The 141,690-nt window shown below is 41.3% G+C and overlaps 14 protein-coding genes and 2 non-coding genes across 17 annotated transcripts; 12 read left to right on the top strand and 4 right to left on the bottom strand.

The window, feature by feature from the left end:
• Positions 1–26,650: 26,650 nt before the first annotated feature.
• LOC108603889 lies at positions 26,651–27,203 on the top strand. The gene is made up of 2 exons (XR_004458885.1): positions 26,651–26,700; positions 26,920–27,203. It is a non-coding gene; the product is annotated as an uncharacterized LOC108603889 (transcript).
• A 6,811-nt stretch (positions 27,204–34,014) lies between these two features.
• LOC108603890 (mucin-5AC) lies at positions 34,015–49,670 on the top strand. The gene is made up of 6 exons (XM_017993064.1): positions 34,015–34,440; positions 38,982–39,787; positions 43,974–44,208; positions 44,504–45,195; positions 45,608–45,713; positions 48,892–49,670. Exons 1-6 carry the CDS (start codon positions 34,368–34,370, stop codon positions 49,350–49,352), a joined length of 2,373 nt encoding a protein of 790 aa, XP_017848553.1. The 5' UTR covers positions 34,015–34,367; the 3' UTR covers positions 49,353–49,670.
• Positions 49,671–50,877: 1,207 nt separating this feature from the next.
• LOC108601956 (mucin-2) lies at positions 50,878–53,146 on the top strand. Its single transcript, XM_017989941.2, has 2 exons — positions 50,878–50,928; positions 50,994–53,146. Exons 1-2 carry the CDS (start codon positions 50,919–50,921, stop codon positions 53,018–53,020), a joined length of 2,037 nt encoding a protein of 678 aa, XP_017845430.2. The 5' UTR covers positions 50,878–50,918; the 3' UTR covers positions 53,021–53,146.
• Positions 53,147–56,521: 3,375 nt separating this feature from the next.
• Positions 56,522–58,285, top strand: LOC108601647 (esterase-5B-like). The gene is made up of 2 exons (XM_017989546.1): positions 56,522–57,909; positions 57,966–58,285. Exons 1-2 carry the CDS (start codon positions 56,541–56,543, stop codon positions 58,202–58,204), a joined length of 1,608 nt encoding a protein of 535 aa, XP_017845035.1. The 5' UTR covers positions 56,522–56,540; the 3' UTR covers positions 58,205–58,285.
• A 444-nt stretch (positions 58,286–58,729) lies between these two features.
• LOC108601322 (Est-6) lies at positions 58,730–62,566 on the top strand. The gene is made up of 3 exons (XM_017989221.1): positions 58,730–60,325; positions 60,805–62,197; positions 62,258–62,566. Exons 1-3 carry the CDS (start codon positions 58,730–58,732, stop codon positions 62,506–62,508), a joined length of 3,240 nt encoding a protein of 1,079 aa, XP_017844710.1. The 3' UTR covers positions 62,509–62,566.
• Positions 62,567–62,864: 298 nt separating this feature from the next.
• On the top strand, positions 62,865–64,570 carry LOC108601321 (esterase-5B-like). The gene is made up of 2 exons (XM_017989220.1): positions 62,865–64,255; positions 64,317–64,570. The coding sequence occupies exons 1-2, from the start codon at positions 62,878–62,880 to the stop codon at positions 64,568–64,570; spliced, it is 1,632 nt and encodes a 543-aa protein (XP_017844709.1). The 5' UTR covers positions 62,865–62,877.
• Positions 64,571–69,322: 4,752 nt separating this feature from the next.
• LOC108602553 lies at positions 69,323–74,606 on the top strand. The gene is made up of 6 exons (XM_017990687.1): positions 69,323–69,387; positions 72,838–73,236; positions 73,293–73,378; positions 73,593–73,676; positions 74,067–74,317; positions 74,391–74,606. Exons 2-6 carry the CDS (start codon positions 72,840–72,842, stop codon positions 74,515–74,517), a joined length of 945 nt encoding a protein of 314 aa, XP_017846176.1. The 5' UTR covers positions 69,323–69,387; positions 72,838–72,839; the 3' UTR covers positions 74,518–74,606.
• Positions 74,607–74,896: 290 nt separating this feature from the next.
• LOC117134877 lies at positions 74,897–75,003 on the top strand. Its single transcript, XR_004458891.1, has one exon. It is a non-coding gene; the product is annotated as a U6 spliceosomal RNA (small nuclear RNA).
• An 11,806-nt stretch (positions 75,004–86,809) lies between these two features.
• Positions 86,810–99,392, bottom strand: LOC108602004 (mucin-5AC). Its single transcript, XM_017990005.1, has 6 exons — positions 98,648–99,392; positions 88,949–90,009; positions 87,911–88,148; positions 87,636–87,853; positions 87,477–87,582; positions 86,810–87,355 (listed from the first exon to the last, which is right to left on the bottom strand). Exons 1-6 carry the CDS (start codon positions 99,003–99,005, stop codon positions 87,246–87,248), a joined length of 2,091 nt encoding a protein of 696 aa, XP_017845494.1. The 5' UTR covers positions 99,006–99,392; the 3' UTR covers positions 86,810–87,245.
• Positions 99,393–108,416: 9,024 nt separating this feature from the next.
• Positions 108,417–108,906, bottom strand: LOC108602736 (multiple epidermal growth factor-like domains protein 11). Its single transcript, XM_017990888.1, has 3 exons — positions 108,804–108,906; positions 108,587–108,741; positions 108,417–108,536 (listed from the first exon to the last, which is right to left on the bottom strand). Exons 1-3 carry the CDS (start codon positions 108,849–108,851, stop codon positions 108,419–108,421), a joined length of 321 nt encoding a protein of 106 aa, XP_017846377.1. The 5' UTR covers positions 108,852–108,906; the 3' UTR covers positions 108,417–108,418.
• A 10,623-nt stretch (positions 108,907–119,529) lies between these two features.
• On the top strand, positions 119,530–120,426 carry LOC108602515 (ubiquitin-conjugating enzyme E2 H). The gene is made up of 2 exons (XM_017990646.1): positions 119,530–119,595; positions 119,664–120,426. Exon 2 carries the CDS (start codon positions 119,745–119,747, stop codon positions 120,318–120,320), a length of 576 nt encoding a protein of 191 aa, XP_017846135.1. The 5' UTR covers positions 119,530–119,595; positions 119,664–119,744; the 3' UTR covers positions 120,321–120,426.
• A 192-nt stretch (positions 120,427–120,618) lies between these two features.
• On the bottom strand, positions 120,619–122,307 carry LOC108601320. The gene has a single exon (XM_017989219.1). It carries the CDS (start codon positions 122,305–122,307, stop codon positions 120,619–120,621), a length of 1,689 nt encoding a protein of 562 aa, XP_017844708.1.
• Positions 122,308–125,367: 3,060 nt separating this feature from the next.
• On the bottom strand, positions 125,368–127,057 carry LOC108602295 (band 7 protein AGAP004871). 2 transcript variants are annotated; one of them, XM_017990376.2, is made up of 6 exons: positions 126,706–127,057; positions 126,504–126,654; positions 126,089–126,451; positions 125,864–126,029; positions 125,543–125,807; positions 125,368–125,486 (listed from the first exon to the last, which is right to left on the bottom strand). In XM_017990376.2, the coding sequence occupies exons 1-6, from the start codon at positions 126,980–126,982 to the stop codon at positions 125,437–125,439; spliced, it is 1,272 nt and encodes a 423-aa protein (XP_017845865.1). In that variant the 5' UTR covers positions 126,983–127,057; the 3' UTR covers positions 125,368–125,436. The 2 variants fall into 2 exon arrangements, with proteins under 2 accessions (XP_017845865.1, XP_017845864.1); XM_017990375.2 differs by having other exon boundaries at positions 125,368–125,489; positions 126,706–127,056.
• Positions 127,058–129,176: 2,119 nt separating this feature from the next.
• Positions 129,177–130,653, top strand: LOC108602373. The gene is made up of 4 exons (XM_017990478.1): positions 129,177–129,350; positions 129,408–130,005; positions 130,062–130,211; positions 130,272–130,653. The coding sequence occupies exons 1-4, from the start codon at positions 129,275–129,277 to the stop codon at positions 130,594–130,596; spliced, it is 1,149 nt and encodes a 382-aa protein (XP_017845967.1). The 5' UTR covers positions 129,177–129,274; the 3' UTR covers positions 130,597–130,653.
• A 132-nt stretch (positions 130,654–130,785) lies between these two features.
• LOC108602321 (coiled-coil domain-containing protein 173-like) lies at positions 130,786–132,310 on the top strand. Its single transcript, XM_017990406.1, has 4 exons — positions 130,786–130,898; positions 130,958–131,555; positions 131,608–131,757; positions 131,811–132,310. The coding sequence occupies exons 1-4, from the start codon at positions 130,844–130,846 to the stop codon at positions 132,148–132,150; spliced, it is 1,143 nt and encodes a 380-aa protein (XP_017845895.1). The 5' UTR covers positions 130,786–130,843; the 3' UTR covers positions 132,151–132,310.
• A 3,344-nt stretch (positions 132,311–135,654) lies between these two features.
• LOC108602258 lies at positions 135,655–136,555 on the top strand. Its single transcript, XM_017990313.1, has one exon. It carries the CDS (start codon positions 135,669–135,671, stop codon positions 136,233–136,235), a length of 567 nt encoding a protein of 188 aa, XP_017845802.1. The 5' UTR covers positions 135,655–135,668; the 3' UTR covers positions 136,236–136,555.
• The last annotated feature ends 5,135 nt before the right edge of the window (positions 136,556–141,690 follow it).

Raw genomic sequence — 141,690 nt, 5'->3', positions numbered from 1 at the left:
GTACGGATATGGCAGATATATTTGCTATCTGTCTGAAACAAAAGATGAGCGAGCTTGAATTTAATGTGCGCACATTCTGCGGCCACGTATCAGAGCGAGGCGTATTAAATTATTTTCGCTAATCAGCAAAAATGACAGCTACACATACTTTGCTCTCTTTGGGTTGGGGCACGCGGCACTTTGGCGGAGGCGAAGCCGCAGCAGTGGCGTCGTTCGTGACGCTTGTCAGCTGAATTAAACATGACATTTGCTTAATTTGAATTTAAATACCTGCTTGTGCACAAAAATTCAAGCCATGGCAACAACAGCAGCAGCAGCAGCAACAGCAACTACATAAAGTAGATAAATCTGACACACGAAAATGTGGCAAATGGTAATTTTGTAGCAGCAACAAAAACTGTAAAGAAAATCGAGCGAAAAAACATGCTGGACACAGAGGCGGCGGGTCGCTGGCCATAATGGTCAGATGATTGTGCGCCCAGGGAGCAGCCGGAGCCAGAGCGGGCGCAGCGTTCACCTGGCTTACTAAATAAGAAATTATTATGAGCACACTGCTGCTGCTGCTGCTGCTGGCTGGACGTTCTCGCTCTGCCACAATCAACAGCAGTGCCATGTTGAACTTCCGCTGTCGCACACACACACACACAGAGACAGAGACACATGTGTGCACACATACGCGTATGCATAGCGCTGTGTATGTTGGCCAACTTTTATAAACAACAAAATAGCAAAGCAGACAAAAAAAATTCACTTGGCGTGCCAAAACAAGCGCCTAAACACGAAAAGGGAAGTTGACCGCTCAGCCCCACACACACACACACACACACACACACACAGGTGTGTTTACATGTCTGTGTGTGTTGTTTGCTTGTTTGTATTTTGTTACTTAATGTATCCTGGATTTATTGTGCTGTTTCCTTGTCGCTGTAACTGCTGCCGCGCATTAAATGTACATAAATTTTTTTCGTATAGCCCTCCCGAGTTTCCACCTGCTCCACTTCCCTGCTCATCACGCTGAGCTGCGTCAGAGCTGCGCACGCTTCCGGTTGGTCTTGAAACCAGCAGCAGCAGCAGCAAAAACAACACATGTGTGTGTGCTTATGCATATGCGCTTTTTGTTATATTATTGTTATTGCTGCTGTTGCTTGTTGTTTGTCAGTGCCGCTGGCAACGCAATTTTCTTGCCTTTTTTATATAAATTTACAGCATGTAAAGCCAGTCGCCTGTCAGACATTATTATGCTGCAACGGCGACTTTGGCCCTATGTGACGCCGACGGCCAACGTATGCATTGCAGACCACGCCCCGCTGACCTACAGCCCATCAAGTTGGCTGCTGCATAGCATGTGCTCAACTTAAGTTAAAGCTATAACTTAGTTTGCTATTGCGCTGACGCTTATTATATGTTTTACTTAATGCATAAAGCGTAGCAGTTAGTCGCATAGCATAACTGGCTGACTGGCTATGGCTTGCTAAAGTGACAGCAAAAGTCTTAAACTTTGTTCTCTGTTTGTGTCGGCCTGCCCCCAAAGTGCAACGAGGTCTGATTGTTTTTTGCAATGTTCCAAAAAAGTTTTGCATCCAGTCAAATAATACACAAGATACACTGTTACCTAAACTGTAGTGCAAGCGAGAGAGCACGCGAGAGTATGACAATGGCAACTGTCACACGGGGCGTATGATTTGCTTTTTAAGCGTGCATTTCGCTTTTGTATTATGGAAGCCATAAGCATTCAAGCTGCATATGCAATGACATTGCCTTGAGTAAACCTCGTCAGTTCCCGTTGTGTCTTGAGCCAAACTGTCATTGGCTTGTCCACACAGCTGTCCGCGATTCATCACAAATATCCGCTTACCTTGCCAGCTTTACGTTTCAAATGTCTCACATTTATAACGCTTATGATTGCGTAAGAGTTTTGCAGACAACAAAGCTATATATTTATTTATTTTAATGTAAGCGATGTAGTAAATAAGACTCAGAATATTCACTTGACAACTCTTAGCTGCTGCTCCTTTTAGCTTGCCCATAGTCTACTCCCATTTATGCTTTAACTTGTTCAGTTCTTTGTCTACTCTCAATCTTATACTCTACTTTTAATGCTATCAATATTTCAACTAATTGACCAGCGTTTGCTTTCTATTCAGGCCTGACTGTTTTACCTATAAATTCCAACTCCGCATTTATGTTGCCGCTTTAACTTAAGCAGTTCAGTTGGCGAGTAGACTAGGCAGCGACCACATTACACGCTGCATTGAGGAAAAGCTAAATGACCGCAAGCAACACACCTAACCGGAGGCCACAAAAACCACCACATTTCTATGCCACTTACAGCCCTTCGCACCGCCCTCTATGCTGTAAATTCTGTAATACCGTAAAGCAGGCAATGCTTCAGTGGGCCATCACTTGCATGCCGGGCAACATTCTCGCACGACGACTGCACAAAAGCAAAGTTTACTTTCGCTTTAAGTAGACACATACAGCAAACTGCAAGGCGATGGCGGTGGGGAAAGCGTGGCCGCTGCTTCAGTTGCATAGGCAGCTCTCTCGCTCTGAACAGCAATCTACGTCATCCGTACAAAGGCATCCAGCGCACACACACAGGCATGCAGAGGAGCAAGTAGCAACCTCAAACTGTTGGCATTATGATGCCGCTACCCACACCAAGGTCTGCCCGCTGCCCACTTCCCACTTCCCACTGTTTGCTGCTTGCTTTGTTGCCTATGCTATGTGGCGAGTGGCTCGATCAGCAGCTGCCCATGGGCAAATACGCGTGCATTGGCGGTCAGCAGCTACTCACTCGCTCTTTGAGAGCCTGCCACTGTCAATACTGCCAATGAGTGAATAGGAATTTGTCTTGCCTGCCACTGACAGCATTGACTGACTCACTGCAATTTGCTGTATGCAACCTTAACCCTATCCCCCCCTATGCAACGTTAATAGTTGCAAATGACTTTCGAATGGCTGCTCAAAGCCCAAACCAGGCAGTTTAAATTCACACTGCATTTAAAGCTCTTCCCACTTGGAATCTCTGATTATTATTTAATTTCAATTTTGAGGTTACATTTTTGTGCGGTTAGTTTGTCTATTTTTAAGCAAACTTCATCAATTATTTAGCCAAACTAAATACACATTGATGTAGCTGCGGTTCGTGTTTTCATTTTTGACAATTAAGTCAATTATGTTAGCAAACTTTAAAGGCATTTTACTAAATTGTATCAAATGCGCTGCTTTACTGCTTGCTGTAATATAAGATTACTTATTTTATCTAATTAGCGTAGCAATTAAATCGGATATCGCAGTGAAAGCAACAAAGAGCGTAATAAAAGAAATACTTGTGGCTCAGCTCAGCTTTTCATTCAATTTTAAAATTTATAGACTTTAAAACTGTTAAAGCTATTAAGCGCTTAAGTAGCGCTTTAAATTTTTAGCAACTTTCAATAAGCTGGCAAATTGTTTACTTATTTGCTCAACAATTTTTCATTTCATCTGTTGCAGCTTATGGTAATTTGTTTGAATCAAGCATTGAATATGTAAAATGCTATGAAATATGCGAATATATCAGACTAAATATCCGTGCCGTGTGTCTGTCTGTCTATCTGTCGATCTGTTTGTCTGTCCGACTGACTGATGAAAAATATGAATTTCGCTTATGCATGCAATTTGACAAGGACACAATGTGCAACTTTTTTTTTTTTGCTCACTCTGCCTTCACACTGTGCTACGGAGTTTTGGTGGCAGTGCTTTTACACTTGACATTGATGCGCATATCAAATCGGGTAGGGAAATATGTAAACAAAGAAATGCGCGACTTTTCATCAATTCATTTGCATTTATTACAGTTTCAGTTACAGTTTCCAACGCAAGGGGGGTGGCGAGAGGAACTATGTAGCGTAGCAGATCTGAATCGTATGCTGAATTATTCATATTTCTTCTTTATTTCAATGGGCAGCAGCAGCAGCAGCAATGAGCAAAGTTTATTTTTTTTTCTTTTGCAGCGCAAAAATTGCAAATCAGCTTAGCAAATGAAATATCGAGAGAGAAGCATATAAATAAAACTGGCTGTCCATTGAGTGTGGGTCTCAGTCAAAAATGAGGTTTTGGGTGGCGAATGTTGCACTCATTTGTAACAATTTATTTGATTTTTACAAATGCTTTGCCAAGTCGCTTCCTTCCAATTCGGGCTGCACACAGATTTTCCTTTCTCATTTTTTTACGCTTGCCTTCGGTTTCGTTTTTTTTTTTTTTTGAGCTCAATGCAAAAGCGCTTTTTATTCAATTTTCAGCTCACGTAATATTGACAAATTATTAGCGGGATTTTTGATAGCATTGGGGCATGTCTCCCATACATTGGAAATGCCGGAAACCGCTGGCGGCCTGGAAATGTTCACTTTGGCAGCCTCTTGTTATTGCCGAGCTTATGTGTGGAGGTGCAGCTGGCCTAGCTGGCTGGCCTGGCATTGTTGGCCCCTTGACTTTACTTTGCATATTTTATTGGAGGGTATCATCGTCTGCAATGCCAGTGTTTTCAAATAAAAAACATATTTAAATTGATTTGTGCACAGCGCTCCACTCCATCCCCCCACCACCCCCTCTCCACCGATTGATTGACAGACCAAACAGCCCCAGCAGCCTAACGTGCAAACAAAATTGTTGCACAAATATTTGCTATTAATTTCAATAGACAACATTTTTGTGAGCCGCGCTTAGGCTGAAATTAAGAAAATGCGCAGCTAGCAAAGCTAACTTGGCCATATCTACGTAGCTGCTGCCAACCGCACCCCCGCACCTGCTCCTGACACTGCAGCAGTAGAGCAATGAAATTTTAATGTTTTAATTGACATAAATTGTCTCTATACTTAACCAGCGGCGAGCCAGTTTGACAAGTTGCCACATTTTGCTGCATTATTCAAATGTCCGTCAGCTCGTAAAGGAGTGACCCACCGACGTGGGCAACCCAATGCGAAAGGCTTCGTGCGACGAAACTGTCAACAGTCGGTTAACAGGCACTTAACAGTGGCCGAGAGAGCGCTTGAACGCATGCGCTGCACGCGCTGTAAGCGCTCTGTTAGGTTTGCTCTATTAAACCTTGGGATTCGGCAATCAAGTGGCATGCAAAACGAATTGCAACTGTTATTGGCCCGTTTGACATATATTCCCTAATTGGAATTTCCGTCGTGCTGCACATGCAAATGCCTGAGTTGACGAAAAGCACTTCTGTTTACAATTTAACTAAGGTTTCAATTATTTGTAAGCTAACCACGATAACATATAGTATTTGCTTATTTAACTGCATGGTCAATGCTAAATATTCGTACATTAATTTAGTTTGTTTATAGAATTTATTATATTTAAAACAAGTGTTGCAATTTTGATTTCTTAGATCATTCTTTGAATTAAAATAAACAAAAGATTACTTAAAATTTACAAAAATAATTTATGTGGCGCTTTAAATATTAAAAGCCATTTCCAGCAATTAAGTGCTCAATTTTTTTATAAACCAGTCAAGCTGAAAAGCTGATTTCTTTATTGGCCCAATCAAAATCCTTTGCATGCCACAAAGTTTAAGGAAATTAGCAAAATTAGTAGTCTCGTGTTCTAAATAGTTGGCTTAAATAGCTAAGAGCGCCCTTTACACACACACGCACACACACACAGAGAGACATTAATACTTAAAGCAGACAAGTTGAAGCGCAAGGAAGTATGCAAAAGTATTTCAGCAACGATTGAATGCACACAGACATTAGCAGCCTGACATAGGCGTGTATATCTAATGCACACACACATACATATGCATAGACTATTCAGGCTCTCATAAATCTTTGTGCATTACAATGAAAGGGTCGGCCCGCTGGAAAGGTTAACGTCAATATTCTAATTAACTCATGCATAAACGAATAATAACAAACAAAAGTGCTATAAATTTCCACTTGACTTGATTGATAGCCTCTTCATATTATATACATAAGCATATATATGTATGTATATTTATGGACACAGCAAACAGCAAAGCACTCAGCGTGGGCCTAGCTTAAAGCAACAGCATTTGACTTTGATTTCAACCCATTGCAAAAGATTCTGCGAGCATATGTAGAGAAAATTTAAGATTTAATTTCTAATTAACATGCGCTTTACAATTTCAAATTTTCTCTCTTTCTGTGTGTGGCCAGCGAAGCGTAAAAGCAAAATACACACAAATTATGCGACACAATTTTAATTTCAGTTCTTTGCCTCACTCAGTCTCAGACTCAGTCTGTCTGTCTGTCTGTCTGTGCTTGTGCAACAGGCCATGACCTCGTTTAATAATCAATGAGGGATTCTTCGACTCAATTAAAGCTGTGGCAACGCCATAGAAGCATCAATAACCAAACAAGGGCAATGGATTTCTGCTGCTGCTGCTGCCAGGCAAAGGACAAGCTGCTGTTCAATTGAAGTCATGGGTGTTGTCAGTTTTGTAAGCTAAAGGGGCAACAATACTTATTATGCAAGCTACGCCCAGTGCTGTCTGGCCAGCCCCCTGCTCTAGCAAAAAGGGTGTCTGCAGCTTAATTCTCTGGCTATTGCTCTATTGTGCGACAATAAATTAATAACCAATTGCTTGCCACACGATTATTTCATGCCACTCGGACTTGCAGTTCAATTGGTGATTTGAACTTTGCTTCAAGGCTCGAATGCCACACATATGTATGATTTGCTAGATATAGGCAAAGTTGTAGGCACGTCCTTTAGTTGGGTCATTTCGTTCTCTTTGTCACCTTAGCAACGTGCTGAGGCCACAGATTTTGTGCTGCTGCTCAAATCTGAGGCAATGTGCGCCTTTTTTGCTGCTAAGCGTTGTGTTTACTTTGCATTAACTTTATGGACCCAAGCACATTGCTTTATACGCTTTGTTGACTAGACACGTGTTTGTGTGCGTGCGTTGTTTTTGTTTTATGTGCGTGTACATTACCTATACCACATTTGATCAAATAAACGTTAATAGAGTGTCATGGTAATCATTTTTTTATGCTCATCTAATGAGCGCTACGTGCGAACACAACAACAATTGAGTCTCAGTCTATTTTGAGCCACAAGAAATTGCGCATATAAAAATTCAAAATGTTGCTGCGTGTGACGAGCTGCTCGCTTTTGATTTAATAAAGCCTCAATGCAAACACGCACATTTTAAATGAAATATTGCATTTGTAAATTGCGAGCAATTGTTTGTTTGTTTGAAGCATTGAAAGCGACCGCAATTTATGTCATCGCTTGCCCCCAATAGTTGTGGCCAGCTTCTGTGGTCGAAATTCTACAGCGAACATAATTTGCTGCTAGTTGAGGCTTGAGCCCAGCCAAGGCAAACACATTTTAATTAAAATACTAAGACAACAATAATTGCCATAAGAGCACACACACACACACACACACACACACAAACACAACATGTGGTAGTCAGTCAGCAGTAGAAGAGAAAGCCTCAGGTTTGCAGTAGCTGAGCATACATTCATAGTTGAAATAGTCCGAAGCAGTTGCAAAATTAGCTACTGACTATCAAAATGTAAGTTTGCTGTGCGGTGTGTGTGTGTGTGTGTGAGTGCGTGTTTAAATGAATTTGTTTTAGGGCCATGTGACATTTTGTGAGGCGACGACATACTGAACATGTCTAACAACAAAATGCTTTGGTTTTGTATTCAGCACAATGCTTGTACGTAGGTTAAGTATACGCACCATATACACACACATATACATAAGCAGTGTTATCTATGCCTGTGTATGTGTGTGTGTGTGTTGTTACAGGAAATAAGCCAGTTATGTGCAAAACGAAGAGGCTTAAAACTGAGCTCTGACCAGCGGCTGCGGCTAATGAATGATGACAGCTATTTAACCTCGCCCTCGCTCTCTTTCACACTCTCTCTCGCTCTCTCGCTCTCGCTAGCTGTTTTGTATGCGCACATATCATTAATATAGCAGCTGGCAACAGCAGCAGCAGCTATAGCAACAACACCTTCATCAATAAAATCAAATTAAAGCCAAAAATGGCACAGCAAATTGACTGCAACGTTGAGCTTGTGCTCATTGCCATGGTCCATCGACTGTGAACTGTGTGTGTGTTGGTTGTTGGCTGTTGCCTAGTGCCAGCGATTATAATTGAAGACCACACTAAATGGGCGGCCAGAAATGTTAACCAGCCATTGGCCACAGCCCATTAAAAATGAAGCTGCTGCCTTCCACCAGAGATACATATACGCGCATCGGCCTCGCACCATATGCATATTCTTCTGCCAAGCTTTGCTCTCCATATCGTATATACACATATAATTACTCTTGACTGGACGCAAGTGAAGTGTGGGGAGCTGCGGACTGCTGTCCACAGCAAATTAATGATGCTTAAAAGCGTCAGTGCTTGTGTGTGTGTGGGTGTGTTGGGTTGGTACTGCAAATGAGCTCACTGCATTACTCATACGCACTGTGTGACATTTATTTCAAAGAATGCTGCAATAATAAGCCAACTTGCTCATTAAACTGTTTGGTAGGTGTTGAAAGTTTAAAGTTATGCCAGGCCAGCCACTAATTTCGACACTTGACATGCTTATATACACATGTATATATGTATTTCTGTATGTGTATGCAGTTTTTAATTAAATCCATGTCTACAATTTGGCTGGTAAATTGTTTGCTCTCATTACAGACGTTCAGCACATTTAATTATGCATTTTCTGCTTTGCCCTGGCGCTGGCGCTGGGTTCGAGTCTGGGCGATTGGGCAATTGGGATTTTGCCGAGTTGCTAGTCGCTGTTGCCAATGTAAACAAGCTGCAATAATAACAAAGAGCAAAACAATTAAAATTTGATATATGCATGTAATTTGCGTTTTAAATGAAACTCAAATTGTTTTGAGCACAGCAAAGTGGCGCTATACAAAAAAATTGTACTACAACTAACTAACAAACTGGAAGTACTATTACCTAGCTGAAGTGTCCACTTTGGGTGGATCTGTCGCTGGCAATGGGTTCGGTTTTGCATTTGGGTTGCGGCTTTTGGCCAATTGAAGCGCACTCTAAGCCAAATGCAAACACTGTCAGTGGCCAATGGCCAAGCCAAACAAAATGTGCAGCGATTCGCAATTTTTGACCATTTGCTGGCCCGGGGCCGAATGCGTTGCAAACACCCAAATATAATTGGTAAATGTTTGCGGCAAATTGTTTAGCCTGCTCATATCAGACGCTGAGTGCTTTTATTTAGACTTAAATTGATTCTGGCAGCGACAGTTATAGACACAAGTGTGCTGGCCAATAATTCAATCTAACTAAGATAAATGGCGCATGGCGTATACGTAATCTTTATTCCAAGTGTGCAGATCAGATTGCTGCGTTCATAGGCTATAATGATTGCCTAGTTTGTATTGGTTTCGAATTTCTCAAATTGCCTGCAAATTTAAGTTTTGTTCAATGAAAAAACATTGAACACATTTTTGTTATTTTCAATTAATTCTGCAAAAGCTTTAAATATCACTTGTGTTTAATTTGAAATGTATTTCGCAGAATTCATTTTATAAATAAATGAATAAATATAAAGCAGCATGCAGTGCTTGAGTTAATAATAGTCAAACAAATAATTCACTGGAAATTAGCTGCTGACGCAAATACAAACAAACGCAACGTTGCTTAAATTTCAAGCGAGATTTATAATTATTGCATGCTCTGGGTACTTGAGAAGGAAGCGCGGCATAAAAAGTTTGTTTGAGTTTAGCCATTTCAATCAGTTTGAAGTGTTGCGCCATAAGAATGGAAAGCACATTGTTATAGTCTGGCAAAAGCTATGGCAACGCGTAAATCAATCAGATCAATATTTTTTCATTTTGATTGATAAAATCATAAAATCACGCCATGCATGAAGTGCACACACATATTACACAAACACACACACACACACACACACACACACACACAATCACAGTTAGACAGACAGACAGACAGAAAGACGAGCTGGCAGGCTTGTTGGGCAATGTTCGTTCAAACGTGTTAGAACTACGAGATTTGCCTGCGCAACGATTTTATGTTTGGAAATTCTTTTTTATTTTTGTTTTCTATTGCTTTTCGTTACACACGGAGCTAGCCAAACATGGCCGCGTTGCGTTGCATAGTGGGGAGACAACGACAACCAACCGAGTGGCCGCCGCGCCATTGGCCAAAAGTTTCACGTAACACTTTGAAATGATATATGCACCACTGCAGCGATTTCAGACATTGCCATAAAAATCATAAATAACATATTTTTTGACATTAGCCTTTTAGTTCGAGTGCTAGCCAAGTGGCTTGAAAACATTTTGTCAACTTGCTTAACATTAGAGCAATGCACGTCGGTGCGGTAAATCAAAACAAATCAGCTTAAGCCTAATCAGCTGTAGAGCTCAATGCAGTTGCTAGCAGCGATCGCTCCAAAGCCACTCGCAGTAGGTGGCGGCTATTGTTGGCCGGGGGGCGGTGCACAAGGGACGAATCAGCGGCAAAGTGCCCGGACGGCAGTATAATCAGCGCCAGGCAATGTAAAATTGCGCACAAAATGAAAACTAATCGATGGACGACGAAGCATCGCGGAGCGTGGAGCGGCGCATGGCGCAGGAAATCGCTGCGAAAATAACGCAAATGATGGGGCGAGCTTCAAGCTGGGCCCAGACCCAAGCGCAGGCGGGGCTGCCATTTAGGTGTTTTACACGCTGGACGTGCATAAAATTGTGCGCAGCGCTGCGTACAACGATGTGGTGTGGGTGGGTGGGCCTTAGGTGGTTGGCTGGTTAGCTGGGAGTGGGTGACAAACCGAGAAGCTAACGGCAAGCAAGTGTTGGGATGTGGGTAAAAGTAGCGCAGTCGACGCGACTTCTAACCAGCGTGTATGCATGTATTCGATGCTTGTGTGTGTGTTTGTGTTGTGTGTGTGTATTTGAGCATTCCCAGCACGTAGCGAAATTTAAATTAACACTTTTTTTTGCTAACGTGCCGCGGTTTAAACGGCAAAAGCATTTTGCACGACCAGTGCAGCATAGGATGCATTAGAGTGGGCGTGGCAGCTGCTAGTTATTATTTGAAACACAACATTTTGGTTTTAATTAGCAGACACTCATCAGTGGCGCTGAATGCAAAATAGTTAGACAATAAATTGAAAAATGCGCTCAATCATGAGCAGCTTAAATCGACAGCAAATATGCGAAGCAATTTGGAAAAGACAGCAACAGAATTTATTATTTATTTAATCGATTGATCAAAAGGTTTTTTCTATATTTTTATTCGCATTTGAAAGCACAAAGACTTATGCAGAAGTAAAACATTAGTATATATATTTGAGCTATAAGCTTAGCAATTGTTATAGTAATTGTGATCCCTATCAAGAGTGTATTGATCCTTGAACTATATATTTATTTAGCCTAGAATTAAATTGGTACAATTGGTATAGCCAGAGCAACAAAGGCCTTCAGGCTGTGATCCTTGAACGGACGATCGACTATGCTTAGCAAAATAATTTGCAATTTATTTTGTCAGCTCGTAGCTAACTTAAGACCAAGTTTCAGTCTAAGTTTATATTGTTTAATTTCTTTACATATATATTAAGCAGAATATTATAATTAACTCATACATTTAGCACAAATTTATATAATAATTTAACTCTTTAACTAGCTATGCCACATTTTGATTACCTTGACTGCTGACATTTTGATTTGATTTTAAAGTTTACATGCACTTTTTATTACAAATAATAATTCCAGCAAGCGCTTAAAGCATTTTAATTAATTATGCACTCAATTGACAATTTATAAAATGTGCGCATTTTGTTTGCATTTTAAATTGCAAAACATACAATATATGCCTAATATACTGAACACGCGCGCCATATGTAAATGTCAATGTTTATACTATTTTTGCTATTTTTGCTTTTGTTGTGCATTTTGCATTAAATTTTTATTTTGCATCATCAGCGCAAGCTTTTGTCATTGATTTCAATAAATGCGGTTTAACTGAAGCGATTTACTGCGGTCGCTGGCATCGCTGACATTCAATGTTGCTGCTTGTTATTGTTGCCCCGCACTAGCAACAATGCCATGTATTTTAATTTATGCGCAACTCTATTGTGTGATATACTAAATGGGTAATGTTTGCTGCTCTCAGCAAACATAATTTAGTAGCCAGCGAGAGCCTTGTTTGAATTTTGATGCATGCCAGCAACAGCAACAGCAACATGTAATTTATTTAAATAATTAGCTGCAATGACAAATGCATAAAGCTGCTGCTATATAATTCAAGCTTAAGCAATAAAAGCAAATCAATTGACAGACAGACGCTGAAAATCTAATAAATAAATTCATGTCCTTGGCAATAGCAAAGCAAGGATTTCCATACACATTGCCGCTCTTGAAGCTGTCGCCTTGCCGAGACGACGGCGACAACGAATATGATAACAGGAAATGTGTTTTTTCATTATGACGTACAAGTGCGTTTTGTAGTGCTTCGCAGAGTGTTCTTGTCTGACTGAAGCGCACTTTGCTTGGCAACGTTTCTCTTGCAACGCAGTCGCTCTGCTCTGCTCTCTCTCTTACAAACTCTGTTTGTTGTTGTTGTTGTTAGCGTTGGACACTTTTCATAACGCAATGAGCAAAAGCAAACGCGAAGGATATGACGCTGACGCTGACGCTGGCGCCTGCTTGCTCTTCACAAATGAAGCGCAATTAAAATGTCATTTTTATGCAGATTCATTCCGTGCATAAGTGAACTTTTAATTAATTCAGCGCGAAAATAAATGAGAGCCTTTGCTCCATAATTATCTGCAGCTCAAAGCCTTCAACTTGCACCTTTTACAGCATCCCGCTCTAAGGCTTAACTAAGCTTGTAAGTTGACAACTATGCGCCTGGAATTTATATCAATTTAAGGCGCAGCTCAGCTCTGCTATGGGTCTAATTAAAAGCTGCTCTATATACATAACACAGCAAGTCTGTTAACAAGTCAAAGCAGCAAAATATGCCTGACAAAAGCGGCCCAAAGTACCAGCAGCTTCAGCATTTAGACCCAAAGGTGTGCATAGTCGACTCCTGAGAATAGTGTGCGAAATCTAAGCGAAGGCGCGCGCTCGCTTTCAAAAGAAATTCTATGGCACTTTTTCCATTTCATTCAATTCGATTCAAAACCAGCTGCGAACTGTGAAATGAGCGAGCGAATGGCCCTTTGAGGGCAGCGCCTTTCAATGGGCACAAGCAAGCTTAGTGTAAGGGCTAAGTATGTGTGTGTGTGTGTGTGTGTGTGTGTGTGTGAAAGGGACGCCATAATAAGCTCTATTTCCGCACTCGCACACTAAATTGCCCACACACTTTTGCACAGCTTGCGCTCACAGACGCAGCCGCAGGTGCGAATAAAACGCTGAATTTGTGTGCACTCCCGTCCGTGTGTGTGTGTGTGTGTGTGTGTGCGTGGCGAAGAAATTGAAAAACATTTACCACAAACATACGTGCGACTCTAAATTGCCAACTGCTAAAGCAAGCGGACTACTGTGGAGAAAAAACTTGCACACATCCCAAACGCTGGAAAAACATTACAGATGCTGTCTAAGCACCTGAGTGCCAAGCATACATACATATGTCTTACTATATATATATAGTATATAGTTAAAAGCAGCTAGACAAGAACGTACTGCTTGAACTACTCACACACAGCCAGTCGCACAACAAAGAAACTTTAAACTTTTTGCGCCTGGCAATCTGTCGACGTAAGCGCTGAGCTCCCACATGCCATAGATAATGTGAGCCGCTGTCCAGGCTCAACATTTTATCAGCATTGCTTTTAAGGCAATTACTTTTTAGGCAACATAGTGTAGCATACAATGCATCGATATAAGAACAATGATAAACGAGCATGTGCCAAATATCAAATGACAACAGCAGCAGTCAGGAAGCCACAAAAATAATGAGGGAAATACGCTGCAGATCTTCGAGATTTCGCTATAATTTGTGTAAATTATATTTCCCCTTTTAAAATATGCGTGTTGCTCTTTTAAGCTGACGTTTAATTCATTTGTCCAATTATAATTACAAGCAGGCGACAAAGAAGTATCATTAATCACTCAAGCTCAAAATTGTTGCTGTTGTTGTTCCGTCTAGCGGGAATTTGAGATTATGAGAGAGAGAGAGCGATAGCGAGAGGCTGTGGTGGGGCCATTTGCTAGGAGATGCCAGGTTAACGAGCATCATGTGAAGATGTGCGGCGGCTGGGCTGAAGCGGCGGCCATTTATTACCTTGACGACTAAGTAAGTCATCATCCTTGTATTTACAGTTGTTTTTTTGCATTGCGCGATTTTTTATCACGTGCTGCAGCTGCGGAGCACGTGCCACATACAAAAAAAGGAACAAACTGAAGCAATGCCAACACCAAACAGGATGTGAGAGAAAAGAAATTGAAAATAAGCTCAGGTCCACTGGGTTGTGTGCCACGAGAAGCGCGCACAGCACCAACAGCAGCAGCAGCAGCACAGATTGCTGTCGGATTCTCTCAGCGTGCGCGCAGACAAAATAAACAGCTTGACTGACAGTGCAGGAAAGGTGCAACCAAAAAGAGTTGACCCAAATGGTCTATGGTCTTGGTCCCTGTCTCTGTCTCTGTTGCTGAGCTGTTTGCTGAAAGCTGCTTGCTACGCCCCCTAGTGCCAGCAGTAATGCCAAAGTTTTAAAGTTAATTGTTTTAAAAGCCCGTCACGTAGTTAGGGGCTCAAAAGCAAAGGCAATTGCATTTTACAGCAAATTCGCCGATTCATTGCAAGGCGACAATGTCAATGATTAAGCGTTTATATAAATAACAGCTGTGCTCTGTGCTTTGTGCTCTGTTTGTGCATTAAAGTAGCTCATATGCAGCATATTACGCATACGGCACATATGCGCCAAATCAAATTACAGCAAAGTTACTTTTATCTTTAAGGCAGACAAAGCCCTTAGGCTATGCTTCCCCTAGCAACATTATAAAGCAAATGCAATGTAATTTACTTGCCAGAACAAGGCGTCGATGTAATTAGATGCCTGAGCACTCTACACGTTTGTTTACAATGCCAAATGGAAGTGCATAGAAGTTTTATATTTTGATTCTAAAGGTTGCTGAACTTGCGCTTCACAATCAAGTTCGATATGCTGCATGTACATACATTTCGAATTACCGAACCACGCCCACATAAACAGGCATATGGAATTTATGCGAAAACAGATGTACTTAGCTTTATTTATCTGAGGCCTGGGCCCCGCCCCAGCACTCAAGCTTAATCTCAAAGGAGCTCACACATGTGTGTGAGTAAGCGAGTCGACCTGCGTGGGTGTACTGTAAGCAGAAATCATATCATACAAAAACATAAACACACACAGAAATATATGCGAATGTACACGCATCAGGCATGAAAACAAATCCCTTTGCACATTTTCGGCAAATGAGAAAATGCAAAAGTTTTGCTTCGCTTCCGCTGAAAGACAATGGAAATGCTCACATAGAAAAGCGGCAAATTAAAACAAACCTCAGGTTGCCCGTATTTGGAAATGAGCAAAAGGCAAACACACAGCCAGCACCACAAACATACCGATTTGGCTGCCACCCCACACACACACACACACACAAAAAAGCAGCAACAAAAAGTATGCAACGCTGTGGGAAAGCTCAACTTGAGAGTTTTTCGTCTCTCTGTTCAGTTTTTTTGTTGTTTTGTTATTCGTTATGCACAAGTTGATGAAATGCTGCGTATACGGCAGCAACTTCGCAAAGTTAGTTGCCACAACTTGCTTCAAACATAACGGTATTTGGCCATACAAACAAACACTCCATACACCCATCTGGGTGGCAGACATGGGGAGTGGGTGTGGATGTTGCTGCGCTGGTGCGGGTAAAAGCGTTAATGTGCGTTCATGTTTACGCACGAGAATTAACTTATTTGTCAGGTACTTGTTAAGCTAATAGGGGCGCATTTAATACGATGAAGTGAAAATTACTGTCACAGAGCATTTATTCTTTGGACTTACATACTTAAATTTAGAAGACAGAGAATTCAAGCAAGTTAGATAGCAATGCAGCTTAATGGCTTTCTTGATATATATTTAAATTTGCTGGGCTGCCTATCTCAGATTGTAGATAATTTTAAATTTTTGCATATTAAATTAAACATTCAAAGCTGCATATTTAAATTTATACAATTTAATATTCTCTTGCACTTGCAGCCGTCTGTGTTGCACTGCAATCAATTTGTATATAATAAAAGTAATAATAATAGAGTTAAGCGCTTGATTTGAGGAAAATTCATGTACCAACCAATGGCTTCAATGCAAGTATTCTTAAGTGAACAAAAATGGCATCGATGGCAGTGCACACAAATCAAATTCAATATACGATTGCTAAATACTCTTTGTGATGTTTAAATGCAAATGGCTTGAGGTATATTTTTAAATAGAATTTTATGTGTGCGCTAGTCGTCGGCATGCCTTTGAGCATTGCGGCATGCGAGAAGTATTAGTGCTGATAGTTGAACATGAAGTATAAAAGAAATGGTAAATAAATTGTGTACGCTTCGCAGAATACAATAAAATAAATTGAGACTTATAAGCGGAAAGCAACAGCAGCAGCTGCTGTTACGGTTGGACGTGAAGAGCTCACAGGCCAAATCAAATGAAACTGGACAACGACTGTAATGCAATTGCCAAGTGAAAGTCTACGAGTAGTAAATACAATCTTTAAGCGCTTCAATGGCAGCAGCAGCAGCTCCCAGTTGACTTGAGCCTTGGCCTAGGAGCTTAGCATTTGAATTGTTTTGTGTGCAAGGTGCAGCTGTCGTTGTTGAGTGTAAATTTGCTCTCAACACAAAATCAGTTTGACACTTGGAAAAGTGCCACAAATCACAGCCAACACCAACACTTGCTGCACCATACACATGCCGCAGGCAGCATTTGCTGGGAATATCAAAGTCGCATTAGCAACGCGTGTGTGATACACTGAAACAAAATTCCCACAGCAATAAAGTTACAATTTATAAAATATATGCAGCTTAAAATGGGTTTTTATTTTTTAAAATGTATTCAATTAGTTATGTTTGCTTGGAAAATGTCCAACATAGCAACGCTTTTCATAAAGTGAAAACCTCAAAAGAGAAATTTGCTGTCAGATAGTGAAAAGTTTATGAACTATATGCGTGCATGTTGGGAGCATTGCAAAACTTTGCTATAAAACGTCTAAGCGCAAGCATGAGTATAATTCTTATCCCAAAATCGACATGTGCTCACTCACACACACACACACACACACTGGGATACACACAGTAAGTAAAAAAATATGAAACGCATACTCAACAAATGTCACTTGGTGTATGGGCCGAGTGAGCGACATGTCTGTCCTTTCAGCAAAGCGACTCTGGGATTTGTGCCGAGGGGTCGACATGTAGAGTTGAAGATGCCACAGAATGAAATTTGAAATTTCAGCAACAAGAATAGCAGCAGCAACGACAGCAGCAGCAACAACAACAACAACGGCCACATCGACAAATGTAATTGACATTTCTTTAAGCATTCACATCCTCGCACACAACTCAAAGCGATAGAGGGAGAGAGAACTTTGTAACATGCTGCAACTGTTTGGTTTTATATTGACAATGGCCAAATTTAGTATATTTGAGTGTGTGTGCGTGTGTGTGTGGCAAAACATGTTTGTACGTGTCTGTTGAGCAAGTGTTAATGCCTAATGGCCAATATCACTGTTTGCTGTTCTCACAGTTCATAGAATTATTCTTGGAAAAAAACAGTTTAATTTTAAGTTTGTGTATTTATAAAAACTTATTTTTGTTTCAAGGTTGCGCAAAAACAAAACAAAAAAAAACAAATCGAAAAAGTTTTAGGCCTCGTATTATAAACTTGATAACTTGTTAAATTTCAAAGGTAAGCGGATGATTTTACGCTTGTGGCAGATAAAAATGCGATCCCAAAACTAAATTAAATCCAAACTCTACACGAAATGCAATAAAATAAATTGCAACAATATCCGTTTTGGAGCAACAAACAAGCAACTACGCGCTGGCATACGTACGTACAAAGCAGCACAACAAAAAATGAAAATAAGGAGCAAAAAAGTTAAAATAAACGATGTAGCTAACCTTTTTGGATTGTATGAACTCGCTCTGTGCGAAAGAGCGCATTAAATAAATTTCGCTCTACCGCTTGTTTTTTTTTTCACACACATACTTTTTATACAGCCTGCAAAACAAGGGTAACTCTAAATGTGCAAGTGTTTGTAACATGCAAAACGTTTGGGAGATACCTGAGGCTGGCTAACTTTGCGTATACTCAACAACAAAATTAGAGCAGCTATTCAAACTCAAAGTCAGCACAAATGAACTTTGCCACTATTAACTATATTTACTATATAGAGATCAAAGTGTATTCAAAGCTTGCTGCCTTCTACTTTAAAGCGCGTTTTGCTTTTTTGTCGTTCTTGTCGCTGGTTTGGGGCATTTGCTACCTCAACGCTTTGAAACATTTGTGGTGCGGCTCAGAGAGATGTCAAAGGTGACAGACGCAGCACTTGCCACAAATATTGCAAAAATAAAATGAAAAACATACGCTGAGCAAATGAAAACACATGGAAAGCTAACGCGAGATTGCGCAAAATGGTGAAACAATAGTGCAAGAAAACAAGTGGAAAACGAATAAAGAACTTAAGTGCCCGTTAAATTTCCCAGCGGACTAATGATAAAAGTTACGCGAATTGGCCAGCTTCAAGGGTTTTTTATTTGGCCAAAGGAGAGGAGAGCAGCGAGAGCAGTCGCAGTCTAAGTCTAGTCGCGGTAGCTCGTTCTCGCCAAGATTTGTTTGCCCGCCATCGTATTTTAACCCTTTGTTTTCTCTTGCGTTACTTCTGGCGTGTTCTTTTTAGTTTTCTTTAGCCTGGGAAGTTGCGTTAAATACATTGCGGTATTCAAGTTAATTTACCACTAAAAGCTGGGAAAAAGCAAAGAAAAGAAAATTGCGTTGCCCAAGCCCAAGCTGTAGAATGTAATTAGTTTATTAACATTAACTGCCGCCATTAGTTGCAATTACTTTGTAAATATTGCGCATTAAGTGCGAGATTAATTTACATTTCAACAGCTTTACAATATTTTTATTGCTGTTAACACAAATTGCGAAAGTTGTAAGCTTAAAAAATATGTACACAAATTCGGATCTGGTTGTTGTCAATCAATTAATAAAACAATCAAGTTGATATTGCATTAATGAAGTGTTTGCATAAGTATTACATTATTTTAATAATTTATGTATGACATATCTTTATCAAAATTAAGAATAAATAGTTCACAGTGGGTACTATAGTTAGTAAAGTAAACAGATCGTTGAATTCTTAATTAGGATTAATGTGCTAATAATTGTTAAGCAATATGCAAACCTTTTGGACAAATAAATAATGCTTTTGCTAGCTTTATCTTATTAAAATCTAACTCTTTTATTTATTTCATGCATCTGTATGTTTTGCTACATATGAATGTCGACTGAAATGTCTACATTTGTATGTTTGTTGCATAATTTATTGCTTGCTTTAAAAACAATCAAGTGTCAAAAGCTGTCCAACCCAACGAAGCTCTTTCAGAGCATCACAGGAATGCAAATGTGAACAAAAACGCGTGAAATATGCATTAAATTTAACCTTTTATCCACACATGCATACAGCTACACATACATATATATGAAATGTGGCAGCAGGTAACAGGTGTAACTTTTTAGCAGCGTGTGAATTTTTTTACCCGTTGTTGGTTGCCGCTGACCGCAAACTGTTGGCGTGCTACGCCCATTAGCAACCAGAGCAGCACTGGCTGCTGCTGCTGCTGCTGCTGTTGATGCTGACCCAACTGACAGTCGGACTGATGCGTGTTAATTTGAATAATTTATTAAAGCTCGTGATGAGCTCAACCTTTCAGCCGTGATGCGGTTACCCATCAAGGAGCGCATTTAGTGTTGGGGCTGCTCTCCCTTTTGTCCTGTGCAATTAAGCATAAAAAAAGCAAAAAAGTGTGCAAAAAAAAAGAACCAAACGAAAGCAATCAAAACGAAAATAAATTGCACTATAGTCGTAGTTACAGCTTGCAACTCTGCGTTGCACACTAAATTGCAGCAGCAGCATTGAAAAATCGGTCGGCTTGTCCTTTTTTTATTTTTTTGGATTGCTGCTGCTGCTGGGCGCAACTGTTTGCATTTCGCGTTGCTGATGCATGCGAATTGGAAAATATTTTGCAATTTAGCAAAATGCGCCCGGAAGTGTTCAATGCCCAGCTTGCATATCAGACAGAGCAGTTTATGTAAATATAGACAAATGTATCTGTACTGAATCAGTACAGCTCTGATTTGTGTGTTGCAAATGTGTTCGCAGCCCCGCGGTGCGTGCTAAATGACACCAATTAGGTTAACGTATTTTTAACGTTTCTGTACAATTCATTTACAATTACATGGGCACCTGTAATTTATTTAAAACGAAAAATTCAATACAATACATTTTTAAGTGCACAACTTGAACGATTGATTTATAGTGCAAAATAATAGGCAGCTGAGTATCTTAGCTTAAGTGTCAATAATGCGAAAAATTGAACTGCCAATTCAATATCCACAACTGCTAGACGCTTCTCCTTTGCTGTTAAGCGTTAACGTTTGATTCAATAGATAATTGTCCCTTGTTCTTTTAACGATTTACTTCTTTTTTCGCGTACGCTTTGCATGCATATTGAAAAACTATTTGCTAGAGTCTCAAGTGTGCTGCGATTTAGGCGACGGCAACGGCTGATCACATTACTTTAGTGCAGCTTGCAAGTTGTATTGACTGCTTGGCTGCGATAGTGAGGGCTTTGGCATGCAACTGAGAATTGCCACACACACACACACACACACACACATTTGGCAACATTTCTTTCTTTATATTCTTTCTAAAAATTGAAAGATTTATTTCTAAGCTCGCAACGATTACATTTTTTCGAGCTAATGTGCTACGATTGAGCGGATTCAACGTGTCTGTTTGTCAATGTGTCAAACATTGAATGGCAACACTCACGGGTTTGCTGCCTCGCAGCCCTTTGGCCCCCAAAGAATTGTGTAAATAGCAAATTATGTATGTGTGCAGTTGACAGCGGCAGCCAACCTACATATATATAAATTTGTTAAATGCAGCTGTTTTATTTATTGTTTGTGTTCTGCACAGAACAGATTTGGCCGTTAATATTAATCACGCTACACGGGTAAAACACGTTTACGCTTTATTTGTCAATGGGCACTTGTCTGGCTTCTAAGCAAAGCAAAACCAACGTTAGAAGGTGTTGACAAATTGAAATGTTTAACAAATAGGCCAGTTACACGCGCGTTTTCAATTCGAAAGGTTCTTGAGTGCCAAGAGCTGTCGCTTACATTCCATAGGTGTTAAATAATAATAAAAATACATAATTAAAAGCAATTAAATTATCAAATATTAACATAAAGCCTGTGTTTCCAAATTATAGATTGAGCTATTCTATACAGTTCCATATTAGTTTGTCTTTAGAGCCAATTTAGTATCAACTTATGCAATTGTCTTTTATTTGAAAATTGCTTTACCAGTTTCGCTGCAAGGTCCGACGACTTGGCGCCAATGAAATTAACGCTAATACATAATATTAAACGAAAGCAAAAGTAACAGAGCAATAGAGAATAGAACAGAAAAGAAAACTAAGGCTACTTTTTCATTTGCTTTCTAATTATTGTTCTTTTACATCAACATGTCTACCGACCTTTTCCACAAGGGTCAGCGACATTACCGAAGGCCACAACCAGGTTAAATTGAGTCATCATTTCTAGGTTAACGTGAAAACGTTTTGAGGTCAAATAGACTTAAATAATTAAAGCGTCATTTAAACAACATAAAAAAATGGCATCATCAGCTGAAGTGCCTGAGACAGTAGCAGAGGAAACAGCTGAATTAACAGCAGCAACATTGGCGGCTCCTACAGAACTATTATCAGCTCCAGGAGACACAGCAACAGCTCCAACAACAGAAGCTGCAGCTACTCCTGCAGAACCTATAGCAGCAGCAACACTAGCAACAGAAACTGCGGCACCAATTGCTGCCGAACCTGTAGCAGCAACACCAGCAACAGAAACAATACCAACTATTGCCGAAGCACCAACTGCTGCCAAATCTGTAGCAGCAACAAGCTACCAGCAACAGAAACAGTAGCAGCTCCTGCTGAAGCACCAATTGCTGCCGAACCTGTAGCAGCAGCAACACCAGCAACAGAAACAGTAGCAGCTCCTGCTGAGGCACCATTCGCTGCCGAGCCTGTAGCAGCAGCAACACAGCACAGAAATAGTGCAGTCTGTGAGAACATTGTGCCGAACGTAGCAGCGCAACACCAGCAACAGAAACTTGCACTTGTAGCAATTCTTGTTAAATGTAAGCAGTAAATTTATGTGCAATTTGTTGATTTACAGTCAGTTGAATAGTTAGCTGATTGGCTTGAAAATTGTGCTGAGATGACAGTCAACTGATCTGTTAATGTTATCGATAAATCAAAGTGCAGCTTATCGCTCTAAGTTGCGCACGTAAATTGTAAGACTCACCTGATTGCTTGCTCCATAACCAATTGCTGCCAAACTGTAGCAGCAGCAACACAGCAACAAATTGTAGCAGCTCCTGCTGAAGAACCAATTTGTGCCGAACTGTAGCAGCCAGCAACACAAGCACGAAAACAGTAGCGGCTCCTGAAGCACAATTGCTGCGAACCTGTAGCAGCAGCAACCAGCAAACAGAAACAGAGCAGCTCTGCTAGCCAATTGCTGCGAACGTGTAGCAGCACGCAACACGCGAACAGAACAGTAGCAGCTCCTGCGAGCACAATGGCTGCGAACTGTAGCAGCAGCAACATCAGGCAACAGAAACAGTAGCAGCTCTGCTTAAGCACCAATTGCTGCGAACTGTAGCGGCCAACACCAGCAACAGAAACTGTAGCAGCTCCTGCTGAAGAACCAATTGCTGCCGAACCTGTGCAGCAGAACACCAGCACAGAAGCGAGAGGAGTCTGCTTGAAGCACAATTCTGCACCGTAGCGAAGCTAACACCAGCAACAGAAACAGTAGCAGGCTTCCTGCTGAAGCATCCAATGCTGCGAACTGTGAGCTGCAAGCAACACCAGCAACGAAAGTAGCCAGCTCCTGGCTGAAGGCACCAATTGCTGTGAACTGTAGCAAAGCAGCCACCAGCAACAGAAACAGATGCAGCCCTGCTGAATCACCAATTGGCTGCCGACTGTTAGCAGCACAGCTAACAGAACAGTAGACAGTCCTGCGAAGCACAATTGCTTGCCCAACCCCCCCCCCCCCCCCCCCCCCCCCCCAAACCTGTAAGCAGCAACAAACACTAGCAAACAGAAACGTACAGCTCCTGCTGAAAGCACCAATTGCTGTCGAGATGTGTTCGCAGCAATACAGAACAAGAAAACAGACAGCAACTCCTGCTGAAAGGCACCAATGCTGCCGAACCAGTAGCGAGCAGCAAACTAGCACAGAAACAGTAGAGCCTGCTGATGCACAATTGCTGCGAACCTGTTAGCAGCAACACCAGCAACAGAAAACAGTGCAGCTCTGTAAAGCACAATGCTGCGAACCTCGTAGCTAGCACCCAGAAACAGAACAGCTGCAGTCTTGCTGAGCACCAATTGCTGCGAATCTGTAGCAGCAATACCAGCAGCAGAGAGCAACTCTGCTGAGCACCAATTGCGGCGACAGTAGCAGCCAGAACACTAGCAAAGAAACAGTAGCAGCTCCTGCTGAAGCACCAATTGCTCCGCCTGTAGCGCCAACACCAGCAACAGAAACAGTAGCACGCTCCTGTGATGCACCAATTGCTGCGAACTGTAGCAGCAGCAACTCCAGCAACAGAAACAGTAGTAGTCCTGCTGAAGCACCATTGCTGCGAATCTGTGGCAGCAGCAACATCACAGCAACAGAAACTTGTAGAGCTCTGCTTGAGCAACCAATGCTCGAACCTGTGCGAAATACCAGCATACAGACGAGAACTCTGCTGAAGCACCAATTGCCTGACGAAACTGTAGTCAGCAGCAACACCAGCAACAGAGACTGTAGCAACTCCTGCTGAGCACCAATTGCTGGCGAACCTGTAGCAGCAATACCAGCAACTGAAACTGAAGCAACTCCTGCTGAACCACCAATTGCTGCCGAACCTGTAGCAGCAGCAACAGAACAGTAGCAGCTCTGCTGAGCATAATGTTGGCGACTGTAGGCGCAGCAGCAAACACCAGCAACAGAAACAGTAGCAGCTCCGCTGAAGATAATTGCTGCCGAACCTGTGAGCAGAGCAACCAGCAACAAGAAACAGTAGGAGCTCCTACTGAAGAACCAATTGTCTGCCGAACCTGATAGTAGCAAACCAGCAAGCGAAATTAGCAGCTCCTCTGAAGCACAATGCCTTGGGTGCCGAAACATGTATCAGCATACGCAAGCACAGAAACAGGCAGGCTCCCTGTAAGACCAATTGCTGCCTGAAAAATGTAGCACCGCAAACACGCAAACTGAAATGTAGCGAGATTCTGCTGAGCACCATATATAGAACCTGTTAGAAAAATAATAAAATAAAGAAAAAGAAAAGAAAAAAAAAATATAAAAAAAAAAAAAAAAAAACACATAAAAAAAGATAAAAAAAAAGAAAAAAAAAAAAAAGAACCAGCAGCAACACAAGCACAGAAACAGTAGCAGCTCCTGCTGAAGCACCATTTGCTGCCGAACCTGTGCGCGCAACCCAGCACAGAAACGTAGCGCTCTGCGGGAATGCACAATTGCTGTCAACTGTTAGCCAGCAACAACATCAGCAACAGAACAAGCGTCCTGTGAGCACCAATTTGTACAGAACCTGTAGTGCAGCAATACCAGCATTGAACAGAAGGGCAGCTCCTGCTGAAGCACCAATTGCTGCCAGCCTGTAGCAGCAGCAACACCAGCAACAGAAACAGCAGCTCCGTGAGCACAATTGCTGCGAACATGTGCAGCAATACAGCAAACAGATACAGAGAGCTCCTCGCATGAAGCAACAATGCTGCCGATGTAGCAGTCAGCAACCAGAAACAGAAACAGAAGCAGTCCGCTGAACACCAATTGCTGCGAAATGTAGCACAGCAACCACAGACACTGAACAGTAGCAGCTCCTGCTGAGCACATTTGTGCGAACTGTAGCAGCAGCAAACACGCAAAAGAAACCAGTTAGCAGCTCCTGCTAAAGCACCAATGCTGCCGAAACCTGTGCGGCAGCACACAGCACCAAACAGTAGCAGTTCCTGCTGAAGCTCAAATTGCTGCCGAACCTGTAGCAGCAACACCAGCAACAGAAAAGAGCAGCTCCTGCTGACAGCACCAATTGGCTGTCGACTGTAGCAGCAACAACATCAGCAAACAGAAACAGCAGCAGATCTGCTGAAGCACATATGCTGCCGAACCTGGGGATTGACGAATCAGCAGCACACCAGCAACAAAAAACAGAAGCAGCTCCAGCTTGAAGACAATTGCAGCGAACCTGTAGCAGCAACACAGCAACAGGAAACAGTGCAGCTCCTGCTGAGGCACCAATTGCTGTCGAATCTGTAGCAGCATACATCAACAGAGACAGAACGAAGGTCGCCGCTAGTAAATGGAATTGTTTAAAGGTGAAAGCGACAACAGCATCAGCAACAATAAACAGAGGCCTGCTGAAGCACCAATTGCTGCCGAACCTGTAGCAGCACGAGCAACACCAGAAACAGAAACAAAGCGCTCCTGCTGAGCACAATGTGCCGAACTGTAACACCAGCAACACAGACAACAGAACAGAAGCAATCTACTCTTGAAGCACCAAAATTGCTGCCGAACCTGTTACAGCAGAACACCAGCAACAGAAACAGTAGCAGCTCCTGGCTGACTCCCAATTGGCTCGGCGAAACTGTAGCAGCGATAAACACAAGCAACAGAACAGTTAGCAGTCCTGTAAAGCACAATGCTGCCGAATGTCAGCGGCAGCAACACGCCAGCACCAGAAACTAGTAGCAGTCTTGAAGCACCAATTGCTGTTCGAAGACCGTGAGCGCAACAACATCAGCAACAGAAAACAAGCCAGCAGCTCTGCTGAAGCACCAATTGATTACCCGACACCTGTAGCAGCAGCAATACAGCAATTGAACAGAAAGCAGCTCCGGCTGAAGCACCAATTGCTACGAGCCTCCGCTCGCCCGCAGCAACATCCAGAAAACAGAACAGTGCAGCTCCTGTGAAGCACCAACAATTTGCAGAAGCCCGGGAACCTGTTAGCAGCAACACCAGCAACAGAACAGTTAGCAGCTCCTGCTTGAGCGACCAATTGCTGTCGAACTTGTAGCAGCTCCATGCACAGAGACAGAAGCAGCTTTCTGTGAGCACCAATTGGTGTCGAACCTGTAGCAGAGCAACAGTCCACAGCAACAGAGAAGTTAGCTGCTCCCTGCTTGAAGAACACAATTTGCTGCGGGAATCCTGTGAGCAGCTACTCAGAAACAGTAGAACCCTGCCGAAACATAAATTGCCTGCTTGAAGCTGTACAGCAGCAACACACAGCAAAGAACTGCAAGCAACTCGATTACTCCCTACACTGATAATCAAGTACATTCTCCAACAACAGAAGCAAGTCTTACAGAAAAATTGGCCCCAGGTGCAGACTCAAATTTAATATCAGAAATGGGATCAGTTCCTATTGTAGCTTTAGACGTAGTGCCTAATTTGAATACAGGGCAAAGCCCAATAGTAGCTCAGATCCCAATTAGAGCGCCCGGTACGTTGCCTTCCTTGGAGCCTGTTAGCAGTATTGGTGCTCGCTCAATTTTAGAAGAGACTTCTTCTGCAACATTTTTATTGAGCGATTCTTTTTTAGGTGCCGCCACTGGCTCAGTGAGTCCAGATGCGGAGCAATGTTCAGTTGCTGTGCCAGTGGCAAAAATATCACCAACTCGTAGAGATCTGCACACAAATGACGTGTCTCTCTTGGCTATGGCTGCGACTTTGGATGCCATTGGTGAGAGACTAAGGGATCAAAAAGCACGCAACCAAGAGATTATTGATCGACTTAACGAAATCGAAAAAATCTTGAACAAACCCAAGTAGTAGTTAATGTACAATGTTAAATAGTTAAAAGAATAAAGCGCATCGAAATATAAACATTTGCTTTGTCTTCTTATGTATTTTATCTCAAGCAATATATTATGTGGATATGATAATTTTCAGCTTTGTCAGCGTCACAAAAGAATATTTATGAAAGAACAACAAATCAACGACTTGCAGTTTCTGGACACTCCTACAAAATGTTAAATAAATTGCAGCCACAGCGTTGTAGCAGTAAACACATTCCCATTACCCTGGCTTTGTGGCTTCGTGTGCTTGCTGCGCGAAAATAAGAGTTTGACAATGAAAAGTGAATGAAATTATACGAATACACAGTTATCGCGAAGCTCCCAACTCCCATGCCATTGCATAAATATGCAAAGACGACTTTTGGCGGATGACGTGGCTGAATGTGGAAATTAATTATTGTTTTCACAACCCCAAGCCCCTTGGCCTGAGTGCCATTAGCACCAGCTCAGCGCTACCAGCAGCCTGCAAGCAAGATTCTGAATAAATTTCGAGTTTGTAGCAATTGAGAATTTGCAACTAATTTATAATTGGTAGCCACTGAATAATTTTAATTAGCTCACCTGCAAAGCCCGGCAGCTACAACGTCTGTTGCCAGCTCAGCATGTTGTCTAATTTCAGCCAGTTCTATTATTGATAACTTCACGCAGTGTGTGTGCGTGTGTGTGTGTGTGTGTAGGTTGAGGCTCTATTTAAAGTCAAAGTAATGAAATGTATGAAATTTATGTGTAATGAAAGCCAAATGTAAGATTTTCTATGCGTTCATTTGCAATGCCCAATTCGACCCTTTAGTCCAAAGCACTGGCCATAAAATTCACTTTTGAAGGGACTGCCGCCTAAAGCGCAATCCATTTGAGAACAATAAAATTTAAAAAAGAAACACTGAGCAACAGACAATCGAAGAAATAACACTAAATTGTATTTATTCGATGGGCTTAGAGTGCAGCAAGCAGAGAAAGTCAAACACCTACGGCGATTATTCTAATCATTTGTATTGTATTGGGTTCACATTTGCTTACTTACCAGTGATACTGCACTAGCAATCTCTGGGCCTGTCTAGCATTTGGTTGCGATTCCCAAATAACATGTTCGACAGCTCAATCTAAATCTATGGCTAAAATCGCAAGGCTCAAACCAAAATAAAAGGAATATGCTAAAAACAAATTCCCTTTTGACCATTTTGGCTGCAAACAATAAAATGACCCAACACTCACACACACGCATACACACGCATAACGGACACAACATAAATGTTGCAAATGGAGCAACCAACCGACCAAAGTTGTCATGCTACAGCTATGATTGTTGCTGTTGTTGTATATATGTATATATATATATGTATATCTATGGCATATTTGCCTTTGCTGTCTAGGTTTTTGGGGCTTTTTGCAGAGTTGAAGAAAAATTGAAAAAAATGTAAAAAATTTGTTGCCAGGCAGGCAGGCACGTTAGACATTTTGGCACTTTTAACATGTCTGTTATTCGACCGCTTGCCAGAGCGAGCCCTCAAGGCTAAAAAAGAGTGAGCTTAGCGACTAAGAAAAGTCCTGCTTGCTTGCCAGTGGTTTAACCACAGTTTAACCACATTAATGCCATCCAGTTTGCTTGCCCCCCAAGGCAGGCAAATCCGACAAAAGTGCAAATGTGTGTGTGAGTGGGGCCCTAGGAGGATTTACACTGTCATTTAGACATTGTTAGCATTTAAGCCAGACTACTACTAGCCTAGCAACTAAATTTCAGATTAAATCTTAAATGAAAAAAACACACTCACGTTGCTGTTGCTCTTAACAATTTTACATGATGACACAAGCTTCACTTTCAGCAAGCAACACTCTGGAGTGCCAGATCAATCAGTTTGCATGCATAAATGACAGTTGCAGAGGCCAGGCCTATGGCTATGCACACAGCTGGCGAGCCTCTGACTAACAGGCCGTATTGCTGCCACTGACTCGTTAGCGCTGTCACATAGCACTTGAAGCTAATGCGGTTGGTTCACCAGTGCAGCAGCAGCAGCAGCAGCAGCTAAAGCAATAACTACTCTTTGTTGTAGACAATAAATGTGTCCGGCTGTGTTGATATCGAATAAATTTCAAATTAATTGCGTTCATCTCTTGCTGAAATTATCCGTAGGCAAACTCTCGACTGTGTGCAAGCCGAAATTTATGTTCAACATGTTGGTCACAGTCACTCGGAACTGCTGCTGCTGTTGCTCTCAATTTATTTACAACGAATGCATTCGCACAAACTTTGTAAAGGCCATGGCTGTGGTCAGTTATTAGCTCATGACGTTCAGCTGGCCGATTAAGCAAAATGTTGCTGTTTGTATGCGTTCTATGCTGGGTTTTGGGTTTGGGTTTGGTTTGACTGCTATGTCATCAGCTCTGCGGTCGAATTTGAGCTGAGTTTGTTTTATCCAATTGAACTGGCAACAATTAGTTGATGTGAACTGCAGCTGCAGCTGCAACTGGTTTTATACGTATACGTAATCATGGCTGTGTTTTTGTCTTTTGTGCAGCAGGAGTGAAACTTAATTAAAGTGCAAAGCTGTCGAAGTCAGTTGCAACTTTAGTCAGCGCGTTTTTCTTTCTCTCTCTGTATCTCTGCGTCCAATGATTGGCACATTTTGGCGTTGCTTTTTATGCGCTGGCAAGTCTGTTTTTGAATTACATTTGATTATCTTTGTAATCACAAAAGCGTTTGTGCAATTTAATCGCATTAAGTCAGCTGACCCATTTAAGGAGACACTCTTTCATCCCGTTACGTGCCGCACCACCCCCGCAGCGCGTCGCTTTGAGCATTTTGCAGTTTTTTATTTCGCTTTCTTTTAATTTGCCTTGCTGTGATTAATGACTTGTGAAAGTGAAAGGTGTGCGAAAAGTTCTGCGGCAAAGAAATGCCAAAGAGCCCACTTGGAAAACACTTAATTGAGTGCTATTGATGAACTGTTTGCAATGGGAATGGCTGCAGTTGAACTGGACAGCAGCAGGCCTTTAAATTCATTAACAAATGGCGCTCGAGCGCAAATTTAATTACTAATATTAATATTGTTCGACATGGCGTATGCATAATATTGTTAAGCGGCCTGTCTGAGTGTGTGCTGAACAAACTACTCACTTGAAACTCATTTAGTCTGGTCCAATATGCAAACTACAACAGCCATAATAGCATAATGGTCTGCCTTCTAGCTGATTGCCCTGCCATTGCATTAGGGGGGCCGCATAATGGGCACTTTAATTGTGCGTATGGCAAACATTTAGAGGTCTCGATAATAGTCAACAGGCAGCAACTGTCCCGAGCCGAGAGAGAGAGAGAGAGAGAGAGAGAGAGAGTGAGAGACATTTAAAACAAAAGCTAAACAAAAGTTTTTAATTCACCCTGCCCAACGTTGTGTGCAATTGTTTTGAGTGTTTGAGTGCCATGAAAGCGTTTGAATGCTGTCTGTCCAACTGTCTGTGTGTCTGTCCATCTGTCTGCGTTTGAGTGTGAGTGTGAGTGTGAGTGTGACTGCAAGTGTGCGTGGATATGTTTGTTAATAACAGCATGTATGTATCTTCCAGCTATTGTTTTACATGGCAGCGTAGTGGCCTCAGCAGTGACAGTAGCAGTAGCAGTAGCAGAGCATAGAGCAGCATCCAGGCCACTGTCACTGACAGGTCGTCCTCGCTCTCGTAAGTAATTTCGCGCATATGTTACGCCAGATACTACTATGCAACGCCTCTACAATGAAAACAGCAACCCATGAATTGTATTGCAGCAGGCGAAGAAGCTGTGTCAGTGGCAGTGGCAGTGGCAGGACTGAGCAGATTGAGGGACAGCGAAATGTGAACTTCAACGTCAGCTTCTGATTTCGTTTTCGCTTTAGCTTCGGGAGTTTGCCATATTCATGGCTGCTGCACACGACAAATTGAATTTTATGCAAAAGGCTTCACACTTTGGCCCGCTTCTAATGCATTGTCTTCGAAATCCCTTTGCCGTTCCAGTTGCCATTGCCTTTGCCTTTTACTTGGCGCGACATGGGCTGTAAGCTTGCATAATAATTTGGTCTTTTGTTTTCTTTTCGGTTGCACCCAGCCGGGTGCCGGCGTGCCAAACACAAGGCTGACATATTATATTTATCCTTGTGCTTTGCACTTGCCAGTCCTTCCTGTTACGCATAATTTTAATGCTGCTGCTGCTGTTGGTGCTGCTGCCTCTGTTTGGGCTCTGATTGTCGTTTGCCTGCGTGTCCTACTTTTGAGCCAGCATTTGCTTATTGTTGTTGCTGCTCTCGCATTGTTTTTTGTCTCACAAAGATTATTGTCGTTGTTTTTGTTGTGGCAGCTCCATTAAGTCTTTGTCAGCCTCGCGCGCGCGTCTTTTGTGCGTCCCAATTTGCCGGTTTGACATTAATGAGAAATTATGTTATCGCGCTGTTAAGCAGCTGTAAGTGTTTTGTGCGCTTTGTTTTCTTGGTGTGTGTGTGTGCGCGAGTATTTGTGTGCGTGTGCTTACTGTGCAAATTGCCAAGCATTCAGCTGGGATTAATAGTCATTATGAATATGATGGCATAGTTGGCATTACATTGCGCAAATTAAATTGTCATCTTGCTCCAGCGCTCCAGCCCGACGCCTTCACTTTACCTTAACCACTGATACGGCCTGGTCTCGGCTCTAAATGACCACTTTGACTTAATTGTTGCTTGTAAATATTTTATAAGCAGCGGCAGCTCAACAAAATGATTGCATTTATTCGCATAAGCTGCCAGCCAGCCAGCCAGACAGAGGCAGGCCACTTGGCTCTGTTGCTTAACATGAGGCGCTCTCTACACTCGCTCTCATCTCACTCTAACAGCTGTTAATGTAATGTTAACGGCGACAGCTTGCGTATACGCCGTGTTGCAGCATCATCTCTTTGGTATTCAATGTAAGCGCGACGTTCGGTTCAGTTCAGTTTTCCTTTAGCCGGTGTCACGCGTGGGTCGCTCCACGCTTGCCGCACTTGCCACAACTGTGTGGCAGCTTCGGTGTATAAACTTAATTCGATCAACAGAGACAACATTAAGTGTCAATCAATTGTAATAATATTTTCAATATATGCAAATTAAATAACATTGGTGACAATTTAAGCAGTGACAACATAGAAACCGAATGTGATTGGATTTACGATTAGCATGCAAACTGAATATGAATTTAATCAAATGTATTTTAAATATCAAAAAGTGCGTTTGTGAATTTTAATCATTTAAAATAATATTGCTGCATATTATTTACAAACTCTAGCGCGTGTTAGCTATGCTATGAAACATATAAGTTTGCACTTTGCTCAATATTTGTGCGCAAACAATAAGAAGACAAAATATTAATAAATAAATATCAGCAATAATAAACTGAATTACAAGTCTCTGAAATTTCTCTTTCCGGTCCGTCGGAGGACAAAATCCGACTTCGCATTCTGACATTTGTTCAGCCACAGAGCATAATACAAACAAAACCAAGAACAACAACAATAAGAACAGCACCAGCATTGAGTACAAAGCACAAAAGTCAAGTCCAAGGCATATAAAGCACACACACACACAGAGAAACGGGAATTGTGTTAAATCATTTACACTTCCGCTGCTGTTTTGTTTGTGCAATCAATTTAGTATTATTTACGTTATCATCTATAGCAGCAAGAACAACAGCAGCAGCAGCAGCAGCAACATCAACAACGCCAGCAGCAACTCCTTAATGCATGCAATACAATTCATTCGTCCAGAACATTACATTTGTTTAACATTTGCGTTAACGCTTCATTGACTCACCTACTCGATGGCGCATTACTTATGTACGGCTGGCATTTCTCAGAGCCCTTTCCCCAATTGCCATCTCGCATTTGTCTTGCCGAAGAAAAAAAAAACAAAGCCGAACGGAAAAGCATTTAAATCATTATTCTCAACTCAAGTCAAAACCAAAACAAACCCAAAGGCAGACCAGACCAAACCAAACCACGCAAGCAGACAGAGAGACTCTCTGCTTGAAACAAAAGCTACACCTTTTCCAGCTAAAGCAAACCAAACCATATCCTTTCAATTCGTATGCGCGTGCTGTGCATTTCCAAGTTGCCGTTGTCTGTCTCTACATCAGAGCTCACATGTGTGTGTTGGAGTGTATGTGTGTGTCTGTATGGGCGTGCTTGTTGGCCATATGTACTTCTTTTACGCCCGACTAAACACCCGCATAAATAAATTTCGTTAATGCCAAATAGTCTCGAGCGAAAAAGAAATATGCGGCAACAGCATCAGCCGCAGCACCGGCAACTAGCCAAATGGAATATTCAGCACACCAACACACACACACACACACACACACACACATACACAGACAGCTACATAATGTATATGCATGCTTACACTTAGAACATACATATGTATCCTTCGAGTTGGTTCTGCCAAACGATTTGCTTACTTTCACCTTAGAGTTAAAGCTGCTATTAGTTTAAATAAATTTTAGTTCTGAGCAACAATTTAATTTTAGCTTACATAAACATATCAAAATAGGATTTTGCGCAAAATATTGCCATAAACTATGTGCTGGGCACCTTGAGAGAGACCCGCAGGCAGCTTTTTTGCTATGAAATTTTGTAAGGTGACCACATGTTGTGCTTGTGTCCCTTGCATGCTCTAATACTTTAGCTTTGGTTTGATGTTCATGTTGTTGCTGTTATTCTTGTATTCACTGTAGTTGTAGCAGCTGGCAAATGCAACTGTAAAATATGCCAACCTTGCAATTGTGTGCAACAAAAACTGTACGAAATACAAATAAAAACAAAAGCATAAGCGCCAGTGCCAGCGCCAGCACCAGCCCAAAGGCGAAAGGGAATATAAAAATAGCAGCATATTAGAGTTACACACACACACACACACACACATGTGTGTGTGTAGCACATGCACTGGCATTAGCATAACCTCTGAACACAATATTAAGCAGCTGGAGTAACAAAAATATCAACAATATTAGTCAAAAGAGCAGACGTAAAAATATTGCGCATTGCCTGCAGCTGCATGTGGCGGCGAGCGGCTTAAATTCATGCCACATCCACACAACAGATGTGACCCAGTTAAAACGGATTTGCTGGCCAGACAAACAGACGACCCAACAGTCCAGAATCACAACACAAGCGCGACCAGCAAGGATTATTAATTTCACCACAGCGAGCGCGCCCCGTCCAACCAAAATGCGCCAACAACCAGCAACGATCGCCCTCAGCTGCGCTCTGCTCGCCGCTGCGCTCTGCTGTTGCACTTCGGGTAAGATTACATTATGTTTAAGCATTATACTCATATTGGATTATATACTCGCTCTCACTCCCACTCTCATCAACAAATGGTGCTCACACTTTTCAATAATTTCATATGCGGCTACTTTTCCAAGGCTTTCTTGTTGAGGTCAGACTCCAAAGTAATTTCTGCGGTGCGCCGCCTTTGTGCATATTAAATCACACACAGTTGGCAGGCAATTTCATATTTCTTGGTATTCCGCATATAAAAACTAAACACAAGTTGTTTAAGTCTAGCCCAAAAGGCATGCCCAAATTGAATCATCATACTTTTGTATATCTTGATGCCTTTTTGCTAGTTATGCCTAAGCTTGAGTTCAGCGCTTTGAGGCTTTCGAGTTGTTGCAGCAATCGAAACATTTCGAAGCCAATTAAAAATACAACCAACACACATAATTGAAATATTTACTTTATAATTGTATAGAAAAATTTCCACTTTAGTCTTTATGCAAACAAACTCTCAGCTCCATTGAAAGTTTGTCACAAGCAACGAAAGTTTTGCGCAAAGGGACAATGTTGAGTGCAACCCTCGATGCATACTTAGTATATCACACAAACAAAATGTAAAATAAAATTGTTAATTAAAATGAAAAGGCAATATGAAAAATCAATTTCTAAGCTAAAACTAAAAGTATTGCCAAATTCGATCAAACGTTTGTGCACTTCAAATGAATAAAAGTTGCAGCTCATTGTAAGGAACAGCAACGGTAATAAAGAGAGAGCGAGCCAATATATGTGGGCATGAGTTGGCTTAAATTGTGTTAAAAGCATGAAATTTTTAACTTTTGGCCACAGCCAACAAACTAGGGTGAACCTGTTTATGCGACTATTGGCCATGAAAGTGCCGAGCTGAGTGCTCGACTAGTTACAATTGAACAAGTAGCCCGCAACAGCAACAATAGCCACACGTAAAATACCAAGAAGGGCACACACACAATCAAAACAACAGCAAAATAGCAACCAAACGAAATGAAAAAAAAATATATAGAAACTGCGGCATAAAGTGCCCACTGCGCTCAAGTTGAAAACTTTTACTTTTCTTTAATCAAATTCTGCAGCCAGTCGAGAGCGCCATTGAATTCTTGTAACAAACTGACTTGCCAAGCGCCGCGCCAAACCGCCAACTGCTAAACTACCAAATAGCAGCTCAGTCCCATGACTCAGCCCGGGCCAATTCAAACGCAGCATTGAGTAAGTAACTCATTCGTTCTAGCCACGGCCACAGGCATTTTGGCCGGCATTCTTCAGTTAGCCTGCATTGTTGTCTGTTTGCCAGGCTGGCAGGCAGGCTGACTGGCTGGCTGGCTGGCTGGATGGCTGACTGGCTGGCTCGTTCGCTTGCGGTGGCGATAAGTTTGCCACATTCTCTCCACGTACAGTTGCTGCCAGCAAACTGACCCCATGGCGAGCTGACAACGGCTTGTCAGACAGCTACAGTTCCCACGAGATGCCGCTGGTTAGCCGCCAAACTGGCACGCTTGACTTAAACGCTTAGGCACAATTATAGCACAAATTACGGGCAGGGCAGGGCGGGAGCTGGCAGAGGCGTAGTCATGCTCATTATTAGCACCATCTCGACAGCTATTTGACGAGACGCAAGAGTGTCCGCCCGACGCTCAGTGGTGCTCAGTGTGGAGATTACGTGGGGCGCGTGAGGCAATTTTCATCATCAACTCAACAACATGCCCATCATAATTAGGAAAAGTGCCGAATTGTTGTCAGCAGCAGCAGCACGAACATAATGTCTAACGACTCCACATCAGTTATGATCCAGCCCCAAAGCCGAGTCAGAGTCAGAGTGAGTGTGTGCTTGAAGTAGTCAAGTGGAATGGAAGTCGAGTTGAAAGACACTTGGCTAACAATGTGACGATAAAATCAATTCAAGAAGTTTGCAATTTTTTAAGATTTATTAGCAATTGTTACACAACTTACCACTGCCAGCACCAATCTCAGTGTAGTGAGTCCGACTTTCCGTCTCTTTCTCTCTGTGTTTCGGACTAATGTTAATAAAACGCTCGTCGCATTAAGGCCAATGAAATGCCGCACACGGGATTGAGACTCATTTTATGACACGTCTTCAGTCTCTCAATCTCAGAGGCAGTCAAGCAGTCATCGAGTCGCCTCAGTCGCTTGGGCGAGCCTCATTACGCAAGCTTGTGCTCCCAATGAGCAGCATGGGGGGCACGAGCGCTTTGCCCTGCTGTTGATCCTGTGCTACTGTTGCCAGCAACTGTGGCTGCCATTTTATCTTTTTTTTATTTTTTTTTATTTTACTTTGTGCACAATTTGCGTGTATTGTGCAGCAAGCTGTGCAGTATCTGTGTGTGTGTGTGTGAGTTTTTATAACTTTTTAGTTTGGTACTTTGCTCTGTTTGGAGCGCAGAGATTAAGCAAATTTTCGTTGCCGACTTTAAGGCTTCGCTTGCCACTGCTGCTGCCACAAAAGTTGCAAAGTCGCTGCTGCTGCTGCTGTTGTTGTTCTTGCTGCTGTTGTCATTTTAAGTGATATTTTTCTGAATATTGCACTTTATAATTTTATTTACATTTTACAAGCTGAACGCCTGTGTCATGTAATTCGCTTGTTTCATTTTTACGCTGCTTCGATATTTTGCTTCCAATTATTCGCCCTCTGTATACGTTTCGTTTTAATACGCTAAAGTCCAAGTGCAATTTGCCTGTGTGAAAGAAGCTATTATGCAGCTATCTTACAGTGGGTGCCAAACGCTCGTTGTATGGCACATATGCACACAATGAACATTTATTAACAATTCTTAAATGAAGCAACAATTACGGAAAAAATTATGTTAATAAACTCACAGTACAAAAAATTAAGAAGGGATGCCACACAAATTTCTAGAGATTTTAGTCTGAAATACTCAGCTTAGTTTAGTAGATTCAAAAGAAATATATTATCATCAAATTAAGTATGAGAAGATACGAAATTCCCAAAAGTTCTTTGCCCCATTGCTTAATAGTCCCCTTAAATTAGTTTTGTTAGTTGCTCAACTTGGACTTAAATCATTGTAAGCTTAAAATTTATTAAATTTGAGTTTGGCTACAAATATTTGTGCATATCGCTGTCTTAAATTTCTCAAAAATATTCACAACTGTCCACTGTATTTGTGTAGGCTTATAATAATTATGATCAAGTTGCTTTAGTGCATCATTAGTGCAGGCAATTAAAAAAGTTTTTTATACCAAATCGCTTTATCTTTATTGCACGTACACGAAGTATAAACATAAAACATGATAACATGACGTTGTCGCTCTCACACACACACACATACAGCTCTGCCATGCTGCTCATAAAATGCCTTACAGCGAGTTTTGCATTTACTTGAAGTACTCGTGCTTGTATTTTTAGCCTGTGTCTGGCGGCGCGGCGCGAACTTGTTTCGACTCGTTGATTAGGCGAGTTCTGAGCTGAGCTGAGTTGGGCTGGGCTGAGTTAAGAGTTCAGGCTCAATAAGGCCTGTGAATGCGTTTGTAACAAATTGTGCTCATTACTTCATTAGCATAAAACATTTTATTTGCTGCAAGTGCTAAATATATAACTCATACGCCACGTATACTGTGCAGAGTTTATTGCCGAGCTGCTTCAGTTTTTATTTCCTACTAAATTAAAGAGTTTTGCCACTCGAAAAATCAAGTGCACAGCAACACACTCGATATAAATTTAATCGAAGCAAATATATTGGCAATGCAGCACACCCAAGTCCTGACTTCGTATCTGTGCCTTGGCACACTTTTACACACTGAGTGTCTCCTCTCTTGCAAAAGTTTCATTTCCAAATTTATGGCTTCAATTTACAAAATTTACGCACACAGAGCAACAGCTACGCCAGCGTAGAAGAAGCTTGTCATAGGTGCATAAATTATAGCCAATTTCTTATATATTATACCAATACTTTAAACTTATAGCCAGCCAGCCAGAATGTGAGCAGAAATTTATGAAAATCTAAGCATTTAGTTGGCTTTATCTGCTCTGGCCAGCAAAATTGTTTGTAGATTTATAATTAACTAATTGAAAGCACCGCATTCATTTCGAGTATCTACAAACTTTTAAACAAGCTCAAGCCTCTGCTGAAAAATATATTTGTATTTGCTTTTGGCTTCAAATTATGCAAATCAATACCAAGTCCACTTACTGGTCGTACTCGAGCGTAATTAGCTAATTAATTTGAAAATTGTTATAATACAAACAGCAATGAATAGTACTTTACACACTTAGAAACTGGCCAAGGGGTTGAGTTGGCTGCTCGTCAAAAACGAATGCAGATTAATTCATTGAACTGTGTGCTGAAGACGATTAAAATGGCTGGCCGTAAATCGTTTTAATTGTTGCTGGCGTATTAGATAAATGGGATCAGAGCATTTGAAATATGTAAGCCGCTTAGGGGACAACAACGAAGCCGAAGCCAAAAACGAAAACAAAAACAAAAACACAACCTACAACAACAACAACAACACAAAGTCATTAATTTTGCAACTCTCATCTAACTGTTTTTTCAGGCATCCAGGCGGAGGCAAAGCGAGTGGATCTGGAGACAGCAACCAAAGCGTCAATATTAAAAGACAGCACAATAAATGACAGCACATTTCAAAGAAGTCAATCAAAGGGAGCGGCCAACATGGCGGCGGCAGCAGCAGCAGCAGCGGCGACATGGCCAAAATCGCTTTCATTAATTTCGGCGACAATACAAGCTACAAACCCAAAAGATAAGACTGCGACAACAGCAACAACAACAACAACAGCAAGCAGAACTACAATGACAAGTGAAAAACCCGCAATAACAAGTGCATTGAATGCAAATGCAACTGGGCCAGCGCACAGCATCATTAATAACATTAGCAACCACGTTGATCAGCTGGCTACAACAACAGCAGCAGCAGCAGCAGCAACCAGCAGCAACACAATGGCAACATCCGTGCCTGCGGTGACTTTGGAGGCAAATCTTATTATGAGCAATAGAAACGTGGAGCAACAGAAATTGGATGAGCACAAGTACAAAATAACACAGCACAGCGCATTGTCATTGTCCATGCAATTGCCAGTGGGCAACGGTAATTCAACACCCACATTGCTGCTGCAGCCGCCGCCGCCGCCGCCAACCGTTGCTGCCTTTGCGATAAATGAAATGGCAACCGCAACAGCACAGCCTGCAACAACAACAGCAACAACAACAACAGCAGCAGCAACAACAACAACTACAACACGTCGACCGGCGCCAACAACAACGCTAAAGCCACCGCCAACTATAGACGATTACCAAACAATAATTAGCCAAGCTGGAACCCATGCCTATCTGCCTTGCAACGTAAGTGAGACAACGCTCAAGTTCTACTAATTAACAGTACATATTGTGTGCCTAATGATCTAACACTAGCGCATTCATTAGCGCATTCAAAAGTGAGCATTGAAGCGCATGCAATCTGCGCTTCAATAGGCCGTAAGCCCTTTGAACTTCAATTAAAGGCGGCTGCTTACAAAAGTCGCTGATTAAGTCGCATTAAGTTAAGCTGCCTGGCATAACAGTTTTATAATAATCCCAATTACTAATTAACAAAGTTAACTGAATCGAAGCTGCGGTAGCTGCTAGGCAAATTCATATTGAATATGTTGAATGACAACAGCAACTTAAAGCCTTGGCCCAAGCTAATGCTGCTATTGTCAACAACCTTTTTGCCTAATAGCCATGACTTGCATGTGCCTGCTACAGCTTATTAAATTTTCCGAACTGTAAAGTTCTGCATAAAAAAGGAATTATGATTGATTTTGCAGGCATCCAATCAAATTTTGCTGTTTACATTTTGCTTCTTTTTTTTTTTTTGGCAAAATAATAACAACGCCTTGTGGAAATATTGACAAAGCATTTGCGTTAGGTTTTTGCTTCTCTTTTTTTTAATAATCATTGATAATTTATAATAAGCAACTGATTATGCAGACTGCTGGGCTCAATCAGTCGGCATCAGTGCCGAAGGGCAGCAGCAGCAGCGGTCGAGACAGAGATAGAGAGAGAGAGAGAGAGAAAAAGGAAGCGGCGTCTATTGGCGTGGCTTCCGTTTTCGAGGGATTCAGCATTTCAGCGCTTTGAACTAATTTACGCTTGGCGCTGTCGGAACTAAAAGAAAACAAACCGGAAATTGCCAATGCCTTGTCCCCAGCACGAACTCCTCGCCTGCTTTTCGCAGCGCTGACCTAAATAAATGCACTGCTCCCTACGACTTGCACCACCCATGAAGCAAAGCTTTATATATGCGTGTGTGTGTGCGTGCCAGTCCATGCTCTATCCGCTAATAACTTAGTTACTGCTGCTTGGCTGCCTTGGCGCATTGCCTTAACTGCAACGCATTGCATTGCAACTTCATCATGATGATAATCATTATAATTACACACATAAACATAATTGGCGCAGTTGCTGCTGCTGCACTCTGTTTGGACATTAAATTACTCCAAAGTGTGTTTGCCTTGCCCAACAGCTAAAGAAACACATATATATATATATACATATATATTTGTATTTTTTGATTTAATTTTGAAAACTACTGCAGCTGCTTATGAAGCACAACAAATTCTTTGCTGTTTATTCAAATGAACTTGACTGTAACATCAACAAGCAGACAGAATAACAAAATGGTTGCCTTAATTAAATGCAGAAGGTGCTGCTCAAAAGGATTCAGTAACTGCAAAAAGTTTAAGCTTCGCAGCATCTTGTGCTATACACTATATTATTATCAACTTGCTTATCTGATGCTTCATATGCCGCAGCATATATATTTAAACTGTTCAAAAGGTATAAAATTCCATGGCAAACATGACTCTGGGCGTTGCCATAACTTTGTGGCAATCTGCAAATCTGCTTAAAGCTAATCAATTAATAATAAATTTCGCTCCGCAGGCGTTACATAGAACGAATAATAATATAATGGAACAAGCCAGCAAAAAGCTGAAAAGAATAATGTACGCTGCTGTCTGCAAGCTCTTGATATTTTCTCAGAAGCGATTATGCCCCTTGCTTGTCGCCTTACATAAGTATATATATGTATGTATATATATGTTATATACATATTTTGGTTATTTTGCAAAGTCTGCGAAAAGTTTTTTTTGCGTGCAGATATGAAAAAAAGCGAGGGAAAGCAAAACAGCAAGAGAAGAAATGTTACCCGCATTGGGTGTGAGTAGTTCTTTGAGGTGTATTGTTGTGTGAAAAAATCGGCAAAATAAAAGAAATTATTTACAAACAAGTTTAGACAAAATTCACAATGTTATGGGCAAACTTTGTTGTCAGTCGTTCGCCACCGCCGCCCCCACCGCCCAAGTCTGAGCCACGCACTGCAAATGGAAATCGTTGCTGACGACAGCAGCGGCACATAAAAGGCAAACGAAAACTTGACTGCCGCTGCCTACCCTGATATGGGTTCAGGCCACTCGACAGTCGGCAGTCGACAGTCGACAGTCGAGAGGGTGGCCCAGGCACACTGCCTACTCTTTTAGTTTGAAAACTAGCGCCACACGCTGTTGAACTATTTCTTTCTTTTTTTATTTTTTTTGGGTAGCTGGCACTTGAGCTTTAATGCAATCATAATATTTGCCAGCACTGCTTAAACTAATTAAAAATATTTAAATTGCAAATAGGCGACGGTGGCATCTTGATAAATTCGATGTCATTACGCTTTTGCCAAATTAATCGCAATCTACACACAAAAGCAGCAGCAGCAGCAGCCATAGGCAGCAAATTTAAATTAGCTAATGCCCTGCCGAGCAGGCTGCCAACTTGGCCATGCCCACACACGTATCTAAGCCTGGCCGCAACCTCAAGCAGCGACACTTACCAACACTTGCCACGTACTCCATAAACCTGGCTGGCTGGCTGCCCATCTTTAGGCTCTGTCTGTCTGTCAGTTAGACGAGCTGGATAAGCATCTGTGCTTAATACTGAGTATAATGTCGATGCTCATGCTGATAATAATGTTCTTTATGCTGTTATGATTCTAAATACATGGACTAAGCAGCGGCGGTAAGCAGAATAAATAAAAAGTAACTTGAAGTTGAAGCGTGGCTCAAGTAAATTTAGACTTGCGTGAAATTCTTAGAATTTTTCTTAGACTCAATTGTAATTTCGTAGATTTTGCGCTTTTAATCTTTTGCCTTGTTTGGCTTAAAGCCGCCGCAATCAAAAATGCTTTAAAACATGACAAATAATGAGCAGTAAATCTCATGGCACACACCCTAACGCTGTCGGCATAGCTTGAGTGGGAGAGCCAGGCCAATTTGTAGGCTGGCATATTCATATAGTTTAGACAGCAGCACGTACATAAACAGAATCAACATCAACACGGCCAGCAATTATGCTTGGGGATAGACTGACTGCCGGTCGGTCGGTCGCTTGGCAACACAACACAAAGATGGAGACCAAGGCAATGAGCAAATCTCTGAGCTGTGCTGCGGTCTCTGTCTCTGTCTCTTGCTCTTGCTCTGTCTGTGTGCGTGCCGAGGCAGGCCACAATGAAAAACAACAAGCACATAAAACACAAATGATTATAGTATCTAATCATGACCGTCGCTCAGTATCGTTGCCGTTCCTGCTGCTGCTGCTGCTGCCGCCGTGGCCAGGCCAGCGACTAACACCGACAATGTAGTTGATGACAGCAGTTCAAAGACTGTCATTTGCCACTGCCACGGCTTACAGCCTCACCGACCGCCCCGCCCGCTCTACTCTGCTCCAACTATTATGCCAAGCAAAACTAAAGCAAGTAGCTTATGTAGTTGGGCGCACACTGCGCGCAACGCGTTAGTCCATTTTAAATAAATTCATGACTTTCATATTAGAAATTTAAAGCAAACTGTCTGACTGACTCTGACTGCAATTAGATTCAATCGATTGACAACATCAAGTTTAACGCACAAAACTGTCAAACAATATTAAATCAAAACAAAATGCTTTGCTGCCCACGCTTTTTGTCAAAAGTAAATCACGAAATTGTGCCAAGTGTAATTACGTCCGACCCTTGTATAGCAATCACATGCCGTACAAGTGCTCCGCAGAGCAAAATAAACAAGCCCACACACACACACACACAGACACAGACACAGACTGAGTTCTATTCAAGGCAGACAGCTTGGCAAAGGACCTTTCGCTCCTCGCTCTCTCTCTCTGGCAATTCAATGTGTATTATTTTGTTTTCGTACAACGGCTGCTGCCTTGTAAAATTGCTTCTAAATTATTATTGTCATTATTGACAGAAATGAATCGTCATTTTGTTGCCGCCATTGTTTACCGTTACGCGCCGTTGTTATAGGCGCCAAAGTTTACAGCATTTACTGGTTGTTGGCAATGAGTGGGTGGCAGCCCCCAGCCTGACATCATTCAGTTAGTTGAATCGGAGTTGAGTGTGTGGCAAGTAATTGAATTAGCGCTTTAAACGCGCACGCAATATTGACAGATGGCTTTCAATAATTGACTAATTTGCAACTAATTATTGTCAAACGCATTTTGATTGCAGGTCAAGCAGCTGGTGAAGAAACCAATTTCCTGGCTACGCATGCGAGACGGACACATCCTCACAGTGGATCAGACAACCTTTATAGCGGATCAAAGGTTTCAGTCTGTCTTCTCACCCAATCCAGAGCGTTGGTCGCTGCAAATTAAATACGTGCAGCTCAAAGATGAGGGCACCTACGAGTGTCAAGTATCCACCGAACCCAAAGCCAGTGCAATTGTTCATTTGCGCATAGTTGGTGAGTAAAATGTCAAAATGCTTAAATTGCTCATTAAAGTAGAATAAAGTTAAGCGAGCTAGATTGGGGCAGTTATTACATAGATACTGCTGCAATCAATAAAATCCAGCTGCAATTTCGCCTGCATGGCAAATGCCACACCCAGCGTAGCTATAAATCAACAGACAGGCCAATAAATCAGTTGACTGTTGCACTTTTGCACAGATTTTGTTGAGATTGTAAAGCGTGTGCCCGTGGCTGTGTCTGTGTGTCTTGTACTCATTCTCTCTCTTGTGTCTGTGTGTGTGTATTGCAGAACCCAAAACCGAATTAATTGGCGAGTCAACGCGGCATGTGAAGGCCGGAAGTCAAGTGAAACTGCGCTGCATAATTAGCCAGGCACTGGAGCCGCCACTTTTCATTAATTGGTTTTACAATCAGAAGCAAATCTATTTGCATAATCGTCGCGGCTGGCGCACGGAAATCGAGCGCATCGATCTGCCAACGGAAGCGCCAACGACTGTGGCAACAACAACGACAGCAGCAGCAGCAGCAGAGGCGCTAAATGAGATAGCGGCCATAACACGCTCATATATTCTAGATGCGATAGTTGTGAGTGATGGTGCCGCCGCCCACATGAACGGATACGGATACGTGCCGCCAACAACAGCAGCAGCTGCAGCGACCACGCACGCGCCTCTGCACATGACAGCCGCAGCAATGTCAACGCCAGCAGCTGCTGCTGCTGCTGCTGCTGCAGCAGTTGCAGATGCAAATCCCTTTGCCGCTACTGTTGCATTAAAGGATGCAACGGGCCTAGCGGCGGCGGCAGCGGCCACATTCACGTCAATAATATCAACAGCAACAGCAACTGTAGCTGCTGCGTCAACAACAGCAGCAGATACAACAACGACAGAAGCAACAACTACAACTACAACAACAACCACAGAGGCAAGCACATCGACAACCACGTTGGTGCCAAGCAGCAGTTTCATTAAACAGATAACGGTAAGTGGCTTACCGCACACATGTGGGTACAACGGCGCTGACAAAGAGAGAGCGGGAGCGAGAGCGCTCTCATCATCATTATCATTTGGCATCATCTTCTTGTCACCGTCGTCGCCACTCGGCGTTTTCATTAAACGCGTTTTCATTACACAAATTGCCGCGAAAGCGTCGCCATTTTTATTCAATTTCTTTGGCGCTGCTGCCAACGCAAATTGTCAGCGTCGTCGTCAAATTATAATTTTAATATAATACGCACGAGCATGTGCATATTTTGTATTTTAATTTTTTCGCTACGCGCGACAGCGACTGCCTTTGTGGCCATTAAGCATACGCCCTGTCGTCTGCCAACTGTCTCGCCAATTCTCGCATTTCCATGCTCATAACAATATGCGCTCTGCTTATATTTTCACAGACTGCCTCGCTCATCATACCCGCCGTGGTGAAGCAGGATTCGGGCAACTATACGTGCAGTCCCTCGAACAGTGCACCCCGCACCATTGTGCTGCACGTGCTTAACGGTGAGTTAACGACTAAAGTGTTGTGTGCGGGCGGGTGGGTGGAAAGAGGTAAAATGCAGATCGAGCAAAGCAAATTGCAATAGCAATAGCCGTGCCAAGTTGCGTCTGTATTGCATGCCAATTGAATTAAGTTTTCATTTAGCCTAATTGGATTTTATTTCGTTTGTGTTTGGCACTTTTGACTTTTGATTCGACGCACAGTGGTAAGAAAAGCGCAAAAAGCGGCACTGAAATTGATGAAATATAAAATAAAAATGCTAACAAGCTGTAACACATGATTAGAGAAATAAAAATGCGCACTTAGCTTAACATTATGCCCACTGTGCCACATTTATTTTTATTTTGTTTACACAATTTTCTGCAATGGCCATTGCCACTCAGCCAGAAACGGGCACAACAATCAACAGCAGCAACAACAACAACAACTGTAAGAGGTAACATGCAGTTTTATTGTTATCTCCAAATGGCCACAATTTCGCTATTTGCTCAATGTTCAGCTGCGACAGTGACAGTGACAATGAGTATGACGTTGAAGCTGACGCTGACGCAGTCGCTGATGATGACCTATATAGTATATATGCACATGCTTTACCTATAAGCAAATATATACGCCTGAGTGCCTCATCATACAGATTTATGTTTATTTAGTCAAAGTACATACAAATGTAAACAGGCCTGTACATAGCTACATTTGTAGCTGCCAATTTATGTATGTCAATTTCATTGCTGCTGCTGTTGCTGTTGTTGCTGCTCTGCTTTCGTTTAAAGTCAAGCAAAGCATGTTAGCTTTGACATGTGTTGCTGTTATGTCGTTTGCAATTCGAAGCCGGCTACTCAAATGCGCTTCAGCAGCTCTCAATTTGAGTCGCAGTGTGAGGACTGCCGACGTCGTCGACACCTGACGCACACACCAAGGGACGAGCGGCGTGTTGTGGGTGGTAGGTGGTCGGATGGGTCCAGGTGTGACATGCGGGCTTGTCATTTACACGTTGTCAGGCGCGACGACTGTCACGTCTACTCAATCGCATGTGAAGCCGATTGCGCTAAAATAATGGCCATAAAAATTGCTTTGTCAATTGCGGCAGCTTTTCTGTATTCTGTTGGTGCAGTGTACAATTTCGATCAGAATTTCGGGCACACACCCAAGCAGATGATATTAAACGATTTAACGGCACTTAGTCCGTTGTCTAAATATGGTTTGTTTATTGTTGAAATTTAAGGCAATTAAATGCAATATGTTCGTTTTATTGCAAACTACAGCAGCAGCAGCAGCAGCAACAGCAATGGTAAAGTAAATTTAAATTTTTTTCGCTTGTGCAAAAAAATTGGGAATGTAAACATTGCACACACAATTTATGTATTTTTAATATTCGACTAATTGGCACTGATAAAACATGACTCTCAGCACTTTTAAGCTGAACAAATGCGTAAAACATGTTAAAGCCGGATAATGAAAATCAGATATCCACATGCCCAAGCCTGTGTGGGGGTTGCGTTTATTTTTTATATAAAGACTTCATCGGCGTTTTAATGGCATTACTCATATGGCATAATGAAATGTGGTGCTGGTGCTGGGTGGTGTTGGGTGGTGCGTCTGATGCTTTTGTTTTAAAATTTAATATTTTTACATGCATTTTACATAAGTGCCATAGGGTTAATAAACTTAATGTCATTCTGTGGCATTATTGTTGTGGCCATTACAATGCTCAACGTCCGTTGCAACTTGTTATTGTGGTTGCTGCTGCTGCTGCTGCTGCTGGAGCTGTCAATTGTTGTTGCGGAAAATGCATTGATGGTTAACATGCTGGCGGGACAATTACTGCAAAATGCTTCAATGCACAATAAAAATAAAACGATAACAACAACAACAGCAGCAGCAAAAACATTAACGAGCAAATGCAGCACTCATGACAAAGTATTATTTATAACTTAATAAAAATTTCATTTATTCACATGCTTCACTTTTTTATCAACAAATAGTTTTTACAATATATTTTCAACAGCTTGCTGCACTTGAATATTTTGCTCATTAAGTTGAGCTATGTACAAAAATAAAAGGAAATGCTGAACATTATATATAAGCAACTTATATAAGTTTATAAAAAATGTGTCTCACTTTTAATGCTTTGTGATTAATTTAAAAATTGCCATTTATTAGTTAACATTTATTATATATTTTTATATTCAATTTCTTCAGTCTCTTTTGTGCTTAAGTAATTTATATTTTGTCTAAGTTTCTACGTTAAAGTGATATTTTCAATAATATAAAATGAATTAGAATTATTTAGTTTACATCAAGCAAACTATTCAGTGAGCTGAGCGTTTAAAGCTTAATCGTTATTTTTGATATCCAATTTGAACCATCAATTTATCGAACTAAGTAACTGAACGATTCAAGTTAACAATTTGCAATTAGTTCATTCAGCTAATGTTTACTGGTCATTTTGAATTCAGTGTGCACAATATTATTTTTGGTTTGGCCTTCATGTTAGTTTAGTATAAATAGAATCGCCACATATACCACACATTAGTATGTAAATATTGAAAATTTAGCCAATTTGCATTTGTATTTTTTGTTTGGGCTTTCACATTCTACATGTGCCATGATGTTTGCTGTTTAAATATGAAAGATAAAACGTCGAGGCTTACAAAATTGTATGCCAAACAGCTGACTGATTAATTCTGCTATGCTGTGTGTGTGTTTTAATAACTGGCAAAGCTCTGACCGCAGCATAATTATATTTCTCGTGCGTATATTTATAATGTCAACGTAATTTAAGTATTTATTTTTGGGCCCATTTTACATGCCTGTGCAACATCAATATCAATGCTGTAGTTGTTGTTGTTGTTGTTGTTGTCGTCTCTGGCCTGATTATAATTATTTGCATTTTTCGACGCTGTTTGCTGTTCAATTTGGCAATAGAAATATTTAATTACCATAGCTCGATATTTATTTAATGGAATAGCTTCACACAGACACCCGCTTGTGGATTTTACAAATTTCAACGTAAATTGAATCTGAGGGACAAAGCGCAACAATTAGCAGAGAGTCTGGTATCAATTTTATAAACCTATGGCAGACACTTTATGCGGGTGCTATTTTCAATTACAATTTGATGATAACAACAACAGCAACAATAACAACAATCGATTGCTGTTCATTCTTTCGCACACACAGGTGACTACTCGGCATCGGCCATAAAATCGTCGAGTGTCAGCTGGCATGCGCTAATTGGCTGTCGGGGCTATTTACAATGGCCCAATGTTTCAACGATTCTGGCACTTTTTTGGATTATTAAATTTGTCCTCGCTGCAAATGTGGCTATGTGCAGCCCTGGCCAAAACAAAGTCAACAGTCGAGCTGCTACTACACTGCAAGCGCCAATGTCAAAATCATCATCGGCAACAAAAACAAAAACAGCAGCAGCAGTATCAGCAGCAGCAACAGCAACAAACGAGATTGTCAACCGCAGGCTCTGCAAACAGATCCAGACGGCAACCCGCAGGCACAGCCAAAGCCAAAGCCGTTTAGCCAGCGATTCGGTTTGGGTTTGGGGCTGGGATTGTGATTGCATTTGCGATTGCGGCCACGTCAACAGCTCAATTAGTGGTACGCAAGTGGCCGAGGACAAAACTTGAGCCCCTGCAGCGATTGCCAGGCATTAAGCAATGAGCTGAGTCACAGCAAATTGAAATGTGAACGGATTGTACTTAGAAGTGGAAGAAGCGCATGCGACCCAGAGAGTTGATTAGTATAAACTTAAATGCATTGCATCTAATTCTATTCGTAAGTACTCGTAAATACACCACTTATGATCACTTACAATATAAAGTCTTAATTGCTTATTAGGCTACGAAATTAAATGTGTATATTTAGCAAAGTGGCCTCTACTTAAGTTTGACTTGCAAAAGATTTTGTTTCCTTAATACTTAAAAGGTTTGAATGTTAAAAATGTAAGCATGTAAATTTAATAATAAATATTATTTTATCTATGAAAAAGCTAAAAGATTATTTTAAATTTCAAAAGACAATGCCAACGATAAGCTCCACAATTAAATCGAATGCATAGAATCGTAACTAAATAAATCATAGCATAGTAATAAGCCAAGTTCAGAAATACCAGACATCGAGTTTGTATTTTCAGTTAAATTCTAGAGAAATAATGTAAGGATAATAACATATGCAATGTTATCTTTACTGGTTCATAGCCGTAAGTTTAATCCATATATACTATATGTATGACAATATAAAAAAGCTTATCGAAGAATATGCATAACTTTCGGCTTCACATGAAAGTGAATGAGAGCTAATCTGCAGCAATCTCAGCATGTTCATGATAATGCAAATAATTTACTCGTTGCTAGTCTTGAATACACTTGTAAGTTGGCTTAAGTACACCTACTACTTGGATAAGTTACAAATTGTACATATTTATGTTATGTTCATTTCGCTAAAACGATTAAAATGTAATAAGAATGAAAAACTTTGAGCAAGCACTTAAGAGAAAAAATTAACTGTTTTACTGATTAATTTAAAGAATTGTGTAAATATGTATGTGTAATTGAAATGCAAGTTTCGGTGTTCCTTTTAAAGCAAACTAAACTCGACTTTCAGTATGATATGATGATAAATATTCAAACAGATAAAGCATAAATACATAAAACATTAGCTAGTACTTAAAGACTTACCCGAACTTTAGGCGCAACGTAAAATAAAATATTGGTAAATTCGTGGAATTGCGTATACGTAAGTTTAGAGTTTTCATTTGAAAAATTGCAAAAATAATTTTAACTAAAACAATTGTAACGTTTGCAACAGTTTTTAAGGCATTATCATAAGTGGCAAACATATGAATAAAAATAATAACATTCTTCAATGAAATCTTTCTAAACGTGTTTTTTTCGTAATTCTCATTTCAGCTAGTTAAGATAACAGTTTGCTTATTTTGTATTTAAAATGTAGTAACGTAAAAATTTGGTGGCACTAAACAGAAAAAACTAATTTGGTAATGATATTTATAGTTACAACTAACTTGCTCTACATCTAGTTCACTAGCATGTTATTCTCAAGTGGGTAAGGGCTTTACGTAATTGACTGCAGCAATGTGAGTCTTGTAGCCGCTATATAAGCAGTGCTTGGAGCAGAGTTGATGGTACAGTCTAAGAGTTCAAGCTCCCATCGCCAGTGAAGGACTATACATCACCATGAGAGTTTGTAAGTTCAAGCAATAATTAACTATTGCTCATAAGATTCAAATAATAACGGCTTGCTTCCTCCAGACAACATGCTACTGATCACAGCTGTGATTACAGTGTCCGCTTTGGCATCAACCAGCCAGGCTCACGCTCACGCTAACGCTCATCCTCACGCTCCCGATTGTACGGAACACTTCAGTGGTCTTTCGTTCCCCGATCCCATTAGCTGTTCAAGCTTCTATGTCTGCCTGCGCGGACGTGCACTGAGAAGAGAGTGCGCCCACGGCCTGTTCTTCGACCCAAAAACTCAAATCTGCAATTTGCCGCTGCTCGTTGAATGCCGCGATGGTGATCGCAGCGGCTCTATAGTCTCAGGACAGGACAAAGCACCCTGTGACAAGCCTCAGCCAACGCCGCCTAAGCCAGAGCCGTGCGACAAAACGACAACACCGCCTTGTGAGCCAGAGATAACAACGCCTTGTGCCCCAGAGACAACACCCAAGCCCGAGACAACTCCTAAGCCGACAACAACACCCAAGCCCGAGACAACTCCTAAGCCGACAACAACACCCAAGCCCGAGACAACTCCTAAGCCTACAACAACACCTAAGCCCACGACAACTCCTAAGCCGACAACAACGACCTGTGCTCCTGAAACAACACCTGCCCCCGAGCCAGAAACAGAAGCACCTTGTGCGCCCGAGACAACACCGCCATGTGAGGCAGAGACAACACCCAAACCGACAACAACCCCCAAGTCAACAACAACTAAGGCGGCAACAACTCCCAAGCCGGAGACAACTCCTAAGCCAGAAACAACTCCCAAGCCCGAGACAACTCCTAAGCCGGAAACAACACCCAAGCCCACGACAACTCCTAGGGCGACAACAACGACCTGTACTCCAGAGACAACACCTGCTCCAGAGACAGAAGCGCCATGTGAGCCAGAAACAACACCGCCATGTGAGCCAGAGACAACTCCCAAGCCGACAACAACCCCCAAGTCAACAACAACTAAGGCGGCAACAACACCCAAGCCTGAGACAACTCCTAAGCCGGCAACAACACCCAAGCCCACGACAACTCCTAAGCTGACAACAGTTCCTTGTGAGCCAGAGACTACACCACCATGTGAGCCAGAGACCACCCCGCCATGTGAGCCAGAGACAACTCCCAAGCCGACAACAACCCCAAAGTCAACAACAACTAAGGCGGCAACAACACCCAAGCCTGAGACAACTCCTAAGCCAGAAACAACTCCCAAGCCCGAGACAACTCCTAAGCCGGAAACAACACCCAAGCCCACGACAACTCCTAGGGCGACAACAACGACCTGTACTCCAGAGACAACACCTGCTCCAGAGACAGAAGCGCCATGTGAGCCAGAAACAACACCGCCATGTGAGCCAGAGACAACTCCCAAGCCGACAACAACCCCCAAGTCAACAACAACTAAGGCGGCAACAACACCCAAGCCTGAGACAACTCCTAAGCCGGCAACAACACCCAAGCCCACGACAACTCCTAAGCTGACAACAGTTCCTTGTGAGCCAGAGACTACACCACCATGTGAGCCAGAGACCACCCCGCCATGTGAGCCAGAGACAACTCCCAAGCCGACAACAACCCCCAAGTCAACAACAACTAAGGCGGCAACAACACCCAAGCCTGAGACAACTCCTAAGCCGGCAACAACACCCAAGCCCACGACAACTCCTAAGCCGACAACAGTTCCTTGTGAACCAGAGACTACACCACCCTGTGAGCCGACAACTCCACCCTGTGAGCCAACCACAACCTCTTGTGCGCCTACAACGCCACCTTGTGAGACAACAACACCACCTTGTGAGACAACAACACCTCCCTGTGAGACAACAACAGAAGGAATAATTGCAATTGTTCTTGCTGAGCCCTTGAGGTCTCTGCGCGATTGTCGTGGCGTGGAGGATGGCACACTTTTCACAGATTCCAGACACTGCCGCCGCTTCTATGTTTGCCGTAACAACCGCGCCAGGCATCAAGTCTGTCCAGCTGGCCAATGGTTCGATAGTGAAACAAAGACCTGCCGCAATAGTAGGTTGGTTACCAACTGCTCGGCCCAGCGTAACTAAATGATCATTTTGACATTGAGAGACCATAGCAATTGTACCCGGACTAATTCTCAAACAACTCTTTCATCAATACTTTATACGCCACTAAAATTAATTGTAAGCCAGCAAATAAATGTTATAGCAGCATTTTCAAAAAATTGTTTAGCTGTTTAAATGCAATTGTTCGAAAAGCGATGAAGCCCCGTACGACAAATTCTGCTAATAATTAAAGCGTTTGCTCTGCTCTGCTGCAGTAAAGAGTGTGAGAGCGAATATTTGTGTCATAAATCACACAGCACTTAGTGAACGAACGCCAGCGTCATTTGCATGTAGAGAATGACAACGACACACTTTCCATGCTTTACTCTCGACAATTTTCTGCATCCTTTATGCACCTCTCATCAGCCAATTATAGTTTTCACACTCTAGTTAACATCATTGTCACTGCGTTTAAATGTCGAATTTAGCACAAATCTGTTGACGATTTCTGTTTGACTTACATTGATTGTCGGCAGGTTTCTTTAAAATTAAAGTCAATTGTTAAACATTTAACTTGAAACAGCAACAAATAAATTTATGACTAAGTCTAAGCTTGGACAATTCAAAAACCGATCCTTGAATGTTTTACTGTTTTATACTTGTATTGTTGCGTAAAATAAAGTTGCATCATTACATTTCTGAGTTTTTTAAGCAGAGCTGTAGTAGCTGGAAGTTTGAAATTAAACAAAAAGCAAGCGGCATTTGTTTTCAGTAAAAAAAAATTATTGATTGATCAAACACAGCATCAAGTGTTTAATTAGACTTTTCTAAACTTAACAAAGTATAGTACTGCAGTATAGTAATTTTTATCATCCGATTGTACAGTCTCAGATCAAATCATTCTCGTTCAGCTTATTGACAAGTGATCCATATGCATGCTTCAAAGTTTAGCAATAAATTTGAACTGTTTGCTTTGTTAATTATTATGCATAATCTTTTTGTGCTGCAATAAGTCATTATTTAATGGCAGAGACACTAATTGGCAAATCGCTTAGAAGAGCCACTCAAATACTGCATTTGCCAGGATTTTCAATGTGATTGTGATTTTATCGTGGCTTGCGCTTGTTTTGTGGTGCTTACGTCCCCATCCTCAAATGTCGCGCAGCGCTGGCAGCTGCAGCTCTGACAGCTTCGCATATTAATGAATGCTCAGGCTAAGCTGCGGCTCGGGTTCGGGGTTGGGGTCGGTTGGAAGAGTTGTAATTCCACAGAATTCACAATGCCATAAAATATGTGCACATAAACCAAGTGCAGTCAGAGCAGCTACTAGTATAGCCGCAGCCACCAATGCTACAGCCACATGCGCGTCCGCAAGGGATAACACTTGTCTATGCGCGTTTAGCACACGCGACTGCAGCCTGACGAACGCTCACCTGCAGGCACCTGCTTGTAGCACCCAATTTCCGGTGCTTGCGTAAATACATTATGCAGCTTACAACTACTTACCGAGCAGATGCAGCCAGCCAGCCAGGCAGCCATCCAGCCAGGCAGCCAGCATTTGGGATTGAAACTGCAACTCAAGCAGGGAGTACGAGTGGTGGGGCAAGTGGCAGGCCTTGGGTACTCTGACTGCAACACAGCATAAAATGGCAAATTCAAGGCGCAACTTTTTGTCGATACAACAAGCGGCAAGTGCCCGCCTTACCCGCCGCATACCCGTACGTAAGCATGCAATAAAAGTGCATGGCAGCGTTAGCTGTGAAAAAGGTGAAGATTACGCACTGAATGTGAATGTGCGAGTTGAGCACACACACACACGCACGCACACACACATTGGTGGCTGTCCCACAGCTCAAGTGACATTTTTTGCTTTTTATGTAGCACAAAGTTTGGTGAGAGAATTCGCACAGTTGTCACACACTAACCTAAGATACTCTCTGCTCTCGTTTGGCATACTACATGTGAGGCAGTCTATGCTGCTGCTGCTGCTGCTGCTGGTGGTGGTAACTGCCATGCTTATCCTTTGTCGCCAGCGCCATGAAAGTTAAGGACTTGCATAACTTCTGGCATTTATGAGCGCTTTTCACCAGCTCTTGGCAGCTTTCGTCTGCTGCGCGCTCTTTCCATGCTTCATTACGCAAATGCCGTGTTTTCAAATTATTTTACATGCACCTTTCAAAGCTTCGTCAACGTCTCCCAAACTCAAACCCAACCACAGCTCAGCCCAGACCAGCGTGACTGTCTCTGTGTTTGTTGCATATTTTATGGTGGGTAGACAAACTCTACTACACTTTGCGGCTTTGCCGCTACTTGTGCTTGTAGTCTGTAGACCGAGGGGGGGTTTGCCGCTGTCTTGATTAGCGTCGCATTTGTGTCATAGTTGCATTTTATATGTCGTTCTTGTTGTTACTGTCTGCTGACTGCTGTGGCACATAAACTCGCACTCGCTTAGTTGCCTTCGAAATTGTTGTGTGACACTTTTCGCTGATCTGCCGGCTAAACGATGCACAATGTAATCAGCGTGACAGAAATATGTACATAGTTTGCCTGAATCCTATTAGGCATTTGATTTAGGGCACAACTTCAACTCATCGCTCAGGCAAACGAGTGTCGGAAAATTAATGAATGTGAAAACCACGGCAGCGCGTCAAAGGTGCCATAACGACTGTTGGTGTTAGCTTTGCATAATTATTTCATTAAGTGCCTGCTCAAGGGCAGCCAAACAGCCGCTGGAAGTACATTAAAGTGGTTGGCTGCCGACATTTAGTGAGACCAGCAAGTCTTGCAAGTTAAGACTTTGCCTTGACCTCCGGCAAATGCCTCACAGTTAGTCAAATACAGAAGCCTGGGCGGGGTGGGGTGGTCAGGCAACACTGTGGCTGAGCTCATTAACAAACGTTAGTTACAAATGTTGTGAATTACTTACGGAATTAATATTCTATGCATCACACACCGACCAATGCTGCCAGCAGCCGCCCAACTTAATCTTCCACACACACAGAGACATACACACAGACATACACATAAACTTAAGCGTATGCTTTATGTATAAGAACTCTCAGACAAGCTTCTGCTTCAGGGTGGCAGCCAAATGAGTAAAAGTCAGAAGTTCCAGCCAATTTCTTAAATCATGTTTACTTAGCTTGGGCGTCTACAGCGCAGCTTACTTAATGCGAACTAATTCATTTATACTACATACATACACTCATCTTCATCATTGCTTGCTGAATTATTGGAGCGATAACTGAGTTAACTTGTAAGTCTGTTAATGCAAGAGCTATTTTTACAAAACAAGCAAATATTGAATAAACTTACATCAGTTTGCTATAAAGTAAACATGTGTGTAATAAAATGCAAATTAATATTCATAATTTGCTTTCAGTTTGTTGCTTGCGCTTTTGTTTTGCATATAGCATTGCATACTTTGCAGCACTGCAGCTAAACTGCAACAAGCCGAAGCCATTGAACTTGACATTGAAGTGCAGTGCTCTTGAGATTGAAATATAAGCAGCTACAATAACCAGTTCGCATTCAGTACTGCTCGTGTTTTTGTCGCGTTAACATGCATTACATTAAAGTATTAATTACACTGATCAGTTTATCAGCAGCAGCTGCAACGGATTCGCTGAACCTTGAGCTGCCATTTGGTATAATCAAGGGGCGTGACAATGGCGGCTACTTGAGCTACGAGGGCATACCGTATGCAGAGCCGCCACTTGGAGCACTGCGCTTTGAGGCGCCCAAGCCGTACAGCCAGCATTGGAATGAAACTTTTGATGCAACCAAGCCACCTGTGCTTTGCATGCAGTGGAATGAATTCGTTGAGCAGCCAGACAAACTGCTGGGCACAGAGGACTGCCTAACCGTAAGCATTTACAAGCCCAAGGCTGCCAAAGCTTTGCCTGTTGTTGTGCTTATACATGGCGGCGGCTTTATGTACGATGGCGCTGCTAAGCATGGACATGAGACTCTAATGGCCAGCGGCCATGTCATAGTTGTCAAGATCAGTTATCGCGTGGGACCGCTTGGCTTTCTAAGCAGCGAGGATGCAGCATTGACGGGCAACTATGGATTAAAAGATCAGCGACTGGCACTGCAATGGATTAAAAGCAACATACATAGATTTGGTGGCGAGCCCAATAACATTTTGGTTATGGGCCACTCGGCGGGCGGCGCTTCTGTGCATTTGCAGCTTTTACAAAAGAATTTTGAGCATGTGGCTAAAGCAGCTTTCTCGCTGAGTGGCACTGCGCTCAATCCGTGGGTTGTGCAGAGAGGCGCAAAGCAACGCGCTTATGAAATGGGTCGCATTTTGGGCTGTGGCACTGGCATTAGCAGCTTAGTGTTAAAACAATGTTTGCAAGCAAAACAAGCTGCGGAAATTGTTAGGGCTGTGCAGCAGTTCTTGGTATTCGGCTATGTGCCCTTTACGACATTCGGCCCAGTAGTGGAGTCAGCAGATTCAGCTGAAGCATTTTTAACGCAGCATCCACTTGAAATTATACGCGCTGCTGCTTACGCGCAAGTTCCCTGGCTAGCTTCGTATACAAGTGAAGATGGTGGCTACAATGCAGCAACTTTGCTGCAGCAGCAAAGCAATGGCCAAGAGCGCATTGAGCAGTTGAATTCACGTTGGTTCGATCTAGCGCCGCACTTACTTTTCTACAGGCAAACGGTCAACACAATTGAGGAGATGGATGCCAAATCGTTTGACTTAAGGCAACAATATATGGGCAATAGCAGCTTCAATCTGCAGAGCTACTTGGCGCTGCAGCGCATGTTCACCGATGTGCTCTTCAAAAATGACACCGAGCTGGCGCTACGACTGCATGCCAAGCATGGCAAGAGTCCTGTGTACGGCTTTGTCTATGATAATCCTGCTGATTCGGCGGGCGCGCAGCTGCTGGGTAAGCGTAACGATGTGCAATTTGGTAAGCTGGCCTTACATTTAAACCGAGTGCTTTAATTATTGTTTAACATTCAACAGGCACCATGCATGGAGACGATTACACGCTTATATTTGATGTAGCAGTGCGCAAGTCGACGCGCCCAGATGAGAAACTCATATCACAACATTTTGTTAAGATGATCGAAGATTTTGTACAAAGCCGCAACAGCAGCAGCTTGGCTTACAACGATTGCATATTGCCAGACAATGCTGGTCAAGAGCAACTTGAGTTGCTTTACATTAAACGTGATGCTTGTCTAATCAAGTCTGTGAACTAGTTTGCCTAGCGATCGAGTTACATTAATACAAAATTGCAAAGTAAATAATAATAATTAAAAGAGAGCAAGAGAGAGCTGCAATTAGACTTGTTTTATATATATATTTAAATTCATTGTCTGTTACGAAACTTTAATTTTGAATTTAAATTACAAAAACATTGCAGGAAATAAAAAGTTTAAACTCATTAGTCAGCTTTGAATGTTAATTTATTTGTTGTTATATAAATAATACGCTGCTCGACTTGTTTTAACAGCAAACAAAGACACTTAGCTAACCAAACCCCTAAAATGACGCCACACTGTGCTACATAACTAGGCAAGACTTGCAGCTAATAGAAACTACTTTATGCATATGCATATTGTTTAACTTCAGTCTTGTAGCGCTGTGTGTCTCTTTGTGAATTTAATTTGATGCCAATGGCCAATATCTACTTAAGCAAATCTAATTCTAATTTCTATATAAGCTAATTCATACGCGCGCGCTTAGATTAGTATTCGTTTATATTTTGGCGCATAAAGTTCGCCATGAAGAGCAACATATTAATTTTAATATGTATTCTAAGTTCGGTTGTGGCCAATCCGTTGTTGGTTGAACTAGCGCATGGTGTGCTACGTGGACGCGATAATGGCGACTACTATAGCTATGAGTCCATACCCTATGCAGAGCCACCAGTAGGAGATTTGCGCTTCGAAGCGCCACAGCCCTATAGCCAAATATGGCACAGCGTATTTGATGCAACTCGGCCGCCTAAGCAATGCATGCAGTGGAGTCTGCTTATACGCGAGGCGAACAAGCTAAATGGCACTGAGGACTGCTTAACTGTAAACGTGTATAAGCCAAAGAATGCGCTAAGCCAATCGTTGCCTGTTGTGGCGCTTATACATGGCGGCGCCTTTATGTTTGGCAGCGTTGCGGATAACGGACATGAGTACTTGATGGCCAGTGGTAGAGCAATTATGGTCAAGCTGAGCTATCGCGTGGGACCGCTTGGCTTTCTGAGCACCGAAGACAAGACGCTGCCAGGCAACTTTGGGCTAAAGGATCAGCGTTTGGCGCTGCAATGGATTGCGCATAATATTCAACACTTTGGTGGCAATCCACAGAATATTGTTGTGCTGGGTCATTCTGCCGGCAGCGCCTCTGTGCACTTGCAGTTGCTGCAAAAAGACTTTGAACACTTGGCCAAGGCTGCCATCTCATTAAGCGGCACTGCACTGAATCCATGGGTAGTGCAATCTCGCGCACGTCCACGCGCCTTTGCAATGGGTCGTCTTTTGGGTTGTGGCGCTGGCATTAGCTCCAGCGAACTCAAAGCATGCCTGAAGTCCAAAGACGCTGCTGAGATTGTCAGCGCCGTTCAACATTTTTTCGTACACGGCTATGTGCCGTTCTCGCCCTTCAGTCCCGTAGTGGAGCCAGCAGATGCAGCTGAAGCCTTTCTTACCCAACATCCCATTGACATTATCAAGAGCGGCCAGTTTGCGCAAGTGCCTTGGCTGGCGTCCTACACTCAAGAGGATGGTGGCTTCAATGCGGGCTTGCTCTTGGAACGGCAAGCTAATGGCCGCGAGCTAATAGAGCAACTCAACTATCGCTGGCACGAACTGGCGCCATATTTGCTGTTCTATTGGCACAACATAGACACTGCTGAGCAATTGAATGAGTATTCGCATTGGATTAAGCAGCAATATCTGGGCAATCGAGATTTTAGCGTGGCAAGCTATTGGGATGTGCAGCGCATGTTTACCGATGTGCTATTCAAAAATGGCACTGAGCTGTCCCTACACTTGCATTCTAAATACGGCAGCAGTCCGGTTTACGGCTATGTGTATGACAATCCTGCAGATACTGGCGCTGCTCAATGGTTTGCAAAGCGAGAAGATTTCTTTTCTGGCACTGTACACGCCGATGATTACACACTAATTGTTAAGTTTAGACAGGAGAGAGAAAAACGGGCCGACGAGAAAATTATTTCACGCAAGTTGATTAAGATGGTAGAAGACTTTGCTCTAAGTCAGAATGGATCGCTGTCTTATGACCATTGCAGCTTCCCAGACAATGTTTGGCAGCCACAACTGCAATTGTTGCATATAACTCGCGATAGTTGCTTTAATATGCCAGTTGAGCAATATAAAAATGATCACACATTAGGCTACTAATTTAAACATATGCACACTTATGTTGTTATGCAATAAATCTGAAGAGTCAAAAGTTATGCATTTAAAGCTGCTCTATAATTTATGCAATTTGCCAAATTAATTCTAGCGCATCCATTGTGTTGCTTTATGTAGGTTAAATATAAATAGCTGTTTAATGAAATTGTAGATTCGCAACAGGTTTAACGAGATGAATTCAATTTTATGAATATTTTGACAGCATTATTTAATTATTGCTGCATGTACCACAAATATATATAAATATACATTTTTTTTATAATTTTTGTAGCTTATATTATATTGACTTAATGTACTTATTTGATAATTGCACCTTGTTTGTAAAATTCAAAATTCCAGTTTAAATTCAGTCATCTATTTCAGCTGCGCAGGCTTTAAAAGCGAGTCCCGAACAAGCTTCAAATTCAGTAATTTTATAACTTTTGACAGCGCACAACATGAAGGGCATACAATTCGTATTTGTATTATATTTGCATTATGCATTAGCTACGGATGTGCAAGATCCGCTGATTGTGCGGCTACCAAGTGGAAAATTGCGTGGCCAGGACAATGGACACTATTATAGTTTCGAGTCGATACCTTATGCGGAGCCACCGCTTGGAGAACTAAGATTCGAGGCGCCGCAGCTGAACAAACGCATGTGGACTGAAACTTTTGATGCAACTAAGCCGCCAGTGCCTTGCCTGCAATGGAATCAATTAGTTGCGAAAGCGGATAAGCTGGATGGCAACGAGGACTGCCTAACTGTAAGCGTGTATAAGCCCAAGAGTGAGAGTCAGCAGCGCTTTCCAGTCATAGCGCATATACATGGCGGTGCCTTTATGTATGGCGGTGTCTATCAGCATGGACATAGTTTACTAATGAACAGTGGCAATGTTATTTTAGTCAAGATCAACTATCGCCTGGGACCGCTGGGATTCCTAAGCGCTGAAGATAGCGTGCTGCCTGGAAACTTTGGCTTGAAGGATCAGCGACTGGCACTGCAGTGGATTAAGCATAATATTGCCAGCTTCGGTGGAGATCCGGAGAACATTCTTTTGTCTGGACTCTCAGCTGGCGGCGCTTCGGTGCACTTGCAGCTGTTGCATAAGGACTTTGCGCACTTGGCCAGAGCAGCTTTCTCGCTGAGCGGCACTGCCCTTAATCCCTGGGTGGTGCAAAAGGGAGCCAAGCAGCGCGCCTATGAAATGGGTCGCATTTTGAACTGTGGCTACGATATAAGTTCGCTAGAGCTTAAGCGCTGCTTGCAATCAAAGCCAGCTGCGGAAGTTGTTAGCGCTGTGCAACAGTTTCTGGTATTCGGCTATGTGCCCTTCAGTCCGTTTAGTCCAGTCATCGAGCCAGCAGATGCAGCTCAAGCTTTTCTTACACAACATCCGCTGCAGACTATCAAGAGCGGTCAGTTTGCTCAGGTGCCTTGGCTGGCATCCTACACCAGCGAAGATGGTGGCTTCAACGCTGGCATACTGCTGGAAAAGCAAGCCGATGGCAAGGAGCTGATTGAAGTGCTCAATGCCCGATGGCTGGACTTGGCGCCACATTTGCTTTTCTTCCGACACTCTGCCGAAACAGTGGAGCAAATGGATAATTATTCGCGCAAGCTAAGGCAGCAATATATAGGCAATCGCAATTTTACTATCGATAGCTATTGGGATGTGCAGCGCTTGTTCACCGATGTGCTATTCAAAAATGGCACAGAGCTGGCTTTAAAGCTGCATGCCAAGCATGGCAAGAGTCCTGTCTATGGCTACATCTACGATAATCCTGCAACGCGTGGAGTTGCAAGTTTGCTTGCCAACCGTACAGATATTCACTTTGGTAAGCAGCAGCATGACAAACTGTTTTTGTTTACGCTTATTTATATTTAATCTTTTATAGGTACTGTGCATGGTGAAGACAACTTTTTAATATATGACATTGATCAAAAGATACGACCTCTGCGTCCGGATGAGAAAATCATATCTGGGCATTTTATTAAAATGATAGAGGACTTTGTGCGTGCCCCTAATGCTGACCTCGCCTACAGCTCTTGCCAGTTTACCAATAATCAAGCTCAGCAAGATCTGCAAATGATTTACATTACAGCCAAGGGCTGTCATAACAAACTGATAGAGCCGTGGTGGAATTAATAATAAATATTTATTAAGGGTAGCCAAATTATATTTTTTTTTAAGTATTATCAACAAAATGCATAGCTAAATAAAATTAAAAACCTTTTAAAACCACACAGATTAAAATTTAGTTGTGCTCCGGTTTTGATAAGCGTTAAAATATATGTATAATTTAAATACTGTGAGCACTTCGAGCTATTAAACTTGATTTATTATCATTATAATCAACTCGCATACAATTCAATTTGTATTGTGTATTTACTTTCCATTTCTAAATAATTGCTAATTAGAGGCACGTATTTCAAGTGATTCGCAGATAAGCTTAAGTAAGCATCTCTCTCATGAATAAGCATTTAGTACGCCTTTAGCTTCTAAGCTGTGCACATCATGAATTGTATACAATTCGTATTGTTATTATTTTGGCATTATGCATTAGCTACAGCTGTGCCAGATGCTCCGATTGTGCAGCTACCAAATGGCAAATTACTTGGCAAGGGCAACGGTGATCATTACAGTTATGAGTCGATACCTTATGCGGAGCCACCGCTGGGTGAACTACGATTTGAGGCTCCCAAGCCCTACAGACGCATGTGGACTGAAACTTTTAATGCAACTGAAGCACCAGCGGCCTGCATGCAATGGAGCGAGTTTGCTAACAAATCAGACAGACTATTAGGCATCGAGGACTGTCTTGTCGTAAGCGTCTATGTGCCAAAGAACAAAAATATAACTAAATTTTCTGTTGTGGCGCATCTGCATGGCGGCAGTTTTATGTTCGGCAATGTGCGCATTTATGGACATAAGAATCTAATGGCTAACAATTTGATTATGGTTAAGATCAACTACCGCGTGGGGCCATTGGGCTTCCTGAGCACAGAGGATAAGCAGATGCCTGGCAACTTTGGCTTAAAGGATCAGCGCTTGGCGCTGCGCTGGATAAAAAATAATATTGCGCACTTTGGCGGAGATCCAGAGAATATACTAGTAACTGGATTATCCGCTGGCGGTGCTTCAGTTCATCTACAGCTGCTGCAAAAGGAGTTTGAACACTTGGCCAAGGCAGCATTTTCGATAAGTGGCACTGCCTTGAATCCCTGGGTGGTGCAATCAGCTGCTAGGGAACGTGCCATTAAAATGGGCAGCATTTTGGGCTGCGGTACTAACATTGACTCTACCGTATTGAAAGCGTGTTTGAAATCAAAAGATGCTGAGCAAATTGTCAGAGCTGTGCAGCACTTTTTTGTATTTAATTACGTACCCTTCAGTCCGTTTAGTCCAGTCATAGAGCCAGCAGATGCAGATGAAGCTTTTCTTACCCAACACCCAATTGATATTATCAAGAGTGGAAACTTTGCGCAAGTGCCTTGGCTAGCATCTTATACCAAAGAGGACGGTGGCTACAATGCGGCTACGTTTTTAGAGAAACAAAGCAATGGCGTTGAGCTCATTGATGTGCTCAACTCGCGTTGGACTGAGCTTGCTCCTTATTTGCTTTTTTACTGGTACGCGCTGAATACAACAGCTGAAAGGAATGACTATGCGAATAAATTGAGACTGGAGTATATGGGTAATCGCAATTTCAGCTTTGAGAGCTACACGCATATGGAACGCATATTTACCGATGTGTTATTCAAAAATGGCACCGAGCACGCGCTGCAGCTGCATGCCAAGTACGGCAAGAGTGCAGTCTATGGCTACATGTACGATAATCCCGCTACATATGGACCTGGTAATATATTATCAAAGCGTAAAGATGTGCAGTTCGGTAAGAAATTAATTTATATAGAAATTTGTTAGCTAACTTACCGTTTGTAAATTATTTGTAGGCACTATACACAGCGATGATTGCTTTTTAATATTTCCCAATGAAATTCGTCCACGGCCGATTCGTGCGGACGAACAAGTTATTGCTCACCACTTTGTTAAAATGTTTGAGCAGTTTGTTTCACGGCAGAATGAGAGTTTGAAATTCAGCAACTGTGAGTTTCCAAATAATGTTGGCCAGCAAGAACTCAAGCTTTTGTACATAACGTCAAAGGATTGTTATAGCATGCAAGTTGACTTGCCTGACACAAACTAATTAATTTAACACATGCTGTGCTTACTTTTTGCTTAAAATAATATATAAACGTGTTTTCTAATGATTATTAGTAGGTCAGCGCTGTTCAAATTAAAGCTGGAACTGGTTGCTTTGATTCAAATGAAAAAAATATAGCTAATTGTTTGCTAATTGGTCTTAAATGAGTAATGTAAACTTTAATATAATGTATAAATTATATATTGTGACACTCAAACATTTTGGATTGAGTGGCAAAAGCAATAAAATAAAATATTTCAAAAATGTCTTTGATAATTAAATAACACTTACTTTGATTGAAAACAAGTCAAGTCATTAGTTTGATTTTGAAGTGAATAATAACTTTGATTGACAATAAAATGAACTTTTAAATTGGTAAGTTGCTGCCAAAGAAAGTTGTTGACTAAACTTGATTGCATTGACTTAAATTAAAATAACTGCCAGCTATAATTTTTTTCATTTTATTGCATAATACAGAGATGGGATAACAATACGAAGAAATGACTTATGACAGCTGCAAACAATGTGAGACAAAAGGATAGAAAATAGATACAGTGGCTACCACTTAGGCTACTCACAGACGTGTGCTTAGATTTTAATTAATTTATTATTAAAAGACAGTGGCAACTAAATATCAGTCCGATGCCAACTCTCTGCATCGTTAGTGCAATTCTCACCATGCTGAACCATTTCTTGGAAATTTTAGTCAGTTCAACGTTATTTAAAATGTTGTGACCTGGACTTTTATGAGTTTTCTAGTTTCTGTGTGGCAGCTGTGACTGTGACGCACTTTTGCGTGTTGCCGGAAAAGCTTGGGAAATGCAGATTTCGAATACACAGAGCACGCACAGCAAATTAAAACGAGTCCGAAATGCGAATGCGAATGGCAAACGCAAAACAAAGCGCAAAATATTTGCAACTAACTTGAAGGGCAGAGCCAAACACAAATGGTTATGCTTTCGAATAGAGCCTGGTGCTCAACAACTTGAAACCCAAAACGCGTGCTCGGAATATTCTATGATAGTTAATTATATTGTTGCTGCCATTGGGTTGCGTTGTTGGGTTTTCTATCTTTTCTGCAGGCGGCGCAGCGTCGAGTGCTTCGGAAATTTTTAGATTTATTTGAAGAAATTAGCCAAAAGTGCTGCAACGTTGGGCGTGGCACTGCAGCCAGCCAACAGCTGTAGCTGCTAGCAGGCAAAATATGAAAAATAACCAACGCCTTTTATGTGCGAAATATTGAAATATTAGGCGGCGGCACCAGCAGCAGTAACAGCAGCGAGGTGCGGGCAAACCGGACCCAAAGGATTCATCAGCGGTAACAGCTGTTGGCGGCGGCGGCGCTTGGCACTCTCCCGAAAATTTTTGCATTTGCGATGATGTATCGCCTGGCATCATTATAACAGCTGCTGGCAAAAGGATCCACAGTGGGGACTCGTAACCATAGCTTGGATGCCAATTGCCGTAGCTTTAGCCGTTGCCGTTGCCGTTGCCGGTATGAACTCGGATGCGTTTGGCCTGCCTGATGGGCTGGCTCTGTGCGTGCCTTGGGTACTTGTTGTTATATTTAACACAGTAGTGTACTTTATCTTGCCGCTGCCGAGCCCCATCGAGCATCAGTCAACAGCTGTTGGAGTCTGCCTAAAATTAGTAAGCAAACAATTTTACATTTTCCAGCTCCCCAAAAATTCCTGCTAAAAGCCACACAAACAAACTCGGTATGAGCTTGATGCTGATATCATGTAAGCTTACATAAAAAAACAACAAGAAAATATTGTTTCGTAATTTATTGACCCCTTTTTGGGCGTGTTGTGCGGAAATTAAACTTGCATTATGGACTGGGCAGCAGCTGGAGCGCCAACAAAAAAAGAATTTCATATAAGTAATGCTCTAAGCAGATGTTAGGCCTTTGCCAACTTGACGTTTATGAGCCCAACAAATGGCTCGGTGTGCATTTTTAATGAGCAGGCGTTGATAAATTGCAATAAAAATGCCAAAGGACACACGTGTGGCGGCAAGCTTAAAGTTCTATTTGTTTGCAGTTTGAAATATTAATTCATAAGCTGCTGCTGCAACAACTTCTATTCCATTTGCTTTTGATAGCAATAAAAGCGGCTTAAGCACAAACTGCAGGCAGTTGATCAAATGGAACAAGTTTTGTTGTTAGGGACAGCAGAGTTCCTCCCACTTTATCACTGTGGCGCAGCCTGCCTTTCACTTGTTACTTGGCGCTGCCAACAGACATCATTATTCTCGAGTGTGCTACGTAGTGCGTTGATAAACTCACAAAAGCGTAACAGTTGCCTCTGTCTCTGTCTCTGCCTGTGTCGCTAGTCCGGGGCGTGGCATCTTTATACTTGTCGGCAGCCGGCAGTCGCTTGTCGGTTGTCGCCTGTCGGCTGTCGCCATCTTCATCCTTTATGCAAAACCAAATAAACTAAATAAAAACATTGGAGCAAGAGCAAGAGCAAGAGCAAGAGCAAGAAAAGCGAAACAAGAGCAGCGGGAGCGAGGCCCTGGCCTTGTGCCTAGCTAGGCGAGCAATAATAGAATTCTTACGATTTATTGATTTCATATTAGCACACACATGCGTACGCTCAGGCCCACGCACACACACACACAGATCAGGGTTGTGCATAAATTATATGCCTGAAAGTATGCAGCATATCTTCGTTTTTTGTAGTTGCTATTACTGTTGCTGTTGCTGGTCGGTCGGTCGGTCTGTCTGTCTGTCTGAGCGTCTATATTCATGATTTCAATTTGTCTTATGTGCCTGTACCCTAAACCAATAACCAAGCTCTATGCACTATTTGTTTCGAACAAATGTGGGTCAATCTGTGCGTTTAGAACTTGCTAATACAGCAGGCAAACAAAAATATACTCGGACTTTAATGCTAATTGATGTTTAATAAAAAGCCGTATTAGTGCAAGATTTCCATTTCAAATACACATTCACTAGTTGAAAGGTTGTTGTCCGGCTGTCATATGTCGCATTAGCTTTTCCATACGACCGATATTAGTTTTGGCTGCTCACTTTAGCCAATTACACGCATATTCATCATTTATACCATTGTCCCCAACATGCCAAAAAGCAATAACTACTCATGCGATAAGCTGATTTATGTGCCATGTTTAGTTTGTTTACATGAGAGCGACAGAGACAGCTGCGGTAATGTTTGCGTTCGAAACGAGCTTAATATGCGTATGGGCAACAGTTGACTCGATTGCAACGCTATCTCATTAAAATAATTCAAATCAAAAGTAATTACCGCATAGATAACGCAATAGATGTTTTACAATTATTATGCTCAGCTTAGTGGGCATTAGTCGTAGCTAGGATTTGCATAAAGCCAGCCACATTTATACAATCAGCTTGGCCAGCAGCACACACACTTGACCCAATCGGCTTTAAGACCACTTAATAACCCACATGTAAGGCGTTTAACTGTGGGTGGGCGGCATTGATTTAGGTGTCTCTCTCTTTTTCGCTCTCTCTCTCTAACTTAAATGTGCTATGCAAATGGCATACAACTAAATGTAAACACATACAAATGCAGCTCAGCAACTAAACTGAACTGAACTCAACTCAACTCGACTCGACGCTTGTTTTGCGCTTTCTCTTGCGCACTTGGCCAACTTCCATATGGAAGCGAACTGAATCTCGAAAGGGTTCTAATACCTTTTGCGTCTGCAAAACTTTTGCACAGCCAGAGCAGCTTAACTTTTTTCCATATGTCTGCAGCTGGACAGTTAAGCTGCGAGCAGCAGCTGACCACACAGATACACAAGCCTTGCATCCATCAATAGAACACACACACTTCCATTATTGGCCAAATAATTCTGTGACTTGTTTTCCTACTTTGTTCGGCTAGGCAAATTTATTTGCTTGCACAACAAGCACTTAACAATTTTTGCCAGAATATAATAAATAAAAGCCAAGCTCAAAGACAAAAACTTTAGCATGACTGATTAGTTATCAAAAATTGAAATAACTAACACAAGCATTTTAAGCGCAAATATTAAAAGCAATTATATATTTTCTATTTTGACTTTATACTTTAAATTTCAATTAAATATTTGCTCCAGAAACAGCTCGAATCAATTAAAAATGTAATGCCCAACATAATTGCAACATATTAAGCTTTACAACTTCGCCGGAAAGTTGTGGACTTTCTTTTGTTATTAAAGACAAGCGCATGACTAAGTTTGAACCTTAGTCAAGGTTAGTTCGGGTTTTTACAGACAACAAGATGAGATGAGTAACTTGGGCTCACACACCTTTAATAAAGCAAAGCAAACGAAAGCGAAACCTTGGCTAGGACTGTCAGGTAGACAATGAGCCAGCCATAAATGCATTAACAACAAAGCGACGACTAGTAGAATCTCAAGCGTAATGATACAATAATTACCTGTGTTAAGCCCACAAGAGGAAGTTGTCACCTGCGCATGCGCAACGAGCAGCGAGCAGCGATCCACGCTCAGCGTTGAGTTTGAGTTGGCAGCCAACATGTTGGCTAGCGAACTGAGTCGACTGCATTTCTTCGCCGCTTTTCTAGCCATTGTGTGGTTGAGGCCATAAAATGGGTCAGGCTATATAAAGCCAAGTTCAAGGCGATCGCAGTTTCAGACGTCTACAGCAGTTGAAGCAGCAACACGCGAAGTAACGAACGCAACTCGAAACGAGTCGAACGAAAGTAAAGACAAGCTCAACTAAATTGGTTTTCAAATAAAGTGCAGTGATAACATTTTGTGCGAAATTTGTGAAAACTTTAATATATTAATATAAAAAGCAAACAAAGCTTGCCAAGCTAAATACACAGGTATGTTAACTAAGCAACTAAAACATTTGATAGCAATTATATTTCATTTTGCTCAAAGCTAACAGCAAAGTCAATATGACTTACATACAAGTGTGTATAGCTGCAATTGCTATTTACCCATTGCCAGTTCTCACACGCTGAACCAGCAGCAGCAACAGCAGCAGCAACAGCAGCAGCAACAGCAGCAGCAGCAGCAGCAGCAGCTTGTGGCTCTTAGGATGATGAATAATTTAGCTAATGACATCCGTTTGCACCGGAATGCAATTGCAGCCTTTGAGCAAATCATAAAATCAATTAAAATTCAGCACACACATGCCAATTGCTGTTGCTTGTCTGTGTGTGTGTGTGTTAAATAATTTGATATCCATATAATAATTAGCTAAGACAAGTGCAGCAATCAGAATTTGGGTCAGGCCAAGACATAACAGAACTTCGGCGCATTAATTCGTGTCGGCCACAAAAAGCGTAGCTGTTAAACGAGTTAACAACTTTGCATGAAGAGGCAATGCAAACAAGACAGCCAAGAGGCCTGAAAAGAACCAGCCAAGTGGCCAACGGGGTTTAAGACTGGGCCACGCATTCGACTCTGTCATGTCATGTGTGTGTGGTGCGTGCAAAGCGCATTGAATGCAAGTTTAAGGCCCACCCACTGACCCCATTCGGGGCTTACAGCTGCCAAAAGAATTTCGTTTTCGTCGTCTTTGGCCTTGATACACACACACGCTCACGCACACGTGTCTGTGTGTGTGCCTGCCAATTAACGCCTCAGCGCTTGACACTGATTTCTATGCCGAACATTTTCTTTTCTTTATTTGATTTTTGTTTATTAATTGGCCACAAAAAGCCAATTGCCCCACAGGTCTTTAGTTATGCGAGTTGAAACCATTTTCAAACCACATTGCTTTGCTCAATTTAATTCAAACATTTTCAGTTTCTATTATATGTGTTGCTATTGCTGTTGTTGCTCTTTTACACACCTTAAAGCATGTTATTTTGTAGCTTTCATTCATGCGAGCCATTTATTTATTTGCGGCTTTTATTTGTTGTTGTAGCTGTAGTCGTTGTTGTTGTTGATTTCTTTGGCATTTTGCGGCTTCTACGTTTGTCATCGCAGTCAGACTGTCTGTCTGTCTGTCTGTCTGTCAGTCGTGCAGTTGTTGCTTTAAACTGTGGTGAAAGTTTTCTGTTTGCCGCTGCTGCTTCAAATGTGTTCCATAAATGCCTTTCGGCTAAATTCAGCTGACAAGTGTAAATAGCTTAGAAATTCATCAAATTTATTGTAGAATAAAGTCTAAAAGCGAAAGTTTCTCTATAAACATTTGCCTATGAAATTAGCTTCTTCTAGCTGTGACTGCAATTTGACAATTGCAACTCGTTCTTGCCATTGGCCATTGAGGTCAGGTAAAAGCTGCTGCAGCTGCGACGACAACGGCAAATTGCAACTTTCCTTGCTGTGCATTTGAATTTGAGTTTAAAATTCATGACCTAAAATGATTATGCAGCGACTTGTTGCGTCATTTCCCTTCGATGTTGCTTTGATTTTGTTACCAAATAGTCGATAATTCGACACTTGTGCGCATTTAATTTGAATGCAGCAAGCGGCTTGACCACATGCGTGCGTCTTCAGGTGGTTGACCAGCTAGCGAAACGAAAGACTGCAGACACGAACTTGCTGGAAAGTTCAGCGCACCAAGCAAGTGCGCAGATCAATATTTGGAGCCGTACTTGGCTTACTTTTGTATCTGCTTGGCTTAACGTACTCGCATTCTTGGCCAAAAGAAAGTGAAATAAACAAATTTCTCTTGCCCAAAAACCAGTCGCTAAACCGTTGTTAGCCGAAAACAAAAAACGAGACAAAGTTATAATCTTAACCAGCGCCACAGAATGAATCACGCTCGCACTTACACTCTCGGCATCAGAGCAGCGTGGCTCAGGCTCTGGCTTGTGCGCTGGGATTGGTGGAGCTGCAAGTTGCCACAAATCACGAACAGCTTGACGCTTTCTCAGCTCTGGCGTCAGTCGGGCGTGACTGGCTGAAAACGAAACGAACGAAAATAATAACAATGGCAAACGGCAGGCGCAACAAGCATAAGAAATAAAATAAATTGCGGTAATACATTTTTAACCGCTCTAGAACTGATTCGTGAGCTGTGCAACACTTTCTAATTTTTCTGTTGCAAATATTGCAATTGCAATAAAAATATGTTACTGTGTGTAAATTGAAAATTAATTGCAAAGCTCAAAAGCAATTGGCGCTGGGGCTGTGAAAGTAAAAGTCAAAGTCGCGTGTTCATTTCCAATTAATTGCATGATGAAAGAGCCGATGATGATGATGATGTACTTGGCCACTAGTTCAGTGTGCAACAGCCACTGAGGCGATAAGCCAGCACACGCCTTACATAAGTTCAAAGCCCCAAACACAGAACTGACGCCCGCTCATTAGCACAGCTATTAAGATTATACGCTCACGTTTCTAGCCGCTTTCTAAATTTACAGTCCAGCAATAATTTGAAGAGCGGCCAGCCAGCCGCGCGTACGTGTGGCAAAAATCAACTTTGGCTGCTGCTTTGTGTAAAGCAATTTACATTTCTATGGCCTGACCCATTCTCTTGGCCTGTTTCTCAGAATGCGCTCCAAGCGATTAATTGTATATCAATGCAAGCTGCTGGCTGCTGGCCACTTGGCATTCTTTGGAGTTACAGCTAGTGGCGCTGTATTCTACTTATTATTATTTTATTAACGGTAACATGTTGCATGACCGCTAGTCGCTCAAGCTGTCCAACTCGTTCTCAGCTCAATCGAAGCAACGAACGTCGAACGGGTTCTGTCGCTGTCACATGATTGATGGCCGCTGCTCTTCTTCTTGTGCAATCTTTAGACTGCATAATTTGCTTGGGGATTATCGACACACACACACACATAGCGTAGCGATAAGTAAATCTGCAGGAAGTCCAAACGCTAATTGCTGTTATCTGCTGCTATTTTTTTTAACACAATCTATTGGCAAACGCTTGGCAGCTTTCTAAACAGAAAGTTCACACACACACACACACAAGCGTATAGCTTGTAATGAAGACTTCACTTGGGTGTTGCTGCTCTTCCTCATGCTGCCTTCTATTATGGTTTAAGTCTTGCAGCAAATGGACTGGGAACAGGTTCAGTTTGACCGCAGCATTAATTACCAAGCAGTTGGACTTGTTTGTTGTGTTTTCGGAAGCGCTGCTTGGGTTGCTTAATTACACTAAGCGCAACTAACTTTCCACGCTGCTTCCAATGAAATTGTTTTAATATTTTTTTGTTAGCACCTGAGCTGAAATTGTTCTTGGCCATTCAATTATACAATTGGGTCAACTATACGTGCGCAGCTTGGAAAGTAGTTGCAACTAACGCTTGCCATGTGTATGAAACGAAAGACTCAAGCCACAAACTTGCTTTGCTTTGTATTTGCAGTTATGTTGGACCAACGCAGACTACACGCCTACCTGCTGCTCTCCATAGTGGCCAGCAACTGTCTGCTGCTCACCTACGCCTTTCCCCAGCAGGAGATTTACCAGCGACAGCAGCTGGCGCAGGCGTCGCCAGTTTATCGCGACGAGAGTCACGCGCGCAAGTTTGCTGTCAAGCCGAATGCCTCCAAGAAGGTGGCGCTGGATGATATAGAGGATGACATTGAGGGCAATCAGATACAGGAGAGCGTGGGCGGTCCCGGCGGCTTCACCTGGTCCAATATGCTGTCCACTGTCATGACCATGTTCTTCAATGGCGCCACCAATGCGCCCAGCAAGTCCGACGACGTCGACGGCTCCATCGGACTGGGCGGCAGCCCCTGGGCCAATGTCATCTCAATGGGTAAGCCGCGAGCCAATTATTCAATGCAAGCAGCTTAACTAATAAACTATTTGCAGGTCTGCGCATCATCAACACGCTGTTGGGCGGCGGTGCGCCTAGCGATGGCATTGACAAGGTCGACAACGGCGGCTCTCCCATGCAGGTAAGCAGCGCCTAAGCGCCTAAGCGCCTAATCGCTTTTCGAACTACCTGTTTCCGCTTTTGTGCCGCTTTAATTTGCGTTGAGTTCTGCTTTTATTTATTAATTAACTATATGTACATATGTACTTATGTGGTGTCTGGTGTATTCTCTCTTTCTCGCTCTCTTTACGTTTCTCTTTACGTTTGTGTGTATTTGGTAAACGAATTCGCCACAGGGCATCTTGGCGGCCGTGCTGTCGTCCGTGCTGGGCACCAGAGATCCCGATCAAGTCAACTCGATGGCCAAGCAAGCTGGCGAGGTAAAATTCTTGTTTAATGCTTTCAAAACTAAACATAAGTGAGCAACACTGTGCAACAAGAATAAGCAAAAAGTTGACTTGCAATATTAAATTAAAAGAATTAATTATATAACAAATTGTAATTGCTTAAGCTACGCTTGTGACTTTAGTCAAGTTCTTGTTGCATAGTGTACAATGTAAATTAGTTTCACACACTTACACACACACATATATACACACACACACACTTAGACATTAGCTTGAGTATTACGGCACAATAATGCAAAACTAATTGAACTAATGAACGCCCAACTGGCCCTACCAACCTGACCCGCCCCTTTGCACACTCACACACACACACACTCCCGTACACCCAACTGTACGCACTCTTGACGCGCTCCCCAATTACAGTTCATTCAGATCGTGATGAATCTGCTGGATGCACTGAAGACTTCGTTCTCCCACCGCTCGCTCACCGCCCGCTCCTTGGGCAAACGTGACTCGGTAAGCGATGCCGCCGTCGCCAGCATTGCCCTGCTCAAGGGCTATGTGCGCACCTATCGCAACTCGGAGGACAAATGCATGCAGCGCTACATGTGCGACGCCAACACCGACTGCGTGCGCGAAATCGGCGGCAGCAGCATCTTCTGCCAGCTGGGATCGTAAGTAACCATTAGACTTCACTTATGCCGCTTGTTGCTAACTCTGTTCTGTTCTTTTTACTCTGTTCTGCAGCTATGCCACCAGCTATATGCTTGGACGCAGCAGCAACGCCAGCTTCGAGAATCTGTACGATGCTGGACGCAGAGGGCGCTCGGGCTTTGATTGCCGTCAGCTCTACCTTGAGTGCAATGAGGTCTGAGCGTAGATGATTGTGGCCTTTAGTGCTTTTGACTGGACTTCCCTTAAAGTAAATTAAATTAGCTTACTTTATGCTTGTGCTTACTTCAAACTAGACTTAGTTATATTTATATTATTTATTTCTGTATTTATTTGCAAGGCAGCAAAAACAAATTGCGTTTTTCAAAACGCGCCATTTTCTACAAAAAACAAAAAAAACAAACAACAACAACATTGAATAAATAAGTAAATAAACATCTTACTTAAACAACAATAACATAAAAGACTTTTACCTGAGTAGGTAGCTGCGCCCAAGATTCGCAATTTTGCTGTGCTAATAATTCCCAAGTACATATCCTGCACACCGCACATATAAATAGCAGCTATACTCAATCAACTTTGTTCTTGCTTCGGCAGAACATATACTAAAATTGGAACGATACAGAGAAGATTAGCATGGCCCCTGCGCAAGGATGACACGCAAAATCGTGAAGCGTTCCACATTTTTTTGTTACGCCTCCTTTGCTTATTCAATTATCATAAAGACAGCAATTATTTTAATATATTGTGAAATACTCAGCCATATCAACGTTATTTAGCTTTTGTCAGCGAGCATTGGTATGAACCAACATGTTGCCTGTGCAGCAAACAGCCTTTGTCAGCGTGCAGACGAGTTTCTTACTAAGCAGTGTCACTACTATTATTTTTAACACGAACGCTAGATGGCCAACTAGCTTGTGGAACTCAAAATGTGTATGTTATTTAAAGAGCAACAAAACCGTTTACTAAACATACACACTTATTTTTATTTGAATGAAAGTTATGCACTTAAATGTAAGTTGTGTGTATTATTTTTATTTTAATTAAATACAAATGTTACACACATGCAAAATTAATGACTTTTTAAGACAGAAAGAGAGGCAGCGAGAGTGCCAGTAGGTGGCGCTTGATTAGACAAAATGTCGGCAAATAATCAGCAAACTAAATAGAAAAAAAGAAAATAAGAAGCACATGAAGATATCAACACCCACACACAAATGCAATTCACTGGCATTATTTATGCAGAATTAAAAATACAACACTTGTTTGTATATTTAAATAAACACTTGTATATTTATATTTTATACTATTTGCATTATTAAATAAGATATTGTTTGCAGCCTTGATACAAATTTGCCTTGCGGTATTATAGAATAATTTATTACAAATATTTGCTCTAAATTTGATAATCTATGGGATAAATAATAAATAGTAGCAAAGACAAATGGCTGTAAACTAGTCAACAGCTAATCAACCGCTTTAATTGTCTATCAAATGTACAGATGTTAAAAGTGGGGTGGGGTGGGGTGGGGACTAATAGATGAGATACAAGCTAATTTTGTCTAACAAATAATATTGTATTTCAAGCTAGTAAAAACAATTAAAGCGTCTGCCAAATATAAGCGCATTGCACTCCCCTCCAAGCATTTGCTATTCAGCGAAAGTGGCGAGCGAAATTGGATCGTCATTTAAATGCGATTGCTCAATTTGCAAACATTTTTGTTGAGTGAAATACAAATAGACGGAGAGGGTGAGGGAGAGGGTGAGGGGCAAGCTGAGAGAACTTTTGTGCAATGATGTTGGGGCAGGCAACACGAGCATAATAAATTGCAGCCGTTGCGATTGCGTCCGGCAATTGCGACAATTCGCGTTGTCTGCAGTTGCTGTCGAAAAGTTTGCAGCAGTTCTAATTAGCCAACTGCGAGAATATATTCAACACTCAACGAAATTAAATGGAATTTAAAGCGAGCAAGTGACGCCCAGCCAAAGCATACGCCTTTAATTACGGCCCAAGCTTCTTGGCCAAGACGATAGTGGAAACAAACATGCAGTAGCTGCAACTTCATTGCGACAAAAGCAACAAAAGCAGCAACAACAACAACAAGACGTAGAACTTTTTGGGTAAACGACAAAACTTGGGCGCACAAATTAATCATAACTTTGGAGGCGGAGTCTGTTGAAGCTGCTGCTGCTGCTCGAGAGCGCCCACAGCCATTAAAAGTGTCTTAGAAATTTCTTTTCACCTACGCAGACACACACACACACACGTGCTATATATGTATTTGTATTTGTGTTCTAAAGTACGTGCATATGCATGCGTAGATTTGCATTAATTTCCATATCCAGCCAATAAATTTCTACAGTTGCCTAACATTTATCAAATGGCGAAACTTTTGAACGGCTGCAGCTGCGCACTGATAGTGTCTCTGCCTCTCTACCCCCCGATTGGTGCAAAATAACTTACAAAAAAACTTTGCTATAAAAATTGCATTTTTATTTACCCAACTGTGTCACACACAGTTCAAAGAAGTTGCGTAAGCACCAAATGCCGTAATTTGCTTAGTCATTTATATAATAAAGTCCGACTATAAGCAGCAAGATGGAATAAAAATAAACAGCGCCAAATTAATGACTAGATAATCCCACTTGCAATTAGAATTGCCTTTTAATTATAGAACAATTGCCCAAGGCAAGCTTAAGCATTTAAATTGTTTTATAAATACTTTGAAACAAAAATTAGCCATTGGGGAAATATAGTCGCTTAATAAGCAAGCATTCATTATTCTTATTTTTTATTTGTATAAAGTTTTGTAGCATTTAATGCCATTTGCAGTTTAACTAAGTTAAGCTTAAAAGCAAAATTTTAGCTGCACAGCCTGAGGATATAGCAATATATTATTATAAAAGCAGCTCGATAATGGGGCTGACTGCTAAACAGGGGTTATTAATTGATAAGTCTAAGTGAACACATTAGTCAATTCAATGATAATCAATAATTAATTGATATAAACATTTTAAAACGATTTGAAACGCTTTTGCTTTTGTTTACTTAAGCAAAATTAAGTATACGCTTGGAAAGTCAGAACTAACATTAGTCTAATCAGTTCAAGCTTAGCATGAATAATTGCTGCTATAAATATGGATTAATATTAATACTAAGTATTTGTAATACTAAAGTTATACTCAACCATTTAGCCAGTGTGTGGTTTAGTTGTTGGCAAAGTGGTTCTTGTGGTGCCATGCCCAATTCTACGAACTGGTTTTAATTGCAATAGCTTTCATTTTATTTCTGTGCAATTATGTATTTAATATATATTTTATTGCTATATTATTGCGCACAACAAAGTCTATTTATACATATGTGGGCAATATGGGGCGTATACTGAATGCAATCATGTATTCATTTAGACAGCAATTAAATATTATCAAAAATTAAATTTGCTCTACAGAAAGTGCCCCAAAGCTATTTAGTTTGTTTGATAAGCGTTTTATTGACTGAACACAAACAAATTCACACACACAGACAGACCGCACACACACCCATATGAAGGTCGCACACGTGTGGGTGAAAGGAAAGGCCAACAAAATCAAAATTGTCAATACGTTAATCCGAGTTGGACGAACGAGCGTTAGCTGTATTATTGTTGCTGTTGTTGTTGCTGTTGCCATTGAGCATTGGCTTGTTTTTATGAAGTTGCTAAAACGCGCGCGCAAAGCCGCAAGGGGGAAAAAAACTGCCATTAAAAATTTAATGTTTGCATACAACAATTTCCGCCAGTGCCAACAGCAAGAACAACAACAACAAGAGCGAGCTCGCGTGCGCTGACATTGACAACTACAACGAAACGGGCTAACAGGCTGTGTGTGTGTGTGTGTGTGTGTGTGTGTGCAAGTTGCCCAAAAGCGTGAAAAGGGCTTCGGCGCAAAAAGTAACATAAACTGAACCATAACGGAACCCAAACAAACCGCAACGAAGCGCCGAGCGTCGAGCGCGGCCTGCGGCTCAGCGGCTGTGCAGCTGCTGCTCTGGTTGTTGTTGTTGTTGTTACTTTTGCTGTTGAGGTTGAGGTTGCAAAAGAGGCAGCTTAAATCGATACACACTATAAACGCCACAGAACCAATAGCAAGTGACACAGCGCCAAATTTGCTTTTGGCTTTTCTGCGGATCTGACGAAAATGTGTTCCCTTTACGAGCATCAGGAACTCGTTGTCATTCCACAGCCCACAGCCAACATAATCATAGGTGTGTGTGTAGGTGTATCTGTGTGTGTGTACGTTGACGTGTGGGCCATGTCAGTGGTTGTCACCATCAGCGTCAGGCAAGGCAAAAAAAAAGCGACGTTATTGGCTTTTGGCGCGTCCGCGTCACACTGGAACAAAAAATGCGAAAAGGGGCGCCCGCCTCGACATTTGCATCCAATTTTGCTTGGCAAGGCCCCTTGGCCATTGGCGCAGTCGCCACACACACACACACACACACACACACAGTGAAGCCTGCTTGGCTTGCTTGTTATTATTATTTTGTGTGTGTTTTCTTAACATTTCTTTTGATATTTTTTTCGCTCTTGTTGTAGCGCCTCGGGCTGCAACACATAAGTTGCTTGGCTAGTTGGGATATGGTGAGGATCTAGAGTCTAGACATGGCTTACATGCCTATAATACAAATCCACAATTTTTGAGAACAACTGTCGCATATCGATGCTGACATAAATTATTGAGTGCGCTTCGTTGAATTATTAAAATCGGTTTTAGGGTCGAGCTTTAATATTTAATTGCAATGCTTACACAAGTGGCAAAAGCTCAACCTGCTCAACGCCCACTCAACTCGTTTAAGCTGCGGTTTTGACTGCTGCTGACATACTCCAAGCCAAATATTTTTTGCGTATTGTTGTTGGGTCATTTAATCGTATTTGAAACAGTCGAGCCCAAAAGCCATTTCGGGCTTGCTAACTACTCGACCCGCCTTGGGTTCAGCTCTGTGGTTTTTGGAATTGCCCGCATAGACGCATTGGGCACATGCTAAAATCCGTAAATGCTGCAAGCTGTCAGTCAAACATTTTGATTGCGGCAATCAAGCTAATATATTTAGTATAAGTCGTAAAAGTCTCAAAGGTGCTCAGGTATTAATTTAAAACTTTACTCTAGTCGATTTCTTTTAATTCAGAATTTACACATTTTTATTTTAGCTACGAAACTTAAGCATAAGACCTTGAGTTATATAAAATTAGCCCTATACTCTAGTAGATATTTTTCATATAATTATTCAATAGCATTGGATATAATTTACAAAATTTTAGGTCGAATTTCTTAGACTTCTTGTATATTTTTCTATAATTTAGCACACTTCAGAATAAGAACTCAGTGCTTAAAGAAATGTTCAACTTATTTGTTTGCAAATATTTTAAATAAATTTACCAAGCTTTAATTCAATTATTAAATTGCCGTTTGGAATTTACACACCTTTTATATACAAACAACCCACTGTACTTCAAGACACAAAATCAAATCAGCTGCGGCTTCCACTTCAATTGCCAGAACATAGCCACGGTCTCCCACTTGACGGCTTTAATTCGCCATTATAATCGGACTTAAACTACACTTTGATGACCCTCTATATATAATTGTGACCGCGCAGCGCATACAAACTTCCCAACGAGCCACACGGCCTGCCGACCAGCCGGCCAGACACGCGTTTGGATTTCCACACTTTTGCGCTACCAAAACATCAGCCATCCCTCTGGTCCATATTATTAGCAGCTACAGTCAGTTACATGTCGAACTTATCGACAGCATCTACAGTTGAATAGCTGTCCGTTCGGCCTGTGACTGGGTGCGAAAGCTCTGAAGCTGAATTGCTTTCCAGGGATGTGTGTAGTGTCATTTTTTGTTGCCCAGCACAAATTGCTTAAATTGGAAAATTGCTAGCGCTGCGTTTGTCTGTCAGGCCCATTCACCCGCACCGGCACCCGCACCCGCATCCGCTGCGCACTTAACTTAGTGAACAACGCCTTCGTTCTGGGCCTAGTGCCTGGCGATAGAGTCTATAGAAAATATATTGCATTTATCTTTTATTGTTGCTGCTGCTGCTGCTGCCTTTCGCTTTTCGTTTCGTTTTGCTGCCAAATCAATATTCGATTGATGCCAATACTATTATCATTTTATTATGGCCATTTGTTTGTAGTGTTCAGCAAAAAAAAAGCGAAGCAAATCAGAGTCAGAGCTTGCAACGTGCGTTTTCTTTTTTTTGCAAGTTAGCTCTAGTCTGCGCCTCGAAGCAGGCAACGAAAATAATGAAACTGAATTGTCTGCGCTAATTAGCCGCATCCCAAATGATTAATTGAGCGTAGTTGAGTGATTGATTGCTTGATCGATTGCATATGTGTACAAGCTCATTGCCTTTTTTTTTATTTGCAGCCCATAAACCTGGACTTAAGTTGTAACCCTTTGAAGCTCTCTCGCTCTCTGAGTGGCTTTATGCCGGCGATAAAGACTTGAGTTATAAATTTTCCACTTGCATCAGCAGTTGCCGCGATGAGCCCAAGACCCCAATTCCCAATATTTGCTTAAGAATGCCATAAAAATCTAACGAATGAGGTCGTCGCACATAAAACGATGGCCAGCTATTCAGGCTAGGAGCAGCGCATAATAAAAATGGCATAATTTTGGGCAGCAGCAGCAGTTGGCCTGGCCTTCGGTCAATGAGCAAAAGAAATCGACGGGGCAGACATAAATATGTATGGCAAGTAAGGCCGTAAAAAAGTTGCCCAACTTTTGTTGCATTACTTATTTAAGCCGAAAGCCTCACCTTATTGGCTTTTTTAATTGTACTTGACAAATGTTGCTTGTTTTATTAGCATTTAAACGTTACGCCCCCCCCACGCTGCCACGCCTTCAATGCAAGCGCTTTGCAAATAAACACAACGCCACAAATGTTGCAGACTTTTATTGTTATTGTTCGTTCGTTGTTCGCATTTTGTGTTTGGCTTTTTATTCTACCTTTGTTCGTTTGTTTTGTTTTGTTTGTAGCTCGCTAATTAAAATTTGTTCGCCAATTGGTTTAATTAGCGCATTTTATGAGCGCGCATCGAACGCCAGACGCAGGCAGCACAATTAACTGTGAATCGCTTGAGCTGCTGCGCTATTAAAATCTAAGGTCGAGCCCAAAGCTGCAGGCGCTACTCAAGTGTCTCTGGCGCTTGCCAAGTTATTATCTGCTGGCTAACATCAACGGCGTCGTCGTCGTCGCCGTCGTCATCATCATAATTTTTGCCAAACGCTTATCGCATGCCAAAAAGTTAAGAATTATGTGCACACACACACACACACACAAAAAGTTTTGCGGAAGCGGCTGACGCCAGCTCAAAGATTTTCGACGCTGTTGTGTATAAACAACTGAGCACATATTAAGCATACGACACGTGTGCAGCAACTTGCTGTTGGGCAAACAACGCAATGAGTATTAATAGAATTGCACCCACCCAAACACACACACACACACACACACGCGCGCACTCAACGCATGTTTGCTCAACAGTCATGGCCACAAATTGGATTGCCGGGCTGCGCATTTGCTGGCGAGCGCAAATTTCAAATATGTATTTATAACTATGCTGCCTGCAAATTCATCAGTGCTAATAGCCCACGCATGCCCCAGCTGCCGCACAACAATGCTCGAAGCCAACCTGGGCGCGTAATCCGCAAAACCCTCGCAGATATTAGCGGCAATAGGCCCATTTGGACTCGACGCTTGACACTCTGCGGCAACTGCCAATGCTCCATTGTCATTGCCAATGTGCGCGCGATAATGATTTGCATTTGCGCCCAGGCTACACAGCTTCAACAGCACACACAAACTGCAGCAACAATGGCTGCCATTGGAGCCGCAGTGCTCGTTTAAACGCACCTGGCATAACCAGCTTTGAAATTGCGTATACGCCTTGCTGGCAACGTTAATGCCGCGCCGCTGACGCTCTGACGCTAATGCCAAATGATTTGGATTCTTTCAGAGCGGCAGAGCATAAATGTAATTTATCTTCCTCAAATACAAATGTTAGCGTTGCAGCCTCGATAAACTTTATCATGGCAACAATTGATGCGCCCGCTTTAAAGCAATCATTATTGTAAAGCTGCCAAGCAAAGTGCTACAGCAGTTGAATTGCTAACAGTGAAGTGCTTAACATGCCCTATTCAATAATATTAGCAAATTTAACAGTTAGATTGGTTTTGTTTTAAAGCTGCACAAATAATTAAATTACAACTGTTTTCGGTTTCGACTAAGAGCTTAATTATAATGTTAACCAATAATTGAAATTCAAATAGTTTAAATTATTATATAATTGTTAAGCTACGATTTGGCAATTTTAGTAAAGTATGTGCTGGCAGATTTACAGTTCTTAATTGAATAGTAATGTTATAAAATGAAGCAGTTATCATATCACAGTTTACAATCACGCAAAGTTATGCAATATGCAAGAGTCTTATGTTCAATAACATTTAAAATATGATAATAACTTGTTGAAACTTGCATTTGCATGCTTCGAGCAGCAGAAGAATAAAGAAGTTGCAGTCAGCGATCAGGCGATGTGCACAGCTTCAACTCTGTTTAGCAACTGAACTCACCCACGCTAAGCTGTCGCCTAGTTAAAGACGAAGCTCTCACCTAAACGATGCTACTCGTGTGCGTCGCTGCCTTAAGCTGAGCAGCTGAGTGAGCGAACATGTCGGCCTAACCTTAGGAGGTAACGAAAGAGCAGCGCAGCTGAGCGAGCTTAAGGGCAAGAGACCATGCAGGCTTAGCCTTAGCTAGAGCATGAGCTACAGCAGCGCACGTGCTCGCAGCTTCAGCAGCTGAGTGAGAGAGAATAATATAAGGTAGCGGATTGTGCTCATGAGTTCCTTAGCTTCTTCCTCCTTTTTGCTGCTTTCCCGCTCTAACTATTTTCTTTTCGACTGAGGCTAAGCAACCGAAACACTTAAAACGAAGAGCGCAATCCGCTACCTTATATTATTGTATCATGGGCCTAACCTTAGGCAGATATAAGGAGAACGAAATAGCAGCGCAGCTGAGCGAGCGCAAGCAGAGAGAGCATGCGGGCTTAGCATTAGCTAGAGCAGCGCTGAGGAGCGAACTCAAGAGCAAGAGACAATGCAGACTTAACCCCAGGCAGTCGGCGATCACACGAGCGCGCGGCTTCAGCTGCTGAGAGAGAGAGAGCATGTCGGTCTAACCATGGTGAATAATATCATGAGTTCCTTAGGTTCTTCTTCCTTTTTGCTGCTTTCTCACACTCACTTTTTTCATTCTGTATACAGTGTGAGCGAGAGTGAGTATCCTATCCTGGGCCTAACCTAAGACAGATATAAGGAGAGAATGAAATAGCCGCGCTGCTGAGCGAGAGCATGCAGGCTTAACCTCAGGCTGTCAGTTATCAGCTCCAGCTCTGTTTATTAACTAAACCCACCCACTCTAATCACTGATTAGTAATCAGTTGGCTACCTATGTTCGCTGCCCCAGCGCTTAAGCAGAGCAGCTGAGCGAAAGAGCTGCAGGGAATGCAGAAATAATCTGTTATTAAAATTAAGAGATAATAAATGCTCGTTTGGTTTATAAGGCAAAGGTGACGTGAGCAACTTATCTATTTCACTTTAACTATTTCACTTCTAGTGCAACACATGGCTGTTCAATAGCTAATCATCACCATTGCAAATGATTACAATATTGATTATTTAAGTAAGACATAATAGTTGAAAATAATAAGCAGATTATTTTCCATTATTTAATAATCAATTTAATATTCTTTGTGATAGCAGCTATGCTTTGTTTGTTGGTTGGTATATTTATTATGATATTTGTTTTGGTGTGGCATTATATAATCATTACGATTATATCTAGAATTGATAATTGAAATTTAACAATTGAAGCAGACTGGACCTCAGGATGACAAACAATGAATAGAATAAATAATAGAACAGTCAGTGCAGAACACTTTGGCCTAATACAATTTAATATTAAGCACAATAATCAATAAGTATAGATAAATATTTGTAAGCGAGCGCCAAAGCCACATGCAAAAATAATGAAGTGAAGTTAAATGTTTCAAATGAATGAAAATGAATTTGTCAAATTAACAAACTTCAGCCTTGAGAGTGACTCAGCTTGAGTGAATTTTGAATTAATTGCCTGGGAGATGAGGATGATAAATAGCTGTTGGGCCAACTACAAATGGTTGTCAAGTGAACAACAAAAAGTCAAGGTTGAGTGGGTGGGTGGGTGGGTGTGTGTGTGGGTGATAAACTATGCGCTAACTTTTCATTAAATGCATTTGGTTGATTTCGTGTGCTATTTATTTGCACTGATTGAAAGTTATTTGCTTTGCTTTGTTATCCAATTACCCAACAAAAAGGGCGGGCGAAGCTTTTGGCAAATATGGCCAGAAAGCAGTGGCTGGCCACACGCTTTTATTTATTTGCTTTGGACATTTAAGAGTTTTGCTTGCACTGTCGCTTATTTACTGTTTGCCGAAATGCGAGACCGCAAACACAACTTGAGCCCCCCAGGACACTGCGCACTCCAAACCCTCTAAGGAGTAGACCAAGGCCCGTGCGCCTGCATGTGCCAAAGTTAAGCTCAAAATACTTTACTCAACTTAAATGGCTTGCTGAATAGAATACTGCAAGCCTCAGAGAGAGAGAGAGAGAGAGAGAGAGAGAGAGAGCGAGAGAGTAGAGCATAGGACAACGTCGAAGCGCAAGTTATGTAAAAAGCCAACGCCAGAGCACAACACACAGCAAAAGGAAGAAAAAAAGAAAAACACAATAAAAATAGAGTGAAGTGAGTGCATGAAAAGCAAGTGGCAAGTGCCAGCGGAACCCTACTTTGCAGACAGCAAACATCAAAAGCATAAAACACACACAGATACACACACACACAAACAAGCAGACTGTATTTTTTTTTGGGCCAACGTCAGCATCAGTGTTAACACAATTAAATGGGCGTGGGCGTTGCCAGCAGCAACCACAAGAAAATAAAGAGCAAAAACCTTGCATGCTGACCATATCACTGACTTCAAGTCTACAGTATGTCATGCTCTCAATTATTGCATAAAAATCATTCAGCTATATTTTTTTATTGTTGTGCAGTTGTTAATTTGGTCAAAGAGTATTCAGCCTGCGGTTTCAGTTTATGCGCTGCTCAATTCGCTGGCGACACGAGCACAAAAATAAAATGCCAAGTCATTCCGGGTTTGTTAAAGTTTTTTTTACGCAATTATTAAGAAATTGTTTCTTTGGCTGCAGCAGCAGCAGCGGCAGCGGCAGCTACAAACGCCGCAAGTGGAAAGTACAAAAAGTATCATATTTTATGAGATTTCTTTTGGAGTCTCGAGCGCTGAATGCAAAAAGTATCTCATTCTCTTGCTGCTGTTGTTGCTGGTGTTGCTGTTGCCGCTGCGTAAATTTATTTCCGTAATTTGATTGCCATACACACAAAGTGCTGCATTTTTATGTGGAGAGCTGGCCAGGAAGCATTTAACAATAATCATTTTTACAAAAATAAGTGCACAAACAATTTGTGTTTAAATTTATCGGAACAAAACAAAATGAAGCACTGGCTTTTGTTTTTGTCATTTTGCTTCCACTTTTATCTTTTTTTATTTTTGTCCAGCTGAAAGTTACGACAAGCCAATACAAATTTTTTACGTGCCACTTTGTATTTCGAGATTGTTTGGGCCTTTTGTGTATTGTGTACATTTGGCTTGGGCTGTGGCTGTGATTTCCGCTGCAATAAAACCGTCTGTCTACCTTAAAGGCTTAATGGCGTTGTTTTGTCGCCACTTGGAATTCGTCATGGGCCTTTTATGGCACTAGCCTACATCTTCTCCGCTTTGCTCTGCTTTCTGAGCAAATACTAGTGCTCTGTTTGCTTTTGGGTTTTGAAGTGGGGTTGGGGGGCGGCTTAGATCAACATTGTGCTTATTATCATAAAATATTATATTATTTATGCATATCCCTTTGGCCGAAAGGGACACAGAGCTCAAAAGAGTGTCCTTTTACGTTTAGTGTGTAGCTTTTATTGAAGGCTGGCTTAACTTTTTGAATGAATTTCTTTAGAACTGAAATCGATTCAGAGATTTATTTAAATTGCTTATGGCTTGCGGCGGCTGAAAATTCTGCAAAAAGTAAAACATTTTAAATGAACTACATGGCAATTGATAGAGCAGAGAGTCAATTATTATTAATGGCAATAGAGTTGATTATAGTTTATGCCAGTAGTACAACTAGTTAGTAACTTTATTGATTTTCGCTAAAAAATTCAGCAAAATTCTTATTCCTTATGCTTAAAACAAACCTGGAATGCTGCATTACTTAATTTTGAAATATGAATCACTGCTAAACTTACCCACAAAATCTCCTCAATTACTTTTAGTTGCACTCTATGACTAAAGCTAAAAATTAAAGCTGTTAGTTTATTAAATTTGATTTTTATTTCACATCCATAATTTATTGAATTAAATTTAAATTCTGTTGGCTGACAATAATCTAATTATTGATTTGTTTCACAACGTGTTTTAGCATTTTTGTCATCGAAAAATTCCAACACACACATACGCACAAACACATACAAATGCACATATGTATAAGTTGCTATGAGTGCTAGCAAATAATTAGCATATTTCAAATCCATAAAGCGCGAATTGCGTTGCGTCTAATGCTATTGACACATGCGTGTGTGTATGTGCCTGTGTGTGTGTGTGTGTGTGGGTTAACTTTTAACTTAATTATAGAAACTGCTGCAGCGCCCGTTTAGTATTTACAATGGCGCCTTTAATTAATCTCTAACCTAAATTGTATAACTGCTTACAGCGCGCAAAGCTTACAAATAATTGAAGTCCGTGCGTGGGTCGTCGCTCAATAAGCAAGTCACGTCAGAAGTCACGTCTGCCGCCCTAGGGGCAGCATCAGCAGCAGCAGCATCAAGAGCAACGTGCTGCAATGCGTTGACTTCGAAGCCGCTGACATGATGGCCGATGCCGAGTATTCACCTGTTGGGCAACAGTTGCAATTAATATGAATCATTTCACTTGCGCTCTCGCACTCAATATAATTCACACACGCAATCGAAATTGCTCAAGGTGCACACACTTAAGCATAAGATAAACTCACCGCTCAGTACGTGCAGGTCAACGGAGACGGAGACGCTGTTTGAGGGCTGGCACGTATAATTGCCGGAGTCCTCCTTGCGCACAAATGGAATAATTAAAGAGCCGATCTATAATTAAAATCTATAAGCATTTAATTTGCAATAAAATGTGCAGTACCTACGGTATTTTGATTATCGCCTACAGAGCCAAAGATATTGCGATCGATCTGTGTGTACCAGCCGTTGGGCTCGTCGGAGCTCTCGGCGATCTTCTTCTGGCCGCGAAACCAAATGATGTACTTGGGCGGATCCACAGTGCCGCGCACAATGCAGTGCAGCGCAACTTTGCTGCCCGCCTTGACAAAGCGACTCTGATCGCCTATAAGCTCAGTCTTGGGCGCTGCAATTGCAATAGATCTAGAGCTGTCGCTCAACCGATTGAAGCACTGCGACTTACTGATTACTTCCAGATGCACTTTGGCGCTCAGTTTGGGCTCTGTGGCCATTTGGCATTCATACCAGCCCGCATCCAGTGCTGAAACGTATTTGATTTGCAGCGACCAGGTGTAGTCTCGATCCTCCTGGTAGATGGACTGAAAGCGCTCGTCGGCTATGAATGTGCTCTCGTCCACACTGATGATGTGCCCATCACGTATACGCACCCAAGACACAGGCTTATCCGACAGGCGATGTATCTGCAAAACCCAAAGTTTGTGGCAAGACCAATTAAATTTGTTTTCAACACAAACCGAATTGCAAATTACAAGCCAAGCTAAAAGTTTCTCTCTGGCCAGGCCAGCATTAGTTTTGCCTGGTGTTGCCGGACCGCAGATAAAACTAGCTTTATTTGCATATTGTATACACGCTGATTTGCATACATATATATTGCACAATCTATTATAATGTACAATAGTCTAGAGTGTACATACCAACAACAGCAAAAAGTTTTACAAAAGGCCTCACATTCCTTACATTTGCATGCATGCTTAAGAGTCGCTTCGAGTGTTTGTCTGTTTGCCTTTCCTCTATGTGTTTTTTAACCCAAACGAGCGAGCGTAGACGTAAAAAGCAGCAGAAATTTATATTGCAGGAATGTACAAAAGTACGGCAAATAGCAGCCGTGCTTACGTCATAAAAATAAACGTAAACAAAATAAATTGTGGATATGCAAATGAAATTATGCTGATCTTAGCAGAAAACTTTTTAGTCTGGCCCAGACAGTCGAAGTTACGAGCGCCTTAAGCAATATAAGAGTGAGAGTATAAGACAGTATAAGACGCTGTAGTTAAGGCCGTATCAATTTAGCTCGTTAAACTAATCAAGCATATTTTGTTAGTCAGCAATGCTTTTGTTTCCATTACAGTCCATAATATAAAATGTTGCTATGCTCTAATACGAATAAACAAAATGTGCTTGCTGTAAAATATTTATTAATATTGTCCTGCAACTTTTTCCAGCTAATAATTTGTTCTAGCTGCTTGCTCACTTTGCTTACCTGGCAGGGCATGTAGGCGTGATTTCCCATTTGAGCTGTGATGTTTAGCACTGGCATTGTCAGATTCCTGCGCGTCTGCTGGCCATCCCTGTGGGCCGCCAGGTACGAGTGCTGCTCATTAAACATTTGTTGACGCTGTTGCTCCGGTGACAATGTCACAGTCTCGCTCGCCACGGATGATGCCTCTGCTGCAGCTGCGGCGGCGGCGGCTGCAGCAGCTTCGGCAGCTTCGGCGGCAGCTGCTGCAGCACGGTAGGCGGGCAGATCTGCGGCCGCGAATACGGGAAATGGTGGCAGGAATGTGGGTATGGAGAAACCCTTAGTCAGTGAATCAGCGTTGGCCGGATACATTTGCGGATGCGGCAGCAGCAATACCGACTCCTCCCCTTCCACTTCGTTTTCATCCTGTGGCGCCTGCCGCTCGCCCGAAGTTAGCAACGTTACCGTTTGAATGGAGTTGTGCGCATCCGTTTCCGTCCCCGCGGACGCCATTGCCGGTGCCACATGCACCACTGCTGCAGGCGTTGGTACTGCCTCGTCTGCTGCTGCTGCTGCTGCTGCTGTTTGTGGACTAAGGTCTGTGCCCCGTTGTTGTTGGTCTGTCGCTGAGGCCGGATAAATTGTTGATATGAACATCGTTTGTATTGTGCTTGCTGCTGTCGTTGTAGTTGCTGTTGCTGTCGCTGTCGCTGTTTGCTTTGCAGCAACAGCCGCCAACCCGGTGGTAGACTCCATAGTTGCCCGAATTTGTGCGAGCTCGGTACCTGCTGGCAGCGTTATTATCGTTGGGGCTGTTGATGACGTGCCCATGCTGCCAACCGTACTTTCAACCGAACTTGTTGTCGTTGCGCCTCTGACTGATGTTGTTGTTGCTGCTGTTGTTGTGGTTGTTGGCATTTTGGCTGTTGTTGAGTTTGGGGCTGTCCTAATTAGATCGTTTTGTGTTGTCATTGGCCTATCTGGCAAAGTGGATCTCGGGTGTGTCGTTAGCGGTGCTGGCTGTGGTTCTGCCTCTGACTCCGCTCCGCTCTCCGCCAACACTGAGCTGCAGGTGACAAGGTCTGTGGGCAAACAGAAGCAAAAACACATTAACCCTACTGAGCTCTCGCATAGTAAGTCCACTGTGATTATGACATGAAAACCGCTTTAAAGCGGCTCGCAAAAAAATAATTACAACTCCTTTTCTTAGAGTACATGGTGCTGATTTACATATATGAATAAAATAAATGCTCTTGACTTTCTTAAGCTGACTCACATGCCTAAACAAACTAATACAAATTTTCAGGCACATAGTTCACATTTTAATCACATACAACGAATATAAAATTATATCCCAAATTAAGAACTTATCTGTGTAAGTGTAATTTAAAGTTTTCAATACCCAATTGTTACATAATCTGTTGTCTACTTCAATATCAAGTATACGCATGTGTTAATTGTACTCAATACCTAAATATTTTATAGAATAATGTACTAAAAGCAAATATTTATATGCATTTAATATAAAAGCTTTCAATACCCAATTGTTCTACTCATTTGTATGACACTTTCAATATCAAGTATACGTATATTTTCATTGGACACAAGGCTTTAATAAAATAAATTACATCTATCTTAAATGTGCGTAATTTTTATGTATTCAATGCACAATTCTTCTTTAAATTGTTGTGGCTCTTTCAATATTAAGTATCATTTATTGAACATTTTCAAGGCGTGTTTTGAAGTCTCAAAATATTTTTTGCTTTATTTTATTCATATTAATTTAAAACAACAAAAATGAGAGATATACAAACCTAATACGCTAATTATTCTTTAAACAGTCTAATTACTTTACGAATTTTGTATTACTTTTAGTCTAAAAGCCCAAAGCCAAAAATAATTTTTCAAGGTGCTCATTAATATGAAAACCACAAATTTAAATGTGCGCAGACTAAACACGAATACATATAGAAAGAGTTTTTATGGCCTATGTGGTACATAAACACGATGCAGCTCATTTTCAATTTAAACTTTTAGGCTAATTAAAAATATAAAATGCTGCGCTGTGGCTGCGATTTGCAATTTGGGCAAAGCATTAAAAACTTTTCGTTTGCTTCACTCACAATTTCAACAGCAAATAAATAAATATATATTTATATAGATATCTAAATAATTAAGCATGTAATTTACAGCGAAATTTTAGCAGCGTGTGAATATTACAGTTTTTATATTTATCGCATTAAATCAGCTTAATGCTTTAATGCAAACAAAAGCTAATAGTAGCAATCTATACTATACTAAATTATCAAATATTTATGCTGCCAATTGGCATTAACAAAAACTCTAAAGTAAATTGGATTTTGCAATTTATTTGCATTTTGAAGATAAAGCCATGAAAAATTATTGGCGGCTCACTCTCACTTTGATAGCGAATTTATTTATGACAAATTTCGAGCGTGAATAAATTCAGTTTGAATTCAATTCGACGCTTTAAGTGCTTCGGGCACTAAATTTAAACATTTGATGTGCTCTCGCTGCCGCCCATTCAAGCCTAACAGAGTGTGTTAAAGTTTTTCCAGTGATTAGCCCGTCCGACATTTGTAACTTTTTGCCCACAATACAAAAGCAGGCAAACCACTCAAAAAAAGAAATTGTTAGTCCTGTTTGCCTCGGGCGCCCATGGGCGGCAGCAGTGGGGCGTGACAGTCAGTGAGGCGAAAATGTTGAGGGCGTGAACTCAAATGTCAATGTCATTCATATGAAAAGTTTAGCAAGCGGCACACGAATTCAATGGTGCAAGTTGCACAAAAGTTGCCACACGACGTTGCAACAACAACAACAATAATAATTGCCAAACTGTCCAAAAGCAACAAGGCGCAATAATTCGCTATTAGAGAATCTAATTAAAATGCAAGGCGTAAGGATTAGCTCTTTATATGCGAACTAAGTCTGAGCTTGGGGCGAGCTTGGGGCTCTGGAGCTGATTGTAGGCGAGAGATTTCAGTGTCTTGATGAAGTGAATTTACATTTTTAAATTATTTCATTTCACATTCTTGTCAGACCATGATTTAGGTAAAATATTCTACCTGAGCCAACATTTGTTCGTTGCCCCAACTTGCGCCAACAGTTTACAGTTTTGTTAACAAAAAAAGCCGCATAAATTTCACCAACGAAATCATTCTGAATCGAGTGTGTATGCAATGCGTGAGATTTGTGTGCGTTGATAAGGTCTTGGGTCGCCAAGGTAAATACTAAAAAAAAAGCAGCGCACACAAAGGTAAAATGCGCCAGCCAAATGCGAAATGCGACAAGCGAAACTCGAAATCCGTAACGCTGTAAAAATGCAAATTGAAAACGCCCCGAAATAGTAAATTTAACAGGCAGTGCACTTTTTGTTTGTTTTGTGCCATGTCAAGATTGAAATCTATGGATATATCAAATACATGGCCAAAGGCAGCCCAACAGGCACTGCTTGAACATTCAATTAAAAGTGATTATGGACATGCTAATAACAGAGGGACAAGTAAGCTTGGCTAAGCTGCTTAGCAGCTGTCAAAAGTATTACCAGGCACACAATCAAGTCATGGGCGTAGGCAGGTGAGTACAATCGGCAGATAGATTATGGAAATTTAAAGCAAAAGTTAAGCCAAGAGTCAATTTAAGTTATTGCTCTTTTGGGCTTATAAATAATAATACTAAAACTAATAATGAATTAATTATTTCAATTAAAAAAGTTTAGTTTGTAAATTTAACAAAAAATGTTTTTTGACTTAAGTCTACAGATTTATAATTAAAACTGTTCACTTTGATAGCAGCCCCCTAAATGACTACGCCCATGTATTACATGCATACAAAAAGGAAAATATGTGCTTAACCCTTTTGACAATTTTCTCTTCCTTTTTTTTTGTATTTCTTTACGAAAGCCGATTAATTTCTAGTCCATAGCACAAAAGCAGCAGAGGCAACAACAGCGATGAGCTGTGTGTGTTGTAATGGGCTGTCTAACAAAAATATAAACAAAAACAGCATTAAATTGCTTTGGCACAGCATATGTGGCTATAACACTCAAACTGTTTGTTGTTCTTGCTGCTGCTCTGTGGTCAGCTCTAGTGGCGTCTCGAAGTTGTTGTTGTTGTTGCTGCTGCTCTGGCAACATAAGTGGCATCTACTGTATGTGGAATCTTTAAAGCGCTCATCAATTTGCGGGCTAGGGCCTGTTACCTTTCACGCAAAGTTTTCTCTCTCCCTCTCTCTCTCTCTCTCTGTCTCTCTGCGCACGCCAGCTGAATAGTAATCGCTTTCAAATCAGGCGTGTGCTGGCGTAAATTTATACAAATTAGGATTCGCCTGCACGGCTGACGCCAAATCCAGAGCAACCCAACCGCAGGTGTTGGATATGAATTCAAGCGTCAGTCAGCGCCATAAATAGTGCGCGCTGCTATAAAAAATTGTCTGTCAGTGCAAAAAATATGCGCTGATGCCATTGACCCAAGTTCAGGTTAAACAGGCGCAGTGGCAAATACTTGACTGCTCAGTTTTTTATATTATGACCAACCTTTTGGATAAGAAGCAAGTCAGCTTACCTTAAATGAGCTTTATTACAAACATGATAATTATGGGCAAGTGCCGACTCGTTTAATGTTAATGAAAGCTGATTTTAATGCGCAGCTAAGCGCGCACACACACACACACACTCAGCTGTATGTGTGTGTTATTTAATACGCTAGCACGTGGCTGAGCGTCAACATCATTAACGGAGTATTAGAGCAGGCATTAAGTTTGGCTGAAACTTTTATATATGCGTGTGTGTGTGTGTGTGTGTTCGCATGTAATTATAAAAAATGAAATAAAATATGCGTCTACAATTCAGTGCCGCGCGCTGAGGGCAAAAAAGTAATTACATATCCGATATAAAGTGGAGCAGCCAAGTACAAAAGCTAGAAACATATAATTAAAAAATTTCAAGTCTAAGCGCTAGTCGCTGCCTCTATTGACAAAGACTTGGGCTGACAACGAGACTCAGTATGTTGGCCACTAAACTGTTTGGAGTCATGCATTAAAGCAAAACTTTTCATTGGGGACTACTTTGGCTTATGGGCGCCTGGAGTGCGCATAAAACAGAAGCGAAGGCAGCAGCTTGCCCCAAAGCAAATCTCAGCTGCCTGACCTGGACCAGCCTCAGACCGCAGACAACAAGTGCAGTTAGTTGTCTCTCTATCTACTATCTAACATATACGCTCTATTTGTTGTAATTGTCATTGTGTTGGTGCTTGAGGGCAAACTGCCTAATGAGGCTCCCCAGGGCTGCGTTTTCAACTCGCAAACAAGCGATAACAGCTAAAAATGTGTCGAATGTTATTTAAGCCAAGACCCCCAACGATAACCCAAGTCTTGTATGCGTATCAATCAATTTGTTGTTACTCCAGTTGTTGTTGTTGTTGTTGTTGTTGTTGCTGTTAAGCGTGTACTTAGCCTATGGCTTTATATAATTTATAGCCTACTTATGCGAGCTGAATTGCGTTGACATTTGATCGGCAACGCCTGCATTAAACATAAATACGCGCTACTTGCTACTCCAGTTTGAGTTTAGGAAACATTTACAATATCGATCAATAAGCAATTACGAGCAACGCTTTTTTATTATTTTGTTGCTGCTACGATATAAATAAATAAACATGTTGGCAACACGAAAAGCAGCCATAAAGCCTCAATAGAAATTGTATCTATTGCTACAAACAGACGCAAACACACACATGCATACATACATAGTTAAGTAGGTATGTAGATGATGGCATGACTATGCAAATACACTGGCATTTAAGGCACATTGCGTTAATGTGGGTGGCTGTGTCGAGTGGGTGGGCGTGGGTGTAGCTTTGGCAGCTGCTGTTGTGTTTGGTGAAAATTGCTTTAACAATTTTCTCTTGTAGTCATTCAAAATGAAACATATGTTGGGTGTCACAGTTAAAATATATATGCATATAACTGTTTGTGTGCTTGTCTCTGTCTCTGTGTGTGTGTGTGTGTGTGTGTGTGTCTCTGTGTGTTTGTAAATAACAATAACAGCGCTAGAAACAGTAAACAGACGGCGTTAGACGGCGCCAATGCCGCTTCGGCTGTATCCAATGACAGTCAAGCTCTTTTGGAATACAACTCGACGTCTACTGCAGAGCCGTGTAAGGGGGTTGGGTAGTTGGGTGTGCGCCCACTAAGTTATTTGTGCTTTTGTTTGGTGTCAGACACTTTTGCTTTTTGGTGGTTGCTGGCAGCGGCAGCTTCAATTTATTTTGATGGCATCAGGTTCGTAGCGAATACGTGTGTGCCGTTGACAAAAAGTTTTCCACACTTGGCTTAAGTTGCTGCCGTTCAATTGAAACCAAAGCTGCGTTGGCCAGCATCGCATTACGCATACGCCGCGTGAGCTTAAGCTAAGACCTTAAACGCTTCGATCAGCAACTGAAATCAGTTCGAATAAATGCATAGCACGCAATTTAAACTGTAGCTCATTAGTCGTCTGCATCTGCTTCATTGAAGAGTGGCCCACTAAATATTTAAATATTTACTTCAGCTCGCTGTCTCTCTCGACTGCCAATAAATTCCAACTGAGTGGACTCCCCAGGGTGCGCTGGGCTAATAAATCAATTAAAATAATTATGCGACTCTGCACGACATTACATTATCTGCCTGGACGTTTTCCGCAGTGCTCTTTTTATCTCGCCAGTTTTATTGCTGGTAACCAAATATTGGCCTAAGCCACCCGCCCACTCCCAGTTCCACTCCCATTCAGTCACAGGAAGCGTTCCGTTCGGCCGCATTTGTCGCTGGCGCTGACGCTGACACTGACCCAAACACCCAAGAGCCTATATTGGGTGGTGGTGCCCCCCTAGTTGGAGCCGGCACAGCTCATAAATAAGTACGAGCGTCGTCGCCAAAACAAAACATTTTTCATCAGGCCATCGGTCGTTGGCCGTTGCCCGTTGCCGTTGCCCGACCAACGCCCGTCGGCATGTGCTTTGAAAATATTTCATAAATTTCAAACGTTGGCTTGTTGTTTTTTTCTGACTCGTGCTTAGCCCTGGAAAGCCTCGTTGACTGCGCTCTGTCCACTGCACTTTGTCATTTGCGCACTTTGCCTATTTTTCAACAATTACACGCCCCAAGCCACTCCACACTCTCGTTGCCCTTTATTGTTTTTGCTCGTTTGGCCTTTGATTGCGCTGACCCACTGAATAATTTAAGCCCGAAACGAGCAACTTTCAAGCCAAGTGCAATGATTGGTTTTGCAGTTGAGGTGAGCGCCAGCCCCGATCATTAAGCTACACTTTTTATAGCTGCTCATATGTATTTATTTTTTAAAATTAAGGGTAAGCCAAAATTGCGCTGCATTATTAATGATGGTTCAAATTGTTGAGCATATCCCAAACGCAGGTTTCGCTTTTTTCTGTTGTTCACGCCATGTCAAAAGCAAAACTTTGTACTCAGCTGCAGAAGGATGCCCAAGGATGTGTCAGCAGTGTTGGCTTTTGGGATTGGGTTTAGATTTTTGTTGTCTGGCGACAGGCATCAGCGCTTGAGGTCAACCGACATATGTTGGTCCATGTCCAGCATCGCCCTCGCCCCACGCTCTCTCTCTCTCTCTCTCTCTCTCTCTTACGTGTGTGCAGATTCATAATTTATGAAGGTAAACAAACACTTCTGGCCCTTGCCGTGAACGTGCTGCTGGTGCTGGTGGCTGCCACCTTAACCGCTTTAGCTGCATATTAAGGGCTTTAGTATTTTGGGGCCCAGGCCATGCCATGCCACGTTAAATATTTCTGACGTTACCTGGCTCTGACCATACAGGCAGCAACTATTTACCCCTAAAAATTCCCATAATATTGCAGATTTGCAGAGGATAAAGTTCGCCTATTTGGCGTAACAAGCTGCACCATAACTTTACTTTTGTTTCTGAATTGTTGCAGATTTTGTTGGCCGCATCGTAACGAGTTGTGCCTTAAATTGGATGGACCAGCCACGCCCCTTCTCCACCGCCGCCGCTTCGTGTCTGGTAAGTGTGTTTATTAAACATTTTTTGGCAAGTTTTCAATTTCGTTAATGCTTTCTGCACATTTGTCCAGCTGCTGGCTCGGCTGGCTTATGACTATTGCCTGAGTAAGTGCTGCAAATTTATTGTTTTATTTTTGTTGCCATGAATATCGCAGCAGCCAGTTGCAGCCAGACCCAACTTTGTTTGTGGGTGCAGATGGATTTTACCATTTTCCATGGGGCTTCTTAGGTCAGTCGTCGGGTTAACAAACTTTCAACAGTCTCTCCGGCTCGCTCTTGTTCTCGTTTATTATTGCCAAGTGCACTCGGACCACATTACATGCTTTTAAAAAGTTTACTGCAATATTTACGCACGTCCTTTACAAATACTCAAATTACAGTTAAGTGCAAGTGCGAATGAGCAAGTCCAAAAATGCAAAGTTTCATATTTAAATCTGTTGAGCATGAGCTTGTTAATCTAATCAGCTTATGTAAGAGCTTAAGCATTTGGCTTGAAAAAATGTTTACCAATTCGTATGAAATTTATAAATTCTATGGCAAACCAAAACCAATCTGAAACATTAAGCTTAAGCTCAATTTCAAAGAAAAGTAATTACTCTTAAGAAAGGATACTTCTAATCCTTTGCATTTTAATTTACAAATCCTCACTGAATGTCCCGCTTAAAGGCATTTAAGAAGTCTGTTGATTCTGAGCCCAGTCCAAATTATACTTTATGATCGTTCGTTATATGATTAAGGTAGTTTCCTATCAAGATCGCTTGAGAACACAATATTTTATATTGACTTCAATTAGCAGACATATTCATTCAATTAAAAGAACTAAACAAATTTGGTAATACTTGCATATAAATTAATTCGTTTAACTTTCTATTATTAGTAGGTGGCATCAAAAAATTAAAGTAGCATAAATTTCTTCGTGTGGCAAAATATTTAAAATAAAAATTCAGTACTTTTCAATTCTCATTATTAACTTGAGGCATAATCGCTGCTGAAGCGAGATGCTGAGTTTCTGCCTCAAGACTTTTCCATGTTAGGCGCTTTAAGTATATGTGAAAATCAGCTCGTTGTTTTTATTTTACGTTTAGACTTGAGACCTACGACCCCAAAGCAAACGCATGCGTCAACCCGAGGGGTTTTGGTTTTAATGTCCAAAGCAAAAGGCTCGGCAGTTAACATTGTGTGTGGCGTTTAAAATTATGGCCAGCAATTTTTTATAAGTATGCTTTAAGTTTTTATAAGCGCCCCCACAGTGTATCATAAATGGAGGAGTCGCGGCGCCAAGGCACAAGGGAAATCCATTGAGTGGAAGTTATCTTGAGTGCTCAGAAGTAGATTCATTCATTAATCAGCATATGCTACAACGTTCGTTGTTGCTCTCAAGTTAGTTGTATTATGATTGATCATAATATAGTTAGTTAAAGCTCTAGGCAATTGCCAACAACGAAACTTTTGTCAAGCGAACTTTAAATGTTAAATCAAAGGCGCATGAGCTTGAAGGTCAAAGCTCAAGCCGCAGTCTCAGTCTGTTGACTTGGCGACTGTAACTATCAAATGATTGGACCAGGCAGAGGCCAAGTACGAGTCCGAGACCGGAAGGCATGTTGAGGTAGTACGTTAAATTAAATCAAAAATGTATGAATGAAGAAGCACACACATGCCCCAAGCTGTACTTACACGCCCCAAAGTTGACAACAGACGACAGCGTGAGGATTAGAAGCGGCAGCCAGACACGCTGCCAAGTCATCGCCTTGTTCGTGCGTGAAAATTGGCGCCGATGACGTTGGCAATGGCCAGTGGCTGGCACGGATGTCTTCATCTTAGCAGTTGTCAGCTGGTTGCCTTCTCCGCTTCTTGTTGCTGCTGCTGCCTCTCCAATTGTCCTGGGCTTGGCTGATGTTGCTGTTGTTGTTGTTAATGTTTTTGCGGTGGCAGTCCCCGTGGCACAGTTTCTAGCAGCAGTGACACTCGCAGCGTCTTTTGTATGCTCATTGCCCGTCTGCCGCCATTGGGGACTCGTTTGCGGTACCAGCATCGTTTCCCAAGAACTCGGCACGTTGGATGATGGCGCTGGCGATGGCGATGGCCTTTGCCTCTAGCTGAGGCGCTGACTATGGCACTGAGTCTGATTCAGATTCTGATTCTGATTGCACTGCGCCGTCTTGGCTGCTAAAGTTTTTCGCATTCTATGCGAAATGTGTTTATTCCCAGTTACCGTTCCCGTTCCCCCGTCCCGTTGCTGGCCTCGTTCCGGCCCCAGATAAATAGGTTTATTGAATTAATTCACCGGGGGGTTTCACTGTAACAGTAACGGCAACGGCAACGAAATTGTTTCCGCTCTCCTTTTCACCAAATTGCAACTTGCTTTTATGCGTTTTTCTTATGCTTTGTATAGTGGCTCATTGATTTTATGTCCACGCGATTTTCATTGCTGCACTTAAGCCCAACTATGTTAAGGTTTATGAAATTTGCCCAGTTTCGAGTTTAACGGCCAAGCTTGTAATCAACGAAAATAACATTAAGTTAAGTTACTTTGCTGCTGCCAGCACTCGGCAAATCACAAGGTTGCCATATTATTTGCTCAGCAATTTATCAAATTTGAATTAAGTCCTTTGTGCGGATCTTGGCATTTTGCCTTTGCCTTTGCATTTGCCTTTGCCGTGAGCCCTAGTTTTCTAGTTGGCTTGGAAAACAATTAATTAGCCGAGTTTTACTTTTACTTTTACTTTTGTGTAAATTACACGTTCCATATGCCAAACTAGTAGCTCGAACACTATACTCAATGAGTAATGAGCAAAGTTTGCACAAAGGCGGCGGCGCAACTTAAACCATTTAGAGTTTTAATGGGAATTGAACCGTCGTCGTCGTCGTCGTATTTTGCCGTATGATTTTATCAGCGTAATAATAATAAATTTGTCTTCGCATTTTTCATAAAATAAATTGCTGGGCTGTATTTAACACGTGCGGAATTATTTACACTTGAGTAACGCTTTATCGCATAATCCGCGTCGAGTTGAGAGAATATTCTTTTGCGAAACAGCTGGCAGGCTGGCAAGGCAAGGAAGCAAGGACTGTATTTTGGCAAAGCGATACACAATAATCCCTTTTTATAGCATTGTGGCCAGTGGCTTGGCTTCCCTCAATTTAGGTGTCCGTCGTTCGGGCTATCGCGCTATTGTAAAACCAATTTTTATACAAGAAAAACAAACAAATTTTCCAATGTGTTTCAAGCTAAAGACACACACACAAGCACACACAGACGAACAGACGTGGAGAACTGAAGTGGTTAAGCATCAGTTACAGATTCGCTTGAATTGTTTTTGTTATTTTGTTGTTTGCTATTGAGACCGGCACTATTTTTGGCACACAATAAACAAAAGAGTTTGTGTTGTATTGTAGCTCTGGCGTCGTCGCCAAGTTTGTGTCGTGCCACGAGACACACGAAACACACGATTAAAAACGATATTGAAAGATGCTGCACAAAACACACGACGTAGTTGCCAAGTTTCCGTTTTGCGGATCACGTCCGTGCGCAAAGGATGCAAATTTTCTACTAAAACGCGTTCAACCTAAAGCGTCAGGAAGCACGTCGCACATTTTCGCTTTGGCCTATCGCCATCGCCTGTTTCATCTGCCACTTCATCTCGTGGTGTTTCATTTCATTTCATTTCGTTTTGGGTGTGTTACGGAGAAAGTGAAACGAAATGGAAGCTAGCACATTTCCCCTTTGGCTGTTCCAGCTGCTGATATTTTACGCATGTCAAGTTCGACTTAGTTCGACATGCTGATAGCCCATTTGAAGATTTGATTCAGTTAAGTGTAGAATTGGCATTAAGCTATTAACAAATAATTCTTAAACCAACTGTAAAGCAGCATCCGATTCTTGTTTGACATGTCTTATGAATCGTAGCAACTGCTTGTTGTCGAAACTTTATATTCCTCTAAGTTCATCCTTAGGCTTAAGACTCAGGCATAATAATAATGCTAATAGTGCTAATAATGTTCTCGCTACATCTTTAAATGCACATATCAATTTTCTTTACATTTTAAGCTTGTGTCGCAGTTCTGCGTAATTGCAATTGCTACATGAAGCTTACACTGAAGCTTCCGAGAACTGATTTACACGCAATTTATTTAATTATTTTTCCTCTCTGTCAGTTGACAGTTGTTAAATTAAACTGGCATTCACTCGACATACCGAAAGTATATTAACATTGATTACACAGCTCCAAGAAATCAGCGCGTGCACTCGCCTCAAAGAAAAAGCGCTGCACACAGCGATGCAAAGCGGGCGGGCAGTCGGCGGGACTTAAATCCGAGGCAATATGCGCGGCGTGATATATAACAAAAGGGCTAATCTTGTATGCTTTTGTCAAAGAGCAAGTTACAAATAAATATTATTGAACTTTTAAATCCCCCGAAGGCAACTTGCGATAATGCTGATGCCTGCTACCAACCAGTAGCAGTAAGCAGTTGCCAGTCCAGACCCCCCACCAAGCAGCGCACAGCATGCAATCGAAAAGTATGCGGTGTGCCATGCGGTGTGGGAAGTGGGTGGGGGGCTCCAGCACCGGCTATAGGGCAAGCGGCGGAATGTGGCGTGCTCACAAAGTGCCAACATAAATTCTTGCACAGTTCAATTTATTGTGTATTGACATATAGTAGCACAAAAAATAGGAATATAAAATTGTTTACAAAGTCAAAGCCAGAGAGCAAGGCTGAGGGGCTGGCACACGGTGCGCATGGGTGATTCAAGGCTTGCCATACGGGCTAGGGCTAGAGTCATGCCCCCGCCAAATTGCACAAGAGGCAAAGCGCTATTGTTATTACCTCTTTGTTGTGTTTAACACGCCATTTGCGGAATTCCAGTCAAGTCCATGTGGCGTCCTCAGTCGTCGCTAGGCCAAGTCAAGCCAACCCAAGCAGCTACTCTTACTGAGGTTCAAGTGAAATTTGAAATGCAAATGATGACGACACCCGCTCGCTTGTCACGAGGCTCACAAAACAATCAAAACATACTTTATGTCGCCGCCTGCTTGAGCTAAAGCCAAAGTCAAAGCTTCAGTTTCCTGCGTTGGCGTGTGGGCGCACTTAGGCTTATGAATTGCTATACCGAGGGTAACACATGCTGCTGTCAGTCCGGGCAGCTGTTAATTTGAATGTCAGACATCGAGTAACTGTTTACGAGTTAAACTGCGGAATGTTTATGGTGCGCACGGTCCGGAAATTGTTACAAGTTCGACTAATTTGTTTTTTATTTTCGATGGCAAAGAAAATTATGTGAAGTAATTAAATTTTAACTACATTTTTGCAATAATTTTATTTTGCCGTTGACTATAAACAGTTAATTAATGTTGTAAATATGTTAAAAGTGAGAGAAAAAAAAGTAAAGGGAGTGTTGAATAGACCAAACAGTTGTGGCCAGAATTGGCAAAAGTTCAAACAGTTGTGGGTTAATGTTAGCAAAGACAGTAAAATTTTATTCACTTTAGTATTAGCTACTAATAGTTAAATAAGTTTATAACAGCGCTTAAGAATAAAAGTCTGTTGTACATTAAATTAATTTGACTCAACAAATATGTTTAAATTTCAATGAAAGCTAATATTCAATTTTGTGTTTATTTATTTCATAGCATAACTCTCTTAATTCTTTCTATTCAATCGGTATTGTTAAGCTTCAATTTAATGTTAAACATGACGCTGAGCATAATTCGATGGTTTGTTAAATGGAACGAGATAAATTAAGAAGTCAACTAGAGTAATCACATAGATAAGCAACTGAAACATAATGCCAAGAGCTTTGACTGAAAAGAAATCGTGAGCTGCACTCAGGTGATCAAAGTGTAAAGGTTAAGTAACAGTAATCTGTTCACTTGCAGCAATTCATGCATAATATTTGAAGCAATAACAAACACTAAACTCAGCTTTGAGCAGCTGCTCTCACTGTTCGTATTATTTACAGCTTACAAGCGATGCAGGGGGCATCTGCCATATACATTGATTGGTAAAAAGGCATAAATAGCTTAGCGCATTTGACAAATACTCTATGTGCGCATATATCAATGACCCAGTTACGAGAGCCAGCAGCTGCTTAAGAGATTGAAAGAAATGCTTGTGAAAAATAAATATAATAAGAAATCTTCACAGCACGTCGAGCTGTTACAATTTGAATGTATGTGGGCAACTATTATTATCAACAGCATAGCAGACACACACACGCACACAATATCGCATCGCATCGAGCTGCAGTTGCAGTTGCAGTTGCAGTTGCAATGGGGTATGTATTTGCTTTAACAATGGCTCGAAACACGTATTCAGAATTAAAGCCAACGCTGTGCAAATAGCGAACGCAGATACGCTTCAGTGCAGCCAATCTGTTGGCACACACAATGCCGTGTGCGCTGAGCTCTTGAACTTGGCTGCAGTGCGTCGATCGCGAGGGGGCTAAGCAAAATAGATGAGAGCTGCAATTAAATGCAAACACACACACACAGCCGCGTAATCGAATGCAGCAGCTCAAACGACAATTGACAATTCGCAATTCGCTATTAAACATTTACATGCATTGGCGTTGAGTCCTTTGTGTCCTTTATAGCCTGCTAAGCGCTTGCTTTTTGGCTTGCTTTGTTCGCTGCCTTCGCTCGCAGCAAATAAGGATTAAATTACGAAAATTAACGGTAAATATAATTACTAAACTCGAGAGAGCGAGCGAAGAATGAAAGAGTCCGTTACCACCCACTGTCTGCCCGCTTGCCCCTAATCGTGGCACGTTGTGTCCAATTAGTTAAAAGTACCGCTTATAATCATAACCGTTAAATTAATACAAATTTCGTGATGCAACACGTCCTGACCCACAGCCCACACCCCGCGAACACTGCTGCACGCCTAGGCCACTGCTCCTGCTTAAATTAATTGGGTCTCTGTGCTCTCCATTCAGTGGTTCACTGAAGGGATTTCCATAACAAATTGCGGTTAATTTATAGACGAAAAAGTTTGAGTGAGCGCCCTCAACACATTCATGCCTCATTTGCTGTCGTTAAACATTAAGATTATGCATTTTTTTTTATCATAAACTTGCTGCGGTCAACTTTTCGGCATTTGCCTTGACCCCAATGCATTGACTTAAATCTGTTGTCTATGCTGCTCTCTTTAGTCTGTGCTGTGATGTGTTCGCATAGAAAGTTTAATATGCAGCAACTGAGCTGCCTCGTCTCGTCGTTGAAAGTAAATAGTCAACTTAATGTCGCTTGAATATGTACTCCAAGGCAATGTTTGTGTTTTCCTTTTTGCTGTTGCTGTTGCAGAAACAAGGCACGAAGAGTCACAGACTTGGCGTAAAGGCTGCAAACAATTTGATGCTATTTATTTTAATTTGCCAGACAAAATGTCGAGATTTAGACTGAGCAATGAGTGTGGCAGGCAAGCGCCAGCAACAAGGAAGCAACAAAAAGCAAACAAAATACTAATATAGAGTAACGAAAATAGCTGCACAGCAAGCTGTAGCTAAAGTGAAACATTTGTGCGTCAAAAACCTTAAAGCTGCTCATTTTTATTAAAAGTTTAAGCTGCAGCTGAATCTGAACACTTTCAGCACAAAATGTTGATAGATTTATTATGCAATTAGTAGGGAATATCTAACGAATTGCATGCAATTTTATATATTTAATTTCAACTATAACAAGTGTTTGGTCTACGCAGTGCCCAGTGTCAGCACTTGCTGTTGCATAAATATTTATAAGCTAGCATTGCTATATGTAGAAACAATTGTTGCTTAGGCTTAAAGCATGTGCTCAATTTGCAAGCACCTGCCATTGAAAAATATAAAAGCAAGCAAAGAAATGTTTATATATATAGTACAGATGGATGGCTGAGGTGTAGTCATCATCAGTAGCAGCAACAGCAACAGCAACAGCAACAGCAACAGTAAAAGTTTTTCTTTTTGGGTCTGGCCACTCTTCAGTCGAGTAATGTGAGTGCTTCCGCTTCCGCCTGCATAGCCAGCCACTTCCGCTTGCTGGGTAGCAAAATTCGAAAATACTTAATACTCAATTTGCTTTGCTGAAAAATGTAATTCCCACACATACATTGCGTACACTAGTGGAAAAAAAAAATAAGCACAAATATTTCATAAGCTATAGCCAACTTATTTTTAAATGTATATTGGTCAATTGAAAAGATTAAAATCTTAAATATCATTTAAGTATAAAATTAAGCTTGTGAGACGTTTATCCTAAGGTAAGATTAAAAATATTTGTTTTAATTTTTTGATGCATATTGAGTCATATCTGAATTATAAGACTTTACACTTTACTGCTACAGATGAACCGATTTCTGTGAATGAAGAATCAGGAAGTAAAGAAAAGTCTTCGGAAAACTGCGAAATGCCTTAGACATTTGTCAAAATACCTTAAAGTAAAAACTTCTAGCTGAAAAAAAGGATAGTCAGTCATACATAACAACAAAATTTTACATATACATTAATTTTACATTCAATAATATTTTACTAATATTATTTAACATTATAGCTTAACATGCTTTTTTACAAACTAGCGATATTCTCATCAATTATAAACAATCGACAGATATAAATATAAAGCGAACACAATTCGTTTATACATATTATTTTGGCTACCACTGTAAATGCTTGAGTGAGTGTGTGTGCGGTATTTTGTTGTGCTAACTGTACTTGGCCGCGTACGCGCGCATTCAAGTGGCTCTGCAACTGTAAGATAAAAGTACTCGAAGATACGAAACATGGCAGAAGAAAATGCTTGCCTACTTAAGAGGGCGGGCAAATGATGCTTCAATTCGCGAGATATTTACTTAACTTTGATTTTACTCTTGTGTGCAGTTTAACTGCATTACGTTTGCTTAATTACACACACTCAACTTGGCAAGTTTATTCGACAGCAGTTGGTCAGCAGCAGTCAGTTGCCAATGAATGCATTGAAGTATATTTTACAAAGTGTAGCGTTGCACTTAAGCTTGAATTTCACACATGAGAGCGCGCTGGCCGGCCATACTTGAGCGACTGCTAAAAGGTCATGCCTTTGTCACAGATTGACAAACAGTTGACCTCGGTGAGCGCAGGTACATTTGCCAAAATCGAAATGATGCCAAGTAACAAGTTGAACGTGCTGTCAACAAAAGACACCCACGACCTTGCCACAGCCCCCCCAATATGTGTTTGGTTACTTACAGTTGTTGCCCCAGACGAAAAATTTCATTAGTTCAAATGTCGCAAGTTGCGAGTGGGGAACTCACGTACGCCGGCCCAAACTTCTGACTAAAAGTTGAAGTAACTGCAAATCGATTGGCTCGGCCCAGGTTGACAGCTCACGAAAGTTTGGCTAACAGCTCTCTCTCACTTTCAACATATTGAAATTGAATTTGCATATGACATTAGCTGCAGCTGACAGTCGAAATGCAAAATGCTTGCTTAAACATATTTAATTAAAGAGCCAACGCACATAGCAATAAATAGTTGCTAAGCTGCAACACATTAGAGCTTAAGTGCGAAATTCGATTAAGCATTCAAGGACGCTTGGCTCTGGCATAAGATTACTTAAGCTTGTAATGAAGCCAGCGCCAAGCTGCAATCAAATAAAGAAAAAAAAAATAAACTTTTTCTCACAATTTATCTGGCAGTAAAATACTTATGAGATAGAAAACTTAAACGACCTTCGAGCGCAATAACGAAAAACAAATTTTAACGCGTGCGTGGGGTGGTAGTGGGGGTGAAAGCAAAGCAAACTTGCAAATAATATACAAGCACATATAAAAGTGTGCTTAATAAAAATGATGCAAAGAGAAATAGTTGAGAGAGCTGAATGCACTTATTCGTTTAATTATGAATGGCTTAAATGGCCCTCGAGTGGCTCGAGCGCGCGCCATTCATTTTGAGTAATTGAATGTTAATTAATAAAAAGAATTTACGTTAGAAGAGCGTTAATCGGGCTAAGAGAAGTGAGGCCAATTCACTGACGAATGAAGCGTGCGCGTTAATGTTTTTTTAATTTTCGTTGTTGGTGGGTGATGGCGGCGGCGACTGACTCAATAAAACAAACAAGAACTTAGCAAAATATGTTTTAATTAAAAGCAAACTTTTTTGATTGCGCCAAAACAAAGTGAAAGCGCCCAAAGCTGGCCAAAAGCTGCTGCCCCAAAATCATAACTGCAAACAAACAAACATACATACAGTTTTTTAATCGAATAAATAAAAACAAAAACAGCCAAGAGTCTCCCAAACTGCATTTATTGTAAATGGCAAATTCAAATTAAAAAATAAAAAGAGCGAGAGCTATGCAGCAAATTTACACACTCACTGGCAGTTTAGCGGAAAGAGCCACAAATTCCCACTGGCAGTTGCACAAATAGATATTTAATTTTTGCAATTTCATGCAGAGTTTTGCCCCAGTGCGGCGCCTTGCTGCGTGCAACATTTACTGCTGCACAATGGCCGCCGCCGCCGCTAAGCCAAAAAACAAATGCGAATTCATTTAGTTTGGTTGCCACTGCAAAAAAGTTTACACCAAACACAGCGCGTGCGAGCTTCACACTCGTAAATGTGCCAGCGACACTTTCGGTGCTCGTATTCATATCAAATGCATTCCAATGTCATTTTATTTGAGCATAACCAGCAGGAGCAGCAACTTTCCTTAGCCAGGCCAAATGGTCATATGCATATGCTTCAAGTTCTTAGCAAGCAAATTAATGGCCCCTAACATAGTTTGTAAATAAAAGCGAACGGATTGGAAACTTTTGGCTCGCACTCTGAGCTGCTGTTAAATTAAAGCCAAAACATAAATTTCATATTAGCCAAATGCCCAGCAAGTTTGTTTAGTTATTATTGCATTTGAGTTATTTCTGCTGCTAATGAAAGCCTTTGATGTAGAAATTCATGAGCAAATTAATTACATGATATGATTAATATAATGCATGCATAATATAAAGATTATATCATAGAACAAGTTATGAGTCCAAACGCTCTGAATGAATAATTAAAGCTTAAGCTAACAATGTAATAACATTAATTTTATTATGCTTTAATTTAAGCTCAATAATTCTTTTTACATAAAGTATTATATACATATATCAAGTTTATTTTTATTCAGTTGATTAGTTGAATTTCATAGTGTACATATATAAAATTTAACTTGTTGAGCTTAAATGTTCGTCATTTATGGCATATTTAAGTTCTGGGAACACATTTTATATATTTGTAGTTAAAACATTAATTAAAGCAAAACAGTTTTGAAATCCAAGCTCATGACACACAAAATAATTTGGTAAACACGATCAGTGCGATCAAGCAACTATCAAAAAATCACTTAAAGTCTAACTATCTGACACAGGCTGACAACTTATGGATTCACTATGGAATATATATCCCTCATTGCAGTGACATTTCTCTGGTGCAGCGCAATAACCATTCGCACATCCGCTGCTTCAAACTGGACGACAATGACCAGTTTTTGTTTCAAGTTTGTAGCCAGTTGCGCATTCACAGACGCCCGGATTTATACATTGGCCGTTGTGGCAGTCTCCCAAGCAATTGGGAATACAGCTGTAGAGCAGAGTATTAGAGATGTAACAGTTTCAAGATTTTGGACATACCGATTGGCTAAAATGCTATTCAGATTCACATAGCCCGTATCACAAGCGCATACATTAGGCTTTATACATCTGCCGTGGCCACAGTCATTAGCGCATATTGGTACACATCTCTCACCCTCTCTCTTATACCCATTGCAGCAAACCCTTTGTGCATACTAATGAAAATATTTTAATTTTAAAAAATACAGCAAAACTAATTTCATTTATATGAACTTACAGAAACGCGCATGCCTTTGTACATTCTAGAGCTCATCTTAGCACACATTCCAGCGAGCACATAGTTGGGTATTAAAACAAAAATAATAATGAACCGTAATAACATAATTTAGCTGTGTTTGATTGCACTAGCGACTGAATACTAAATACAATGCGAATGCCTAAAAATTAAGAGCGTAATGATCAGTGTTCAAGAAAGTATTAGAACGAACTGTTCTTGGAATAGCAGAGCAAAGCGCACAGTGACTCAACAGAATCTTTTCACATATATATGTTTTGCTTATACATTTGTTTATACGTATAGCTGATAAGCACTTAAACAAAACAAGAAGTGACATTTTATTAGCGAGAATTATGCCAAACTTTTCATAATTGATAATGATTCGTAATTGATAAAGGTGTGTCAAAAAGTCAGTGCTTAAAGATTTGCTAAACTTATTTGTAGGGTTCAGAAGTAATATTTTAAAATATAAGCATACAAAAATTAAAGCTACACATTCGTCTAAAAATAATTGCTTGCACCAAAACATTAAGAGAGCTTTAAATAATGTTATATTAATAAATAATGTAATGTTAAATGATAAACCAATTGAAAATAGCATGAGTCTCATTAAAAACGGATCTTAAGTCTTTTGTTGATTGTAATCTAATAAATTGTTAGCAACTAATTTAAGCTGGTATTAAATATATATGAAAACTACTATATTAGTAGAAGTATTTTCAGATTTATAATATTTCTGTTGTCTAATACAAGTTAAAGCAGCTACAGCTTTAATACTCGCTCATAGCAATTAACTAAATTTACGCACAAGCATCAAAGATTCCAATATCTGAATGTATCTGAATCTATCAGTAAATTCTGATTAAAAGCTGCAACTGCAAGCTGCAATTTAGAGCAACGTCAACAAATGATTATTTATGAAGAGCTTTTGGATGCATTAAGCCAAGAAATTAATAATCACGCTTGTTGTTTTTAAAAGCCCGCATCGCTTTTCATTATTGTAATATTTTTAAAAGCATTCCATCAACTGATTGATTTTTGTTCAAACTCTTTTGTGTTAGCCACAAAGATTGTGCTATAATATTTATAGCGCATATATAAAATGACAGCGTATAATATTTTAGCAATGCACAAATTTCTATTTGCGGTTTCGATTTTTGTGCATTCCCCGCGGAACTTTCCTTTTTAATTGTTGTCGCTGAAGTGGTTTTCTTTTAACCTAAATAAATTGATTGTTTGTGTAACAATATGTTAAATTAAATATTTAAATTATACGTAAGTACGACTGCTTAAAAGTTACAGTTACTAATTAAGTTATTGAGCTTAATGCGATTTATAACTTTTTAGTGTCGAGCATCATTTGTGCGCATTATTTAATATTTTATTAACATAATAATAATGATGATAAGAGTTGCTTTTAGTTTTTAGTTGCCCTCATTCTTAATTACAGCGATGCCAGTGCTAAAGTGCTAAAAGTTGAAATATGTTTTAACAAACTGTAGAAAACAAGCTGCAAAACGTTTTAATAAAAGCATCTACTATTTTCCACACAGTTATTTTATTGCTGTGAAAAATCAGAAACTTTTTTATGCCAGCTGTTTCTCTTACTCGCAGTGCTCGCACACACATACAAATATATGTATGTGTGTGTGTACTACTGCTGTGAGTGTTTGTGTGTGTTTTACAAACATAATTTGAAATTGTTTTGGTTGAAAATGCAGCGGCACGCTTTGGCTTTGGCCTTGTTGTAGGTGGAACGCTGTCAGACTACAACACACACACACACACAGACAATGGCTGCTACACACACTCAAGCACGCACAGCAATACAAAGTTTGATGGTGTTTGTATACGTTGTGGGTGGCTGGGCTGGGCTGGGCTGACTGGCTACACATATGTTCTTCTTCCAGGCGCTTACTGTGCCTTTTTTTTTTGTTGTAACAGAAAAACAATAGACGATTTGTATATGCGTGTGTGTGTACTCATATAACATTTTTATTCGCTTTGAGCCATTTGCAGCAATATTAAAACAAAAGTAATTCCCTTTTGTATAGCCTGTAAATTAAAAGAAAAAAAAACTGTGTGCAGCTTAATACTGAGCGCTGTCTAAATTGCAACGAAAAGCAATTTGACAATGTATAATTAACAAATGTAACACAATTGCTGCATAATTTAAGCGCTCATGTATATTTAAAAAACACGCAGCAGAGTATTTCATATTCCTAGCGCTGCTTTTGTTGTTTTACTATTATATACTGCCGGTCGGGCGACTGCAATAACTTTCTACATAGAGCCAAACTTTATTGCAGCGACTGAAATCTCTGAGCGTATGAAAAAATGCACAGTGGGGTGGTGCATGTGTGTGTGTGTGTGTCTCATAATGGACCCCCAAGACTTTGTTATTTTTATATAATGGCCTCGCTTGCTGCTCTGGCAGCGCTTCGAGTTGTGTCATTGTTGTGGTTAGTGCGTATGCTACCATTTTCAAGATATGCTAAATATATAAGTTGAGTTACATTTGCACAAAAGTTCGCAAGCAAACAATCATATACAATATGCAATCTATTTGCAGGCAACAACAAAAAGTTTGCTATATGCAGGAAAATTATATTGCTTCCGCAGCAAACAAAGCAGGAAGTAGCACGAGCTTGAGCTCCAAGATGCTGCGCTGACAATCTGGCTCGACAGTCAGTCTCCAGGCAGGAAGTTTGCTTGCCAGCTGCTCGGACTTCTAAAGCCCGTAATAGTTGTAGTCTCTGCTCTGCTGCACTGTTTTGATTATCATTATTGATGACAGTTAACAAAAGGTGCATGTCAGTTTGTTAACATGCAAGAGAATTCATTAATTGTTTAATTAATTGCACAGCTTTAAGCAAATAAGCACTCGATAAATGAAATCCAATTTAATTACAGGCTAATGATTACACTGATATGTTGACATACACAAACAATCGCTGAGCGTAGAGCGACAGCATATGCTACAAATTGTTGCAACAAGCTTTTGCCAATTAATTTTGCAATTATGTAACATAATTTATGGCTTGTTCTCAAAGTTGTAGCTTAAAGTTTAAGGCTTTAGTTTAAAATGCTTTTTAATTGCGCAATTATTTTCGCATTAAAGTGCAGCAAAGTAGATAAATATTAAACACTTGGGTGAGATATTGCGTTGACTGTTTATCTATCATAGACAATCTGCATAGCTCGATAAAAAAGAAACGAGAGTATGAGCGCAATGAAACCCCAATTCACAATTGACGGCCATTGTGCGTATGAGTGATGAGCCAGTTGTCGTTGCATAAATTATTTATTTGCCTGTGTCTGTGTGTGTGTGTGTGAGCTTGAACTGGGGCGTGCTAGGCCAATACCTCAAATCGGATGATGGCAAGTGATAAACGGTCGACAGCTTGATAGACGTGCCGAAAGCGTGTGCGCGCCCCAATGAGTGTTGGCTAATGGTCACCCATCAAGCGAGCATCAAACTCTGCTGCGTATGAGTGATACGTATAAGACAACATATAGCCACATACACTAGCAAACTGTTTGCATAGACAGAGACAGCAACAGACTGTGCTGAGCTGAGCTGAGCGGAGTTGAGCTGCGCTAAGCGATTGAAAGAGACAATAAGACATATGATTGCTAATCAAGTTTCAGCTCAGCTTTGTCAACATTTCCGGACGCTCTCTCTCTCTGTATGCCATTTGGCTTAAATAGGAAACTGAAATGTTAGCGTTTACTCCAGAGTTTGTCGCTCATTGTTTGACAAATTGGAACGCTTTTGAACCCGCTGCCTGTTCATTGTTCTACAGCAGCAGCTTGCTGATTAGACTGCGTTTCTTGTTTATCTCTTTCGGTTTGCAATTATCAACAGCAGACACACACACACACATAGGCGCACACACGCACACATACAAGCATAAATTCAGACACCTTTAACTTATCTCTGGCGCGCATTTGAATGGCTTTTGTTTGCAGTTGGGTGTGATTTACACTTGGCTTACAACTAAGGCTAATAATGTCTTCGAGCTGACGTTTCAGCAGACACCTGCTGTACATATTCAATTAGCTGCTTCGCTTGAATTGCAGTAGCAGGCAGTAGGGCTGGCCTATTGTGTCGACTGCGCTGGCAGGTTAATTAATTTATCATTGTTTTGACACAACAAAAGCAAGTAAAGAATAAAAATAAAGGAATTTCATTTCAACTGTATGTAGTAGCTACTAAATTAGTATGCCGCCTTTCATTAATAATGCAAACGCCCAACATTGATTAATACAACCGAAGCAGCTGCTCTGACTAAGTCCAGCTGCTCTGAAAATCAATAGTAGCCTCGCTCTCTCTATCTATCTCTCTCTCTATCTCTCTCTCTCTCAATCTCTTAGTGTTTATATAGCTCTAGGCGTTGCCTAACTGCTATAGCTGTGAGTGCTAATGCATGTGCCGCAATTTGTTTCAATTTGTCGAAAGCGGCAAAAATTTGAATGAACAGAAATGCAGCCAAGTTAAAACCCAAAACAGACCAAAGCTATTATATTCAGATTTGAAATTGCTACATAAATATTTATGCTGCTCACACATCTTTCAAGAATTTTTTGCCATATAAATTTAATTAGTTTTAATAAAAAAAAGGCATTCATTTCAATAGAATTTAGTAACATGCAGTTGTGTCATTTGCAATTTTGTGGCAGCCATAGAATTTGCGAACAATCATGTGGCAAAAATACGCGCTTCAGTGCTTAAGGGCTACACGAATGTGTTTGCAATTTGCATAGCATGTGCAGCAATTGAATTGAGTAGCTTAATGAGCTGAAAGGTGATGTTGCAACGCATATTTATGCAACGAGTGGAATCGCTTTGTGTGTTATACGCTTGTTATATCGTATTTCTGAATTTAAATTCTGCCATATGCAGTTACAGCATCAAGCGGCATGTAAAGATGTTGCCAGAGCGCTGGTTCATGCTAAGAAGACGTGCAAACTGCGAACATAAACGCTGATAGCGGTCATAAACCGATTAGGTCATATGAATATTAATGTGGAAATGCTATGGAAATAGCTAAGCGCGCGCATAGCAACCAAAGAGACTACAATAATGCTAAATTCAAATACACAATGTACACATTTAATGAAAGAAGGTGTCAACAAAATGTTTCAGCAGCAACTAATTATGAATCTGAGTGTAAGCGCATCAAAGTTGTTGATACAATGTCATCATAAATATTCCACAGTGAAATTCCGGACACTAGTGTATTGCATTGAATTAAAATGCAAGTGAAATTCAATTTAAATTGATTTCTGTAGCCGGATCAATACTAAAATTGATCCAATCTCTATTAAAAATCTAAATTGAAACATTCGCTTTGTTCGAAAACTCCAAGCTTAAGACCATCTTTATGCCCAGCAAAGTTTGCTGGACTTTTCCTTCTGTCTCTGTCCTTGGCTGCCCACCTAGTTATTCGTTATGCCTTAACGACTGCATATATATCTATATATTTTCGTTTACCTTAACTGCTGAGTCAAACAATAAAGGGTATTTATTCACTTGGGCGACTTAATGTAAATAAAATACTGCACGTGTTGGGCAGCTGCGTGTGTGGCTGTGTCTCTGTGTCTGTTTGTTATTTTAAAGGTAAATAAATATGTATATGCTTGGATAAATTTCGCATCGCATTGGGTTGCCTTTCGTTGTACGATATATGGCAAACTGTTTGTTATTGCACGCGGGTTCCGATTGCTGGGAGTGAATGCAGCATTTGTTGCAATTCGTGCATGTGCTGTAATGTAAATCAATAAACAATTTTCACAATTTTAACAACAATATGAATACAATATTTGCAATCAAAAGGGCTTTTATCAAAACCCAGCACAAATATGAATACGACTGTTCAATTTAGTGCTGTTCAAACAATCAATTGTTGCAGTTTTTTTTTTTTATTCAACATCGAATTTCATCAATATAAATGATGATGAAGTGCCAATGAATGTTAACCCAGACAACGTGCAAAGCACACACATGGCTAAGTGGCAAATATTTGCCGACTGTCATTCATCACGCATGCTGATGGCCAATTGACCTTGAGAGAGCGGAAAGCGGATACAATGTAAGATTCACTTGGCTTTGACGCAGCAGCTGCAGCAGCGAGCGGAGCAGAGCGCCTTGTTACTGATTTATGCTTTGAATGGATTAAATCGATTTTAATCGTCCCATAAGTGAACGCAATGAAGTGCTCAATAAAACACACGCCAAAGCGGCTACGACTCGCCATCCTTCAAGTACTCACACACACACACATACAAACGAATGTGCCATGAAGTCTCGTACACAACCGGAAGGTTGTTTAGCTCTGAAACACCCTCAGAGCCGCTGTCAAGTGTTTCGTGTGTGTATTGTTTCAGTTGATTTGTTCGTCGATAAATCTCTTTATCGCCATAATCGTTAAAGTTCATTTGTCACGGACTTTGATTGCCCCACCAGCGCCAATACGCATATCAAAGTCCACAACTTAAGCTCAAAATGCAGCTGTTGGCACAATGGCACAATTCGAATGATTGCTGCCAACATAAAACAATTCAATTTGTAGCTGCAATTAGTCGCAATTTGAGTAAACAAGCAGCTAAAGAAATTGTATAGAAAAGCATTTTGTTCCACTGTGCAGCGCATTGTTTTGTTGCATTGAATGTGCTCATTGGTTCAGTACTCACTTTGCGATTAACTCCCTTGTGCTCCGCATCGATATTGTGCAGCTAAGTGTAATGTTGCGAAAAGTTAAAGCACAACATTTGTAAGAGCAAACAGTTAAATAATTGATTAAACGAACACTTTGTACAGCTTAAGTGCAAGCAACTCTTTGGAGAAAGTAGCAGAAAGAAAGTATCACGTCACTTTAATAGACTAGCGCGAAACTGAAAACAATGTAGCGTACATTTGATTTAATTTATGACTAACTGCAGGCAATAAGTACGCAAGTCTAACTAAGTTTCATACTTTGGACGGGTAACTGAAATGCGTTGAAAAATACTCGTACTCTTCTCTATTTGTTATCTGAGCTGAGAGCTGCAGTTTTGTAGTCTGTGTTTTAAGCGGCGACAGCGCCAGTCTTTTCCCCTTGGCACTTGCATGCGAATCAACAGCATTGTAAACAAATTTCCATTTGGCGTGGCAGAAACTTTTTGCCTGCCTGCCAGCCTGCCAAGCAGTCAGCCATACAGCCAGCCTGCCTGTAATGTGTAACAAATTTTCTGATTTATTGTAAAAGTTTGCACATTTGTGCTCCAAACAGTTGAATGCATGTATGCCTGCCTCCCCATTCAACGAGCTTGTGTGTGATTGTCTGCAATCTGCATTTTTAGGATATGCCAAATTATGTGTATATCATATTACATGCCACTCAACAGTGTTGCACATCGATGGGTTGCTTTTGTAATTCCTTTATGCAAATTTAACTTACAATTTAAAATATAAATGTGAAGGTCGTACTTATCGTATTTTAAATCAACGAATGTATCAAGCTACACCCCGCATTTGAAGCAACTATTATGCTATACAGTCGTTGTTTCTGCAGCTGGTGCTATTTCAGCTCGAAGGTGTGCCAGAATTACAACCTTTAACGAGACCATAAAATGGTAAACGGGGCTTGTTGGCGCCCGACAAAGGCAAAGGCAATAAGAACTTAAACAACTGCGTTGAGTTGAGTTCAGTTGAGTTGAGTTGAGTTGGGCAGGAGAGCGCAGACAAAGTGCGATAAAAACGCGGGCGGTGCGGTGCGGGGCGTGGCAGGCAGGCAAGCAAGGCAGGTGGACCGCATTACTTTGAAAGCACATTGAGCTTGAAAATGACTTTGTAAATGGAGCTCGACAAATATTTTATTACCAGCGAACAGTAACAATTTACTTTGTATATAACATACATATTTTAGTAGCAATGCCTAAGCTCTCACTTTAAGATTCGCTCTCACCTGAAGCGAAATCTGCAAATTAGAGCAACTTTTATGCATTTATGTTTATTTTTTATATAGTACACAGATTTATTTTAGCAGCAATGCCTAAGCACTCACTTTAAGATTCGCTCTCACTTGAAGCGCAATCTGCAAATTAGAGCAACTTTTATGCATTTATATTTATTTTTTATATAGTATAAGCAGATTTTAGCATTTTAATCAGAAAACTCAATCTTAACAAATTTTGTTAAATTTAAGTTCGCCTGACTTTCGGACTTGCCTTTTGGCTTAGTTATGCTCGAAACACGCTTCACCTTTTGTTTTTCCTTTTTGGCCATTGTGTCTGGACGGCGCTCTATTGTTTAGACATTGTTTAGTGCCTTGGTGTGGTTAGCTCTTTGCCCATAAGCCATTGTTTTTTGACGGGCCTGGACTCGGCAGTGGTTAAGCATACCAACGGCAATGGGCAATGGCAATGGCTTCATTAAAGTGAGGCCATAAGTATCTAAAGAAATGTAAAAACGAAAATGAGAATTTCGAAAATTAACGCGCTTGTTGAGCTTATTTCTTAATGTCCTTGCTCACACAGGCTGGACCAAGTTCGTATCCACTTTGCTGCAATAAAGATATCTCTCTACTGTCTCTCACTGGGCTATATCCTTGAATAGTACGATGGCTTCTGGTCGGTCGGCCGCGTAGTTTGCATTAATTTCACGTTCATTTCGCGCGATAATCGTATTTCTACACGTTGCATGGGGCATGGATATGAGGCATGGGGGCAATTGTCGTAGCCAGTGTGCTTCCATATTGTTTTAATGGCGGATAACGTGCTTAATGGCATCTATTAAAGATTTAATTTATGCACTTGAAAATCACATTTACTCACAGCGAGTCGAGTCAAGTCGAGTCGAGTTAAGTGCTCCGAAGCCATTGAGCATGTATTTATTTTAACATAAACTTTAATTTGATAATGGCCCAAGGCGGCAAATTACAATACGAAAATAACTTAATACTTTGTAATACTGCAAAATGAACACTCGAAGCGCTGAAATTAAGTTTTATGTTATTTTAGCTATGTGCTCGGTTAATCAAAGTCTAATAACGGCAAATGAACATTCAAAAATGTAAAGTTTGCTGACATGCTCTTGAATTAAATGTAGCATGAATTAAGTCAACAAACCGATAAAGTTCAAGCGCTGACACAACTAAGCAATACCCTCTAAGCTTGCTAGTATAAGCGTATAGTATAAGCTGATTAGCTCGTCAAGCGCTGAGTATACCCGTTTAGTATTTATGTTAACTTGGTATACGAAAGCTTCAACCAATTCTAATTATTCATTGTAAACGCGCTGCGCTGTCATCGAAAACAATGTAAGCACTCAACTGTGAAAATTGCAACAATGCGCATTCCAGTCCAGTCCAGACTCAGACAACAGTATAAAGCAGCCCAGACAAACAGATGTGGAGGGTGGGGGCGATGGACTGGACATAAGCAGCGAGAGAGGAAAACAATTGGTCTAAAAGGGCGTGAAGTGGGGTGAGAATTTGAGCTATGGAAACATCGTTGACATTTTTTACAATTTTCTAGTCGTTATTTACCATTGTTTCAGCTCAGGCATTCAGTCGCACTTGTACTAATACCAACACAAATACAAATACACTCACTGATGCGAAAGATACTTGTGCATAAAACGAGTGTCTACCAACTGATTCTCAGCCATGACGGTAATTTCCAGCATTTTGTTCCCAGCACCATTTACTGCAATTGCCATTTGCAGTTTGTTGTGCGCACACAATTGAGCTTGAAAATATTTAGTTTAAACACAATTACTAGTACTACTGCATTAGTTGTGTACAATATTTAAACGCCTGACCCTGTGTGAGCATTACAAGCATTTGGCAGTGGAGCCAAACTATTTGCATTTGAATATGACCCACGCGCAATTAATGCATGAATTACGAGTATTTTCGGCACGGTGCCAAAAAATTCGCTTTGTGCGCAATGCGGACATACACAGAGTCCGCAAATAACACACACAAAACACCAATAAACCACCGAAGCTAAAACTAAAACATGACCAAAAGGCTTTTTGGCACAAACACGCTGAATTTCTAAATAATGCATACAATTATTCAAAGGAAATCGAAGCAGGCATTCAACGAAAAGCAAAGGCTGCCAGTCTCCAGTGTATATGTTGATAGAACTTCCCTTCATATTTTGATGGTTTGATTTGGCGAAATAGAGGTGATAACTAACTGTTCGATAGACGTGAATACATTTATTTATAAAGAGCAGATCTCTGCAAAAAAAATAGCAAATGCATTTAACTAATCCGCTTAACTAATCCGCTGTCTAATTTATATATTCAATGTATATCAGATCTTTAACTACATTTTTAATTAAAATTTTTTTAAAATTTTCTATTTTGGTTTTTTTTCCAGCTAATATAATTGGTAAGTCCATATTTAAGTAATCTATAAAATAAATAAAACAATGGTAGAATATTATAGCATACTTATCAGGGCAGACAAAAAAAAAGTTTAAGGAATTGAGTAATAGTTAGTTTTATAGAATTGGTGGAGTAGTTTAAGGGCAGACAGTAGTCAACAGTTAACAGTACATAGAATAGTGGGCGTGGCAGCATGAAAATGTGTACAGCTTGCGGTTTGTAGCTGCAGCATTCAGCGAGCTGCGTTTTTTCTTGTTGGCATAACTGCTAAGCCAACAAACATTTTTGATTACCTTTTATTTTGTTATATATTTACTAATTACAAAGTTAATTTTTTGTTTGCAGTAGGCAGTGAGCTAGGCTGAATCACATTTTAATGTAATAATAACAAAATTTCCGTTTCTTTTATATGTAAGTATATAATAAATATTTCAGATTTTTTGTATTTTGCTAAATTTGGTGGCACTGGCGCTGGCCAGATGATTGCTTTTGAAGGTACCGCTGGTAACAGACGAGTGCACTCAAAATCTTAGTAGTTGCATAGAATAACAAGAGACCAAATGGCCAATGTAGTCGTGAACACAACCTCGCCAATGGCCGGCCGCCGTCTGGTGCGGGATGTGAATAGGCTGTTGGTCGCGGGCTATCACACAATCGTTGACGACGACATGAGCAACTTGGATGTGCGTCTGGAGGGGCCAATGGGCACTGCCTATGAGGGCGGCGTTTGGACAGTGAATGTTGCAATGCCGCAGGAGTATCCGCTGAAGGCGCCTCGCCTGCGTTTTGTTACCAAAATATTGCATCCGAACATTGAGTTCACCACGGGTCTGGTGTGCATGAATGTCTTCAAGCAGGCCTGGTCGGCCAATTACGATTTGCTGAACATATTCGAAACGTTTCTGCCGCAACTGCTGCGTCACCCGAATCCGCACGATCCGTTGAACCATCATGCCGCTGCAATTATGAAGCAATCAGAGAAGGACTTTCGCGATAGGGTGAGCATGTTTCTCAAAATGTATGCACTGCCAATTGTGCTGCCAGGTCAGTCCAAGGATAATGAAAGTCTGGACAAGCGCTCGTCGGACTTGAGCTTGTCCGATCTGCTGTCTGATAATGATGCTGATGACGATTAACGTCTGGCTGGTCTTTTGTGTATTTTATAAGTCTACAATAGTTTCGTTTTGCTTTGAATGCTGTCTTTAATAAGTAGAATAAAAAAATTGATAAAGCAAAGACATAAATGCAAGGAATTGTGCTGAGGGGGGAACTAATGTTCATTTATTATGAGTTTGATGATAATGTTTGCTTATAGTAAATATATTATATTAATTATGTAAAATGTGATTAAAGCGAGTGAAACAAACTCTTATGTTGACTCTGATCAACACAGTCTAATCCAATAATCAACATTTAATTTTTATTGAAAGCAAATTACACCAGATTGAGTAGAGTTTTTGAATAGTAAACTGTTAGCTCGGCTAGAAAAACAAGCACTGCAGCAACAACTGCTAAAGCATAAAACCAAGCAATATAAATCCAGTCCATGCAGGAAACTGATCGCATAGCACAGCGTGGAGTGAAGTCCTTTAGCTGCAGCTGCTTATCCCGCAGCATATGATAGAAGCTCAGACGTACCCAGTATCTGGTTAGCCCACTGTCACGCAGTTGAATTATAAACAAGTTGAGCTGATGGCGATTCAAGTAATTGCTCTGTATGAGCAGCGAGGTCAGTGTCAGATCCTTCAAGCAAATATCCGTGGAGTAGCGAAAGAGCGGGCGCTCAAAGAACTGCTGCATTTCGCTAATAAGCGCAAACTTCGGCGAACTAATTGTGTATGCAAATGAAGTATTTAAGCTTTTGCGCAAGGCAATAAACTCTTGAATGCTCTCGAACGATGTGAAAGACGAGGGGTACTTAATGCGCAAGCGATCCGGATAAATATTAAACTCCGAGCGCAGTCCAGCAATCGACACGCTCATATCCGCGATGCTGTTCACACGCTCACGTTGCGCGGGTCGCGCCAGCAGCGCGGCAAGCTGCGCCACCAACACGCAAAGCAAAGTTAGCTGCATGAGTGGGGGCAACAAGCGCAGTATGCGCTTCACCAGCAAACGCTGACGCTGCAGCCAGCAGAACGCAGCATAAAGCAGCGCCAAGTACAGCCAAGTCCAGTGGGACTGCATCACATGCAGCATTGCCTCACGCGTGGTAAGCTGATGCTCCACTGGCAACATAATACACCAGCTGCCCACCAAAGCGGGATAGCTCATCTGCTTAAGGTTGCCCACAAAGCCCAAGCTGGTGGCCTGCACTGTTATTGCAATATCCAGCGAATTGTTGGCAATCAATTTCATAAGCGTGTGCACATTGCCTCTGATTGACTTGATGGCGCTTGGCTGACTGACCAACTGCAGTGTGCCATTTAGTTGGCGTGCAAATTCAATCAACAGCAGCCAAACTACGCCTGTGATGCCTTGCGTGCCATTGGGCAGCCTGTAGGCCATGGCATAGGGCTCATCAAAGCACACCGCTGTTCTAATCATGTGCCCATAAAGATTAAGCAGCTTGTTCGGATAAAGCTGCAGCGTAGCGCTGTAAGTCTGCGCTAACAAATTAAATGTTGGAAAATTCTGATATGCATAAAGCACTCGCGTTGCAAAGAAATCCTCGAACAGCACTAAAACATTCGGCATTAGCAGCTGCTGGCAGCGCTCTAAAATTGTGTAAATTAGCAACTCCGCGCTTGCCACTTCCGCTTCCGTTTTATGCGCCACTGCACACAGTTGTATTAACAGCGGCACTTCTCTCATATAATCCAGCATGGCAGCGAGTTCATTTAGCAGCAGCTCATACACTCGACTGTCCAAGCAAATCAGCCCCAGCATATCTACATTCTGCTTAGGCTTTAAGTATGGCGCCTTCTCGCTGCTATTCCATACCAATGTTGCCGCTGTCGCATTGCTCATTGCCAGCAATTGCCCCAGCCAACAGTCACAATGCGCCGCCGCCTTAAAGTAAATTAGTGTGCTGAAGCTTAGCTCAGCTCGCAGATGAGTCCAAATGGCTGCTAGCTGCGCGTCAAGTGGCACATTGCTTAGTAGTAACTGCTGCATCCACATGTTGTTGCAAACTGTTTGCTGCGTATGCGTCTAAATGCGCAAGTGACCCACTAGAATTTCGTAGTGTCAGCTTTTTTAAGGGCCTGACTTGCTTGCGCTAGCAGCAATTACTAACTTGATAGCATCTTGGTAAACACAAATTACATCAGCGCGCTTTATTATTCATGCCTAAAGTTGAAATGCACTTCGTAGTTCTATTAAATTTACTAAAAGCTTTAACATTTCAGACCAATAGTCAGACAGGCAACGGGTGAAACCAAAAGAAGATTGGAAGCAAGCGAAAGGAAAATAAACATTTCGTTTAGTGCGCCAAATTAATACAATGCTCGTTTATAGCGACGCGTTTGACAAAAAACTACATCGTCTGCATGCAAATGTCGTAATGAATTTAATGAATTTTAAGCACGCGCCACAAATGAAGGTCGACATCGATGAGCTGACAACAACTGAGAGCAGCTGGCATATCCTTTGAAATGCTTGCATAAATTTGTAGCTCAACACTTTAAAATCGCTTAAAAAGTGTAGCCACCTTGGCTGGACTGTCGACTACTTTAAATGACTCTAAGGATTTGCTTGCAATACTCGCGCTAATTTATTCAAGTAAATTAACTGTGCTTTCGATATATAGTGAGCAACACAGAGGCAGCTCTAATAGGCGAACGCACACAGCTCACTCATTAGCATATTCTAATTAATTTATATTATTCCAAAATGCAGCAGCTTAATTGCTACGGCCACTTAGTTAATGAAATTGAAGCTGCTGTCCGAGCTTGATGCGTTTGTAGTTGTCAATTCCAATGGCCCGCAACTTCATTTGCTGAGTACTCAGCGTTTGTTGACTCTTTTGAAAATGAGAAAAAAATAATATTTCTGACTCTCACACACAGAGCAGCTTGAACAAAAAACAACAATAATAACATCTGAAGTTGATGTAACATTTGTGTCTTCTCATCTTAGTGGTTGGCTTGTTGTTGTTGCTGCTGTTGTGTTGTGTGTGACTTGTGGCTGTTTCTCATTAGTCAGAGGGCAAAAGTAACAGGCTGAAGTTGAGTTTTGCTTGCGAAACAAATTTTAGTAAGTCTTATGGAAACTTCGTCCAGCAAGAAAAAGTCGAGAGCTAGTTGTGAATGTCGAGTTGAGTTGCTCGTTCACAATTTGCATTTGGTCTTCCGCTCGCACCCACAAACTAATTTCCTTGCTCTTGCTTACAATCTGTTAAAACAGCTTTTGTTACGCATACGCCCAGTTGACAGTCGCAGTCTACAAAATGGCACTGACTGGCACCACTTTGTCACAAGAGCAAAAGTTTGCGTGCTTGTAAGTTATTTCAGCGGCCATACATATGTGCATTTGTCTGTCTGTCCGTCCGTCTAGGGGTCTGTGACAAGTGGCAACATGTGTTCTGAAAGTCGTTGAATCTGCATTTGACACAATGCGACTGTGTGCTGCAGCTAATTTATGCCAAACAGATCTAAGCGATTGAGCAAATGCCAAACAAGACTTGTATTGAGAGCATGAATGGGCGCCTCAGCTTCATTATCATTTAAATGGCAGCAAAAGCTTAAAGGCCTCAACTCTGTTCGTATGTGTTTCAACTTGGAGTGGCGTACGCCTTCCTTGCAGCCTACTGCAGGCTCGGCTTTCAAACTGCAAACGTACAATGTGTTGTGGGTACAAACAAAGCAAAGATAGTTACAGTCGTTAGTCGTTAGTGCTACTGATACTTAATTACTAATGTTGAAGAGTTAAGTTACGCATTAAACTAATAATGCAGTAGAACAACTTGGAAGTTGAAGAGTTGCTTGAATTCAATCAAGAGAATGAAGATAAGAGAGTGTAAGAACTTAACATAAAATAATAGATAAAAAATTATGCATTAGTACAATGTTGATTATTCAGGTTTATTATTATTAAATGATTTATATATGACGCGAACAGTTCACTTATCACACATGCATAGTCAACTTATAATTGCCGACATCGAAATTGGCTATACAAATCGAGATATAAAGGCCTTGAAGACACAAAGCCAATAAAAGTAACAACAGAGCAAACAGATATTTGCAATTTCCATTCAAATTTTTTTTTAGGGCAATAAACGAATGTCGATAAATTAGATTGACAATGACAAACATGAAATCGAATGCCGTAAGGTTAACGCAGACACGAAAAGAGATGAAAAAAAAAACACACACACACACACACAGTCAAGAGACAATAAAAACACCGGAATGAATTCGTGCTGAGGTCAAAGTTGCCTTTTGTAAGCCAAAATAAGTGCAACAAAACTGAAAAAAACTAAAAATACCACGAGAACCTTAAAACCGAAATGAACCAAAATGGACTGACAACTGAGCAGCTGGACTAACAGATGGCGAAGCATTTGCAGCGGCCACAACAGTCATATGTCAGGCGAATCTGAAACCGGGTGCCAGCCAGCCAAATAAAAAACAAAGCCAAAATGACAACTGAAATGACCAAACGTCAAGTGCAAAAAACATTTGCTAAGATAACCCTTTGGAACAGCAGCTTGTACGCTCGAATCGGGAATTAAAGCAATGGCAATGGCGTTAGCTTAAATAAGTATAAGGTAAGGGACAACAGTTGGTCACTTTGGCTGTGGCTGCTCTCGTACAAACATTGGCTTATACCCTACGCTGTCTGTGTGTTTGTTTATATGCAACTCGGCATTTGCTGCTGCATTTGCCATTTGCATAAATCAAATTTGAATATGCATCGCTGCCTTTGCAACTTGCAACTGGCAACGGGTGCTGGCGATAGCGTCAGCTGCGAATGCGGAAACGGGTAACAAGCTTAAAGCGCCACGGCTGAGGCAGCTGCACAAACATGTGGCTACCTGTGCGGACATATGCTAACGCCCACATGTGATGATGGCAGGTGAGTGAGGGGTGGGGGGGTGCTTTTTATTCAAACACGCTCTGTTCATAGCGCGTGCTGCTCTAAAATTAATTGCAAGTGAAATCTAATAAATTGCAAATTAGACTTTATTAAAATGTTTTATGTGAGTGCTTAAAATTCTATAGAAAAGAGTTATTAACATAAAATGTGAAATTTTCAAGTTATTTATTCAAGCTTAACATATAATTTAAAATCTTAGCAATTTGTATTTCAATCCGACCTTTCGTATTGAGTGCCTCTAGTTATTTTTTCCGCAGCTTCTTCTAGCAAAGCAAGGCTATAAAATTGGCTTAAAAATGTAAACAGCAATACTTACTATTACTTGTAGTAGAATTATCTGGTGCAGCATTTGCTGCTGCTCTAAAGAATTTGAAAGCTTCCTCAAGCATAGACTTCTTACCACTACTGGTGGACGCTGCTTCGTTATCATTAAATAAAACTGCAGGTAGATGAGGAGCAACTGCGCCACCTTTTTTACGGCCAGAGTTCTCAAAAGGTGTCATCATTTCCACGGGGAAGGGATAAATTATTGTCAGTTGCCGCTCATGAGAAATTGCTGTTAATATTTGCAGATGTCGCAGCTGTGTATAGAAAATAATTTATAGCAATTTCTATTATATATATCAGCGTTGCTTACTTGTAGCGTAATTTGGTTTTCAGACATAACATCGGACGCTTCCTTTAAAGCTCTTGAAGCATCCAATTCACCCTCGGCTGATATAACTTTTGCGCGAGCCTCTCGCAGTGCCTCAGCCTCACTCGAAAGTGATCTTTGCAGTACTTCGGGTAGAGCAATGTCCTTGCTAAATTAAAACGCTTTATATGCTTTCATTGCTAATGGTATTTCATTAAAGCGACTTACATTTCGACTCGTTCAACTCTCACTCCCCATCTGGCAGTTGCATGATGCACGGCCTCGCCCACTTCACGCGACAATTCCTCTCTAGATGTTAGCAGCTCATGCAGCGTCTTGGTGCCCACTAAATTACGCATCGTGGTCTGTGCAATTAAAATTGTGGAATCGTGCACATTTGATATTTGAATGACTGCAAACGTTGAGCTCTTGACACAGTAGAAAAGCACTGCATCGACGCTTATTGTGACCGCATCCTTAGTTAGCATTTCCTGCGATGGTATAATCTCCACTCTGGTGCGTAGATCCACCAGACCGTAGCTATCCACACAGGGCAGAATAAACACCAAGCCAGGCCCCTGTCCCCCTTTCCTAGTTGTGATAAAGCATAAATTATGAATGAGCTGCAATTCACCAAACTCACCTCAAGCGTCCCATGCGGAAAATTACAGCTCGATTAAATTCTCGGACAGTAATTATGCAAAAGAAAATTGAAATTGGGAAAAATATTGCAACCAGTATATATGAAAATACAGTTGCACATCTTTCAACCGAACAAGTAGGTGCATCATCACCTGTACACAATTATTATTAATATGCAGCTCTTCTATTAATGAACTAATTACTTGTTTTTATATGCTGTCGCGGTGGCTTTTTCGGCGGTTGCACATTGTTTGCTGGCTGCCTTGGGTAGTTATTTTGCTTTCGATTGTCATCTGGTGGTTTTCTTTGAGAATCAGTTTTTTGCTGATCGTTAGCTGGTTGTCTAGCATAATCATTAGCTGACTGATTGGGGTAATTTTGCTGTGTTTCTCGATCAATACTTGGCTGTCTTGGATAATTCGGTTCTTGCTGATTGTCTTCGGGCTGCCTTGGATAATCATATTTACTGGGTTCAGCCATTAAGAAAAATTTATTTGTAACAACAAAAATTTGGCTTTAATATTATAAATTAAGACATAATTTACTTAGGTATACGGCAACATTTACAGCTTCAACTAAATATTTAAATGTGTTACGCTTAAAATTACTTTGAAAAACAAAAACGCACAATGGGCACATGGGCTTCAATGCTGTGAACTGCAGGCAGCCTACCTGCTAAGCAAAGACTAACTCCATCGTACGATCCAAAGCAGCGAAGCGCTTACGCAGTCGCAGCAGCGAACACCGCAGACCGAACGAGCGCATACGAACGAAACGACCCGAGCGCAAACAGCGCTGGTACATGATGGAAAATTCAATATGCACTTGATAACAAAATGTGGCTGTCACTCACGCTCTCTGAAAGACTTGCGCTCTCTTTAATTTTTGCACTGAGATAAATGCGTGGGAACGCAGACAAACGAAAGACGTGAGCAGCGCTGCTCTCGCTAACAAACATTGTGGGCTGATTAAAACATAATACTACAAGCTACTGCTTGAGGGGCTTGCACTCTCTGAGAGGCTTGCGCTCGCACCTTTCATTATTACACTCTTCTCCACGTGTTGGCGCCCGCGCCCGCGTCTGATGTGTTGGCGATTAAACAAGCAGTGTAAACAAAAGTAAGGCTCACAAATGTTTTATATATTTATGTTAATTGTTATACAATAATATATAAACATATTTTTAACAAACTATAATACAAATCTACTAGTATGCTCTTCTTCAAAATAGAACATTTTATTTAATAATTAAATATTAATTTAAATATGCACATTGGGCTGTGGAAACAATTTTGCTTAACTCAAATAATATTTTGTAAAGCTAGAAGGGAGTCTGCCTGCTTGAAGTTTAAACAAAGCAGCGCTGCGCTCGCTCAGTCGCAGCAGCGAACACCTCAGATCGATCGAAAGAAACGAAGAGAGCAAAAGAAGCGCTGACAAACACTTGATAACAAACAGTGGCGGTCGCTCACGTTCTCTGAAAGATTTGCGCTCTCTTCTAATATGACACTGCAATAAAAGCGTGGGAGCGCATCAGAACGAAAGACGCGAGCAGCGTTGCTCTCGCTAGCAAGCAGCGTGGGCTGATTAAAAGATAAGACAAGCAGTGACTGTCACTTACGCTCTCTGAGAGGCTTGCGCTCTCACTTTTTATTATTGCACTATGATCCACGTGTTGGTGGCCACTTGAATTCAGTTGTGTTTGAGCTGTTGGCGATTAAACAAGCAGTAAACGCGTTGCCGAATAATAATAATTTATTTCAATATGCTTACTTGCCAATTTGTTTATCCAATTTACTCTGTAACATATTTATTTCATTAAATTGATTTGTAATTGCATATAGTATATACATATGCGTATAATATATTTTAAATTACATATATTAATTTCTTTAATTTTTGTTTTAATGACTTCATGCACATTAAAAGAATTGCAACAATATAATTGAATACTAGCTGATGCGCTTCAGTAGCAACTAAATGCAGCTCTAACGCTATTTGGAAAATCCCATATAGTATAACATAAAAAAATTCATATGAGAAAATATGCTCAAAAATCTTGTCGCAATAGCTAAAAAAAATAACAAAAGAAACTTTATCACAGCAAGTTGACAAAAGTTTGCAGGCCAAAAACTAAAACTTTTGTTTTCTTGCCTCTGACTATTTTATTTAGGAAGCGACAGGCAAATGGCAACTGCCAAAAGACAAAAGAGTGCCTGTGTGTGTGTGAGTGTATATAGTGTAGCAATAACTTGGGAATGACTTTTGTTGTTGCTGCTTTCTCTTGTGATGCATTGTGGCAACTTTCAACTTTTCCATTCCGTGACCACATGTGCTGGACTCTGAAGTTTCGCCTCGCACTGAGCGACCCCATCATAAAGTAATTTATGTGATTTGACCTTCCTTAGCACCCACACAACTGAATCTCATCTGATTGCAAATGCTGCAACATATGGTGAGAGCCAAACAATTGTCTTGGCGAGCACATGGAAAATTACTCCATTATACTTTCTGATGCTGATGGGGGACAAAGTTATTAGTCCCCAAGGATAAACCTGCAAGGAAATAACGAAATGCATCATTGTCAGAAGTGGTAATGAAATTTAAACAAAAATCTAAGCATGCTAACAACTAAAACTAAAACATTTACTCTATTATTAATACTTTAGTGAAAGACACACACACATATATACACGCACACTAAATTTGCTACAACTTTTTAACATTTTTTTATGTTTTCTATTGATTGGTTTGTATTGATAAAGGGTCAATATGAGCAAAATAGAGCTGGCTGTGAAGAAAAAACACTCGTTGCATACGAAGCGCATGTTGGAGGCCACTTATTTTGGTAAAGTTTAAATAAATTAACGTTAAAGTAAACTCAACTAATATTTGCAGCTTACAGATTTGTCTTTGGTGCGACAAAATATAATTGAGAATGTGCTGTGTGTGCTAAGGGACGCAATGGAGCGTGTAAGGATCACGTTGATATTGCCGCAGATACTGAAGGATCCAGACTACATGACCAAAGTCTTAACTGGCACCAAGTACCAGGATGTGCTGCCGCTTGTGGATGATTTTATGCGTAGACTGACTTTTATTTTAAAGGAAAAGCGCTCGCCTCTAATGGATCATGCGATGGTACAGATAATGGATTACTTTCAGCGCCATTATCATATGTACGAGCTGTTTCCCGGATATCTAAACAGTCTTGGACCGCAAGAAAGAAAATTACATTACGCATACGAGCGACTTATTGACATTTCACGCTATCGCCTGCAAAAGGATGCCAAGCAGCAAGTCGAGTCCGAGTGCCACATTGTGAGCATGATGAAGGAAAATAAAGAGCTAAAGGCCGATATAGCTGAGATGCAGGCTAAGCTCGATAAGCGCACAGCGCATCGATTAAAAAAGGAGGCAGTGGTGAAAGCAGTTTTGACAAATATTCAAGATGAGGTGAACACCAAGCGCGAGAAATTCGAAGCGGTTTTTCAAAATGAAAGGCAAGTTAGCAATGCAAATTGCGTATACGTACTAAATTGCACTTTTCATACTATAGCGCAAAATGCCAGCGCACGACCAGAGTTAGTCAGCGAAAGCATCTGGATAAAATGTATCATCTAGATGAAGAGCTGGTGCAAGTGAGAGGCCAATACAGATTGCATGTCAGCAAACAACATCAACGTGAAAAGGAGCTGCGCGATGAAATGTAAGTGGAGCAACACTTTATTTGATGTCAACCCTATTGTTGTTCTTGTTGTTGTTGCAGCAACAAGTTGCAGATTCAATTCCAGGGCGTACTCAAGAAATACGACTATGTAATTGGTGAAAAACAACGTGAGAATCTGTTGCTGTTGGACCAGTATGACATAGCCAAGCAGCAGCTGGATATATTTATGATACTGTATCGCAAGGAGGAGGCAATTTACAAGCAGATTGTTGTCAGGCGCGAGGAGAAACTCAAGGCTGAACGACGACATCGCATTATAGTCTTCTCAATGAATCGCGCTGCGGCTGTTATACAAAAATATTGGCGCAAGTGGCGCAAGCATATGGCCAAAAAAAATCGCGGCGGTGGTAAAAGAAAAAAATAAACATTAACAATTTTATGCCAAATGCAATAGCTGACAAAATAAAGACATATATATGCTTGCACCTAAAATTGGTTTAAATACAAATTGACAGGCTAAATTCGAAGAAAAACATTCACTTTGATGTGCTTAAAATGGAAAAGCAATTAACAATTTTTTTTGAGTCAGCTTAGGCACATGCTTCAAATAGACAAAACAAAAACTAAAAAAAAATACAAAACACACACATGTATACACAGTTTTTATAAAAATGAGCAAGAAACAAGATGATCCGTATTACGATACCAAGCGCATGGCCAGGCTAGGTTAAGCTACTGCTCATCGATACCATTTTTAATTAATTAATAAAACCCTAGCCATGCAGATTTTTCCTCTGTGCGCGCCACGCAAATCTCTTGTGTGCTACGCGTTATGAATGAAGCCTTGGAGCGCGTTAAGATCTCACTGATCCTACCTAGATTACTGGGGGATACCAAGCTGCTTGCAAAAGTGCTTACTGGCACTATCTATGCGCCCGGACTGCGCCTCGTCGATGACTTTGTGCGCCGACGTAACATTATACTAAAGGAGCAGCGACCGCCATTAATGGACCACGGCATGATCAAAATCATTGACTTCTTTCAACGCAATCATCCAATGTATAAGCTATTTCCAAAGTTTATGAATGAGCTGACGCTGGCAGAGCGTAAGTTGCTCAGTGCTTTTGAAAATCTACATGACATAGCCCAGCATCATATCGAACGCAATGCTAAGAAGCACATTGCACAGGAGCGGCGCATGTATAAAATTTATCAAGAGAATGAAACAGTTAAGGCCAACATTGATGATCTGCAGGCGCGTCTGCAAGCTGAAAAGGTGCGACTGCGTTGGAAAATTGCAGCCAAGGAGGCTTATATGAAAAAATGCCAGGACGAGTTGAATATTAAAATAGCTGCAAATGATTTGCGCATACAAAGAGAAAGGTAAGTTAACTAACACTTATATAACTAACATAAATTGTTGTTTTTGGCTTAGTGATCGCTGCCGTCGTTTAATACGCGCTAATCAAAAGGCCAGCACAGAGAAGTTCAATGATTTGCAGGAAACGCTGCAAAAGGTGCGCGCCGAGCATCAAAAGCAGACAAAGGAATTTCGCAAGTATGAGAAGGATACGCGTGCTGAAAAGTAAGTGCAATATATAAAAAATTAACTATATTTTAATATACACAACTTATTAGAAACAAGCTTATGCTGCAGCTGGAAGCTGTAATCAAAAAATATGACCAGAGCATAGGCGAAAAAATGCGCGAAAACTTTGAGCTGGAGGAGGAAATGAAAGTAGCGCAAAGGGAAGTAGATGCATTTATGAAAACTTATCACAGAGAAGAGGCCATCTATAAGGCGATTGTTATCAAACGCGAGGAAGAGGAGCAGAAAAGAAAACTGCGACGCATTATGATCTACATGATGAATCTAGCCGCACGTAAAATACAAAGATATTGGCGCAAATGGCGTAGAGATCAAGCCAAAAAGAACAAACGCTTAAGTCGTGCAATCAACAAGAAGAAGAAGAAGTAGACAACTCTTTGGCATAATAATTTTAAAAATTGAGCTTAAAATTGTCAAGCTACAAGCTTTGTATCAGTTGCAGGCACAAGCATTTGTGATTTACTTGTATGCAGCTTGTAGACAGTTAATAAATTGTTTAGTGATGGTCAGCGCCATGTCTCGATTATTGCCTAAAATCATGAATGAATGAATTAAAGTCATCAGCTATTCATTTATGCATGCGGCTTGAATAAAAAAATGAAATTTAATTAATGAAGCGACGCACAAATAGCTGAGAGCTCAGACTCAATGCGAGCTGCTGTTGAATTCATTGAAATTACCAAGCGTGAAATGAGCAGCTGTCACTGGAGCACAAAAGACACTGAGCAGACGCACCAAAGGACACGCCATGGCGTACACATAGACAAACACATACATAGAATTACATACAGGAGCAGCAGCAGCCTCTGACAAAGCGAGACAGAAAGCGAGTGGCAATTTGAAATTTCATTAAATTTCCCTTTTTGCATATTTAGAGCAAACGAGGAAGGCGGCAAATCTGCGCAGCTGAATTGACATTGAAGTTATCAGGAATACAGTCAGCCAGCCAGCCAGCCCAGGCTGATGCATTGAAAACACTCAATAAAAGACGCTTGCGGTGTCTGCGGCTAGCTCGAAAGTTTCTATTAAATTATTTTATGAGCATCGAAGGTCACTGAGCGCCTGACACTTGTACAAAGCATACAAAATTTAAACATTCAAGTGCAGAAGCAAAAGCCAAAGCAGCTGAACTAAAAGTAGAAGAAGAAGAAGAAGAAGCAGCGCTTTTCTTTAGCTCATGCTGTCACCATAAATTAATGTTGAATAAACGACGCTTTTAATCTTCCGAGTCCGAGCACTGAGCCGACGCCATTGTAATCAGCACATTGTGCTTTCAACAGTAAATCTAGACAAGTCCGATAAGTCCTAAGACCGTGAGCTGCTGCTCGCTGCACGCACGTAAACATTTCGCCAACGGAAATGGAGCTGGTCAGCCAACTAGTTCGTGCCACAAGCATCATTCAGTTGTCGCAGCCCCCACCAGCAGATTAAAAAGCGTCCCACACACACACACACAGCAACAATGCACATTGCTGCGGTTAGCAGCAGAACTAAAAACATTTTCGTAGAATGCGTGAAAATGTGTTGGCATTAACAATGCCCAACACACACGCAGTTTAAGTTTAATTTAAGCGTTGACTAGTTGATTTGCAGTATGTTTAACTAAAAGCACACAGCGTTGGCTTAATCATTTAGCTCAAAGAGCGCGCACGCTTAACCACTAACAAGCTTTTCACTCTTGATTGTTTTTTTTTTATACGGACATTGCATTCTTGTCTTCCACTTCAAACGAATGTCGGTCACGTTGTTGGCCATGAACTGGTCATTTGGCCGGCCCAGTTGCTAACCAGCGTGTAACTTTATTTGCGCAATGCAATTTGCCAGGCAAATCAAATGAATAAATGTGTGTGCAGCTCTAAATCTGGCTGTCAAAACGGTTTCGAATTATTGCGATATCGGCTATAAACATTCTTTAATTGCAATTCTAAACAAATCACATTCAATGTTAATTTCAAATTGCCAAATGGCAGCTCAGCGACAGAGCTGGGGGCTCGACGACGAGCAATCAATGAGTATAAAATAAACCAATTTCCCGCCACATGGGCTAGCAGCTGTGGCAACCGCAGGCGTGCGGAAGCGGAAGTGAGAGCCGACAGTGGAAGTGAAAGTTGGCCACAGGCGAGTGGTGGGTGGCTCAAAATTGTAAACTTTGCAGCCCCCCAAAAAGTTGTGTGTAAATGTGCGGATTTGTGTGTCGGAAACATAAATTTCAATATTGGCAAAATGTTGCGCATACGCCCAGTGCAACACTAATTGAAACAGAAACAATTCGCTGCGGTTTTCGCCATCGCAGTCGCAGTCCGCCCTGAGCACGTTTTAACCCAATTTTTTGTCGCGGCATGTTCGCCCAGCCACGTGCTTTTTAATTGAGCTCGAAACGCGCTCACATCTAATTATAATTGCCAAAGCGAACTGTCTGCTCTGTCGCCGTAGCTAAAGCCGTAGCCGTGCCTGCGAGTCTCCCAGCTGCTGGTTTGGCACTTTGGCAATATTTCAATGCTATCTGGTAAGTCATCGTCACGTTTACACTGGCATTATTATCATCAGGTAGCAACTAACCGCCGCCGCCTGCCTGCCAAGCACAAGCGACTGCGGTCGTTGTGAGCTTGTTACTGAAATTAAAATCTTTGCTCGAAACGAGCGCGCGAATTCATTTCTCCATGTCACAATTTGACACCGCGAAGCGTCAAGAGACTTTACCCATGAAGAAAAGTACTTATTTCCTTAACTACACACACACAGACGCAGTTGGCAGCCACACCCAACGCTCAGTCAGGCTGTCATGGAGGGATTGCTATTTTGGCTGCTGCAGTTTTGAGCTGCAGACAGCTTCAGCTTCAGCTTCTCTCTCTCTCTCTCTCTCTGTGCGTACAAATTGTAACACATACATAAATTTTAATTGGGAAACACATCTTAGCAACCCGTTACGTATACGCAACGTAACTCGATTACGCTTAAATGCTTTTATATATATTTTCTACAATGCAGAATTTAATGTGTGAAGTCAATCCCAGCAGCGCGGGCTGCAACCACGAGGTATGCAGCCAATGCCCCAGCTGGGAAACAATGCAAAAGGATCAATCAGCTCGTCGCAAGCTGATGACAGCGGCCGATTGCCAGCGGCTCAGACGTGAGCTGGAAACTACAGAGCCAAGTAATGCAGACAGAGCGAGCACAACTACAATTGTTGTAGTCATAAGTTGCATTTTGCTATTTGTGCTGCTCATATTGTTGCTGCTGGTGCGCGCGTTTGTGTTTGTGCGGCCCAGACGCCTCACCAAGGATGAAGTTGAAAAGGATCGCAAAGCTGCTGGTGGCGCAGGCTCCGTAGAAAATGTGCTGCATAGCTTGCGTCAAAGATGCAATGCGACAACTAGTCGTGAGCTCAGCACTTCGCACAAAGCCGATGAGCAGCTATATGTGCCACCAAAGTTTTGGGAAAAGTGTTCGATTGGAGCAGCTGCAGCTACAGCCAAGTTGAGCGAGCAGGAAAGCGAGTCGGAGTCGGAAGCTGAGAGCAGTGCAAGCAGTGTAAAGTCCAGACAAGCTGCTGGCCATGCGCCAACTACAAGTGATGAGACTGAAAGTGATTCAGATGCAGACGAAGAGCAGTGCGATGAAGAAGAAGATGACGACGACGACGACGAAGAAGAAGAGTGCGAAGAAGAAGAAGAAGATGATGATGAAGACATGGAGTGCACTTCCTCAAGTGAAGAGTCTCAATGCATTGCCAAGCTGCCCACCACATATGCCACGCCCATTGGCCAGCAAGTAGCTCGTCGCCAGGGCTGGCTGGATTTGCTGCGTGGACGCAAGCACGTGAACTTTGAAGTTTAGTAGGCCAGCGCTGGCAGTTAACACATAAAAATCGAGACTAGTTAAAAAAAATGAATCCGATTTGCAAGCAGCACATCAACAGGCCCGAATGCCAACAGTGGCTGAACGAAGTCTACACACATTGCAATCGCTTGCTAGCGAATCGGCAGTTGGCCTACTGGAATGACTGGTGGCGCAATCAGAAGCCAACTGTCTTTTATAAGAAGCCGCATCTTATGTCGCCCTACGACTGCTACAAGCTGCAAAACGTCATAGCCCAAGAGCTGGCCACAACAGCAGCAGAGGAGGCAGCGCTAGCAGCAACTGTGGCCAATCTGCCACTGCAAGCAACTGGCACGAGGCTGCAAGCTCAGCTTGTGATCTTTGCTGGCCTCACACTGCTCATTATGGCGGCCATGCTGTGGCTGCTTTGCAACATATTGTGTGCCCCAGCCGATAAGCGTTGCAGCAAGGCCTGCAGCAGCAGCAACATGAGCGATGTTGAGGCACGACTGCGCCAGGACTGCGTCAACTTGCCACACAGCAGTCTGCATCGACTAACGTTTACGCCGCCGCCACGCAGCTGCAAGAGCTTCATCATTCCCATTCCTTTGCACAGTTCGGCGGCAGAGCACTGAGCCCGCAAGATAAACGCCAGCCAGCACTGCCTTGACCGTTGACCATTGTCCATTGAACTTTGAGTGAACGTTGTCAGGTGTGTGTTAGCTGCTGCCACAAATTCGGCCAAAAAATTGGGCGGCTACAAATTCCAAAACTGTCACGGCTGTGCTCAATCGCAGGCAAAGATTTATGAAATGTGTTCCGCCAGTTTGTTTTTTTTTTATTTTTTATTTTCGTTTGCGGGCCAACAAACAGACAACAGTGCACGAAATAGTCGAGCGCAACAAAAGCAAATAAATAATCTACACTGTCAAAAAGAGAGCGCAAGAGAGTGAGCGGCGCACTTTAAGCTTTTGATTTTATACAATTTATTTATTTAAAAATATACAAATTGAAAAAAATCTAAATATTTTGCTAAGCAGCTTTGCTGCTGCCTAAAAAACATTCGCAAATGAAAAACAATTGCAAGTCAGGTGTCATTGGCAGCGTATCAACATTTTGGGCAGCAGCCTAGTCCTAGTCCTTGCATGTAGCTACTCTAATCTCGCACAGAGCCAACGCGCAATTTTGCAAATTGCATTGGATAACGTGGGGAGGGCAAAGCCTTTATGGTGAGCCTGGAACGTGAGTTGCGCATTGAGATTGGCAATAAAAACTCAATTGAGTTAAGTTTCAATTGAATGCGCATTCAAATAAAATTCCTTTTTTTTTGTAGCATACAATTTAGCAAAAATGCGTTATGCTTAAATGATTGCAAAACTCTTGGATTTATTATGTATAAAATTATATATATTTATGTTGAGACTGCAGTTCAGCAGCAATTTATGCGTTCATATATATTTTATTTTTATTTTTATTTTTTAGTGCCATTGGGACACTGGACTCGCGCGGTCCCAACACTTAAATCACAGGCCCCCAACTGTAACAGGAATTGAAAACTTTTGCAGCAGCGCAGAGTACTTAATGGGTTGTTGTTGTTGTTGTGTGTGTTGCTGTTGTTACATTTAATTCATGCGCAGTTCCACGAACGGGCGAGATTCAACTTTGATTTATTTGTTTGGTTTTGCAATGCGCCGCGCCTCGCCTCAAATGGAATTAAATGTTTAACCAACTACGGCGCTTTTCAGCTTTAAAAGTTATGACGCGCGCCATTTTATTGATAAATTGTGTGTCAGCATAGTTTGTTTTTGGTTTAAGCTTTATTAGCTGCCGCTCAGTGGCGACTTCATCACTATATCGACCGCAAAAGCCAATTGTGCATCAAATCTTAGTGTGTGTGTGTGTGCCAACAAATGTGCGTACAACAATTTGTTTGCAAATGCTCAGAGCTGTGCTCAGCCCACGCTCCGTATACAAAATGTAATTAATATGCTCAGCTTGCTACAAAGAGCCAAAATGGTAAGAATGCGCTGCATATTTTGCGGTGCACACACAGTTACATTTGCAGTTACAGTTACAGTTAAAACTGCAGCTGGTTGCACTTGCAGCAGCAGCAGCAGCACAGCGAAGCGCACAAACATCCATTGAGTGTCGACAGCTTGCGGTCTGTGGCTTGCACATATTAGAATTTGATAAATGAGCAGAGGACGCACAGAAACGAACGAATGTGGTGGCTGTAGTGGGTGGGTGGGTACTGGCTGCAACCTTTTGTTCTTCAACCCACTGTGTATGCAGCTTTATGCTTTAGTTGATTTGACTCGTTGATTTTGCGGCTGGCGCTCATTAGACCAACATGGCTTGGCTTGGCTTGGCTTTGGCTCTGAGCTTTGTTTGCTCACGCTCAAGGGCTGATTTATTTTTATGCTTCCCAACAGGCACACACACTGGTCATTGTGCCAACAGCAGCTGCTGCTGCTGCTGCTGCTGCAACTCAAACAGCGCCTTAAAAGCTGAAAAAGCAGCATGGAAAATATTAATAATCCGCACGAGTGGGAGCCTTGGACTTAAGATCCGTTTGACATGCATTGCTGCTGCTATTTAATTTATTCCTGTACCAGCGTGACAATTGTGCAATTTAATAGCGATTTAATATATATATATATATCATAAATTATTCAGTCTCAAGCAGATGCCAATATGTCAGCGTCATGCAAATCGCTTCATGCTCGCAGCATGACTTGTCAAAATGCCTGATGAATATCAATTTCACATTTTACAAACTCCCCCTAATCTTTGTCTTCAGTTATGAACTGACTTGACTGCTGAGTATTAATTCCTGTGGGTAAAGCTCAATTAAAACGCGCTTTTGCGGCATTAATCAAAAGTTAAGTGTATAGTACTATTATTAAGTTCGCTGCTGTGTGTGCGTTTAGTCTTTAACCTCAAATTACGAAGCGTAAGCGAGAGAGCTCAAAGCCTTTTGCTATTATGTGCAAATCAGCTTTCACAGCAAATTAGCCAGTCAGCCAGCAAAACTTTGACAGACAGGCCAATCCGCCGAGCCAGACAACAGTTTGCCCTGTGGCACACACCAACACACACACCAATACACATTCAAAGCACATACAAACGAAATATATACATATGCCTTAGTGAGTGGCATAAAAAGTTTTTAAACGATTCAACACGAGGGCTGATGGCTGATGGCTGTGGCAAGCGCTGCTCGCTTCTCTTTTCTCTGAAATGTCACAGAGGCCAAAAAACTTTGGCGGTCACAGAAGCATGAAAAAGCCAAGGAAATTCAAACAAAAGTGCAACAACTTTAAGGACCACATTGTTGCTACTTTTTTATGTGTGCTGCTGCTGCTGCTGCAGCACCCCTTGCCGATTATCAAAGTGGCGTGCTCAAGGACCTTCAAGTCCTAACACACACACTTACGTGCCGTTTTTAATTTTGTATAATTATTCATTTTATAATTCTTTGGCTGCAGCACAAGTTAAGCTAATTAATTTTCGCTTATGCTCAAATTTTGCACCTTAGCTTAAGCCGTTCAACAAAGTCGTCGGCCAAAGTTTATTGGGCGCATTGAAATGCGCTAAAATATTCAGTGGGTCCGGCAAATTGAAAATGTCCAACAAGCCTCAAAAGCACATGCAACATTAATTCCATGCATGTTCAAAAACTATGCTAGCTATGTTAAGTTACATCCCATAGCTGTTTCCACATGTTATTTAGGCACAGCTCTGTTCTGTTTCTGTTTTCACCACGCAGCTGGTTTGGAATTCTGTTTAAAGGGCAAACTGTTGCATTAATCAGTGCGGCGCCAACTGCGCATGACTTTTGCACAAACTGTTAACCGTTTGAACTGTAAGAACTGTTCCCAGTATTTAACGGAGTTCACCTTTTATAAGACTGTTAGTTTAAATTAGAACAGCAAGTAAATGGCTTGCAGGTTAGAAACAATTGTTAAATATTTATTGAATTAAAAATTCATATCAGCTGCTGTTGAACTCTAAGAGCTGTGCCCAGTTCTTAGCTGAGTTCGAAGACTTTTAAAAGACTCTTATACACTTTTTTACCTAAAATTAAAACAGAAAGTAAATAGCTTGGGCCATTAATGCATAAATTTAAAATTCATTGAATGCTTTACTTTAAATTAAAGTCATTTAAATTTGTTGCTAGTTGAACTTTAAGAGCTGTCGCCAGTTTTTTGCTTAATTAGCTCCTTAACTTCCTTTTTATCAAAATATTTAATAGCCATTGAACTCTTTACGCCGCTTTAATAACCAAGCAATTAAATTCAGTTGCTGTTGCTGTTGCTCGTTGCTCGTTTGCCTGGGGCTGAGCTACGTGTCGCTGTCTAATCTTGTTCATTTTGAATAAGTCAAGCGCCTTGGCCAGCAGCTCTTATGTCAACACAATCGAAATAAGTTTCAAATTAAAAGTCTTTGCCCACGTGCGACTTGTTGACCTTAGGTGGCTTTTACAACTTAATGTTGTCACGCGATGCTTTGTTAGGATGTTTTGCTGCCAAGTGTTGAGACTAATTCAACGGCACTGACATTGAAACTAATTAAAAAGCTTACATAGGCAATTTTCACTGTCAATGCACTCGAAATCGATCTAATTAAATTTGTAGGTTTTTCAAAACAAATAACAATAATCAAAGTGTTTAAGTAGAAACAATTTAATTAAAGCCGCATAAGGCTTATAAGCATTTAAATGTTTGCTGTGCTGTTTATATTTGCGTGTGTGTGTGTGTGTGTGTGTGCTAATGAATATACTGCCTATGGGTGTGCTTCTTTCTTGGGGGCTAGTAGAGCGCTCGCTGCTGCTGCTCAAATACTGTGTCATGAGTCGAGTGTATTGACTTTTGCTTGCTGAAAATTGGGTACGTGACTTGACATCTTGTTGCATGATGCGACGTTAGCTGTGGCAGCGGCAAGGGAACCACATGAAATGCAAATTCGGCAACATTAACAGGCGATGGCAACGTTGCTGGCGTTGCTGCTGCTGCTGCTGGTGCTGTAGGCAATATGAACGAGACAAACGAGAAAAGAACTTTTTGGCTTAATTTCGTCACAGACAGCTTGTTTTCATTAACTGGCCGTTGGAGGCAAGAGAGAGTTCATAATGCGAGCGCTGCTGGGTGGGTGAGTAAAGACTGCTCGTTAGTTCAACGCGGCGTATGAGCAATCGATTAAGTATAATGCGCAGCGACGGCAAAGACAACGCCAACTACATAAGCGGCATTCAATTTACAGCTTGTTGCTGCAATACTATGCTAGCAACATTAAGCGTTTAGCTCTACCCATGGCCAATACCGTTGGCAAACTGAGCAACGCAGCATATTTTCGCCATATGCTCAACCCATTGATGCTGACAGGGATTTACACTCAAGCCCCAATCCCAGCCTGCTGCCCACTTTATCTTTGCTCTTACTCTACGGAATTATGAGCGGCCAGTCGATTATGGCATGCACTCTTAGCTTTGAGTTGCTTTCAATGCAGCTCTTGCACTTTTCTTTGTTGCACGTTCACTTAACCGGTTTGGTTAACGTAAGCAATAATTGCTTGCGGTTCCTTTACGTATGCTAATGCAGCAGAAAAATTTTAATTAATGCTTTATTAATTACTTCAAGGTGCCGTTGTAGCTTTATTTAAATTAAAGCTCCTTTGAAATTGAAATTATACTAAACTATGCTAAGCAGTTGGCCATATCACAGCCTCTAGCTAGTGTACAAAGCAGTTACGTCACAAGCTTTATATACATTTTAACTTATATATAATGAGCAAAATATAATTGAATTCGATAGACCAACATGTCGCTCTCACTTATGTGAAAACTCAGATGAACTAAACTCAGATGCTTTTGCTGAATACTTAGCACATGTGCAGCTATTTTCTCTTTTTTTAAATGAAATTTGTGTTATCGAAGACTATAATATTTGTAATTTGAAGTTAACATTACTAAACAACTTAAATACATTTAGATGCTTATATACATTTTAAAATCTTTGATCGTTGTTTGCTTAGTAGCTGAAAAAGTCAAACGCAGCAGACCAACTTAACATACCCCAGTACAATATTTAA

The sequence above is a fragment of the Drosophila busckii genome, chromosome 3R, assembly GCF_011750605.1.
Source record: "Drosophila busckii strain San Diego stock center, stock number 13000-0081.31 chromosome 3R, ASM1175060v1, whole genome shotgun sequence".
Taxonomy (NCBI): domain Eukaryota; kingdom Metazoa; phylum Arthropoda; class Insecta; order Diptera; family Drosophilidae; genus Drosophila; species Drosophila busckii.
The sequence above is the reverse complement of the archived record's forward strand: the minus strand, read 5'-3'. Positions and strand labels throughout refer to the sequence as shown.

Bases quoted from the DNA above. Each gene is read 5' to 3' on its own strand.
- LOC108601322 (XM_017989221.1), top strand. From the start codon at position 58,730: ATGAAGAGCAACATATTAATTTTAATATGTATTCTAAGTTCGGTTGTG. The intron at 60,326-60,804 runs GTTGAGCAATAT...TTATAACTTTTG, and splicing joins ATAGTTGCTTTAATATGCCA to ACAGCGCACAACATGAAGGG. The intron at 62,198-62,257 runs GTAAGCAGCAGC...AATCTTTTATAG, and splicing joins CCGTACAGATATTCACTTTG to GTACTGTGCATGGTGAAGAC.
- LOC108601647 (XM_017989546.1), top strand. From the start codon at position 56,541: ATGCATTACATTAAAGTATTAATTACACTGATCAGTTTATCAGCAGCA. The intron at 57,910-57,965 runs GTAAGCTGGCCT...AACATTCAACAG, and splicing joins GCGTAACGATGTGCAATTTG to GCACCATGCATGGAGACGAT.
- LOC108602736 (XM_017990888.1), bottom strand. From the start codon at position 108,851: ATGTGTGCTAAGATGAGCTCTAGAATGTACAAAGGCATGCGCGTTTCT. The intron at 108,742-108,803 runs GTAAGTTCATAT...TATTTTCATTAG, and splicing joins ACAAAGGCATGCGCGTTTCT to TATGCACAAAGGGTTTGCTG. The intron at 108,537-108,586 runs GTATGTCCAAAA...TCTGCTCTACAG, and splicing joins AATAGCATTTTAGCCAATCG to CTGTATTCCCAATTGCTTGG.
- LOC108601321 (XM_017989220.1), top strand. From the start codon at position 62,878: ATGAATTGTATACAATTCGTATTGTTATTATTTTGGCATTATGCATTA. The intron at 64,256-64,316 runs GTAAGAAATTAA...AATTATTTGTAG, and splicing joins GCGTAAAGATGTGCAGTTCG to GCACTATACACAGCGATGAT.
- LOC108603890 (XM_017993064.1), top strand. From the start codon at position 34,368: ATGCGCCAACAACCAGCAACGATCGCCCTCAGCTGCGCTCTGCTCGCC. The intron at 39,788-43,973 runs GTAAGTGAGACA...TTTTGATTGCAG, and splicing joins ATGCCTATCTGCCTTGCAAC to GTCAAGCAGCTGGTGAAGAA. The intron at 45,196-45,607 runs GTAAGTGGCTTA...ATATTTTCACAG, and splicing joins GTTTCATTAAACAGATAACG to ACTGCCTCGCTCATCATACC.
- LOC108602321 (XM_017990406.1), top strand. From the start codon at position 130,844: ATGAGCAAGAAACAAGATGATCCGTATTACGATACCAAGCGCATGGCC. The intron at 130,899-130,957 runs GTTAAGCTACTG...CTAGCCATGCAG, and splicing joins CAAGCGCATGGCCAGGCTAG to ATTTTTCCTCTGTGCGCGCC. The intron at 131,556-131,607 runs GTAAGTTAACTA...TTTTTGGCTTAG, and splicing joins TTGCGCATACAAAGAGAAAG to TGATCGCTGCCGTCGTTTAA.
- LOC108602515 (XM_017990646.1), top strand. From the start codon at position 119,745: ATGGCCAATGTAGTCGTGAACACAACCTCGCCAATGGCCGGCCGCCGT.
- LOC108602373 (XM_017990478.1), top strand. From the start codon at position 129,275: ATGAGCAAAATAGAGCTGGCTGTGAAGAAAAAACACTCGTTGCATACG. The intron at 130,006-130,061 runs GCAAGTTAGCAA...TTCATACTATAG, and splicing joins GCGGTTTTTCAAAATGAAAG to CGCAAAATGCCAGCGCACGA. The intron at 130,212-130,271 runs GTAAGTGGAGCA...TTGTTGTTGCAG, and splicing joins AAGGAGCTGCGCGATGAAAT to CAACAAGTTGCAGATTCAAT.
- LOC108602258 (XM_017990313.1), top strand. From the start codon at position 135,669: ATGAATCCGATTTGCAAGCAGCACATCAACAGGCCCGAATGCCAACAG.
- LOC108602553 (XM_017990687.1), top strand. From the start codon at position 72,840: ATGTTGGACCAACGCAGACTACACGCCTACCTGCTGCTCTCCATAGTG. The intron at 73,237-73,292 runs GTAAGCCGCGAG...AACTATTTGCAG, and splicing joins GGCCAATGTCATCTCAATGG to GTCTGCGCATCATCAACACG. The intron at 73,677-74,066 runs GTAAAATTCTTG...CCCCAATTACAG, and splicing joins TGGCCAAGCAAGCTGGCGAG to TTCATTCAGATCGTGATGAA.
- LOC108601320 (XM_017989219.1), bottom strand. From the start codon at position 122,307: ATGTGGATGCAGCAGTTACTACTAAGCAATGTGCCACTTGACGCGCAG.
- LOC108602004 (XM_017990005.1), bottom strand. From the start codon at position 99,005: ATGCTGGTACCGCAAACGAGTCCCCAATGGCGGCAGACGGGCAATGAG. The intron at 87,854-87,910 runs GTAAGTCGCAGT...TTGCAATTGCAG, and splicing joins AGTGCATCTGGAAGTAATCA to CGCCCAAGACTGAGCTTATA. The intron at 87,583-87,635 runs GTAGGTACTGCA...TTTTAATTATAG, and splicing joins TAGGCGATAATCAAAATACC to ATCGGCTCTTTAATTATTCC.
- LOC108602295 (XM_017990375.2), bottom strand. From the start codon at position 126,982: ATGGCTGAACCCAGTAAATATGATTATCCAAGGCAGCCCGAAGACAAT. The intron at 126,030-126,088 runs GTAAGTCGCTTT...GTTTTAATTTAG, and splicing joins AGAGTTGAACGAGTCGAAAT to CAAGGACATTGCTCTACCCG. The intron at 125,490-125,542 runs GTAAGTATTGCT...TTGCTTTGCTAG, and splicing joins TAATTCTACTACAAGTAATA to AAGAAGCTGCGGAAAAAATA.